This window comes from Elgaria multicarinata, chromosome 9 (genome assembly GCF_023053635.1).
Source record: "Elgaria multicarinata webbii isolate HBS135686 ecotype San Diego chromosome 9, rElgMul1.1.pri, whole genome shotgun sequence".
Taxonomy (NCBI): Eukaryota; Metazoa; Chordata; class Lepidosauria; order Squamata; family Anguidae; genus Elgaria; species Elgaria multicarinata.
The window spans coordinates 95,393,946-95,522,474 of record NC_086179.1 but is presented as its reverse complement, the minus strand read 5'-3'; the positions used below and the strand labels follow the sequence as shown (position 1 = coordinate 95,522,474).

The 128,529-nt window shown below is 44.6% G+C and overlaps 2 protein-coding genes across 2 annotated transcripts in view; one reads left to right on the top strand and one right to left on the bottom strand.

Moving 5' to 3' along the window:
- Positions 1-46,195: 46,195 nt before the first annotated feature.
- On the top strand, positions 46,196-111,070 carry LOC134403846 (zinc finger CCCH-type antiviral protein 1-like). Its single transcript, XM_063134358.1, has 13 exons — positions 46,196-46,521; positions 67,940-68,072; positions 70,634-70,886; positions 70,982-71,104; positions 71,717-71,815; positions 78,182-78,302; positions 81,843-82,011; positions 83,972-84,092; positions 84,429-84,522; positions 92,256-92,442; positions 94,470-94,600; positions 108,640-108,791; positions 109,660-111,070. Exons 1-13 carry the CDS (start codon positions 46,241-46,243, stop codon positions 109,944-109,946), a joined length of 2,151 nt encoding a protein of 716 aa, XP_062990428.1. The 5' UTR covers positions 46,196-46,240; the 3' UTR covers positions 109,947-111,070.
- A 2,774-nt stretch (positions 111,071-113,844) lies between these two features.
- The window catches only part of TTC38 (tetratricopeptide repeat domain 38), a 35,255-nt gene continuing 20,570 nt past the window's right edge, over positions 113,845-128,529 (bottom strand). Inside the window, exons 7-14 of the mRNA XM_063134352.1 lie at positions 127,538-127,657; positions 126,297-126,356; positions 125,522-125,560; positions 123,726-123,807; positions 122,082-122,247; positions 120,765-120,924; positions 119,707-119,780; positions 113,845-117,242 (exon numbers count right to left, since the gene is read on the bottom strand). Of these exons, the coding sequence (XP_062990422.1) occupies positions 117,149-117,242; positions 119,707-119,780; positions 120,765-120,924; positions 122,082-122,247; positions 123,726-123,807; positions 125,522-125,560; positions 126,297-126,356; positions 127,538-127,657 (795 nt within the window). The 3' untranslated portion in view covers positions 113,845-117,148. The remainder of the gene's footprint in view (positions 117,243-119,706; positions 119,781-120,764; positions 120,925-122,081; positions 122,248-123,725; positions 123,808-125,521; positions 125,561-126,296; positions 126,357-127,537; positions 127,658-128,529) is intronic.

Below are 128,529 nucleotides of genomic sequence, written 5' to 3'. Positions count from 1 at the left end.
ATGCAAACTATCTTTTAGTTTACCATGCCGAATTTGGACCAGGAAATTTGGACCACCTCTCGTGGTTGTTGGAAGGGGGGGCACGGAAATAATCCTGTTTGCATTGGACTGCATACCTTGCAGTAAGCACAGGATACAAATTTAGAGTAAATAAACTAATCCAGAACATGCATTTTTCTTTGAGTCATATTAGCAAACAGAGTTCTCAAAGAGCCGGGGATATTAGTGAATGTGAATTTAATGACGACACATAATTTACATTATAAGCTTGAATGTAGTGGATTATTTATTTATTTTAAGAAATGCACATCTAAGTTTATCTTTTTAAAGAGTCCAAAGCAACTAAGAGTGCAGCCCTATGGTTCTGGGAGAGCATCCCAGAGACCACAGGATTTTAAATTTTTTTAGTCCCCCTTCCAAGGCTGTAGATACTGCTACAACCTTGGGAAGAGACTCTGTTTTCTGATTCTTCTCCCAGCCCCCGCCCTGGAAAGGTCACAAATGCAATTTTGGGGAGACAAAAAAGGGGGGTGATGCTGTGGGTGGGGAAGGGAGGAGGAGAGGCCAGAATATACTTTATCATATGGCTTCTGCAGACCTGCCTCTACTAGCTCAACTTCAGTAGGTGGGCTCAGAGGTGTGGCTAGCAGAAAAGTTTGGTTTTTTAAAAAGTATGGAGGCTAAAATTGCCTCTGTTGCTTCCCCCCCTCCGGTGGTAGTAGCCCAAGAACGTCATCACGTGGGGGGAAACCGTGTTTGCTTACTGCCGCTTCTCCTCCCACACGTTTGTCCCTCATTACTCCCTCTTTTGAAAAAGGAAGTAAACCACTTTCAAAAGGCCCATTCAGTGGACCGTTTTGATCCCTCTGCTTCTCCTGCACACAGCAGGAGATAGGGGCAACTCCCATCTTTAAAAATAAGTCGGACTTAACTGGGGAGTTTTTTTCTGGTGCAAAGAAGGCTAGAAGGGGCGGGAGGCAGGCAACGTCAGACTTGCGGAAATCCATGAGTGCCCAGGAATGAGCGTGCAATAAAATGCTCGTTGGATGGCGCTCCAAGAGTGCGCTGGATACTCTGAACCATCTAAGATTGGGAGCTCCTGTCTAGCGGGTGGAAAGGTGGGGTGCGCCCTTAGATCTCAATCCTATGCATGTTTAGACAGAAAAAACTCCCTACAATTCCAAGCATCCTTTTAGCCAACCATAAGACTGCATCCTTACAGACAGAGAACTAAAACAGTCAAAACCATTTTAAAAAATGAACGTTAAAAATAAGGGTATAAATAGTACAGCATAAAATAATAAAGCAATACAGGCATATTCCCGTAACAAGTATTCTAAGAATAGCACAAAAATCAGTAAAAGGCACTTGATTTGCTTGTTTAAAAAATAATAATAATAGTTACCCGCCTCTGCCTCTGGATCGAGGCGGTGTACAACACAAATAAAAACACCATAAAATACATATAACTAATTAAAACATTTAAAATTAATACATTATTAAAAGCAGCATATTATTAAAAAGGCATCTTAAAATTCAACTGGGTAGGCCTGCCAGAAGAGATCAATCTTTATGGCTTTCTTAAATTCTGGAAGACTGTTAAGTTGACGAATCTCTCCCGGCAAGCCATTCCACAAACTGGGAGCGGCAGAAGAAAAGGTCCTCTGGGTAATAGCAGTCAGCCTTGTTTTTGTTGGCTGGAGTAAATTCTTCCCAGAGGACCTGAGTGTGCAGGGCGGATTGTATGGGAGGAGGCGATCCCGCAGGTAGTCTGGACCCAAACCATGTAGGGCTTTAAAGGTGATAACCAACACTTTATACTTTGCCCAGAAACTAATTGGCAGCCAGTGAAGAGATTTTAAAACTGGCGTAATGTGGTCACTCCTAGGTGTACTGGTGAGCAGCCTGGTTGCAATATTTTGAACTAGTTGAAGTTTCCGGACTAGGCACAAAGGTAGCCCTATATAGAGCGCACTGCAGAAGTTGAGCCTCAAAGTTACCAGCGCGTGCACAACCGTCCTTAGGTCTTCCGACTCTAGGAAGGGGCGCAGCTGGCGTATCAGCCGAAGCTGATAATAGGCACTCCTGGCTGTCGCATCTATCTGGGCTGTCATTTGGAGTGATGGATCCAGAAGCACCCCCAAGCTACAAACACAGTCTTTCAGGAAGAGTGTAACCCCATCCAGAACTGGTTGACACACCTCCAAAACCAGGTTATGGCCTTTGATAGTAAGCCCCTGTATCTTGTCTGGATTCCGCTTCAGTTTTCCTCCCCTCATCCAGCCCATTACCACCTCTAAGCATTCATTCAGAGGAGATGCTGTTGTTGATGGCATAGAGAAATATATTTGGGTGTCATCAGAATACTGATAGCACCCCGCCCCGGCGCCCCATGCCTCCGGATGATCTCTCCCAGCGGTTTCATGTAAATATTAAACAGCACTGGGGATAGGATGGCACCTTGTGGTACACCACACAGCAGCTCCTTCTTTGAGGAGCAGCTATCCCCAAGCATCACCATCTGGAACATACCTGAGAGGTTGGACTGGAACCACTGAAGCACAGTGCCCCCAATTCCCAGTTCCCTTAGGTGATCCAGAAGGATACCGTGGTTGATGGTATCGAAAACTGCTGAGAGGTCCAAAAGTACCAGCAGGGACACACTCCCCCTGTCAATACTCAGGCGTAGATCATCCGCTAAGGCGACCATAGCAGTCTGAACTCCATATCCTGCTCTGAAGCCAGTTTGAAATGGGTCTAGAAAATCTGCATCATCCAAGACTGCTTGGAGTTGGAAGGGTAGAACCCCCTCAAGTTGCCATACAAGATAAGAACAAAATACACCATAAAATACAAAATACGCCATAACCCCATTAAAATAGCAGGAAAAGAAACCCTAGCAACACCAACCAATGCCAAAGGTCTTTTGAAATACCCAAGTATTTGCCAAGCAACTAAAACATGCACTGATAGGGCCATGTGAGGAGAGCACTCCACAGGTTTGGTGTCATAACTAAGAAGGCTGTGTCCCTCATAGCCAACTACCATGCCTCAGTTGCTGGGGAAGACTCAAAGTATGACCTCAGATACTGAACAGAGGGCTGGAGGGGACATGTATGGGAGAAGGCAGTCCTAAAACACCCAGGCCCTAAGACAGCCTTCCCCAACTTGTATCCTCCAGAAGAGTTGGACTACAACTTCCAGGATAAATTGCAGTCTGACACATCTGGAGAACAATGGGTCAGGGAAAGCTACCCTAGCCCTTTTAGGGCTTTAAAGATAAGAAACAGCATGTTAAATTGAGCCCAGAAACAAGCAGGTAAGCAGCCAAGACTAAACACAATCCAATGAAAATGATAGACCTGGGTATTACTAAGGACATCTTGGCCCAATTCTCCAGACAACTTCACCCAGCAGTTCCATTGCAGATGTTTAAAAGCATGGAGGACAAGATGGAGTCCTGCACAGTATCCCATAGAATCATAGAATAGCAGAGTTGGAAGGGGCCTACAAGGCCATCGAGTCCAATCCCTGACGGTTGTCCAGCTGCCTCTTGAATGCCTCTAGTGTGGGAGAGCACACAACCTCCCTAGGTAACTGGTTCCATTGTCGTACTGCTCTAACAGGAAGTTTTTTCTGATGTCCAGCTGGAATCTGGCTTCCAGTAAATTGATCCCAATTTACACCCGTTTTGCAATAGTGCAAACTTTAAGTTCCATATTGTTGACTGTCCATAGTCCACACAGAGTTAAGACTACATTTCAACAACATGCTAAATTTCCTAAATAACTAATTTAAACAGGCATAACCTAGATGTTCCCTCATTTGACCAACACCATCTAGCTTTTTGTGAACCGCCCAGAGAGCTCCGGCTATTGGGCGGTATAGAAATGTAATAAATAAATAAATAAATAAATAATTCCGTGTCCTGCACTCTGGGATGATCAAGAAGTGATCATGTCTCCCCTCAATCTTCTCTTCTCCAGGCCCAGTTGTTTCAGTCTCTCTTCATAGGGCTTTGTTTCCAGACCCCTGATCATTCCGGTTGCCCTCCTCTGAACACGCTCCAGCTTATCTACGTCCTTTTTAAATTATGGAGCCCAGAAGTGGATGCAATACTCTAGATGAGACCTAACCAGGGCCGAATAGAGAGGAACTAGTACCTCACGCAATTTGGAAGCTATACTTCTATTGATGCAGCCCAAAATAGCATTTGCCTTTCTCGCAGCCATATCGCACTGTTGGCTCATATTCAGCTTGTGATCTACAACAACTCCAAGATCCTTCTCGTTCGTAGTATTGCTGAGCCAAGTATCCCCCATCTTGTAACTGTGCATTTGGTTTCTATTTCCTAGACGTAGAACTTGGCATTTATCCCTATTAAATTTCATTCTGTTGTTTTCAGCCCAGCACTCCAGCCTATCAAGATCACTTTGAGGTTTGTTTCTGTCTTCCAGGGTATTAGCTATCCCACCCAATTTTTTGTCATCTGCAAATTTGATAAGAGTTCCCTGATAAGAAAGGGGTCCAAGAAATCCCCCCCCCCCAATCCAGGAAACCCCAAAATATTCAAAGTAGCTGGTAATTACCTAAATCAGAAAGTCTAAGAAACATTACCAGAGTATGCTTTTATTTTATAATATTTTTATCCTTGCCCTCAAGCATTTAACATCCCTGAGCGCCTGAAAAATCATAACATATTGACCAAGAGGTATGTTGTTTAATACATTAGATTTCCCACCCTATCATCTTCTTAGTTTATGTTCATTTTGGAGATTTTTGTTCTTGTTGTGCCATCACATTTACTGACATACTTCTGCAATTCAAAAAACTATAAATTTGGTTTTTTTATATTAGTTAAAGAATCCATTCCAACTGTGTGCGGTTCCGCTTCCTTCCAGGGCCAGGCTTCTACAGTTTATACGAAATAATAATAATCTGCAGACCCTAAAAGCCTCTAGATAATTAAAAAAGAAATGTGCAATTGCCCACATAGCATTTAATTTGTGTGTCCCTGTGCCCATAACAATTAACAATATACTGAAAAATAGGATATAATATTTAGCAGATTAAAAATAACAATATCTTAGCAAGAATGAACAATATTCTTATCTGAATAAATTTGACATATTTTATCATCTGCCACAGTAAATATATAGCCCACTTCTTTAACGGTTTCTTTCTTTATAAGCCAAAAAATGTAGGGAACCCAGGCACAGTGCAGTTACCAGGAGAGTTCAGTATGTGCTTAAATATCACCTGTTGATATCAATGAAACTTAAAAATATTTGACTTTGGCTGAGTCATGCTTACAGTTCATAGCCGAATTCAAAGACAAATTTCTAGCAAATCAATAGTTTAAGGAAGCAGAAGCATGTTTCAAACTCTTTTCATTGGATGTGATGCAGCCAAAAATAAGCACATTTAAATTCCACCTATTTCAACAGGGCAGAATGAAGCATGTGTTTAAATTATCCATTGAAATCAATAGGACTTAAATGTGCTTACCTTTCAGGACTGTGGTCACCTTTTTTGGTTAGGGGATATTTTAGGAAAAACAACTAACAACTACATAAATGCATAAACAAATATTGGAATGCTTCCATTGTATACTAAAAATATTAAAGTAGTAAAATCAGGTACCACAATTTCCAATAACTTGAACACAATAAATTCATCTAAAATAAACTTGCTAAATATAACAAAAATTAGCAAAACTTTTTATACAAATAAATCTTAAAAACCACAGGTAAAGTGGCTTTAATGAATTGGAGCACTCTTCTCTCACGCTCATGGAGATTACTTTTATCAATCCATTATTCATATACTAATAGAAAAATAATTGCAGTTTAACTAAGAAAATACTTGCTAATTCAAAATGCAACAGGGGACAGAATTTCTCCAGCTAGTTTTGTTTTTTTATTGCTGTATTGTCTAGCAAAGGAGACGAGCTGATAAGATGGCAAGCCAGCAGTTAGAGACGTGGATGTTCTACAACTTTGTTTTTGCATGTATGGAGTCTTCATTCGTACTGTGCTCTGTTATACCACCCTTGCAGGACCACTGGGTTCCTTGACTAGCAGGAGAGGCCTTTTTCGGAAACTGAACTTTGGAACTGCTAATGGCTAGACTGCCAGTATTTTAAGCTGCTGGCCATCTATGTTTCATGCAACTCCCCTGAGTAGCATGGGGTCATCAGAGGAAGAGCTGGGCTGGGGGAAACCCAGGGCCATCAGGGGTGGGTGGGGAGTGAGGTCGGGGATTTTTAAAAAACTTTTTCACTGGAGCACAGGTGAGCTCCAGCTCTTGTCTTTTTTTAAAAAAATGGCAGGTGCGACATCCTGCTTCCTCCCTGGACGTTGCGCGCCGCATGTGAACCCAGGGGGAGGATCTCACACTCAGCACATCACGAGATCCTCCCCCCTTCCCTCCACTGGTGTAGACATGCCCCAAAACAATGGTAAAAACATTAAAACATTAGTAACTACATATGGCCAGAACTTTTAAGAGAGAGAAGCCAAGGGTGAGAAAACTGATACAGCTTTAAAGACTACCACTGCCTGGCTGATTACCAGACCTGAACCAGGAGCGGTGGGGTGGCACAAGTTGTGCTAGAGAATCAGGGTTGAGGGACCAAGCCAGAGCTGAAAGCCGCACTGAATACACCAGAGCTGTAAGGCCGCAGATTTTTCAGGCAAAGTCCCAGCCCAAATAGAAAGGCTTTTATCACCCTTCTTATCTGGGAGGACCCAATGACCAACCCAGAATCTGAAAAATCTAATGCCAAGGAAGATCTCCAATCTATAATTCTAGTAGTTCACCACACAGGGCACCAGTGCACAAATGCAGCACCACAAAAGTTCCCAATTCTCACTCAGGCAGCTCCTGACTCCTAGGTAGGGATGAATGAGAAATTCATTTCATTTTTGATCAGGATTTTACCTAGTCCACACCTTCCGGACTGAACATGAACTCAGATGCAATTTACGGTTGAAGTCCTTGCATTTCCGAGCTTGCAATGTGAATTGCGGACCAAATCCCCCCACGTTAGACAGCATGCATACATTGAAAAAATGAATATGTTTTAAAATGCGCACAATTGATGTGTACATTTGGAGAAATATGCAAGGATTTTCATTGTGAACCGCCCAGAGAGCTTCGGCTATTGGGCGGTATAGAAATGTAATAAATAAATAAATAAATAAATGTGTAAATGGGGGAGGGAAATGCTTGCAGTCTGAAAAAAAATTGAGTCGGAAGGAGCTTTGAGATGGAATTTGGAGAACTTGGGAGTTGTGCAGCTATACCTTTTCTCATTAAAAGATTTTCTTCTGTAAGAGAAAGATGGAAGAAATGGTGGGAAAACACAGGAGGGTTACAAGGGGAAGTTGACAATGTCTGGATGCCCGCCCCCCTGAAATTCTGTGAACAAGGCAGTGTGATTGTATTGAACCATAAAAGCCTCATCTGGAAGCACCCTTAGTGCCTGCCTGCTCAATCATGTTCAACTAGTACATTTCTAAATAAACTGGTATTGCAAAGCTACGTAAGAGTCCAGTGTGGTCTCTTTACAAGAAGAAAACTGATCCTGGAAAAATCTCCCCCTGAGATACAGTGACCATATGAAAAGAAGGACAGGGCTCCTGTATCTTTAACAGTTGTATTGAAAAGGGAATTTCTGCAGGTGTCATTTGTATATATGGAGTCCTGGTGAAATTCTGTAAACCGCCCAGAGAGCTCTGGCTATGGGGGCGGTATATAAGTGTAATAAATAACAATAAATAAATAAATTTCCTCTTCATCACAACAGTTAAAGCTGCAGGTGCCCTGCCCTCTTTTAAATCTGGTCACTCTAGTATAGCTCCTGCAGCTTTAACTGTTGTGATAAAGAGGGAATTTCACCAGGTTTTTCATATATACAAATGACACCTGCTGAAATTCCCTTTTCTATGCAACTGTTAAAGATACAGGAGCCCTGTCCTCCTTTTCATATGGTCACCCTACCCTGAGACCTCCCCTTCAGGGTAATGGGGAGGAATGTATTTTTATTTTTCTCAGTCCCACTGAATATAATAATGGTCTTCTTTTGACAGCCAGTTTCGGAAAGATTTTTATCTCTTTTCTCAGATGTAATTCAGGTTGAACCAGGGACTGAGGTTCAAATAACATACACATTGCTAATAACATACAGCATTATAGTCTGCTATCGCAGTGAGTTGCATGGAAAGGACTCAGATAGCACCAACCATGTCCTTCTATAATTGTGGCAACCTCCAGTGGCAGGCGGTAGGAGTTTTAGTTGATTAATCAATTAATTATGGATTAAATTTGCATGTGGGTTATAAGCAATCCCTCTGGAGCAAAAAGAGGTCCCATTGAATTCTATGTCCTTACTCCTGAATAGGCATTTTCACCTTAAAAGAAATGTGGAAAGTGCACCCTCCTTGCCAGTAGCACCTTTTTTTTTAAAAGATAAAGAGATTAAATTGGCACAGTGATAGCTCTTAAGGAGGGCTTTCAGCATGCCCAAATTGAATCCGATTGGGTCATTCCTTGATTTTTTAAATTTCCATTTGGAGCATATAGTCCACCAGTGCAAAGGATTGCTCTTCCATTGCTTTGATCATGCGAAGCTGTGCATCTTCAAGTTCATAAACTACAGATCTGCTGGTTCCCTTACTCAAAAGTAAATCCCATTGATTTCAACTGCTAACATCACATGCAGGCTTACCTTTGAAGAAACCCCATTGAACAGAGAGAGTCTTACCTCTGAGTAAACACATATAGAACTGATTTTTAATAGTGTGGTCACTCAGAAGCTTTCTTTTTTAAGTCTTAAAACAGCAAACTGGAAAGAAGTGCTCTGCAAACCCATGCTTACTTCTGAGGTCTTATTTCTGTTTACTCAGAAGTAAGTCTCTGTTCAATGGGGTTTCCTCAAAGATAAGCCTGCATGTGATGTTAGCAGTTGAAATCAATGGGATTTACTTCTCCTACAGTTCATTGGACTGTAGAAGAAGGTACAAAGGAGATCAATGGGTGGAGGCAATGGCGAAAACAACGTGAGAGTGAACCTCAGTGAGATAACAGCAATGCGCTACGGACATACAAGTGTACAGGTGTAAGTTTGCAAGCTTTCATACGCTATGGAAACGAAGTGGGATAATTCGAGGAGAAAACCAGGACAAATGTATAGATGTGATGGAGCTTTAAATTAGAGTCACGGCTCACAGAGGTAGAGAAAACAAGGTGAAGTCTTCATACAGAACCTTTTTATCAATGCACCAAGTATTCCTGCATTTGTTCCTTTCCAAACCCACACCAAGATCTTAATCATAGACATATCAAATTAATTACCTGCCCTGCCCTTGTGTTTTCCCCACCTTTATCTCTGCTTTGCACTCCTTAATTGGGACAGTTGCTTCGCTCCTTCTCTATTTATTAGTGCAGCATGTTATGTTTTGCCTTCAAAACCAAAAAGCAGTTACTAATAAATATTCAATTACTGTTCTATACTCCTAGTAATTACCCTAGATCAGCCTTCCCCAACCTGTCACATTCCAGATGTGTTGGATTGCAACTTCCATTATCCCAGCAAATGTGGTTGGAATAATGGGAATTATAGTCCAACACATCTGGAATGTGTTAGGTTGGGGAAGGCTACCTGAGATAATTTCAGGGGCAGGCCTTGGTATTACAAGTTTTAGTAACATATATCCCATTTATTAATAATCTGCTTTCTCCTATTTGCTTCAGATGGTCTCAAATCATCCTGTGGTGATTATTATTATTAGTAGTAGTAGTAGTAGTAATAATAGAAGTAGTAGTAATATACACAGTGCTTACACAGAATAGTATAGGCAAATATGACAGGTCAAAGAACTTTCAATCTAAATTTTGTCACAGGGAAAAAGAATGAGAGAGGGAAACAGAAAAGATGATCTCCACACAAATACTAAAATAACATGATTATGTGGAAAATTAATGAGAATGGGCACGATCCAGCCAATGTTAAGCACTTTTAAGGACCATTGATTGTAATGAAAGATTTAGTCACCTGCTTAACTCTCTTTCAATACATTCAATGGGATTTCAAGGTATGTAAAATTCCCTGGATCATACACAATGGGTATTCTATGCTTTATTTTTATTTTTATTTAAATATTAAATGCAACAAACACAATTTGTCGGCTTTTACTGTCATTGGAAGCATGAATACCCATTCACTTCAGTTTCCATTTGTAAATATGTACCTATTTATTTCCATAGAAATAAATAGGTACACTTTTTAGTATTCTTATTTCTATTCATTCCTTGCCTCTCTCCCTCTTCTTTCTCTGATGGCAGCAGAACAGCTGGTCCAAGTGGCTGTTGCTGGCAGCCTTGATTTTATTTTCCCAGAAATGCCCTAGCTGTTGCATTGCCCCCATTACTGTGCAGTGGTGTGGCTACATTTCCTAGAATGCTGGGATATTGAGGGTATTCTGGGAAAATAAAATAGCAGCTGCCAAGAGCAGCTATACAAATCAACTCTGAATATATTAGGGTGACCATATGGAATAGAGGACAGAGCTCCTGTATCTTTAACAGTTGCATAGAAAAGGGAATTTCAGCAGGTGTCATTTGTATATATGGAGAACCTGGTGAAATTCCCTCTTCATCACAACAGTTAAAGCTGCAGGAGCTATACTAGAGTGACCAGATTTAAAAGAGGGCAGGGCACCTGCAGCTTTAACTGTTGTGAGTATCTACAAATTCAATACAACTGTTAAAGATACAGGAGCCCTGTCCTCCTTTTCTTATGGTCACCCTAGAATATATTGTTATTAATGACTAACAAAATGAAGTTGATGTTAATGAATGATTGACGAAAGGGCTCTTTAAATATGAACACGAATGGGGAAATGATACAGAAAAACACTGTTTCCCTTAATGCTAGCATCTGAATTAGCAGGTGAAATTACAATTAGGAACATCCTATCCTCCTGAAAGGTGTCCTGAATATGGAGTGCAGGTTTACAGTGAGGCAGAGAGTTTTGTATATCTTTAAGATTCAGCCCCCCTCTGTTATTTGATCTAAGGAGCTGAAACTGTCATTTTACCTATTGTGATTGAAAGCCATGGAAGGAAGCTGTGCCTTCACCATAGCATTTGATAATAAATTCCACAAGGTCATTCTGTGTGTGATTTCTTTTATCTGTGATGCACCTACTGCTAGTCCATTTTGCTGGTTTATCCCATGTTCTGGTATTATCAGAAAGAGAAAAAAAATCAAGTTCTCACCACTCATACTTGACACAGCATTCGTAATATTTTGGACCTCTGTCCTCGATGCCAGATCACACTAAGGTTCTTGCAAGGTTCCTCTGAAAAGCAAGCAGGAGGAGCTCACAACCCTTGGGTTCATCTGAGCGACCATTTCCAATTCCAATTTCATTTAGAATCACTGAATATTGTTCTTCACTCTCTTATGACCTCACATCAGAGTACAGGATGCTTCATTATTTGCACAAATTATGTATGTGCCAATGAGAAAAATGGGAGGGAAGCCTTGTTCACGATTAATCATGGATAAGACCAAAAAGAGATCTTATCAGGTGTCCCACTTTTTAAGCAGTGGCAATTATGAAAAAGACTAAATTGCTCTTGGTGTAATTTGAGCAGAAGCAGCAAAGGAAACACCAGCTCAGCAAAACAGATCAGTGAAGTAAATGGGACTGGTTTGGCAGGGAGAACTCTGTGTATTTCTAAAATTAGTCAAGTGACTTATATGGCCTATAGATGGAATGAAGAAAAACTACACCTGTTAAGATTACTGATCCTTACTGAGGTATTTTGAGTTTCAGCTGCAACTGAAACAGCCACAAAAGATACTGGATTTGTTCTGGCCTCGGCCAGAAAACTATGAAAAGCATTTCCAATCCTCACAGTTAGAACTAGAAGGGTAGAGTTGAAAAACTGCAACTAACTGAAACTGAAGAGTGGAGAACAGCAGAGTGGAAGGAGAGATAAAGTGGCCTACTTATGATTGCATAGGCACTATGTGCAAATCAAACAGATTTTTTTTAAAAATTATATTGCTAAAAACAAAGGCTCGTACATATACTGTGGCCCAGAGAACAGTAGGTGTGCTTAAATCCCAATGAAAACAACTGGCAGCACGTCTTTCGTAGCTCTACACCATCAGATATTTCTAACTAAAGAGGCTGGGAATTAGAAGTAGGAATCATAGAAACATAGAATAGTTGAGTTTGAAGGGGCCTATAAGGCCATCAAATCCAACAGAATCCACCCTAAAGCACCCCTGACAGATGGCTGTCCAGCTGCCTCTTGAATACCTCTAATGTGGGAGAGCCCACAACCTCCCTAGGTAACTGATTCCATTGACGTACTGCTAAGTCTCTAACATCTTCGGTATGAGAAGCACATGCATACCCTGAAGTAGGGTCCCTCCCCATAGGTCAGGGGCTCAGGCACATTTCTGTTCATTGAAGTAGATAGTAAGGTTCTGAACTATATACAGTTGTGTAAAATAACATGCACAATAACACATCACAATGCGGATGAAATGCAGACTATTACCGATACTGTGTAGTCTACCCTGGTGCTTTTTTATCAATATTGAAGTGCACTGATAATCGTTGGGGCACATTACTTATTGCGTATTTCTAGCTGTATTCCCTGCTTTTTATTCCATATTATCCAAAATACCGCAACGGATGTCATGTGCACTACAAGGTATATGCACATGAGGGATACACCATTATCATGATGGGAACATATCAGTATGACTCAAGGTATAGATCCAGCCCAAGTCTTTGTAGGCCATGTCCCAATCTAGCAACAGAATCTGCAATGGAAATTGATTCCATGCATATATACATGGAACAACTTGTTCATTGTCTGTGTTGGGAATCTATTTTGAAGTTCATAAACTCAATAGATCCTCCTCCCGCCTCCCGATGGTTAAATCTTACCAGGTTCCCCACTTAACCAGAACTTCTTACCAGGGTTCAAAGCAGGTTACAAATCCTGGTTAAATGGAAAATCTAGTTAGCCTTACTTGCAGTTAATATTGGTGTCAACAAAACCCAGAACTTACCTGGTTTATTAATCTGTCATGTGGCATCTTAAAGACAAACAAATGTATTGTGTGTTTTTGTAAACTTATGTTTAAACTTTTGAGGACTAGATCCCACTTGATCAGATCCATGAAGTAGTTATGTGTATATATATTTCTCCAGAGTACAGAAAAAAGGTAAACGAGGTCAAAAGGTCAAGCCATGCACTAGGCGTGTCACTTTAAAGATGGAGCACAAATAAATATGGAATCCAATAAAATGTATAAGATCTGATTGGTGTGGGAGTGATCCATTCCCAAGTAGCAGCCGTTGGTGATGAATAGGCAAATCAAGATCAACTGAGTAAACAAGCACTTTAAGAGGAACAATTACTTTCTTTAATGCACTAGTCACACCCAGGATGTGTTGAGACCAATTTCCACAGTGTCAAGTTTGCTAATTAAGTTGCATACTACACACACACACACACACACACACACACACACAAGTATGGCAACTTTAAGGTCTGCTATAGAATATCTTTAGAGAAACTCTGGGCTTTGCAGGTGAATGAGCCCTTGATGGTTGACAGATAGTGTGCATTTGGACAACCCATTAGTCAACTGTGTGTCAGTAGTCAGCTCCATGGTTGACTAGGGCGCACTCCCCTCATGACATGTTTTTTGTTAAGTGTTGTGTGTGTTAGGGCCAGCAGTGAGTTGGCTATTAGGCAACACTGTGTTTGATTGACACAGCCCCTGCACTCTCTCCTCCCTCAGTCCTCCCATTGGTATCCCATCAGCCATTGCTGCACAAAATCTATCCCAGCAGCCATTGTGACCCAGAAGCATCACCACTCCTCCAGGATTGGCTCATTCTTGGCTGTGGGCATCCCTGTCCCCCTCTGCTCACTGCCTGGATCTGCTGCTCGTAATGCAATGGGGGCTGCCCGTTGCCACACTGCCATGATCCCCCCTTGTTTTCCACTGTACTGTCGCCACCTCACCACACAGCTGGTCTGTCGGGCAAGCCCTGTAAAGCGTGAGTTGTGTGCACAGAAGTCTGTGGCGCAGAAGCTGGGCCCTCCTGCAGGATTCTGTGCTGGCTTATCCAGGGGTTTGTGAAGAGGTGAAAGGAAGGGCTGTTGTTCATCAGACACATCGCAAACCTGCAACATCGTTGCCACTGTGGTCCACCAACTTGGCCTTCAACATGCAGCTGTGCTGCCCAAGTGCAGTAGCTAAAGCAACTGTGGCAGATAGCGAGAAGGTGGCACTGTGGAGAGGGACTGGGTGGCCAAGCCCCTAAGCAAAAGGGATAGAGCAGTGGGAATGGGGTGGGGAAATAGACCACCCCCTGGGTGACATCCAACGCGGCCCGTTCCTCGCCCTCACCAGCCTTCTCCCCCCGAGATGGAGCGAGCATGCTTAGAAGGCTATCAGAGTGCCGGGCCCTAGTTAGAAATGTGAAGGACCGGGAAAAAACTGGAAAAATTCGGGGGGAAACCGTTCCCCCCCCCCGTTTTCCCCCGAAACCTTCCCCCCCCCCCGAAAAATTGAAAAAAATGAAGAAAAAACGGATTATGGGATGTTTTATTTTAGCATGATGAATAAAATGTTTAAGACAAGGTGTTCAGATATTTACTTCTCCAAATGATTTCTAAAAACTGTACAGTATCAGATTGTTACAATGTCTGTGCACCAAGGACAAGCAAGTCCTAGGTTGCAAACTGAGACTACAACTCTCAAATGCAAAAGCAAGATGCATTTCTGCCTCTAGGTGGCAGCACTGCCACTGAAGCAGAGACTGAAACTGATAGTGATCGCTACAGCTCAGAAAATGAGTCTGATTAAATTTCATGCATATTCATTGAATCTTGGTCCCCCCTTTTTTTTCTCAGTTCTTTTTATGGGAATGGGGGCTTTATGTCTTGACACTGGAGGACTAGCGGAGACATAAATAATTTTCTTTGTTACTAATGTTGGTGATTTTTTCAGTTGTTGTTGTTTTTTAAATTGTTTTTTGCCTGCTCCTCATAAACTGGCAGAACCAAAGAAGTTCCTTACAGTTCAGGTGTTCCTAACAGTTCAGGAGCTTGTAGCTCCATTTGTTACCCCAAAAAAGTAAAAAAAGTAAATTAAATTTGTAATAATTGTTTGAGTACACTACTTTTAATATACCAAATGTAATAATTTTATGCCAAACCAACTTGGACATAATTACATTTTATGTTCCTAAAATAACAAAGTGACTTTCAATCTGTAAAAAGTGCTAATATTGCATTATTTCAATTTTTCCAAAAATTTCAGGTTTTTTCTCCAAAAAAAAAAAAAAACAGGGGGAAAATGGGTTTTTTCCATGGCTTCAAAATTTTCGGAAATTTTACATCTCTAGCCCTAGTAGCGTCCTTCCCCCCCACCCCAATACCTGCTGTCCCTGACATCTCAAAGGCCACCAATGGTGCATGTCACTCCACTTCTGAAATCTCTTCATTGGCTTCCAACTCACTCCAGAATCCAATATAAACTTCTCCTGCTGACCTTCAAAGCTCTTCACGGTCTAGCTCCTGCCTATCTCTCCTCTCTCCTCTCACACTATTGCCCCGCTCGTGCTCTCCGCTCCTCTGATGCCATGCTTCTTGCCTGCCCAAGGACCTCCACTTCCCTTACTCGGCTTCGTCCTTTTTCTTCTGCTGCCCCTTACGCCTGGAACGCTCTTCCAGAACACTTGAGAACTACAAACTCAATCACTGCTTTTAAAACTCAGCTAAAAACTTTTCTTTTCCCTACAGCCTTCAAATATTGAGTTTGTTCTGACTCTATACTGTTTAGCTTCACCCTACCCAGTGCCTGTTTACACTTCCCTGTGCCTGTTCGCATTCTCCTTCCCTCTTTATTGTTTACTACAACTTATTAGATTGTAAGCCTACGCGGCAGGGTCCTGCTATTTACTGTGTTATCTGTACAGCACCATGTACATTGATGGTGCTATATAAATAAATAAATAAATAATAATAATAATAATAATAATAATAATAATAATAATAATAATAACAACAACAACAAATCCAGGGGCTGGAGGAGCAGGCAAGCACTGCTGTGGCGGTATGTAACCGTAGGCAGGCATGAACTGAGAATTTGCAACACTGCTTGGGAAATCTGAATGTTTATTTTCCCATAAAATCTACTCCATTCTCCAGCCACATCAGTAGCTTTGGAGATGGATGCCACAGAATATAGCATACTACTGGGATGTGATCTCTGTTCTGATAATGAAAACAAATTCCTGAGTTGAGTATTTGCTCAGAGGTACCTTTGATAGCTCCCAGTACGAGGGGGAGCGGAGTAGGTCACTTCCTCGGCATGTACTTTGCCAATAAACACACCAGGTTGGAGAATGCAAGTTAAGATTTATTTGTAAATTAATGTTGCAACATGGAACTCCAGTGCAAAATGCAAATTCAGACTTCCCTGAACAAAGGGATCCTCTAGAATATACAGACTCTGATTACATCACTTGTTAGAAGACATAATTGGTCAGTTTGCTTATCTCTAATGGACTTTACTGGACCATGCTCTGTTAATCAAACTAGGTTACATTGCTAATACAAGGTAAGGTGAATACACTTCATACGTCACAGCTTACATTTGATGCTGATTGTTTGAAAGTTTTCCCTCTGTCTAAGATGCACTTAGAATCCGCCATGCAGGAATGTTGTGGGGGCGGCGGTTCTTAACCTTTCACCCGGAGCATAGGCTTATTTCACAGAATGAAATTCCCTTTTACACACATTACCTTTGTGGTATTGGCCACTTTCCAAAATTACGAATGGCCTAGAAAAAGCACTAACTGAGAATTCACAACATTTTCAATGAAGTAAGATGGTGGATGCTGATGCTGATACAGCAATAATCCAACCTTACAGATGTCTATTCAGAAGTAAGTCCCATTGAGTTCAATGGCTTCTCAGTTAAATGACTATAGGATTGCAGGTCTAGGAGCTGATTCAATGGGGCTTGCTTCTGAGTAGACATGTATAGGGATGCAATATTAGAGACCTATTTTATTTGACTTTCTGGTTTTTTTAATTTTTTTTTTTTACTTTTCAGTATCACTACAAAAATTATAAATTTGCACTTCCAGTTGGCTTCCTCTTAAAAAAGAATCTGGCTTAATCATGTAACTTTGCTTGTTTATTTAAAAAAAAATTAACAAGACTGGCCTGGTTCAGACAGCACGCTAAACCATGCTGCTTAACCACAAAAGGTTAACGGTATGCATTGGCCTTAATGCATTCCATTAACCATTTTGTGGTTAAGCAGCATGGTTTAGCATGTTGATTGAACCAGGCCAGTATGGATGACCCACATGGACAGCTATGCATTATCAGCATCTGCCTCATTTTTTAAAAAAGTTCCATACCTAACTGCTAGCTGTGGAAAACTATTGCCAGTAGTAGCCATCATATGATTTATTCCCCACCTGACGCTTTTGCTTTCTTTCCTCGTTCTCTTTATCCCATCCTTCCCCACCCTAATGCCCTCCAGATGGTTTGGACTACAGCTCCCAACATTCCTGACCATTTGCCGTAGTGGATGAGACCATTGGGAGTGGGAGTCCAAAACGTCTGAAAAGCACCAGGTTGGGAAGGCTGCTCTACTCAGGCCAGAGCTAGACCTAAGATTTATCCCTGGATCGTCCAGGGGTCAAACCTGTTCATCTAGGGCCACAGCTGGACCTAAAGTTTATCCTGGGATCATCCAGAGGATCCAGTGCTCAGGCAGGGGTGAACCCTGGATGATCCCAGGATAAACCTTAGGTCTAGCTGTGGCCTATGTTCTCTTTCTTTTTAGGATTATTTCCCTCCACGGAAGTTAATGTTGGTTTTTCTGTATGTTTAAATACTTGGTAAATTTGGGGCGGGAAAACCACAATAAAAGCAAGTTTGTAAGGTTGTGAGATTCCAGTATTATGTAATGAATGATTCACCTATCCAATTCATAGGCAACTAGTTGCATGTAACGACTAGTGATCCTGGTTGGAGATGTAGCCCGAAAGGTAATGTTGGCCCTGTAGGGTTGTGCCTCCAGAGGTACATCTTTCTGTACCGGCATCAGCTGTGCACCCAGGGCAGGCTGCTTTCGTGTGTAGAACTCCATTGCTGCCTTGAGACAAGGGCAGCAATAATCAAAAGTGGAACGGGATTTAGCACCACAGTCTCAGTCAAACGGTCATCCTCAAATACTGCTTTGGTTGTGATTTGTTCCTCTACTATATTATTATTATTATTATTTATTTATATAGCACCATCAATGTACATATAATACTATAAATACTATAAATACTATAAATGTATTTCTCCATATACCAGTTAAAGCACAACTCAAATCCTAAAAGGGATGCCCATTTATCCATCTAGCTTTGCCTATCCCACTACAATAAGAGTTCTCCTAAATGTCAAATTCTGCCATCCCAATTTCATATAGTCAGTAAGTATGACATTTCACATCTGAGATTTGTACATGACACTTTACCTCAATGGTTGAGTGCTTTTGGGCGTTCTAGCAGGGCCACAATGACCCAAACCAACAGAGTTTGGAGGAATCATAGGGCTTGGTCCAGTAGTGGCTTATGCACATTGGGGACCTGACAGATGGCTTTAAACTGAGGCAAGCTGAAACCTTTGCCTTCCCTTCTTATCCAGGTAAAGTTCTGCTTCTAAGAAGGCTGAACAAAAGGGGGGGGGGAGAAACAGAACACCTTGTTGGTTTTTCTGAACATCTCATCAGCTTTCAATACTATCCATCAGGATATCCTTTTGGATTGTTTATCTAGGTTGAGTATAGGAAGCATGGTGTTATGATTGTTCTGACCCTTCCTGGATAAATAGTCTCAAAAGGTGATGTTTGGGGACTTCTGCTCCACCCCATGGCCATTAAACTGTGCAGATATGTACTCAAGGGTAAGTCCCATTGAGTTCAATGGGGCTTACTCTAGATAAGTGTGTATAGGATTGCAGCCTAGAATGTGCCACAGCATCTTTTGCATTGCATAGAAGTTCCTTGGCAGACAAGTCAATGTAGAAAGCATTCCCTAAAGGAAGAAAGTTTGAAAACCACTTTCATGTGTGAGTTAAGTAACCACCTATGAGGGATGGAATCGGGGGTTCAACTTTGGCAAGCCCATGGACTGAATGACCTTTAAAAATTCACACCAGCCTTAAAAGTTCAATTATTAATGGAAAGAGAAGAGAGATATAGCACTTTCGAGACAGTAATTAAAATTTTAATGAGCTATATGGGAAAATAAGCTAGGTAGGCTGCCCAAAGCCATGTAGTGAGTCAGAGGCAGGAAAGCCAAACAGTTCCTGGCTCCAACACTCAAACCACATCACTTGCTGCCTCCCTGCTGACAGATGAAAGAATGCTAATTTCCAACAAGCAACACTGATGAGAGAGGGAAGAGTTAAACTAGCCCAGGGCACCATATCAGGGTCAAGGTTGGGGAGAATAGCTGATTTAAGAAGACAAATTATGATAAATGAAGCAAGTTACGCAAGAAATATAAACTGAGAGACAAACAAGGTCACAGGGAAAGAATGGTGCAAGTTTCTTGATCGGGTAGAAAAGGCAAAACTTTGCAAAGTAGAAAAGCAAAGAAATAATAACCTGTAATAATCAAGATGGTGCTCAACTGAAATGTAATCTCAATTAAAATATATCATTTTTTTCAGATTCCTCATTTCCTTGATGATAGGGATTTCCTGGGACAGGCTTTTTAAGGTGTTGTTGTTATAGCTGTGCACAAATATACAAGCAGTGCAGGAGTCACCTAGTGGAGATGGTGTGAATCTCTTAAGAGGGGGTCACCTCTCCAAAAGCAACAGTGCATCCTTGCAGGCTGCTTTTTGCCAGCCCGCTGCAAAAACACCTAATTTATTTATTTAAATATTTGTATCCTGTTCTATATCACTGCGATCTCAGGGAGACGTAAACATAATATGCACAACTTAAAAAGTATTAAATCGTTAACAAATTAAAACCAGTAGAATTTTTTTTAAAACAATCAAAACAATTAAAACTATATATGACCATGGAGAATTGAGTCCTCAAAGGCTTTGTTTTAACTTGGTGCTGAAATGAAGCCAGTGTTAGTGCTAGTCGGGCCTCCGAGGGAAGGGTATTCCACAACTGCAGTGCCACAACAGAGAAAGCCCCCTCCCATGTCCCACCATAGCAAATGTGTTGCGCTGGTGGGATGCGGAGAAGGGCTCCTCCAACAGATCTAAAGTCTCGGGCAGGCATATATAGCGAGAGGCGCTCCCTCAAGTTCCGAGGTCCCAAGTAATTTATTTATATATTTATGTATTTATTTATTATTGCATTTATATCCCACCTTTTTTCCTACTTAAGGAACCCAAGGCATTGTACATAATCCTCCTCCTCTCCATTTTATCCTCACAACAACAACCCTGTGAGGTGCGTTGGGCTGAGGGTCTGTGACTGGCCCAAAATCACCCAGTGGGTTTCCATGGCTGAGTGGGGACTAGAACCCGGATTTCCCGACGCCCAGTCCGACACTCTGGCCACTAGAGCTTTAAAGGTCATTGCCAACTCCTTGAATTCCGACTGGAAGCATACAGGCAGCCAGTGCAATTATTTTAAGACCAGTGTTATATGGTCCTTATAGGATGTTCCAGTGAGCAGTCTAATTGCTACATTTTGCGCTAGCTGCAACTTCTGAGTCATCTTCTTCAAGGGCAGCGCCATGTAGAGTGCATTGCAGTAGCCTAATCAGGAAATTAACAGCACATGGACTACTGTGGCTAGGTTGTCCCTGTCCAGGAAAGGCCTTAGCTCGTGGATCAGCCGAAGCTGCCCCCAAGTACTCTGGGCCACCGAATCCACCTGGGCCTCCAGTGACAAGGATGGATCTAGGAGTACTCCCAAGCTACGCACCTGCTCCTTCAGAGGGAGTGCAACCCCATCCAGAAAAGGCCACTTATCCAATTCAGAGACTCGGGAACCACCAATCCACAGAGCTTCCATCTTATCAGCTTCAGTTTCTTAGCCCTTATCCAGCCCTTTGCAGCCTCCAGGCACTGGTCCAGCATCTTCACTGCCCCAGCTGACTCCAACGACAAGGAAAAATACAGCTGAGTATCATCAGCATACCGATGGCACCCAACCCCCAAACCCCTAATGACCTCACCCAACACCTTCATATAGATGTTGAACAGCATGGGGATAGAATAGAGCCCTGTGGCACCCCACAGCTTAATAGCCAGGAATCACCCAATACCACACTCTGGAATCGGCCCTGCAAGTAGGATTGCAAGTAACACAGTGCCTCCTACTCCCACCAAAGACGACCAGTCAGAGACGACCAGTAAGTTACTATGATCAATAGTATCAAAAGCTGCCAAGAGATCCAGGAAGACCAACAGGGTAGCACTCCCTCTGTCTTTCACCCAGAGTACGTCATCTGTCAGCGTAACCAAGCCTATTTCAGTGCTGTGCCCTGGCCCGAAACCTGACTGAAATGGGTCCAGATAACTAGTTTCCTCCAAGAATGTCTGAAGCTGCCCGGCCACCACATGGTCAAGCACCTTGCCCAAAAAGGGGATATTAGCAATGGGGCGCTAGTTCTCACATACCTCTGGGTCCAGGGAGGTCTTCTTCAGGAGAGGGTGCACTACACCCTCTTTCAAAGCAGCAGGCACCCCACCCACCCCCGACAAAGTGAGGCATTTTATTATTATTATTTATTTATTTATTTATTTATTTATATAGCACCATCAATGTACATGGTACTGTACAGAGTAAAACAGTAAATAGCAAGACCCTGCCGCATAGGCTTACATTCTACATTTACCCACCCACCCCGGATCCATCTAATCAATCCACCTCTGCTGGAACATATTAGCCAAGATGGGGCAAGGGGCAAGCTTACAAGTGGTGGGACAGTCTTGTCCACATCATCAGGCTGCAACAATACATGTTGAAAAAGCGCCCCCTTATATAGTACATGACTATAGTCTAATCCGGACATTATCAAGGCGTGGGTAACAGCATCAGATCCTTTTCATCCAGGAGAAGGTATTGCTGCCACCTGAGCATCCAGGAGCAGTGCTGGATCCAGAAATACCCCCTAACTATGCATCTGGACCTTAAGGAGGACTGTGACCCAGTCCATAACAAGTTGTACACCTACTCTTAGGTATGTTCTGAACAACTGTTGCTAACACTCAGACCTTCATTTGATCCGGTTATTGGATAGTATAGAAATGTAATAAATGAATACATTTGTAAACCGCCCAGAGAGCTTCGGCTGTGGGGCGGTATATAAATGTAATAAAATAAAATAAATAATAAATAAATAAAATAACTAAAACATTGACACACATCTAAATTTGTCTTTCCATTTCCAACCATTTCAAAATGTATACGATAGGTTGATGCATAGAAAAATGGTACAATTTGAAAAATGTGCATTAAAAATGTGCATTAGGGGAGAAAAACAAAGTCCTCCAGTGCTTTTTTTTGTGTGTGTTAAAACTCCCCACCACCACCACCACCAAATGCAGGGACCAGGCACAAACAGAGTTGCAGGTGGCAAATAGATGAAGTCCATGGAAAAGGACCTGGCAGATCCTAATTGCTGTTTCAGGGAACCTTGAGAAGTGTAGTTCTGTGGGGTCAGGCTAGGAAACCTCAAACAGACTTCTCAGCACCCTTGTTGAACTACAACCCCGGATCCTTGGGGGAGGGGGTGGACAGTTAAACACACCTACAACTGATACAAGTTTATAGTATAGATACACCTATAAAAGTTCTTTTTCTGTACTTTTCCTTTCTGCTCTGAGATTCCATGGAAGAAGAGTACTTTGTTCGAAAGTCATGGAGAAAGTGGGATTTATTTTAATACGTGTTTTGTTTCCCCCACAGGATCTCATTACTGTATTGAATTTGGCGTTTCTAGTTCAGCAGAAACCTTCATTGGTTTCCTCCCTGGGGAAAAGGAGTGGATGCACAATGAGAGTGTGATGTCAACACTTTCCACCTGGTATCATATTTATATATGAGCTCCTGATAAAATTGTTGCCTACATGCACAAATGCATGATTGTATTAGGAAAGCTGATTGTATCAACACCAATGAATCTCCAAAGATGTCCCAATTATTCCTCAGACCAAGTTCACATGGCGTATCAATGATAGGAAGATCATGAAGATACTTCTTTAGAGTTGTCATGGCTCCAAAGTCCCAAAGACTGTAAGGGCCTGTTCTGACAACAAGCTAAGCCATGGTTAGGCTGCTAGCCCTCTTGCAGCAAATGGTTAGTCAGCAGGTTTAAACCATGGTTATAAAGCCACCAGGGTTAGGAATAGTTCACACAACATGATAAGTCATGGCTCACAAGACATGCTAAGAGATCACGTTTAGCTCAAAATGCTTAACCAAAATGCTTAGTGTCTAAGTGACGGATAGATGTGCTTGATGAATCCCCATGGAGATCAGCCAATAGCAAGGGAGAGACTGTGGTGTATTCCCAGCATCTATGCTTTGGAGGGTTCCATTCACCGTTACTTTTGTACACAGAGGTTACTTGGGTCTTAGGATGAGAAAAGTATAATACCTGCTACAAGATCAGTGCACAAGATGACATCATGAATATTGCGTCCAGTTCTGGGCTCCACAATTCAAGAAGGACGCAGACAAGCTGGAGCGTGTTCAGAGGAGTGCAACCAGGATGATCAGGGGTCTGGAAACAAAGCCCTATGAAGAGAGACTGAAAGAACTGGGCATGTTTAGCCTGGAGAAGAGAAGATGGAGGGGAGACATGATAGCACTCTTCAAATACTTAAAAGGTTGTCACATAGAGGAGGGCCAGGATCTCTTCTCGATCCTCCCAGAGTGCAGGACACGGAATAACGGGCTCAAGTTAAAGGAAGCCAGATTCCAGCTGGACATCAGGAAAAACTTCCTGACTGTTAGAGCAGTACGACAATGGAATCAGTTACCTAGGGAGGTTGTGGGCTCTCCCACACTAGAGGCATTCAAGAGGCAGCTGGACAACCATCTGTCAGGGATGCTTTAAGGTGGATTCCTGCATTGAGCAGGGGGTTGGACTCGATGGCCTTATAGGCCCCTTCCAACTCTGCTATTCTATGATTCTATGATCATTACATTTTCTCAGACTATAACTTATACACAGTATTAATTCTTTATGAATGAATCAATTGATTTTAAAAAAAACTACATGGGCAGAACAAACTCATTTATTTTGAGTGCTTTGAGGTCTGTCAGTAAACTTATTAATAAACACAGGGTTTATAAATTAGGCATAATTTGACATTTCCTAAACCATGCTTGCTTTGCTGCCAGCAGGTAGGAAGGGGTGGTGTTGCAGCTCATTTCTGTGCACCTTGCAAATAATGGGTGGGAAACATTAGGCCACCTCTTGGCTGGTCTAATTTTTTTCCATGCTGGGGGCTGCCAGAGGTCTAAGAGGCCTTTGGATACTGTATCCAGGTCCTCCCCCGTTCTGTCTGTGCCATACCCCTGATTCACCCATTTCCAATGTCAGAGAGAATCATAGAATAGTAGAGTTGGAAGGGGCCTATAAGGCCATCTAGTCCAAAGATCCGTGGGAGCAGGGAATGGGTATCTGAGGTCAGAGCTCGGTCTCCAACCTCAGCAGGAGATATTTGAACTCTTCTATGCACCCTGGGCCATACGATCGCAGCCTTAGCTAGGCTTTGGATGGCCCTGCTCCTACTTTACAGAAGACCATTCCCTGTTTGACAGCCCTTCACTTGAAGGTATCCTGTCTTTGACAGGGAGGACTTTGAAGTTGCCCATCAACAGCACCTGCACAACAGATGGAGCAGTCCTACGGGTCGCCTGCTCACACTCTTCCCAAGTGGAGTATATTGTATTTCTATTTAAATTATAGTAATTATTTCTAATTTTGCATCTATACACCTAAATCAATATATGTAGATTTATTGCAAATCTCTATCCTCTTTTGGTCTCTTCTTTGGTGATGCATTTCCAGCTCTACTCCTGCATAAATAGGTAACTAGGTTTGTCAGAACAGAAATACTGATATTCTTTTTCTGCATATTTAAATTAGTATTTCCCATTTTTGGTTTTGGCATCCAGCATTACCCTAAGATGACTAAGGAGCATTTTTCCATTGCACACTTGCATTCAACTTCATCTTATGGTAGGGGTCAGCAACTGGTAGCCTTTGATCAAACCCAGCCGTATTGAAGATATTATAGATTTGGATCATTATATATTTCTCCCCAGAAAAACACACATCAAAACATATTGTCAAGGCGTTCTGAAAAAACACTAGGGCAGATGTTCATGTTTTTTATATACTGGCATCCAGCAAGGGTTTCCCTCCCACACATGGATCTAAACTTAATTAAGCCTGTAATCTAATTTTCCTAAGTACTAATAATTGATTACATACCGTGTTGCAATACTGCACCTGCAAAGGTAGGATTTACTTCCTAATCTGCAAATGAGTGAAATCTATCCATTTCTTCCCATAGTTACAAACTGTTCCATTTCAACACAGACACACACACAAGGCATGATTCAGACACCACAAAACACTTTGAAGTGTGGTTCATTTTTATGAGAGAGTTAAGCACACACTCAGCTTTCCTCACTCGGGGCTAGTTTATACGCCCTTTCTAGCCTGGCTGTGAGTTGGCACTGAGTTGTTTATATGGTACATCCACTAACTTGCAACCAACATGGCGTTTCCCCCCCTGAAACTACGTTTTTTTAAAAAGTGACTTACCGCCACTTTTTCCTCTACTCTGAGGTCACCACCTTCTTTGCTCCATCTGTCAGTGGTGACCTCACTTTGGATTGAGAAGGGGAGCATTCTGGGGGAGAATAGAAGCCCAGGGGAGGTCAAGTGGTGCACGGAAAGGCCAGGCAGAGGGCGGGCTCGACCAGCTGAATGGCCGCTCGTGAAAGGCCTCTCTTTTGGCCGGAAAGCCCGTGTTCCCTCCTGCCGTGCAGTTCTGCCGTTCCCACCCCACAAAGGCGATGCCATGAGGTTTTGAGGGAATGAGCGGCAAAGTGTCATCATAAGTCACCCCCGTAGAATAACTGGGACTTACAAATGCTTAACTTTAGCTGCAAGATGTCCATTTCCCCCAAACAATGATTGCTTTCTGTAAATTTGACCAAGTATTTTTGTAAAATAATGGCACATTGGCATTAAACACCATGGACACTGAATCAAATTTATGTAATATTCCTGCTTCTGACTGGCAATATTCATCCATATTTAATCCATACATGGTATGAATGCCCCCAAACAGAGCAATTTGGATCCAAATTACAAAGATGATTTTACAAATTTCTGGAACTATGGTTTCATGTGACCCATTAATATTCATTTTGGAAGAGTTTCCCCACCACCACCTCCTCCCAAAGCCTCTAGTAGCCTCCAGGTAGAGGGGTGGAGCTCAAATGTTTGTGGGCTGGATAAGAAACATCTGCATGCTGTTTTATTTATTTATTTATTTATTTATTTACAATATTTATATACTGCTCCTCATCCAAGGATTTTTGAGCAGTGAACAAATAGAAGTAAAGAAAAAATACACACATTAAAATACATGTTTAAAAGAAACAAAGTGCAAGTAAAAACACAGCTGGTCATTCAGGGAAAGCTTCCTGGAACAACAACCTTTTCAGGAGGCACCAGAAGGTCTGACCACCAAAGGCAGGGAATTCCATAGGAAGGGGGCCACCACATTGAAGACTCTTCTCCTGGTGGACTCCCATCATACCATAGGTCATGTGGAACCACCAGGAGCATGCCTTCTGATGACTTCACCAGGAGGTTGATAGGGGAGAAGACACTCTCTCAGGTATCCTAGCCCCAAGTTATTTAGGTCCCAAGTTGTTTTAATCCCATAGGCAAATAGTAGACCTCCCCTAAGCAGACTTAGGGGGTGTCTATATGGCCTATTTACAGTAAACTGTCTCGGCTGCACAGTGGTGCTGCATTGTTTATATGATGCAGCAGCCAACTTGCAGCCACGTTGGGCTTTTACCCCCCAAACTGCACTTTTTTGCAGTGTCATTTTACTGAGATTGTTTCTCTATTTGTCCGTGGTTGGTTTGGTTCGGGTTAAGCCAGTGGGTGTTGTTGGGGGTGGATCCAAGTCCAGGGTAAGCTCAGGAACACAGAGCAGGGGACAAGGCTCAGTAAGTCCAATGGCAGCCAGTGCTGCGTTTTTTCAGGCCTGATAGCCTGTGCTCCCCCCTCCCCCCCCCGGTCTAAATTTATTGTCGCTGCCTCACAGCGGTGATGCTGCGGGGTTTTGAGGGAATCAGCTACGATTTGGCATCCCTATAAACAGTTATCAACTTTTAAATTTGCTCTAATCTGTTGTGTCTTTTTCTAATACAAAGAAAGTAAGCAAGGGGAACTTTATCTCATCAAATGCCTCCGCTGTTAAATTTCTGAATGGCGGGTGCTATAAAAGGCACAGGAGTAGTTACAGTAAAAAGGTGGCAATGCTAGCAGAAAATCAACCAAAGGCAGGAATTGTCTGCTCGCTTCAAATCAGTATATAAATATGAGATGTCTTTAAGGTTTTCTACATGAAACTGGTTCCAGGGATACGTTGAAGTGATAACAAAATCTTTTTTTTCTTTTTCACAAAACCGGAACCAAATGAATAATTTCAGTCACAGCTCACTCCAAACCAAAACAAAATAGTTTGATTCATTGATTGAAAATTGCCAACTTGGAAAAAGATGGAATTCTGAAAGACGGCTTTATACGTGTCTTAAATGTAATTAGCAGCTCAAGAAAACAGTCCAACCCAGCCAAAGCAAAGCCCAGTTACATCCCCACTGTTTCAACAGGAGAGTTTAAGCACATCCTGCACTCTCCGGATGAAATCTATGAGATTTATACGTTTTACATTGGCTTTATTATGCCCAAACATATTTTGAGCTGCTTCTCCAAATTATCATAATACTAGCAGATACTAAGAGACAATCACTAGGGAAATCTGTAAACCATCATCATTATCATATCTACCTATAAAGTGGAAAGTATGTGTGTGCGATGTGTGTCCGGAAATGTTTGCCCACTTCCAGATGAGTTGCCCAGCCTGGCAACTCCTTCAGCACAGGTTCCGGATGGAGCCGTTACTGGGTAAGAATCACAGGCTGAGGCGGTCCCAGCAGGACTTGGCCGGAGTTGTGCACATCCACTGACAACTGCTTATCTCCCCTCCTTGGCAATGCTACTCCTGGATGCTCTGCCAAGGAACAGCATCAGCCACGAGTGGATAAGCTCCAACGCACCTTCCCTTTTGCCCTCGTATTATCCCCCTTCGTTTCCATAGCGTGTGAAGCCCTGATCACTTACACCTGTGTGCTTTTAGGGTCCATGCATCTTTACACCTCTCCTCCCCTGCGTACCTGCGGATCGACATTGCATCTGCCCGCGGATCTCCTTCGTACCTCCCCCTGCACGTTATTGGTTGTTGGTGGTAGGACAACTCCCCCAATCCCCTGCACTGACTGTGATGGACATGGGGCTATTAGGGTGTGCCTCTGCTTTTTCCTTGGCAATAGCTTCTCTTGTTGCTGAACAGATTTGGGGAAAACAAGGACATCTCTCCCCTAAGTAGTTTTGTGGATATCCCCTGTAAGTCATTAAGTGCCCTCCTACACATCTTTACTCAGAAGTAAGTCCCAGTTAGGAGCACTGAACACTGCCTGGGATTGGGCTGGTAGAAAGAAAGAAAGGAAAGGTGTGTGTGGATGTGTGTGGAGAGTGTGTGTGTGAGAGAGAGAATATCCCATGTCAGTAAAGTTAGGGTGACCATATGAAAAAGAGGACTGGGCTCCTGTATCTTTAACAGTTGTATTGAAAAGGGAATTTTAGCAGGTGTCATTTGTATATATGGGGAACCAGGTGAAATTTCCTCTTCATCACCACAGTTAAAGCTGCAGGTGCCCTGCCCTCTTTTAAATCTGGTCACTCTAGTATAGCTCCTGCAGCTTTAACTGTTGTGATGAAGAGGGAATTTCACCAGGTTCCCCATATATACAAATGACACCTGCTGAAATTCCCTTTTCTATACAACTGTTAAAGATACAGGAGCCCTGTCCTCCTTTTCAAATGGTCACCCTAGTAAAGTGCCCACCTGGATGGAAAGCGACACGCTTGACTCAAGGTTGCCTCTCCACCTCCCCTTGATGCAAAACAGAGGGAGGCCCACCTGGAGTAAGAAAAGAAGCCACCGCTGCAGCCCTCCCGGGATTGGTATCCTCAGCCAACTGTGGAGACAGCTGGTGTCCAAACCTTGTGGATGTGATGGTGTCCAAACCTCGCATGGTGCACCTCTCATACACGCTTCATCTGTCAAACATGCGCATACACACACACAAGCCCTCCATGGCTCTCTAGAACTATAATATGTGTTTACTCAGAAGTAAGACTCTCTCTGTTCAATGGGGTTTACTCAAAGGTAAGCCTGCATGTGACTTTAGCAGTTGAAATCAATGGGATTTACTTTTAAGTAAGGGAACCAGCAAATCTTTAGTTTATGAACTTGAAGATGCACAGCTTCGCATTATCAAAGGAACAGAAGATCAATCCTACGATCCTTCGGACTGGTGCAAAACAGAGGAAAAGAATTTAAGAGGGGATTTAAAAAATCATAAAAAATCAAGGGATGACTCAACTGATTCAAATTTGGTATTCTGAAAGCACTCCTTAAGACCTATCACTGTGCCAATTTGGATCTATCTATCTTTAAAACTTATGCAGATGTAAGCATTTGTTTAATTTCCATTTTAAAAATCCCTAAAAATCAAGCAATGATCCAATCGGATTCCAATTGGGCTTGCAGAAAGCCCCCCCCCCTTAAGTGCTATCATTGTGCCAATTTGGATCTCTTTATCTTTAAAAATGTGGGCGCTGTTGGCAAGGAGGGTGCATTTTCCACATTTCTTTAAAGGTGAAAATGCTTACCCAAGAGTAAGAACATAGAGTTCAATGTATGGTGACCATATGAAAAGAAGGACAGGGCTCCTGTATCTTTAACAGTTGTATTGAAAAGGGAATTTCAGCAGGTGTCATTTGTATATATGGGGAACCTGGTGATATTTCCTCTTCATCACACCAGTTAAAGCTGCAGGTGCCCTGCCCTCTTTTAAATCTGGTCACACTAGTGTAGCTCCTGCAGCTTTAACTGTGGGGATGAAGAGGGAATTTCACCAGGTTCTCCATATATACAAATGACACCCGCTGAAATTCCTTTTTCTATGCAACTGTTCAAGATACAGGAGCCCTGTCCTCCTTTTCATATGGTCACCCTAGTCCAATGTGACCTCTTCTTGCTCCAGAGGGACTGACGTTACGCTTATACTAGGCCCACCGCATAAACCCTTCTCAGGCCAAGTATCACCACTTGAAAACCTGAGGGAGGGTTAAATAAAACCTTTCCCCTAGCTATGAGAGAAACAGGTTAAATATAGGATTTGTTTTTAAATGTACTGTGGGTATATTCTGGTGAGGATGTTTGATAACTGTGAGGCAGGTAAATAATGCCAAGCTGACACATGTTAATTGGTAGTTTAAAAATAAGTTTATTGTCATGTTAAAAGCTTTAAATGAAAATATAATGCTTCCAATCCTGCCTAATTCAAACTCCACACACACCAAGCACCTCTCTCTCCCCCCACACCAATCCTAAATCCCTAGCAATTAATCTCCTCTCACTCCACAAACAATTCCAGTTTCCACTCCCAACAACAACCTAACACACTAACAACTCTCCAACTACAACAACACTCTCAGTCACTCTTTATATACTCCTTCCCCCACCCTACCTATTACATCACAAACCACACCCACTCAGTTCTAACATTCCATACTCACCAGACATACTAATCCAGATACATACAAGATACTCAATTGTGAGGTAATACCACAACTGCCCCTTGAAAACACACCCACAGAACATCGGATTGAAAATGATGGATGAAAATACACGTTGAAGTTTGAGCAGTGTGCTTTCGCATTACCGGAAGAACCAGACTTTCTGCGCACCAAAATACGTTGCTAAGGGTGGGGGAGAGAACCACCATCACAGAAGGACATGGTTAATGTCATCTGAGTCCTTTGCATGCAATTCACCGCAACAGCAGTCTATAATGCTGGTGGAGCTTGATGTCTCAGAGGATGCAGGCTCCAGTGGGCTGCCAAAGGCGTGCTGGGAGGTGTAGTACTGGGCATGTAGAGCAGCTGATTTTAAATAATGTATGGGTTAGCAAATCAGGTCATTATCTCTCAATCCTAACTCAGTTCCCACTTTCCTGACCTCTCACTGTGTTTGTTCTCCTTCTACCTGACTTTCTCCAACTGCCACTAACTCTGCCCACTATTCCATTCTAGCTTCAGCTATCAGTCATTCCTCCTGTATCAATGGTAAAGTCAGGCTTCTACATAAAAATCATAAAATGTATTCAGTAATTCCTGCATCTGTCTTGGAATGTTGTGGTTTAGTTATAACAGCGGGAAAATGCAACAACAACAACAACAACAAATCTCATCAAATTAAAAGCCCTTGGAAAATAATAATTTTTAAAAATCACTTGGCACTGGAAAGCCATTAATGCAGTCACTGGGCAAGCCTGCCTGGGAAAAAGAAATCCGTAAGCAGGGTGCCACAACTAAGAAGGCTTGCTCTCCAGTTGTCTCCCACCACACCTCAGATGGTGTTCAAAGATTAACATGTTATTCAGGAAGCTAGGCTTGTGCCTACAACTCCCAGCATGCCTTGGTCGGGAGGGAAGATTTACCAGGCTTTGGTGGCCATCATCTGGAAGTGGCTGGCCATCCTGGGCCTGAAGGGAGAGTGCCTGGGGCTGGCTGCTTTGGTCACTAGGCACCATCAGGAGCAGGAGGGTGCAGCTCCAGCCCTGTCACCAACAGCAACGGCTGAGCTAACCGTCAGTCAGTCAGTCAGCCAGCTGGCTCCCTCATGGCCTATGGCACAAATAGCACAGTGCAGCATGAACCGGCTTGGCCAGCTTTGATGGCCCCAGCGCTTCAGTACAGCCGCCTGATGGCGCACTTGGTGGGCGAGATGCACAGGCTGAGGCAAGCACAGGGCTTCAACCCAGTCGCCCTCGGAGGCTTCTTGCCAAAAGCCCCGAGCAGAAGTTGGTTGAGCGGACCTTGCAGAGCTGTGGCTTTAAGGCAGCCCCGGCCTGCATCGGGGGTGAGAGAGAGAAAAGAAACTAATTTAATCTGTTTTAAAGTTACCTCACAGGCCTAGGACTGGCCTACCTTGTGGGGTTGTTGTGAGGGTGAGAAAGGGAAAAAAGAAATGAATTTAATTTGTTTAAAGGTTAACTCACAGGCCCAGCACCAGCCTATTACTTTAAGATGATTACATCACAGACATGTATCTTAGGACCCCTGAGCTACACTGGATATATCAGCTAGTAATTAATAAAGTGACACCTACATTATCTTAGTAATTAATCTCTGGTTTACACTATCTTTGATACTTTATGTCTCTTTCTTCTGCAAGACAGTTGATTCTCAATTACTGCTAATTTGGATGATACTGTTAACTCCATTCATACAGCCTTTCCATTAATCAGTCATTGGTTTTCTGGTGCTATCTAGTGGACATACATTGAATTAACAGACATTTTATAAGAATATCATTGAGTTCATAGAATCATAGAATAGCAGAGTTGGAAGGGGCCTACAAGGCCATCGAGTCCAACCCCCTGCTCAATGCAGGAATCCACCCTAAAGCATCCCTAACAGATGGTTGTCCAGCTGCCTCTTGAAGGCCTCTAGTGTGGGAGAGCCCACAACCTCCCTAGGTAACTGGTTCCATTGTCGTACTGCTCTAACAGTCAGGAAGTTTTTCCTGATGTCCAGCTGGAATCTGGCTTCCTTTAACTTGAGCCCATTATTCCGTGTCCTGCACTCTGGGAGGATCGAGAAGAGATCCTGGCCCTCCTCTGTGTGACAACCTTTTAAGTATTTGAAGAGTGCTATCATGTCTCCCCTCAGTCTTCTCTTCTCCAGGCTAAACATGCCCAGTTCTTTCAGTCTCTCTTCATAGGGCTTTGTTTCTAGACCCCTGATCATCCTGGTTGCCCTCCTCTGAACACGCTCCAGCTTGTCTGCATCCTTGAATTGTGGAGCCTAGAACTGGACGCAATACTCTAGATGAGGCCTAACCAGGGCCGAATAGAGAGAAACCAGTACCTCACGTGATTTGGAAGCTATACTTCTATAAATGCAGAGTTATTTTTATGCCTGCTGTTATACTCTGTCCACATTACTTTATTCATTTTTACTCTCACAATTAAACTGTTTAGGGCAGGCTTCCCCAAGTTTTTTTGGCGATGTGGGTACATTTGGGAATTTGAGAAACTGCTCAATTTCCACCAACCACAAAATGGCTTCCATGGAGCATGTGGCTAGTTACATAATTGCTATTTTGGAGACCAGGCTAGTAAAAAGTGAAGTGAAACTGTGGCAGGCAGATGAGAAATAGTGAGGCTAGAGGCTAAGGGTGGGTGGGGAAGAAGGGGAACAGCAAGACAAAGGGGTAGAGGGAAGAGCAAGACTAGAGGCTGGGAGAGAGGGGGAAAGTAGGGTGACCAACTGTCCAGTTTTGCCCAGACATGTCTGCCACGACACGGGCTCTGAACAACAGACCCAGCCACGGCTACTCCCTGCTCAAGCCAAGCACCACCGCTTGATACGCCTGAGGCAAGGGATAAAAATCACCTTCCTCCAAACTATGTAGAGAAAGGTGTTAAATGGAGAAGGATTTCAATATATAAAATAAAACACTGTGAGTTATATGTGCTGAGGTGAATTATTGACAGAGTGGGTGTTAAATGAGTAAACTTCAGATGATAAATGCCAAACAGACATTTTGTTTTTAACTACAGGCAAAAATGGGATTTTTGTGGTAGTTAAAAACAAAATAATTAAAATTTATTTTTAAAAGTTCACAAGTTTTGTTTCAAATAAAACATTTAAAAACTTTTTTGAAACCTTTCATCCAATCCTTCCACTCATTCACATACGCGCTTTCCTTTGTCTCACACAATCACGCTTGAGCTTTCTTTATTATCTGTATTGATTAATATACATCAACTATGTGCACACCACGCTCCAAAGACACCACTCTCTACCCTGAACCTCAAATTTCCCAGAACTTAAGTACTCTAAACACAGAGAGCCCTAAAGACTCTAAGAGGACCTAAAAAGTCCCCCTCAATCCCCTCAGTCCTTCCCTTATATATCACTCCACCCCCTCCCAAGACATTCTAACTCCGCCCACTCAGGCCAACATTCTAAACTCACCACAGACTTACAAACTGCAGACATACATTTGGGAACTGACTTGTGGGGTGTAATGCCACAATGTCCTCCTTTAGTGTTTTTTTAAAGTCCGGGGAAGACACGATGGGAGGAAGAAGAGCGGGGAGCAGGACATGCATTTCCAGAGCCTCTGGAACTGCACAGATCGCCTACACCATTAGCGTGACTGGGATGGTTATCTGCACATGCAGTTATCTTTACATCCACGCTAATAGTGCAAGCGATCTGCACTCTTGCTGAATGCTTGGAGAACTTGCACCCTGCTCCGCCCCCTCCGCATCAATCCCGGGATGAAAGGGTGTTAATGCTTGCATTAAGAGGCCTTTTCATCCCGGGAAAGGCGCGTCAGGGAGGGTGAAGCAGGGTGTGCGTTCTCTGGGACTCCGGAAAGTGTGCAGATTGCCTGCGCCATTAGCGTAGGCAATCTGTGTGCTTTCTGGAGCCCCAGAGAATGCGCGCCCTGCTCCACTCCCCAGAAGTCTCAAGTCTCGCTTACCTGCTCTCCCCCAGAATGAAGAGACTTCCGGGATGAGGTGTCGAGACTTATGGTAGAGGCGGGGTGCACATATGTGCACCAAAGAGAATGCCGGCCAGCTGGTTGGCTAGGGCCTCAGCAGCAGCAAAAGCAGCAGCAGCACAAGCTGTGGGGTGAAGGTGCGTGACTCGCAAGGCAAGGCAGCAGTGACCAGGATGGTGGCGGCAGCAGCGAGGGGGCAGAGTTGGTAGCGGGGGTGGTAGTGGCAGTGAGCAAAAAACCTTCCCCATGGTGACTGCCCAGAAGAGGCCCTTTTTTGATGCCCCGATGGGCACGGGATGCGGTGAGTGCTCTTTCTGAAAGCCCACCCACCCCCGTGACCGTCTTCTTGGCAGAGGCCTTATGGCAGTTTTTCCCCATTCCTCTCTAATGGGACATTCCATGCGGCACCCTCAGCTGAAATGGGTCCGGTGAGGGCAGTTATGACGCGCCAGCAGGAAGGCACCTACTGTGAACTAGAGCTTCCGCCTCTGCCGCTGTTAGACTGGGATGCAGACTAGAAGCTGCTGGGGGAACAGGTCACAAGAGAATCGGGGCAAAGGCCCAGTGGATGTCCCTTCCGCAACCATGCTGGACCTTCCCCACTCCCAGTTCTAACGAGGCGAGATTGGGGTGGGACAGCGATGGGCTCTCACCGTCTGTGCACCGGGGTGGGGGTTGTGGTCGCATCAGTTGGCTAAGGAGACGCAGGGCTTTGCTAGACTTGCCGGGATAAGCCGGCAGGGAGGCGGGGCTACGGCGCGCTAAGTTTAACGCGCGCCGCCCAGCCTCCTAGACGGCCGACCCGCAGGGACGACGGAAGCCCTGCAGCATCGGCCATGGTTTTTTTTTTTTAAAGGGGCCATGTGGGGCCCGAAGACGCCGGAGAAGGTAAGGGTTTTTTTTATTTAACCCCCCCATCCGCAACCCTCACCGTCTCCTTCGTCGCCCTCCGCCCCCCCCTCACCATCTCCTTCATCGCCCTCTGCCATCCCCTCACCATCTCCTTCGTCGCCCTCCGCCATCTCCCCCCCCGGATCACCCACCCGCTGGCACGATGGGCACAGCGTTCGTATGAGCGCTGTGCCAGGTCCGTGGCTTTTCACGGCTACTTGTAAGCGAGTAGCCGCAAAAAGCTGCGGACCTTCCCACATGTTTCGCAGCTCGGGCCTGAGGCCAGGGCTGCGAAAAAGGCGCGCCATAAGCGACTTTGCTTATGGCGCGTTGGAGGAGGCCTCACTGCAGCCTGGGCCCGGATTCCCCTGTGTGTCATCTGGACACACAGCAGGGAAACCGGGTCTCAAGGCCTCGTCTAGGAAGGCCCAAAGAAAGAGGGCCAGGGGTGCTGGCCTCGCATAAGAGATGCCCGCCCATTCCTTACCCAGTGCTTCTTTGGGTGGGTTTCTAAACCATCCTCAAGGCTCAGACCCCCCTGCCTGCTTTCAAAGCCATTTTTACGTACAGAGCATGTGCAGCCTTTGAGCATGTGCAGACTGCACTTCCCCCTCACCCCCTGAATGGCCAACCACAGTTTGTTTCAGCCTGGTGTGAAGGGGCTCCCCCCAAATCAGAAGCTGTGATGGCTTCCAGGAAGACTTGAGCTCGGCCACCTCTTATTTTTCAATGTTTGTTTATTTATTATAATGAGTTGATAGAATTAAGACTTTTCTGAGGCCATCCCTCGCTTATCCAAACATAGGGCTGCTGGCTCAGAACATAACACATATTGGAGCCAAACCTTTTAAAAAGAGCCTCATTTGAAGAAATGTTGATCTAGGACAGACTTCCAGATGTGCTGGACTACAACTCCCATGCTGGCTGGGGGTGCTGGGAGTTGTAGTCTAATATATCTAGAGAGTACTGCGGTGGAGAAGGCTGATCTAGCAACTCTGGGGCTTGCTATGATTATGTCTGAAACTGCACATGGTTTTTTGTAATAGTTTAGGCTTTGCAGACTGTTTAAAAAGTGTGTGTCTTTGTGTGAGATAGGTGTATAATAATTGTGATTGCAGAAGCTTAGGGTGCAATATTTCTAAGAGGCCCTAAAGAAGCTGCATGCATTGCAACAGGTGTTCTCCTGCAACACTGTCAGGGATGTTGAGGCTTACTCCCTGTGCAGCTCCAAATCTCCTGAGTTGGCCTGGCCCTGCCATGGGCTCGTCCCATATGTCTCTCCCCCTCTGCCTCAGGTGTTTGCTGTGGTTTTAAAGTTGTGCTACCCAGTTCATGAGATTCTAAACATTTATATGACATCCACCCTTCGCTGGTAAATAGTGAGCTGAGATAAGTTCTGTTTCTCTCAGAGGGGCCTATAATCTCTGTCTCACTGGTTGTCACAAATACATCCTTCCTATCTGATGTTTGCAATAGGGCACCTTCTTTGGGCAACTTACATCCATAGATTCGGTTATATCAATTCTTCCTTCTCCTTTGGCTCTACAAATTTAGCCAAAGTTGCTTGGAAGTAAGAAGGTTGGTTTGCAACTATTTTGTTTGTTATGCATCTGTATTCGCCGTGGCTTAGACCAGTGGTTCTCAACCTTCTTCAACCCTTTAATACAGTTCCTCATGTTGTGGTGACCCCCCCAACCATAAAATTATTTTCGTTGCTACTTCATAACTGTAATTTTGCTACTGTTATGAATCATAATGTAAATATCTGATATGCAGGATGTATTTTCATTGTTACAAATTGAACATAATTAAATATGTGTTTTCTGATGGTCTTAGGCGACCCCTGTGAAAGGGTCGTTCGACCCCCAAAGGGGTCGCGACCCACAGGTTGAGAACCGCTGGCTTAGACTGTAGCTTCTCTAACTTGTTCATAATTTTACATTGTTCATTATCAGGGAGTTTGTGAAAGTTGGTTATCAGCTCTTCTGGCTCGGTCCAATCCAGCTGATCTAGCGCTGGGCTCTTGGGGATTGGCTTCATAGAATTATAGAATAGCAGAGTTGGAAGGTGCTTACAAGGCCATCGAGTCCAACCCCCTGCTCAATGCAGGAATCCACCCTAAAGCATCCCTGACAGATGGTTGTCCAGCTGCCTCTTGAATGCCTCTAGTGTGGGAGAGCCCACAACCTCCCTAGGTAACTGATTCCATTGTCGTACTGCTCTAACAGTCAGGAAGTTTTTCCTGATGTCCAGCTGGAATCTGGCTTGAGCCCGTTATTCCGTGTCCTGCACTCTGGGAGGATGGAGAAGAGATCCTGGCCCTCCTCTGTGTGACAACCTTTTAAGTATACATTCTAGCTGAGTTTCTACTACTGTGGCTGTGAGTAACCTCCAAGTATTTTGAACAGATTTAATCCTTTCAACTTTCCTTTTAGAGAAGTTTTCACTTTTGAAGCCAAATGTTACTGTGTTGACTTTATAATTTCCCACTAAATATGTATAAAATCCGATAGCACTGTAGTCACTGATTCCAATTGGTTCAACAGTATTCACATCTTGTACTAGGCCCTATGTGACACCATTTAGGATTAAATCCAGGGTTGCCTCCTGTTGTATTGCAAGACTCTTAAGATACCAGAGACATCTTCTTAAACACTACTTTATTCTCGGCCTACACTGAAACTGAAACTCCAACAAACACTCACTCCAATCTTCCTGACTCCACCCTTCACTTCCTCTTCGTCCCAGCTCCCCTCCATGCCTCTACCACAACTCCCAATATGCAATTCACCTACCACAATACCACACCTCCCCTCTGTTTGGTTCCATGATCAAATGTTTCAGGGCACAGTAATTTAGGTCATCAAGAAATTTAACCTCTTTGTCATGACTGGATTATGCATTTATCCATACCATTTGGAGGCCTCCCTGATTTCATTTTCCATTTCAAGATCACCCTGAGCATTCTGGTCTGGGGGACAATATCATGATTCTAGTACTAAATTAGTTTTGGAGATTGGTATTGTCATTCACAGCGCTTTTGTGGAGGTCTGCCCCTTTTAGGTCTTCTAGTCTGCTCAATACTATGCCCTATTTGACATATAGAGAAACACCTCCTCTAGTATGCCCTTTCCTATCTTTCATATAGAGTTTATATCCAGAGATGACTGTACCACTGTTTTTCTCCATTCCACCAGGTTTCTTTAAAATCAGACACCCCAACTATCCCATTTTGGCTTGGAAGCGTCTAGCATTACTATACCAACACCTATACATGGTGTCCCTCCCTAGATGTTTCTGGCATATGCATCTTCTGGTATAGCACTAAGGCCTCTTTGACTAGCTAAACTCTTGCCTTCCTCCAAGCTGCGACCGCTGCCACCACCTCCTCAGATAAATTATTTTCTCTTCCCTAACTGCTGCCTCCGTCGCTGCCTCCTCCTCCTCAAATGTTTTCTTCCCTCCTCCAAGCTGTTGCTACCGCTGCCTCCTTCTCCTCCTCCTCCTCACCCTAGTCTCAGGGAGGGACAGCGGAGGGGGCAGATGACAGCCATAAACCCTGTGCTTGCTCTTTGGCATGGAGATTATCTGGCACAACCTCTCAGGAGCAAAAGTGTGGGGTTTTATGGGAATCCTTGTCTTGTTGCTTAACTTGTTTTATGCTTTGTCACTGGGGCTCCTCACATTCAGAGGGGTTTCTTGTTAGGTTTCTTAAGGAGCAGCCTGAATACTGCCTTTTCTTTAAAGTGGCTGGTACCACCCCTTCTCTCAAAGAGGAATTTAAGACCTCCTGGACATAGCCAATATTCCCCTCTCTACTAGTAACAAGCCCCTCATTGAATTAATTTCATTTATTACATTTCAATACCGCCCAATAGCTAAAGCTCTCCTGGCAGTTTACAGAGATTGAAAACCTTACGCGCACACACACACACATGTATAAACAATTTCAAATAATCAACAATAAGAAAAATCCAGGACCTGATTAAAACCCCATTATATGCTGCCAAATCCCTGAGAGAAGAGGAAGATCTTAACCTGGCACCGAAAAGGGAATAATATTGGCACGTGGGCTTTGTTGGGAAAATCGTTCCATAATTGGGGGGCCCACATGGAGAAGGCCCTCTCCCTCATTGCTGCCATCCAAGCATCCCTTAGAAGAGGCACCTGGAGGAGGGCCTTAGATTATGAATGCAGTGTATGAGTAGGTTCATGCCGGGAGAGGTACTCTGTCAGGTATTGCAGTTCTGAGCTGTGTAACTAGTAGCTTGAATTGGGCTTGGAAACATTCAGTACAAGCTAGGCATGTGCTCCGCTCCGATTAGAAGCGTAGAAGAAGGAGCGAATTGGCCAGCTCCGCCTTGCCCAGAGGCGGAGTAGAAGCGGACCGCGGACCCCTAGAAGCAAGGTGAAGAGAAGCGGCCATTTTTGGAGCGCTCCTCTTTCCGCGGTCCGGTCCGATCGCCATCTTGAAACGTTTCGCCCATAGGATTGCATTGCGGAAAAGAAAGGGGGTAACTGTGTTGTTTTTGAAGCTATCTTTCTGAAAATTCTTGTGCTTAGAGAGTCGTGGGTGGGGGTCATTTTGAGCCTACTCTCAGCTCTCTGCGTGGTGCGGTTCGCGTGCTAGAATTTTTAAAAAAGTAGGGTAAAGGCGGGAAAAAGGTTACCTGTTTCGATTGCTGAGGGGCAGAGTCAACTCCCGGTCATGATCACATGATCCCAAAGTTGGAGGAGGGGTTAGGCAAAATGGGTAACTTGGGATTCTGGGAACTTCTCTTTCTTAGTCTGAACGGACTTTCCCCAGTGTTTTTTAAAACAGTAGCCCCACCAAATGCACAAACACAACCTGAAATCATATACTAAGCCAATAATAAGAGAGCACTGCTACCCACCCTAACTTTGGGGAACAACTGAAAAGATGTGGTGCAAGGGGATGAGCTCCCCTAGGGCATGCCATGTGGACATGCCCTCACTCTCTCCTGTACTTGGAGGGCTATCAGAGCCCTCCAAAGAGAGTAAAGCAATGCCTATCATGAGTTGAAGTGAGAGCTTAACTTCTTCTTTTTTATTTTTTTATTTATTTTATTTAAGGATTTTTATGCCGCCATTCAGCCAAAAAAGGCTCTCATGGCGGCTTACAAAAGTATTTCTTGACAGTCCCTGCCCACAGGCTTACAATCTAAAAGACATGACACAAAAGGAAAGGGGATTGGGAGGGAGGAGGAGAAGGGGGGAAAGGAAAGCAAATTCAGGCACTACAATCTTAGTTGGAAAGTTCAGCAGTTACAGGTGACAGCAGGAGGGAGGGGGCTCTCAGCTGGAGCTGCACCCAGGCACGGTGGAGAGGTGCCTGGCTGCTGCTTCCGGCCTCTCCAGAGACAGTTGGTAGCAGGAGGGAGGGGGCTCTCAGCTGGAGCTGGACCCAGGCACGGTGGAGAGGTGCCTGGCTGCTGCTTCCTCCCTCACTGGTGGCCTCTGCAGACAGTTGGTGGCAGGAGGGAGGGGGCTCTTAGCTGGAGCTGGACCCAGGCATGGTGGAGAGGTGCCTGGCTGCTGCTTCCTCCCTCACTGGTGGCCTCTGCAGAGACAGAGACTTCTTAGTTGAGCTCTCGTGGTGGAGCAATGGCTTTCATGAGTTGAACTGACAGCATTGCTTCTTAAAAGACTGGTCACTAGGACCAGTCAAATTGGCAGCTGCTTCCCCCTCCCCTGGGCACGTCCCCCTATTACTGGTAAAAGACAGATATAGCCTTTAAAAAAAAGTTCTTCTTGTTGTTTATTCAGCAACACTGCTGCTTTTAATTCCACCCCTCCTTTGTTTATTTATTTATTTATTTATTCCATTTTATATGCATTACTGGCTTATCCTTGGCTCACTTCCTTATGCCCCCAGAAATGTCTGCTGCCTGCCTGCCTTCCCTCCCTCCTCCCCTGCTCACCTCGCAGGGATGTTGTGTGTGTCTGGCTTTGACTCAGGGGAGAAGTCCTTCCTGCGCTCACTTAGAGCTTTGGAAGTTCCAAATCCATTTTTCAAGTGTGGAAGAAGATTCATAGGTTTATCTCTACTCCCCAATTCATGGCATGTTGGGATTTCCTTTGAAATGGCCCCATTGAGCTGTCTGCAGGTTTAAGCCCTGCCAAAAAACAGGGGATGATGGGATTGCCTTGTACCTTGGCATGATTGTGGGTCTAGATGGCATCTGTGAGTGTGCTCACTTCCCTTTTTTTTATCTGTCCAAATGTCAGAGAACAGTCCACATCTGCAAATGGGGTGCCCGATTTTCATAAATTCCCCAAAAATCAGGGGATGATGGGACTGCCTTGAGTCTGGGCGTGCGTGTGTATCCCTGGATAAGCTGTCATGGTGGCGAGTTTGAGGTTTCTAATGTGCAAATTGACGGAGCTATCGAAAGGGGTGTGAATGGGGTGCCCGATTTTCATAAATTCCCCAAAAATCAGGGGATGATGGGACTGCCTTGAGTCTTGGCGTGCATGTGTATCCCTGGATAAGCTATCATGGTGGTGAGTTTGAGGTTTCTAACGTGCAAATTGATGGAGCTATCGAAAGGGGTGTGAATGGGGTGCCCGATTTTCATAAATTCCCCAAAAATCAAGGGATGATGGGATTGCCTTGAGTCTTGGCGTGCGTGTGTATACCTCCATGAGGTGTCATGGTGCCAAACTTGAGGTTTCTAACTTTAACAGAAAAAAAGTTGTATACTTTTTTAGCTTAATGCAAGCCTATGGGGGGGAAACGGAGCTCCAATCTGGATCCGGAGCTCCGCAACGGAGCGGAGCAGACATGGGCGGAGAGGGGGCGGAGCGAAGCGGCCCGATCCGCAAATCGCAGATCTGGAAGAGAAGCGGAGCCGGGGGTCCGTGCACACCCCTAGTACCAGCAGGCCAGAATCAGTGTTGTATGTTCAGACCTTCTTGTCCCTGTTATCAATCTGTCTGGCACATTTTACATGAGCTGCAGCTTCTGAACTGTCTTCAAAGGTAGCCCCACGTAAAACATATTGCAATAATCTAACTTGGAGGTTACCAGAACATAGAAAACTGAAGCCAGGTTATTGCTGTCCAGATAGGGGTGTAGTTGGGCCACCAACCAAAGTGGGAGGCGTTCTGTGCCACACTGAAGCCACCTGAGCCTCAAGTGACAAAGATGGCTCCAAAAGACCCCCCAAGCTATGAACCTGCTCCTTCAGGGGGCGTGCAACCCCATTCAAAACAGGTTGAGTACCATCCATCCATTCAGAAGAACCACCCACTAACAGCATCTCAGTCTTGTCTGAATTGTTCCAGTTAATTAGCCTTCATCTAGTCCACTGTCAAAGCCACACACCAATCCACCACATCCACAATTTCATCTGATGAAGCTGAAAAAATAGAGATGTGTGTCATCAGCATACTAATGACACATATTCAGAATGGCAGGAAGCCCTGAGAGGGAGATGGAACCTCTATAAATCACAGAAACCCCCCTCCCTCAAGTCTATGTTGGGTCTGCACTGAGTGGATACAACTCCTCTCCATCCCCTCACCCAAGTTTCGGTTATGCATACCAGGTTAGCCCTGTCATGCACAATCAAATCATGGATTAGAGAGGTTGTATTCTGACCTGGCATTCAACAGCAGCACCAACAGACCAGAGCGGAAGTTGGCAAGGCAACTAGAAAGCTTTCAACTGAGGGGAAAAACAGAAGAGGGAATAGGCATAAAATGCCTGACCTCCGTAACTGGCCTGTAAACCCTGTCCCCAGCCCACCAATGGCATATCTTGGGTTACGTGAGGGTTGTTTAATCCTTACATAACCCACGTTTGCCCAGTTTCCACAACAGGACAACCTCCTAGTAGGGGGTGGATATGCAAAGTGGTGCCAATGGGTGCCATGGCTCTTCCTGGTTAGAGAACCCGTGTCATGACTAGGCCTGTTCCCCTTAGGCTGGGGGAAGGCGTTTCAAGCGATCAATCAGAATCAGATTGTGAAGCAGAAGAGACGGCACTGGAAACATTCCAGCCTATACAGGGAGTGGAGGAGGTGACTCTCACAGGCTCTTCACCAGCTGGGAATAAACTTTCTCCAGAAAGTTTAAACAAAACACAGTCTGTGGGAAATCAGTATTCTTGTGAGGGGGAGGGCGCTGAAAGGCTAGCTGATCCAAGAGTATGCCACAGACTAAAATGCACGGAGCTAAAGGAAGGTGAGAGAAGGATGGCCCAGCTAGCTTCTTGCCAAAGGCTTCTACAGAACCAGTCTCCCTGAAGTCAAAGCGTTCTGGGGAAAGGCTTCCCGTTCTTCTTGAAAGGACAATTGTCTCTCTTAGTTTGTATAGGTTTTGCCTAGAGGAAAGTTCCTACAGGTTGGACTCTCTTATTATTATTATTATTATTTATTTATTTATTTATTTATATAGCACCATCAGTGTACATGGTGCTGTACAGAGTAAAACAGTAAATAGCAAGACCCTGCCGCATAGGCTTACAATCTAATAAAATCATAGTAAAACAATAAGGAGGGGAAGAGAATGCAAACAGGTACAGGGTAGGGTAAGCAGGCACAGGGTAGGGGAAGAGAGGTTTATTGCCTGAATAAAGCTTTGTGGATTGGTAAGGTGCGAGGTTTTGGGAAGCACGACACCCAGAATGAACCATATCATATCCTGCAAACTCTGCTATTTTGGGGGAGGGGGCATGCCTCTTTAAGCAAAGGATAATGTTATCATCCTGTGTGAGTGATGAAGAAAGCACAGTTTGGAGAAAAGCGGAAGGGAATTTATTCTGGAAGCGTTTTAGGATGCTGGCTGCCACCTTAGAAATAAGCAGTGAACTTTGGGACATCTGTTGGAGTGTTAAAGCTGTACCTCCACCCTACTGTCAACACATGTATTTGTCAATGAGTGCAAATATACAAAATGCAACCAGCCTCCTATAACTCCTTCCAAAGGCAACCCAACCCTGATAACTGTGCACCCCTGGAATTTCTCATCACATAGAGAATTGGGATGCCTGCTTACCAAGATTATAAGGGAATATAGAACTGGAGGCGGCCTGAGCTTTGCAGCACATCTACTCCCCCCACCTCACCCCCATGCAAGCACAGGGCCCTTCACGTGGCACTAGTATTGTCTCTGGCCCAGTTTCATTTTTTTGCCACACACATCAAGAGTACACGTAGAACAAAATTCTTTTATTCTGTCCTGGCTGAAAGGAAAGTTCGCTGCTACCTTTTTATTGGGTTTTGCTTTTAATTATTTTCTTTTGCATTTCCAATATATCGTATTTTGTTTGCTTTTGCTCTGTAAGTTGCCCAGAGAATATTTGCTCATGGGTGACCATACAGATAGTAGGGGATTGTGCCAGATCTACTGTACACTAAGCAGGATGTAACACTTTGAAAATGTTTTGACGACTGTATGTGGAGCTCTGTGTCCTGGGCCTCCACGGTTGTCACTACTGTTACAAACTGTTTTAAAAAGCAGTAGTGTAGGTCCTGCCCTGTTGTTGTGAATGCGTCTTTTGGGTTGGCCAAAGCTTATTTTGGCGTGTAAAATCCCCAGTTCCTTATTGATATGAGTGGCCTGAGAGCATCCGGTGTTAAATGTTAACACGTTACTCTAGAGTAGGGTAACCATATGAAATGGAGGACAGGGCTCCTCTATCTTTAACAGTTGTATTGAAAAGGAAATTTCAGGTGTCATTTGTACATATGGGGAACCTGGTGAAATTCCCTCTTCATCACACTAGTTAAAGCTGCAGGTGCCCTCTTTTGAATCTGGTCACCCTAGTATAGCTCCTGCAGCTTTAACTGTTGTGATGAAGAGGGTATTTCACCAGGTTCTGCATATATACAAACGACACCTGTTGAAATTCCCTTTTAAATACAACTGTTAAAGATACAGAAGCGCTGTCCTCCTTTTCATATGGCCACCCTACCCTAGAGATAATACTAATACACATCTCGAAGACGATAGCTTCTTGGGGAGGAATTACATGAGGTCGCCCAAAAGTTATCATGGGGGCGCAGCATATAAACTTCAGTTCTTGACGCAGTTCTGTGTCGAATAAAGGAACTGGGAAGGTAGGAATAAGGAGTTGGAAACTAGAAACAAACGTTTTGAACCCCCCCCCCCCCCGGGCCCATTTCCCCCGGGAGCGCTGGGAGGGCTTCCGAGAAACCGGAGCTTGGCCAAGGCAAAGCGTCGGCCCCCGCCCCGCCCCTTTCTTTCCCTTCGGTTTCGATTTCCCCTCGCGAGCAGCTGGCGGTTAAGAGCCGCGGCTGGAGCACCTCAGCGCAATCGGGGGCGGAGAAAGGCGCTGCTGCCTGCAGCCATGTCTGACCCGGCCGTGTGCGGCTTCATCACCAAAGTCCTGTGTGCCAGAGGAGGCCGCTTGGAATACAGCGAGCTCCCCCAGGAGGTGGGGCTCCCCGAGCAGCAGCTGCGGCAGATCCTGGAGGATGTGGGGCAGGAGCGGTTTCTGATGCGAAAGAACGGGAGCTCCGTGGAGGTCTTGGCCGTCTCCGCCGTCAGGATCTGCGTTCGGAAGGAATGTGCGGGCTGCGAGAGCCTCCACCTCTGCAAACTCAACCTCATGGGGAAGTGCAGAATCAGGTGAGGGGGCGAGAGGAGGAGTCCGAGGGAAGGAGCGGGGCTGGCTGGGCAACGAAGGAGGGGGCGCTTTCCCGGGTGGGGCTCAACGCTTGGCGCCCCTGCGCGCACATCCCCTTCTGGAGGGTCTGCTGGTCAGGGCTGGTGCCAGACTATTTTGCACCCTAGGCAAGGTGAGCTACTTTCACACACACACACACACACACACACACACACACACACACACACACACAAATGCCAACTTTGATTTTTAAGAACGTATGTTTCGTAGAAAAAATAAGCACAAAACTTGGAACTGCTAAATTTATTATAAAGTGCAAGAAATACGTCATGCCAATTATAGCAAACATATTGCTATACCAGAGAGCTTCGGCTATGGGACAGTATATAAATTAATTAATTAAATAAATAAATAAATAAATAAATAGGAAAGGCACGTCTATAGGTTTAAAATGCATTATTTAATAAGAATATCATCTCCAAATCTTCCCCCCCAACTCACACACGTGTGCACACACACACTCAGCATCACTCACTCCAAATAAACACACGCATGCGTGAACACATGCATTCACTCAAAGACTCCATGCACCCCATTCACCCATACATTCTCTCTCTCTCTCTCTCTCTCTCTCTCTCACACACACACACACACACACACACACACTCATACACACACACACACACTCTCAGTCTTACCTTACCCACTTCTCTTTCTTCTTCTCCACCTCCTGGTGCTGGCTGCTTTCTTCTTCTTAAGCGCTGGGTGGGGGGTGCTGGAGGCCCAGCCGCTTGCAGCAGCGAACGAACTGAGCCCCACCCCCTACCTTGCGTTGCCCTCATGCTGGTGAGATGGCGCCCCGCGCCCGCCCACCTGAAGCAAAGCCAGGGACGCAGGGATGGGGGTGGGCGGCTCCACGTTCGGACTTCCTCCTGGAAGCTGGCTAGAGCAGCTCTGGGAGGGCGGCTTCCAGGAGGAGGTCCGAACGTGGAGCCGCCCCCACCCCAGCGTCCCTGGCTTCGCTTTGGCTGGACGGGCGACGGGCGCCATCTCGCACGCCCAGGCCCAGCTGAATCCTCGGGCAGGGCTGGCCCATAGCCAACGCACATGAGTGCTCCGCTGCGCCTGGCACCCCTCTTAGCTTGGTGCTCTAGGCGGCCGCCTGAGTGGCCTCTATGGTAGCACCAGCCCTGCTGCTGGTTGTGCCAATGAGATTTCTTGGTACTTCACCTAGCCTGGTGGGCAGTGGTGGCTCTCACCTGTATGCCAACCTTCTTCAGCCTGGTGCTCTCTGGATATTTTCAGTGAGAGCTCCAACATGCCTGACCTTTGGCCATGTTGATGGCACTGAGTTGGGGGAGCTGTTCATGGCCTTTCCATAAAAAAAACTTTTTTTTTTTAATATCAGGGATATAGGGAAATGCGCCTTATCCCAAAAAAGTAAGGCGAAAGTAATATGTGGCATTAGACATGTTAATATTTATTTTAAATGCTTATTACTTTACGATAAATAAAGGCAGCTAGCAATAAAAGAAGTAAGTCCAACTCAGAAGTAAGTACAACTGCATTCAGTGGGGCTTACTAAGTGTATTTAGGACTGCATCTTTTAGTCCCACTGAGAGAGTAAAGCAAAGCATGTACTGTAATATCTCCTACTGAAGTGTAAAGGGACTTTAAAAATGCTAAACTTTTTTTCCTGGATAATCAAGGGAAATGCCTTAGAATACAATTAAAAGGCCCCAGGTTTATCTGTTTAAAATATTTAATATCTTATAAAAAATCAAGAGGACTGTTATGAGCACAATCCTGCAACAGGTTAAGTGTTTTTAGATTCTATTGAAACTTTTTTTCCCCTGGGTGATCAAGTGAAATGCCTTTCTGTAATAGTCTAATAGAATGCAATTAATAGTGCCGAGGTCTAATGTGACTGCATTGGTGTCTACCTTAGCAACTGTTTATATTTACTTGTTTAAAATATTTAATATAAGAAATCCAAAAGGACTATTATGAGCACAATCCTGTAACATATTAAGTGATTTTAGATCTTGTTGATCTAAAGATTCCCAAGTGTTTAACTTTGGTAACAGCAAACGTGCTAAAATGGACGCTGATCCTTTGTTGCAACTGCTGATTTATACCCCTGTCTGCTCAGAAATAATTTCAGAATTCCAGGCTCAAAAACAGCCTTGCCTTTTTCAGCCCTGTAGAACGACACCAGACTCTGGTCTCTGATCTGCTTTGGAGTAGAAACACTTTCTCGGAACTTACGATGAGCTGGAGAGGTTGTACTTTTCAGTTTAGCCCTGAAGTCAAATTCTGACTGGACAAAATAATTTTCCTTAGAAATTATTTTAGGAAAATGGAATCCTGTTTTTAAACAAACTAAAGTTTGTGTGTAAATATGCTCTCTGCTCTTGCACTCCTCCACGTATGCATAGATCCTTATTTAACCTTCAGATATGGCCGCCCTTGTACTATATGTTTAACATCAATAATGACGTTTATCAAAATGGCTGACTTCACCTTGGAACAGAAACCACCCATGTAGAACCCGTGATGTTCTGATGATTCATCATCTGCTGTTATAGAATATAGCAGAATCCATAGAATATAACAGAATTCTGTTCTGTGAATTACACAGGTTAATCTACTTAAAACTCTACTTCAAAAGTTGATTTTTTTTTTTTAAAAAAAAGAGAAACTACTGATGAAGTCCCTAGCACATTTTTTCTGTTAGCAAATAAATCCTTATATGGATTAGGGGGGCCATAACAGATTATGAAGTACATTTTTTTTTAAAGTCCCTCTAACCTGTGCCATACCATATACATTGTATATTCTCTTTCAGTAAAAAGGTTTCCTGTTCCACGATTTTTAAAATACCTTTCTCATTGGCTGGATTTAGACATAATGCAAAACCATGGTTTTGCATTATGTCTGAACCCAAATCATAGTTTGAGCTCTTCAAATCATAGTTTGAAGCCGAGCTCTCCGACCCGGGTCGCTCTTACCCAGGCAGCAGGAGGCCGGCGGGGAGGCGGCGCCGGCGGTGGCAAGGACGCGCCCAGATTCCCCAGCCGCCTCCTCCGTCTCTTCTGGCTGTAGTACACACTATCGTTTTGGGGTCGTACTTGGGGCGCATGCATGCGCCTTCAGTACGGCGTGTGGAAGGGCCCTCAGATTCTAGTTTAGCCCTCTTCTAGTCTGAATGCTGGAGGCCTTAAAGTAGGTAGAGAGTCAGGGCTGGTTCAGACCTTGCTGGCTTGAATTGGCAAGGCCTGAAAGGAAGCTCTATTGCATTCAGTAGACTTTGTAATATCATTAAACAAGTTGCCCATATAAAATATCTAGGCATACAAATGCAGAGCACTGAAGCTTGGTCTGAACAAAGAAGGCAGACAATTAATTCAGCAAATTCTAGCCAGCAGCTGATCCTAAGATTCTTTTTCATGCAAGGTGGTCACTTCATCCCTTTTGCAATTCAAATTTACAAAGCTAAGACTCTGGCCCAACTTAGTTACGGTATTCCTATTTGGATACTGGGATTTAATGCCCAAATTGAAAGAGTCCAATCTGTATTTCTTAGAAAACTACTGGGCCTCCCTTCCTGTGTGGGGAACGCAGCTATTTATCTGGAAGTGGGTATTAGATCAGTTGAATGCAAGGCATGGATCGAGGCCTTTAAATGGTGGCTATGGCTACACCTCTTTGCAGCTCCTGGTAGCTATCTCTTTTTACTGCTCTCAGATCACTCGTTGGATGAGAGAGATGGAGAAGAAGCTACTTAGGCTGGGTTTCTGTGTGGAAGCTGTGGGCGACTGGGCTCCAGAAGGCCCAATCTCTTGTTGTTCAAAGACTAATAGATCTAGATCTACAGCATTTAACAACTGCTGCTAACAAATCTTGCTCTCCACTGCTCTACAATAATTTTAATAACTATGGGCTCACTGCAGCTTCATATCTGTATGCTTTAACCATCCCCAAGTATAGGAGAGCATTTACCCTCGCTTGCTTTAATGTGTTGCCATCAGCATTGCTAGAAGGACGATTTAGTAAGATCCCGGTTAATTAACGGATATGTCCCTGTGGTTCTGGAGCAATAGAATCTGTTGAACATGTCATTTTGCATTGTAACATGTATGAGGAATGCAGGAAAAAAATCTTTCCTTTATTAAAAGCCTTTTCTGGATGTAACCCCACAACGTCGATATTAATCTGTATAAGGAATGTGTCCTCCCATATTACTGAAAGGGTCTCTAAGTTTTTCATTACCTCAATGCAAATTAGAAAAATAACGTTGCAATCCTTCTGAGAGAAGCAACTCACTTACTTACTGTGTTTTGTTTTATGTCACTTTTTCTCTATCCTTTGCATGTTTTGGTGTTGATTTTGCTGGTCTGCAACCGTAATAAATAACAATGAATAATTGAGATCAGATTGTGATGGCTTCATCACCTTGATTCCAATCTACCCTCCCTAAATGATTTATTTTATTTATTTATTTATTTAATACATTTATATACCGCCCCACAGTCGAAGCTCTCTGGGCAGTTTACAACAGTTAAAAATGGTAAACATTAAAAAGTATACAAAATTTTAAAACCATCAAAAACATAAAAACTAGGCATGTGCTCCGCTCCTATTAGAAGCGCAGAAGCAAGAGCGAATTGGCCTGCTCCGCCTTGCCCAGAGGCAGAGTAGAAGCGGCCCGCGGACCCCTAGAAGCAAGGCGAAGAGAAGCGCCCATTTTCGGAGCGCTTCTCTTTCCGCGGAGCGCTCCGATCGCCATCTTGAAACATTTCGCCCATAGATAACTGGGTTGTTTTTGAAGCTATCGTTCTGAAAATTCTTGTGCTTAGACAGTCGTGGATGGGGGTCATTTTGAGACTACTCTCATCTCTCTGTGTCGTGCGGGTCGCGTGCTATATTTTTTTAAAAATCGGGTCAACAAACGGACAGCGCGGGTCAAACGGCGGTTTTCGCCCATAGGATTGCATTGCGGAAAAGAATCGGGGATGACTGGGTTGTTTTTTAAGCTATCATTCTGAAAATTCTTGTGCTTAGACAGTCGTGGATGGGGGTCATTTTGAGACTACTCTCACCTCTCTGCGTGGTGCGGGTCGCGCGCTAGAATTTTTTTAAAAGTAGGGTAAAGGTGGGAAAAACATTACCTTTTCGATTGCTGAGGGGCAGAGTCAACTCCTGGTCATGATCACATGATCCCAAAGTTGGAGGAGAGGATAGGCAAAACGGGTCACTTGGGATTCTGGGAACTTCTCTTTCTTAGTCTGAACGGACTTTTCCCAGTGTTTTTTAAAACAGTAGCCCCACCAAATGCACAAACACAACCTGTGAAATCATATACTAAGCCAATAATAAGAGATAGAAACACAGCACTGCTACCCACCCTAACTTTGGGGAACAACTGAAAAGATGTGGTGCAAGGGGATGAGCTCCCCTAGGGCATCTCATTGTGGACGTGCCCCCACTCTCTCCTGTACTTGGAAGGCCATCAGAGCCTTCCAAAGAGAGTAACCCGGTGGAGCAATGCCTATCATGAGTTGAAGTGAGCAGTCTACTTCTCTTAGTGGTGGAGCGATGCCTATCATGAGTTGAAGTGACAGTTCTACTTCTTAGCGGTGGAGCAATGGCTTTCATGAGTTGAACTGACAGCCTTGCTTCTTAAAAGACTGGTTGACCACCAGTCAAATTGGCAGCTGCTGCTTCCCCCTCCCCTGGGCACGTCCCCCTATTGCTGGTAAAAGACAGATATAGCCTTTTTTTAAAAGTTCTTCTTGCTGTTTATTCAGCAACACTGCTGCTTTTAATTCCACCCCTCCTTTGTTTATTTATTTATTTATTCCATTTTATATGCATTACTGGCTTATCCTTGGCTCACTTCCTTATGCCCCCAGAAATGTCTGCTGCCTGCCTGCCTTCCCTCTCTCCTCCCCTGCCCGCCTTGCAGGGATGTTGTGTATGTCTGGCTTTGACTCAGGGGAGAAGTCCTTCCTGCGCTCACTTGGAGTTTTGGAAGTTCCAAATCCATTTTTCAAGTGTGGAAGAAGATTCATATAGGTTGATCTCTACTCCCCAATTCATGGCATGTTGGGATTTCCTTTGAAATGGCCCCATTGAGATGTCTGCAGGTTTAAGCCCCGCCAAAAAATAGGGGATGATGGGACTGCTTTGAGTCTCGGCGTGCGGCGTATGTATCCCTGGATAAGCTGTCATGGTGGTGAGTTTGAGGGTTTTTTTTAACGTGCAAATTGACGGAGCTATTGGAAAGGGGTGTGAATGGGTGTTGGATTTTCATAAATTCCCCAAAAATCAGGGAATGATGGGACTGCCTTGAGTCTCGGCGTGCGTATGTATCCCTGGATAAGCTTTCATGGTGGCGAGTTTGAGGTTTCTAACGTGCAAATTGACGGAGCTATTTAAAGGACTCTGAATGGGGTGCCCGATTTTCAAAAATTCCCCAAAAATCAGGGGATGATGGGATTTCCTTGAAACTTGGCGTCCATGTGGACACATGGATAAGCTATCATGGTGCCGAGTTTGAGGTTTCTAACATGCAAATTGACGGAGCTATCGAAAGGGGTGTGACTTAGGGTTATGGGTGGTGCGTTAGAGGTTAGAGCCCCGCCAAAAATCAGGGGATGATGGGACTGCCTTGAGTCTGGGCGTCCATGTGGAGACATGGATAAGCTGTTATGGTGGCGAGTTTGAGGTTTCTAACGTGCAAATTGACGGAGCTATCCCAAGGGGTGTGAATGGGGTGCCCGATTTTCATAAATTCCCCAAAAATCAGGGGATGATGGGATTGCCTTGAAACTTGGCGTGCGTGTGTATACATCCATGAGGTGTCATGGTGCCAAACGTGAGGTTTCTAACTTGAACCGAAAAAAAGTTGTTTACTTTTTTAGCTTTCAATGCAACCCTATGGGGGGGGAAAACGGAGCTCCGATCCGGATCCGGAGCTCCGAGCGGAGCGGGGGCGGGGCGAAGCGGCCCGATCCGAAAATCACGGATCTGGAAGTGAAGCGGAGCGGGGGGTCCATGCACACCCCTAATAAAAACAACAGTAAAAAAACAACAGTATCCATTTAAAAATAACAATTCTGGGGTCCATTAAAAACAAACTTAACATTGTTAAATGCTGTTAAAATGCCTGGGAGAAGAGAAAAGTCTTGACCTGGCGCCGAAAAGATAACAATGTTGGTGCCAGGTGAGCTTCATCAGGGCTCATTCCACGATTATTCCACAGTCGGGGGGCCACCACCGAGAAGGCCCTCTCCCTTGTTGCCATCCTCCGAGCTTCCCTCGGAGTAGGCACTTGGAGGAGGACCTTAGCTATTGAGTGCAGTGTACGGGTAGGTTCATGTCAGGAGAGGCGTTCCATCAGGTATTGTGGTCCCAAGCCATGTAGGGCTTTATAGGTTAAAACCAGAACCTTGAATTGGGCTCGGAAACGGATAGGCAGCCAATGGAAGCGGGCCAGAATCGGTGTTATATGCTCAAACCTCCCTGTTCCAGCTATCAGTCTGGCCCTTGATACCCACTAGAGTTGGATGTATTTATTCTTTATTTATTTAAAGCATTTTCACCTTGCCCTTCAGTGGAAATGGCTCCCAGAGAAGCATACATACAATCGATAAAACCAGATAGTCCCTGCCCTCATGCTTACAATCTAAAAGACATGACACGAAAGGGGAAAGGGATAAGGAGGTATGAGGTATGATCATTTTTGCTACCAGGGCGACTTCGCACACCTAGAGATTGAAGGCTTTGACTTGATCTTGCATATGGCCTCCCTGCCTTTCCCACACCCTCTTCTCTGTCTCGGCTTCCTCTCACTAACTTGGTTCATACGTAATGAGAAGCCACTGTGGGTCAACTTCCCTGCTGGTTTTTTTGTTGTTGTTAAGTTTGTTGACAAGCCATCCTGAATGTATGGGCTATTTTAGAGTTGTGTACCACCTGAACAACCCCACCCTTGCAGACTTTGCACGTAACAACAAGCAATGATACATCCTCACCAAGGGAAATTCATCACGGTGGCTTCTGGTTACATGAGAATCGGGTCTCTGTCTTTCTCTACCCCATACTTTTTAAAGATGCGTAGGCTTTTCTTTCTCTCTTTGGGCCTGTTCAAGATGACATGCTTGCTAACCCACCATGGATCACTCTAAACTGTAATCCATGGTGGGTCAGCATGTTGTATAAAGGAGATTTCTCTCCCCACGTTGTGGGGAGTACCCATACCCACTACCCACTTGCTGCAAGATGGTTAGCAGGCTTCCACTGTGCTCCCCGTGTCATCTGTTGGGATCCCCATGGGGTTTTGGCCTCATTTTGGTGGTGACCATAGAGTCTGCCGACAAGAGCAACTGCCACTTCCAGCAACTTTCAGATTTTAACTCCACCTTCCAGCCCAGGATGGATGGCCACAATTCCAAGTCAAACCAACAATTAAAATACAGATTGCAAACCAATTGATATGGTTAAAAAAATAATTAAATTCGATGGCGCAACCACACTTTGAATACTATGTACAGTTCTTCTTCGTGGTCTCTGTGCATCATACTATGGGCTCTGCGCTTGCGCTGAGCCTGTGCCTCGGAAAGGTTTGTAGCTGAGAAAAAACGTTATTTAGGCGGGAACCCCTCCCCCACTATCCACTGCGCATGCCTCGCGCGTTCCCGCCTTACCCTCAGTTCCTTTGCGACCGCCTTACCTAGCGCCTCGTCGAAAGGTTCCTCCTCGCTCTTTTGCAGTAGCTGAGTTTTTTTCTTCCACTTTCTTTACTCTTTTCCTACTCCAATCTTCTTTCTATCTCCTCACGCCTTTTTTCTCCTAAAAAAAAAAAAAAGTTAAAGTTATCCATTCCTTTTCTATCCTACTACTAAATCCTACTTTGTATGGCCCTTAAGGCCCCTTTTCGTAAATGCGTCCACTGTAGCAGTAAGCTACCTGCAGCAGACGGACATTCTCTTTGTCTCCTTTGTCTTGGAGAGACATACATCGTAGAAACCTGCCACCACTGTCAGGCCTTTTCCAAACAAACTAGACGCCATCGCTCAGACCGCCTAAAAGCACAGCTTTGGAAACAAACCCTCCAACCCGCAAACATGGCGTCCCCTACAACCTCGATACCTAAGGCTTCGACATCAACCGCCGCGTCGATACCGACAACAATTCCACTGCCAGCATCGACTTCGCGATCTCTTACTGTATCTACAGCAAAGAAAATCTCCAAAAAGGCGAAGAAAACCAAATCTCCTCCAGAATCTCATCCGAAGAAACAAAAGAAATCATCACAGTCACGCAGACTGGTAGCTGTGTCTCATTTACCAGCAACAACAGAGAGTTCAAACCTGGCTAAACGCCTGACCATTGAACTTCTCTCTACCACGTCTGAGGGCGAGATAAGGGAACCTCTGTCTCCAGCAGAACCCTCCCCGCCATCTCCCGCCTCTCAACAGGATATGCAAGGCGAGGCAATACTGCCCTCCATTACATCTGGACATCGTGGACACCAACGCTCTCCAACTCGGCAACTATTGAACAGAGAAGCACCACGCTCAGACAATCTCGTACCCATACAACGGGACCACGACTTATACTATCGGGATCGATACTCTCCTAGATCGACATAACGCCAACGCTCCCCACCACACTACAGGGAGCATTACAGCCGGTACTACCATGCACCACATCGCAGTCGGTCTAGATCCCCTCACGATTGGGATAGATACTCCGACTACTACTACACGCACAGAGACTACTCTCCCCACTATAGGAGAGAAAGATACCGTGATCCATACCCGGATACACATCACCGGCAACACTACGTTCAAGAAGTAGAACAGGATACACAACTACCTCCGGTTCCACCACGCTCAACCTCGCTCCTGGTTTCCTCCCAACAGCTTGCTCAGCTTCCGGCCACTACGGTACCAAGACCTATACTTCAACCTTCCATAGAAGACTACGACTCTGACGCATCTTCAGCACCCACTTCTCCCCCGTCGATGCCGTCCCCAGACGACGCAGTGGGAACCAAAGACCACCCATCCCCATCGGAGGAAATGGGGTCTTTTGCGGAACAAATTCTCCACATGGCTACAGCATTAGGAGTCGATGCTCAACAGCAACAGGAACAGATTCAGGACCCCTTTTTCGATGCGATATACCCGGAATCAGCAACCCCAGTGGAGATTCCTTTTTCACCCATCTTACTTCAAACAATAAAACAAACCTGGACTTCACCCTCAACGATGACACCAACTTCACGTAAGTTAGAATCTATGTATAAAGTCCAAACCAAAGATGTAGAATTCTTATTCTCACATCCAAAACCAAACTCGATCATCGTGGAATCCTCCCACTCTAGGTCCCAAAAGACGCATACTGCCCCTGTAGATAAGGAGGGGAGACGCTTAGATTTTATGGGACGCCGCGCTTACTCAGCCGCAGCTCTTGGTCTCAGAGTTACCAATTATCAAGCTTTAATGTCCCGTTATCAGCTATTCCTGTGGGATAAAATCGGGTCGCTTTGCGACTATTTACCCGAAGACCAACGAGAACTTGCCCGCGCGTTCCAGGCTCAAGCCTCCCGACTGTCTAAGCTCCAGACTAACTCTACCCGCCACCAGGCAGACTGCTACTCTAAACTAATGACTGGATCAATAGCTTTGCGCCACCACGCCTGGCTTCGCTCAGCTACCCTTACTCCAGAGACTCGCTCCCACATCGAGGACCTTCCCTTCGATGCCGAGGGACTCTTCAATTCTAAAACGGATGAACAGCTCGACACCGTCCAAAAAGCACGGAACACCGCAAAAAGAATGGGCTTAACCCCTTCTCAACAACAACACCAGCCCCATAGACCAAGGCGCTGGCTTCGCCCGCAACAACAGTACACTCAAAGACCTACCTTTTATAGGCTACCAAAATATCAACCCTCTCAACAGTTTCAAAGAAAACCAGCCAACTCCTCATCCAAATTCCGTACTCAAAAGAAAACGGATACTTTTACCAAACGCCGCCTTTGACGCCATACCCCCTCAATCTCACACTTTCCAGGACCGCCTTGCCTCTTACTTCCACACATGGGAAAACATCACTTCCGATTCATGGGTCTTAAACTTTATCCTTACAGGATATCGCATCGAATTCGACACCATACCACCACTCGGTGTCGTAAAACGCACCACCCCATCGCAGCCGCTATTACAAGAGACCCTCACTCTACTACACAAGGGTGCAATCGAAAAAGTCCCCCACCACCTTCACAACAACGGGTTCTTCTCTCGGTACTTCACAGTACCCAAAAGGGATGGGGGCCTTCGACCCATATTGGACTTAAGAGGCATCAACAAATTCATCCATCAAATTCATCCGATCATTCAAAATGATCACTCTCCAATCCATCCTCCCACTCCTAAGAAGAAACGCCTGGTTTGCAGTCATAGACCTCAAAGACGCATATTTTCATATTGCCATCGACAAATCCTTCCGTCATTTTCTGCGTTTCACCATAGGAGACAATGTCTACCAATTCCGAGTCCTCCCGTTCGGCCTCTCGACAGCCCCGAGAGACTTTACCAAATGCATGGCCGTAGTATGCGCACATCTCCGTTTACAAGGCATCGAGGTATACCCTTACCTCAACGCTTGGTTGATCGTATCGGATTCCAAAACCGACCTCCGCAACAGCATATCATACACACTCACCCTCCTCAACAACCTAGGTCTCTGTATCAACCAAGAAAAGTCGGTCTTACAACCAACCCAATCAGTACAATTCATCGGCGCCCACCTCCACGCACCTACAGCCAAGGCATATCTCCCTTGCGACCGAGCACGCCTTCTCACGCACAAAGCACTTCACGTGATGTCTGCTCCACGCTCCTCTGCCCACTCCATCCAGCAACTCCTAGGCCACATGGCCTCCACAGTAGCCGTAGTCGAATGGGCCAGATTCCATATGAGACCACTACAGCTGTGGTTCATCCTACACTTCAACAAGGACTGCAACGCAAGACGTGTATTTCTCACTCTACCTCCCGACATCGCTCACTCCTTACACTGGTGGACCATCATAACACACCTGCTAAAGGGCATCCCCTTCCAGCAACCACCACCGACGAAAATTCTCACTACAGATGCCTCCACCATAGGCTGGGGAGCCCACTGCGACACCCTTCAGATCCAAGGCCGCTGGTCCCTGCAAGACTCAAAGAAACACATCAATTTTCTCGAACTTCAAGCTGTCAGAAAAGCTCTATTAGCCTTCGAGAACCATCTCTCTCACCAACATGTACAAATCCTTACAGACAACACTACTGTACTTTGGCATATCAACAAAGAAGGAGGCACTCGCTCACTCGACCTCGTCAATCTCACTCTCCGCCTGCTCAAATGGACTATCCCTCGAGGCATTCGCCTCACCGCTCTCCATATTGCGGGATCAAACAACACCCTGGCAGATACGTTAAGCCGTCAGTTCCATTTCCAATACGAATGGAACCTCGCACAGCACGTACTAGACACCCTTTTTCACATCTGGGGTCACCCTTCCATCGACCTCTTTGCCTCAGAGGAGAACAGCATATGCCCATCATACTGCTCCAGAGCAGGAATAGGCAACAACTCTATGGGAGACGCCTTTCTCCACACTTGGCAAGGCACCCTCTTCTACATATTTCCACTGTTCCCACTACTTCACAAGGTAGTCACGAAGATAATTCGGGACGGCACAGACTGCATACTCATCGCTCCTCGATGGCCCAGACAAACCTGGTTCTCCCCCCTCCTCAAGGCAGCGAAGGGAGTATTCTACCCTCTACCTCTAACACCAGACCTGCTGTCGTGCAACCAAGGCCTCATTCACCACCCGGACATCCAAACCCTCCATCTAACAGCATGGAGAATCCAGCCTCAGAGACCCATCCATCCTCAACACATCTCTCATCGCAGATAAGAACAGTACTGTCCGCAGCCATAAAGCCATCAACTAGAAAGTCATATCAAAGAAAATGGGACTATTTTACTCAATTCGCAGAACGCAACTCCTTCCTACCAAACACCTGCTCTATCAATCACATCCTAACATTCTTACATCACCTCTATGATAAGGCTCTCAAATACACTTCTATCAGAGTGTACCTCGCTGCCCTATCCATATTCAGAGGAGAGATTAACAACAGGACTCTCTTCTCCACATCCATAATCAAACGGTTCATGAAAGGACTAAAAAACCTCATCCCACCCATAAAACCAATAACCCCAAGTTGGAGTCTCTCCGTGGTTCTGAACATACTCACCACAAAACCTTTCGAACCTCTCGCAACAGCTCCTTTACATCTCCTAACATGGAAAACAGCCTTTCTAACAGCCATATCATCTGGAAGAAGGGCTAGCGAACTCTGTGCCTTGCGCATCGACCCTCCCTTTACTATCTTTCACAAAGATAAAGTGGTTCTCCGACCAGATCTAACCTTCCTTCCCAAGGTGGTTACTGATTTCCACATTAATCAACCAATAGTTCTGCCCACCTTTTTTCCATCCCCATCTTCCGACTTGGAAAAGAGACTTCACTGCCTAGATGTACGTCGCTCTTTAGCATTCTACAAAGAAAGAACACAACAATTTAGAAAATCACAAAGACTCTTTATTTGTTATGGGGGAAAAGAAAAAGGACAAAATGTTTCCACCCAACGTTTTTCAGCTTGGATAACACATACCATCAAACTGACATACCAATTATCCAAGCTCGAACTCCCACACGGAGTCAAAGCACATTCGACTCGAAGCCTAGCCACGTCCACAGCATTCGCCAAGGGAATCTCTCTCATCGACATCTGCAAGGCTGCCACATGGTCACGACCACTGACCTTTGCCAGACACTACAATGTTGATACCAGGTCTCGCAATGATTCTTCCTTCGGCAGAGCAGTCCTCTCAGCAGTTCTACAGTGACACCGACCCTCCACCGGTAAGTCACTAGCTTGGTACTCGCCCATAGTGTGATGCACAGAGACCACGAAGAAGAAGGACAGGTTGCTTACCTGAAACCATGGTTCTTCGAGTGGTCATCTGTGCAGTCACACAACCCACCCACCATCCCCTCTTCGGTGTCCCTGATGCAGAAGAGGCCTGCCTTTCTCTCGGTTCATAACTATGTCGCAAAGGAACTGAGGGTAAGGCGGGAACGCGCGAGGCATGTGCAGTGGATGGTGGGGGAGGGGTTCCCGCCTAAATAACGTTTTTTCTCAGCTACAAACCTTTCCGAGGCACAGGCTCGGCGCAAGCGCAGAGCCCATAGTGTGACTGCACAGATGACCACTCGAAGAACCATGGTTACAGGTAAGCAACCTGTTCTTCTGGTCACTACACCTAAAAAAGGTTATGAGTTGGAAAAATAGATGGCCATCACCAAAGGGGTTGGATAAATTCCTGGAGGCAAAGGCTATCAATGGCTACTGGTCCTGATGGTTGTGTGCTATCTCCAGTATTCAAGGCAGTAAGCCTGTGTGCACCTGTTGATGGGGAACATGGGTGGGAGGGTGCTGTTGCACCATGTCCTGCCTGGCCGATGGCTGGTTGGCCACTGTGTGAACAGAGTGCTGGATTAGCATAGCTCTTCTTATGTTCATATATTAAAATAATAATTAAAATAACAGTTAACAACAACAATAGCCTATGCAAACCAGTCCAGCAGCAATGAGTAAATCAGCTCAAAATAGTTCACTCAAATGCATTTTGACAAATTGCCCTTTCCCTCCCTGGTATCATGTGATCGTATTAATCATCTACCTATGATAGCTTTCCATTCCTACCTTTCATGTGGCATTGTAACATTGCTAGGAAGCTGTGCTTGCCTTCAGTTTCGATTCTCCTGTGAGTTGGCAGAGAAAAGGTGACGACGCCTCTTCTAGACTGGCTTGAAACCAAACAAGCTCTTTAACACAGAGCTAGATTAGGGAATGATGACGTCTGATCCTGCTGAGTGTGGCTTAGTGATGAAGATTGCTAAGTGCCTTTGCTCTAACGGAGGCTGCTTAGGCTACAGGGAGATCCCCCCTCTCTTGGGGCTACCAGATCACCAATTAGGGCAGATCCTGAGGGACGCAGGGCCGGAAAGGGTTCTAGTTCATCAGCAGGGTTCCTCACGTCAAGTGCTGGCTGTGTCCCCGGTGCGGCTGTGCCTGAGAAATGAGTGCGCGGGATGTGAACACCTTCATATCTGCAAGTACTACATCAAGCGCCGCTGCTTCAGGCCTGCTAGAGGCAGATGGTGAGTGTAAAGGAATAAGAGAGGCAACTGTGGTTGCAGAGATATGTATTAACCACAAGAGAAAGAAATAATTGCAGTGGTTCCGCTCCTGTTTGGCGGGTCGGTTACAGAAGGTGGTGCTTGGGAAACATTACTCGGCCCCGTGGACTCTCAAGTATGGGGTCCCGCAGGGGTCGGTTTTGTCCCCCATATTGTTTAATATTTACATGAAGCCGCTGGGTGCGGTCATCCGGAGCTTTGGAGTGTGCTGTCATCAGTATGCTGAGGACACGCAGCTCTATTTCTCCTTTTCATCTTCAGCAGGAGAGGCTGTGGATGTGTTGAACCGGTGCCTGGCTGTGACAATGGACTGGATGAGAGCTAATAAACTGAGACTCAATCCAGACAAGACTGAGATGCTGTTAGTAGGTGACTCCGCTGACAGGATGGGGGGTGTTCTACCGGTTCTGGATGGGAACTCACCCTGAAGGAGCAGGTTCGTAGCTTGGGGGTTCTTTTAAATCCATCATTTAGATCCATTCTTTTAGATCCATCATTGTCACTTGAGGCTCAGGTGACCTCAGTGCCACGGAGTGCCTTCTACAAACTCCGGTTGGTGGCCCAGCTACGCCCCTATCTAGACAGGGATAACCTGGCTTCAGTTGTCCATGCTCTGGTAACCTCCAAGTTAGATTACTGCAATGCGCTCTACTTAGGGCTGCCTTTGAAGACGGTTCAGAAGCTGCAGCTCGTGCAAAATGCAGCGGCCAGATTGATTTCGGGAACCAGAAAGTTCAACCATATAACACCTGCTCTGGTCCACTTGCACTGGCTGCCTGTATGTTTCCGAGCCCAATTCAAGGTGCTGGTTTTGACCTATAAAGCCTTACACGGCTTGGGACCACAATCCCTGACGGAACGCCTTTCCCGATATGAATATACCAGGTCACTATGTTCAACATCTAAGGTCCTCCTCCAGGTGCCTACTCTGAGAGAGGCTCGGAGTGTGGCAACGAGGGGCAGGGCCTTTTCGGTGGTGGCCCCCAGACTGTGGAATGATCTCCCTGACGAGGCTCATCTAGCGCCAACGCTGCTATCTTTCTGGTGCCAGGTTAAGACTTTCCTCTTTGCCCAGGCATATGGCAGCACATCTTAATCACCCACATGTTTAGTTTTTTAAACGGTTTTTAATGCTTTATGTGTGTATGTTCTGTGTTTTAGAATTTTAAATTTTGTATACTCATTTTTATCTTAATTTTAGAATTTCTGTAAACCACCCAGAGAGCCCTGGCTATGGGGGTGGTATATAAGTGTAATAAATAAATAAATGTGGGGTCGCTCAGCAGCCTGGCATGTAAAGATTTGGTAGGAAAGGAAAGGAACCTCTCGTGCAAGCACTTGAGTCATTGCTGACTCTGCTTTCACTGACGTTTTCTTGGCAGACTTTGTAGTGGGGTGGTTTGCCATTGCCTTCCCCAGTCGCAGTTACCTTTCCCCTAGCTAGCTGGGTACTCATTTTACTGACCTCAGAAGGATGGAAGACTGAGTCGACCTGAGCCGTCTGCCTGAGAACCAGCTTCCGCTGGGATCGAACTCAGGCCGTGGGGAGAGTTTCAGCTGCAGTAACTGCCACTTACCACTCTGTGCCACATTTGGTAGCTAACACCTAAAGGAGAAGAAACTTTAAGAAAGGCATATAAAAGTGTTTCAGCTCATTACTTCTTTCATTGTGCTGAAAGTACAAGTTCTGTCTGTTTAGAAGAGCAGGGAAAGATTAACTTGACCCTACTTCTTTTGTCAGAGTGAGTTAGTTCATATTAAACTTAGTTCATATTAAACTTGAAGAATGTTCTAGTTCTGTAAGACCCACAGAATGTAAGGATAAAGTAGTAATAGTAGTACCATTATATGTTACAAAGTGTTCTGTGGCACTTGGATGGCTAACAGAAGGGGTTCAGATTACCCCTCTCACACACAGGCGTGCACACACACACCCCAACTGCATGAGGGTGAATATTGGGCCACTGCTAATGTACCTGGTGGCTATGCTACCTATTGTCTGTCCACTCAGTGCATGTAAAAAGGTGTTCTTCTCATCTTCTGACCTATGTGTGTCAACATTCTCCATGTCAGTGGGGTTCCTGAGCCTCTTTCCACACCGGCCAAAAGTGTGGTGGCTGGGTGTGCCCATGTTGGCAGGAGGGTCTATGGCCACCTGGGGATCATGTAAGGGGTGTTTGTGTGAACAACCATAAACTGTGGCAGATGTTTTGTGTATCAGAGCTCATTGGGTCAGATGTATGAAGTGAAGCTGGTTGCTGTGTATGTTCATAGCTACAACCTACCAGTGTTTACAGAGTGGGCCCCAAAGGCCAAGAAAACACAAGAGATAACAGAGCGCAAATGTCAAAATCCTATCAGATTAGCTTTGTCTGACTCCCATCACAGCCGTGGTTGGCAACTTGCATTTTAAACTGAGCAAGGGTTTGAGGGGTAGCAGTAGTGTGTCTGCCCAAAGTGGAGGCAAAGGGCTCTTTGGGCCTCTAATGTGAAGAGCGGTTGAGGTTTTGGCAGGGCCTAAAGGGCAGTTGCTCACTCCCCTTTGGCTGTGACTTGACTCATGAGGACAAGCAGGTGAGGTGTGTAAGGGAAGATCACTTGAAGAAAATAGCCTTGTTCAGGCATTTAGATTGCGTGTTCAATAAATGCTCATGGTTGGAGGGAGACACGGCCCCTGATAATCTGGACAGAAACCTTTGCAGATACAATCTCTACACATAGGGCTCCGCTCAGGCACTCAAATGCAGAGTGTGTTGGAAGGGATAGATCATGTTGCCTCCGTCTGCCTGCATTCATTGAATCTGCAGTCTGAAATTGTTTAGAGTGCGACATGTGGCTAATAGCGTGTGTGTGTGTGTGTGAGAGAGAGATTTTCACTAGGTTTGTGGCTGGAGGGGAAAGGGTTAAGCCTCACCACTCTGCATGTTGTGGTCCCATTGAAAATCAGCCTCCTTGCAGCTGTTATTAAACTTTAAAATAAAGACTTAATGGGATCTCTGATGACTTATTTATTGTCTCGTGTAGTCTGCTCTTTCTTGTGCTCCTGCAGAATTGCAGCTGAAGAAGAGCCATACTTATACTGCAATAAAAGGTGCCATGTGAATACTTTGGAAATTATGTTAAATTTAATTCAGATATTTTTGCCATGCTCAAGAATTGTCATTGTCTGTGAACAAGCTTGTGATGAGTGCTAGGGGAATATTTCCAATCCATTTTCAAGCTCCTGGATGGTTTCCAGCACCAAATGTTTAGTGTCTGGGTGACCAGGCACCTACATTTTTCCTATCGTGCTCATGAGAGAAAACAAACCTTACGGAAGCACACACAACCAGTTTTAATTAATTTTGCCCCAGTTTTCCTGTGGAGATTTTGTATGACCTAGGATACAATCCTCTGCACTTTTAGACAAAAAAAAAAAAAGTCCTACGACTTGGATTGTCTTGCCTTTGACATTTTTTCTTGTACCACTTATTTATTTTATTTACTTTATTTAAAACATTTATATCTTGCCCTATATCATTAAGATCTCAGAGCAGCGTACAGATAAAAGAATACAGTATAAAACAATAAATATGCACAGTTAAAAACAAATTAAACCATGAACAAGTTAAAATGATATATAATTTAAAAGCAGTAAAAGCAATTAAAACAGTTAAAACAATGTGCCAGTGAGTTTAACCATAAAAAGTTTTGTTAAAAAGCCATGTTTTTACTTGGCATCGAAATAAAATCAGTGTTGGCGCCAATCGAGTGACCAGGGGGAGGGCATTCCACAATTGGGGTGCCACAGCAGAGGAGGCCCTCTCCCTTGCCCCATCATAACATATATGTTGCACTGGTGGGATGCGGAGAAGGGCTCCTCCAACAGATCTAAGGTCTCGGGCAGGCATATATAAGGAGAGGCGCTCCCTCAAGTATCGAGGTCCCAAGCCATTTAGGGCTTTAAATGTCATTACCAACACCTTGAATTCCGACCAGAAGCATATAGGCAGCCAGTGCAGTTCCTTTAAGACCGGTGTTATGTGGTCTCTGTAAGATGTACCCACCAGCAATCTAGCTGCTGCATTTTGCACTAGCTGCAACTTCTGCGTCGTCTTCAAGGGCAGCCCCACATAGAGTGCATTGCAGTAGTCTAATCGGGAAGTTACCAGTGCATGCACTACTGTTGCTAGGTTGTCCCTGTCCAGGAAAGGCCATAGCTGGCGGATCAGCCGAAGCTGACCCCCAAGTACTCTGTGCCACGGAGTCTACCTGAGCCTTCCGTGACAATGATGGATCTAGGAGTACTCCCAAGCTACGTACCTGCTGCTTCAGAGGGAGCGCCACCTCATCCAGAACAGGTCGCTTACCCAGTTCCCGGACTCAGGAACCACTAATCCATTTCAGAGCTTACACAACCCATCCGTTAAAGAAATTTAGGGAAGGACTTGTGGAACTGCCTTATACTGAGTCCACTAAACTACCTAGCAATCTTTTTCTATTTCACTGTTCTTCAGTTGATGGCTTCTGACCTGCAATAATCCTAAAATGGATCAAAGTAAAAGACACACACCATTATTTCCGCCTCTGTTTTATTTAAGAGGAGAATGAAAAAGAAAAGAAAAAGATGAATGGGATATGGAAGGCACAGGGAGCAAGAGAAAGAGAAGGAAACTGGAAAAGGTTGAAGATGTGTTTACTCTGAGTGGCAGCAATTCTCTAAAGGTTAAGATTTCCAGATGTTTTTCTGTCTGTCTATCTCTAAAGACTCCTGTTGTAACATTGATATCAAATACGTGGTTCCGGGAGAAACTACAAAAAAATGCCAATATATTTTTAAGGTCCAGAAAGTTGTGTTGTTGTTTTCACTAATACTGAGGGTTGTTCTTCCAAACTATCCTTTTAGTCAAACTTTGGATAAACATGGAGCAGAATTTGAACTCGTGTGTGTCTTGCCCTTTGCAGCCGGTTCAACTGTTGACTGCCATCCAATGGATTCCCATGGCTAATTCCCCCTTTTGCCATCTTTTATAAATAAAATAGTTATGTGCAGATTGCTGTGTGCTGAAATCTCAGGCCCAAACTACATGTGATGTTATTCTTTCTTTTTTTAAAAATAACGTGTTCAACCTGGTCACTTCCATTATGGACCAAAAGCAACTACATGGCCCTGATCTGAAAGGTGTTTACAATCTGGATCAGGGTCCTACACCAATTTCCTTCTGGGAATTGCTTTCTCCCTGGGTGCTGTTAAAACCCAACGGTACTATTTGTAATAAAGAGCTGTCAGGAGGGAGCAATTTTCAGATTAGAAGTACATTCTGGATTGATGTTATGCAGGTGCTTTTACTCCAAAATGAAAGTGGCTGGGCTATGCATGGTGTTTTAAAAGTGGTGGTGGGGAATCACAATGGCTTGGCCCTTAGAATATCGGAAAATGAGATTGAATGAGAGGAGGAATAGTAATATTTATGCATTTTATACCAACTTTGAAAGAACTTCATTGGCTTCTTATTTGCTTCTAGGCCCAATTCAAAGTGCTTGTGCTTAACTTTAAACCCCTGAACATTTGGACTCGCATTCCTGAAGGAGCACTTTTCCCCATTTATTTATTTGATTGGTACCCTGCCTTTTTACCCAAAAACGGTGCTCAGACTGCCTGGGCTTTAAAATCTTTTGCTGCAGCCTTTCTTTACAAAGGAAAGGACTTTTTTGCCCAGGGGGGTGGGGGCGTGCAGTGACACCCCAGCTATGGAATGCTCTCCCTATATTACAGCAACCCTATCACTGAGATCATCATAGCTGCACCCCTTCTTCTGTATAGCCCCCATCCATTTTTCTGTTTCTTAGCCTCTCCAGATGGTGGCAGAATTTGGGGGATGTGTGTGCATTTAATATATATAAAATCATATTTCTCCAAGGAGCTCAGGGTAGAGTACAAACTTTTGGGCTTTGTAGTACACTGAAGGAAAGGAGGATTCTTGGAATATATAAGCCCTCACTGCACGTACAGGCACCTCCCACCTTCCCCAATGTTATAATGTCAGGTATATTTGCTACTTTTACTATGATTTTCTCTCCTTTTCCTTTTATCCTAGGGCTTGTAAATACTCTCATGACATTTTTTCGGAATCCAACCGAAAAGTGCTAAAGCATCATGAACTCTCTGGCCTCAATGACGATGAACTGCGTATTTTACTTCTCCAGAACGACCCTTTTCTCTTACCTGATGTAAGTTATGAAAATACCATACAATAATAATAATCTATTTATTTGTTACCCGCCTCTCCCTCTGGATCGAGGCGGGGTACAACACAAATAAAAACACCATAAAATACATACAACTAATTCAAACGTTTAAAACCAGTGCATCATTAAAAGCAGCACACCATTAAAAAAAGGCATCTTAAAATTCAGCTGGGTAGGCCTGCCGGAAGAGATCAGTCTTTATGGCTTTCTTAAATTCTGGAAGACTGTTAAGTTGACAAATCTCTCCCGGCAAACCATTCCACAAACTGGGAACGGCAGAAGAAAAGGTCCTCTGGGTAATAGCAGTCAGCCTTGCTTTTGTTGGCTGGAGTAAATTCTTCCCAGAGGACCTGAGTGTGCGGGGCGGATTGTACGGGAGAAGGTGATCCCACAGGTAGCCTGGACCCAATCCATGTAGGGCTTTAAAGGTGATAACCAACACTTTATACTTCGCCCGGAAACTAATTGGCAGCCAGTGAAGAGATTTTAAAACTGGCGTAATGTAGTCACCCCTAGGTGTACCGGTGAGCAGCCTGGCTGCCATATTTTGAACGAGTTGAAGTTTCCGGACTAGGCACAAAGGTAACCCTATATAGAGCGCACTGCAGAAGTCGAGCCTCAAGGTTACCAGCGCGTGCACAACCGTCTTTAGGTCTTCCTACTCTAAGAAGGGGCGCAGCTGGCGTATCAGCCGAAGCTGATAGTAGGCACTCCTGGCTGTCGCATCTATCTGGGCTGTCATTTGGAGCGACGGATCCAGAAGCACCCCCAACCTGCGAACACAGTCTTCACGTGGGGTGTTTTTTTCCCCAGTGCTTAAATTTTCTGTGGAAAATGTTCCATTTCATAAGTTTGTTAGTAACCTCAGTGGAAGAGAAATTAGCTCTTGAAATAGACAAGTGGTTGTCAGCATATCATGTACAGTTCTTTGGGTTGCTAACATTCATTAGTGCGCTAACAATTTTCAATACCTTTGCTTTTTTTTAACAAATTTAAATAATGTAAGGGAAGTACATGACACTGCCTTTAAATTTTTACAAATATTCCAATGAAAATTCCCACATAATATAACATTTAAATTAAATTAAGTGTGCTTTCCCCTCAAATATTTCTGGTCAAATAAGTGTATTGGGACAAAACAATAATGTGGCATACATTTTTTAAGCTTTGTTGTGTATGGAATACAAGTAAAATAAAATGCTTAATTAGATCACGCTAAGGCCCTGGAAATTTTAACCTAATTTGCATAGGAATATTTTCCAATTAAAAATTGTCCATTGAAAGATTTAACAATAGAAAACAACTCTCCAGTGATTCCAATGAGGACTTTTTCCCCCCTTTTGTTAATTGGGGCGGGTGGAGGGGGGGTATTTCAGGAAACAAAAAGTGACTGGAGACAGCTTTAATGCTCCCCTCCTGGTATGTTGTGGTCCCAGTCTGAATTGGGGCCATTTGTGCTTGTGCTAGAGTAAAGAAAAAGTTTACCCTTCGCTGCATGCTACGTAATTAGTGTGGTGTTTAGTTTGGCTCAGCCTGCATCATAACTTTGCATAAGGGTATTATTATATTGGCCACTTCATTTTTAATTACTTTCCTAATATGGACTTTGGTGTTGTTGTTGTTTTTATAGCTGTCACACATTAATGTCAAGTTTTCATTCAGCTATCCACCAAGACCCCAAGATCTTTTTCTTATTTTATCACTGCCAGAGACTCCATCCATGCATATGTAGTTGGGATTTTTGTTGCTCTAGTCTGCATCATTTTACACTTTGTTCGTCATTTTATTGCCCATTCACCCAGAGCGATTTTTTAGAGCTCTTCACAGGCTACTTGTGCACTATCACCCTGAATAATTTGGTTGCGAAACACCAACTGGGCTGAAGGTAATTTGGGAACAAGTAAATAACACTAGTCCCAATACAGATCCTTGGGGGACCTCACTGCAAACTGCTGTATAATTTCCTACCTGCTCCCAGATTCTTTTTTTAAAGGAAAAATGCTATTATTCCTGCTACTTTTGGAGGGAGCATTTAAAAAAAGAGATCCGGAAGTTCATATTTTAGTTGTGCTTAGGCCATCTGGACTGGGTTACTTGTTACTTTTTAATTTGTCAGTTAGACCCAAAAGTTCATTTGTTGTAAGCTGCTGCTTTGATTCAGTTCTTCAGATGCTGCCTTCCGCAAAAACCAACACCGGCATAGAAATCTGTCCAATATCTTCTGCAATGATAACTGATGCAAAGATTCACTTTAGCTTCTCTGCAGTCTCTCCCTCTCCTCCTTTATTAAACCTTTCATCTAACAGTCCAGCTGCCTCCCTGGGTGTGTTTCTTGCTTCTGATGTGTGTAAATAATTCTGTTTAACCTAATATTTTTAGCAATTTACTGCTTACATTCTTTCCCGCTTTTCTTTTGTTGTCAATTTACATTTGTTTTTATCAGTTTGTGTTATTTTTGTTCTCATTTCCATTTCGAAAAGACTTCCATACTGTACTGACGGACATTCTTGCATGTGCGTCTTCCTTTTTCTTCCTATTTCTAGGTATGCAATGCCTACAACAAGGGGGAAGGCAACTGCAGCCAGCAAGATAATTGCACCAAGCTTCATATTTGCCGGTACTTCCTCAGAGGACAATGTAGGTTTCCCCGATGCAAGAGGTCTCACAACCTTTTGGAACCAAATGCCCTGAAGCTGCTGCTCGTAGAAGGGCTGGATGCTAACATAGCTTGGAATATCCAGACGATCTGTGATCACAAAACTGCTGTATTGTTAAGAGAATTAGGTCCATTCAAAGGTGAGTGCTTATAAATATGGGGACTTTGTGGCACCTGTGTTATGTAGAAAGCACCCCTCCTCTTCATCTTTTGAAGCTGTTCTCCATTGTTTTAGGTTATTCCTCCAACTCCAGGCCTACAGCAAGTGGAGCAAAATCAAATGCTTTGAATCAGAGAGAACACAGACAAGAGCAAGCTTTCAATATGCCAACTTCCATGAAACTAGACCCTGCCCAAGGTGAGCCAATATACCTTTACTATAGAACTGAAGTGGATTGATGAGGTCTAAACCTGAATTGCCATGGCAAAGGTTTTCTGCACCATTTGCTTTCAAACCAAGCTTGAGCTTTAATCCCAACATGCTCCATGGGGCCCACTTTTACATGTTTACTATACTGTATTTCTTCGATTGTAAGATGCCATCGATTGTAAGACGCACATTAATTTCAGTACCACCAACAGAAAAAAAAAACACCCTAAGACACACCCGCGGTTCTAAGACGCACCCCATTTTTAGAGATGTTTATATGGGGGGAAAAGTGCGTCTTAGAATCAAAGAAATAGGGTATTATTTTATCCGTTACCATTTATATATTTCAGCCGTTTACCAAAATTTGGCAAATGTTGACCACACACATGTACGGTCCAGATGAATTGCTTTGCAGTGTGCCTTGTAACATAATTTAGGATTGATCCACTGCAGTTCTAATTTGTACTGACCTGGTCTTGAATAGAAAACTACAAGAGCCTCTACCTGCTTCTTGATGGAACAGAGTACCATTGTGTCATTTTTTTCTTAAGCATGGTAGAAAGACATTATGTCTCTTGGTTTATCCCCTTTCTTTTACAGGTGCAAAAGCAGCTCCTTCTACTAAATCTAAGAACACAGAGAAGGAGAAAAGTGATGAGATATGTGTGCATTATGTCTGGCAGTATTGCAAAAATAAAAGTAAGTCTAAATAGAGAAGACTTGGGCTGGGTTTTCATGTGGGCCTTTCTCGGGAATAATACTGTACCTCCTTTGCCCATCAGACCAATATTGTTCACACTGCTTCCAGCTGCTTCATCCCCTAACTCAAGAAACAGCCTTGGGTGCAGCAGAAAGAAGCCTTCTGTCAGAACATGGAGGGGTGGGAGTCAAAGTAACTGGGATACAGGGACTGCAGCTCTCTGTCCCCCCTATCCATCAAATTCATTGGCTGCGTAGTTTGTGTTTGCTAAAAGGTTGTTTCAGCTTTTGATCTGGAATCCAGCAATAGTCCAAGTTAGATATGTCGGTGCGATTGGGTGATTGATACCAAAGGGCAGCACTGGGTTACTTCTGCTCTGCTCTAAGGAGCATGGCAATATTTCTTCTTGTTCTTTCTGCTTTAATAGCATCAATATGCAACTGCTGGGAGAAAGCAGCCAAATTATGGAGTATGATTATCACTAGTATGCTGATGACACCTCAGAGAATTATTTTTATTTATTTCATAGAGCAGTGACACAATTGCTAGACAAGTACTCATTATGGGGTGGGAGAGAGCTAATAAATAGAAACTTAATCAAAACAGGGCGCAGGGCTCAGTCCTAGGCCCAGTGCTCTTCAACATTTTTATTAATGATTTGGACGAGGAGGTGCAGGGAACGCTGATCAAATTTGTAGATGACACAAAATTGGGTGGGATAGCTAATACCCTGGAAGACAGAAATAAACTTCAAAGTGATCTTGATAGGCTGGAGTGCTGGGCTGAAAACAACAGAATGAAATTTAATAAGGATAAATGCCAAGTTCTACATTTAGGAAATAGAAACCAAATGCACAGTTACAAGATGGGGAATACTTGGCTCAGCAATACTACAAATGAGAAGGATCTTGAAATTGTTGTAGATTGCAAGCTGAATATGAGCCAACAGTGCGACATGGCTGCAAGAAAGGCAAATGCTATTTTGGGCTGCATTAATAGAAATATAGCTTCCAAATCACGTGAGGTACTGGTTCCTCTCTATTCGGCCCTGGTTAGGCCTCATCTAGAGTATTGTGTCCATTTCTGGGCTCCACAATTCAAGAAGGATGCAGACCAGCTGGAGCGTGTTCAGAGGAGGGCAACCAGGATGATCAGGGGTCTGGAAACAAAGCCATAGGAAGAGAGACTGAAAGAACTGGGCATGTTTAGCCTGGAGAAGAGAAGATTGAGGGGAGACATGATAGCCCTCTTCAAATACTTGTACGGTTGTCACACAGAGGAGGGCTAGGATCTCTTCTCAAACCTCCCAGAGTGCAGGACATGGAATAACGGGCTCAAGTTAAAGGAAGCCAGATTCCAGCTGGACATCAGGAAAAACTTCCTGACTGTTAGAGCAGTACGACAATGGAATCAGTGACCTAGGGAGGTTGTGGGCTCTCCCACACTAGAGGCCTTCAAGAGGCAGCTGGACAGCCACCTGTCAGGGATGCTTTAGGGTGGATTCCTGCATTGAGCAGGGGGTTGGACTCGATGGCCTTGTAGGCCCCTTCCAACTCTGCTATTCTGTGATTCTAAGATGGGCTTGCTGAAGACAGGTTACCCAAAGAATGGGGTGCCAGTGGGTTTGCCTGTCATGGATGGGGTTGTCCTTCTTGACTGAGATTACGCTTCCTTGCTGCTTTATATGCAGGTGGCAGCAGGGGCTAGGAGCATTTTCCTTTTTCTCAGATAAGAAATCTGTCTACCATCATCCATGCCTTGGTAAGCTCACATCTACATCACTGTGCTCAAGTTGAGATGGAAAGAGCTTATATCCCCAGGTTTAGTTTAGATGCGCTGGCTCAGTGTCTGCTTCTGAGCACACTCGAAGGTGTTGGTGCTCCCCTTTCAAGCCAGAAATGTTCTGGGTCTAGGTGACATCTGCTCCCAGTTGCCCTGTTCCCTGAGAAAGGAGGCCCAGGGCTCCACCATTTGCCCAAATCAGATAGGGTTAGGAACAGAGCTTGCTTCACTGCCACACCAGGAATGTCTTACACGGTCGCCTCTCTAATTGTCTTCTGCTGCCTGGTGAAGATGCTTCTTTTTCACAGGGCTTTTGTGGGCCAATTTTTAGTAAACTGCTCTGCATTGTTTTACATGTTTGCACTCTTTTAACCCCTCCTGTTTTTATGGCCAAAGGCTTTTAATGTTTATTTTGAATTTTTTTAAACCTGCTATGACCAATAGATGCTGCTGCTGTTTTGATTAGGTCTTTTTAAGTTTCTTGTATTTAATTTACGTTAAATTAAACGTTGTGAAGGGATGATAGGTTTTCAGGTTGTATGTCACCTCAGCTGCCTTTGGGAGAGAGGTGACAAGTCACGATAATACAAATAACATATATTAAATAATGGAAAAGGGACAAAGCTTGGAATGGACTGGATGAATTTATTTATTTATTTATAAATAAATAAATAAATAAAATAAAATTCCTACTATTTGCCCTCTGTTACCCACTTCTTTGCTTATTCACTAACCTCTCATCTCGAGTAAATGAAGCCGCCTTATGAGACGCCTCAGAAGGATGATCAGAATCAGCGAGTCTTGGGGGATCCTCCTTCGAACAGGCATTGTTCGTCTGCTGAGGACTAAACTGTTCTGACCAAGCTATTCTTAGGAAAGCTAAAACGTTGTTGCAATGTGCAGCACACAGAGTGGCCTTAAGATACCACTACACAAAGACAGAATTTTAACTCTCCTACACTTTGGGGGAGTAAACAGCAACTTTTCCTGCTCTACCCTGACTGGGGATTCTGTCCCAATACCCCTTTGTAGTCTAGCAGCATCACCTTACTTTTGTTATGGCATTGTAGGGCTCTCCGTTTGGATCTTTTGTGTTCCCCCCCCACAAATCTTCCGCATATCCAGGGTCTTCGCGTGGTGCCAAGACACACCACGTCCAGTTCGGAGAGGAGAGAAAGACAGGAGAGGGAGTGTGACTCTGTTGATTCTCCTCGACCTCTCAGCGGCTTTCGATACCATTGACCATGGTATCCTTCTGGGACGACTCGCTGAGCTGGGAGTGGGAGGTACTGCTCTGCAGTGGTTCTGCTCCTGTTTGGCGGGTCGGATACAGAAGATGGTGCTTGGGGAACATTACTCGGCCCCGTGGACTCTCAAGTATGGGGTCCCGCAGGGGTCGGTTTTGTCATGAAGCCGCTGGGTGCGGTCATCCGGAGCTTTGGAGTGTGCTGTCATCAGTATGCTGACGACACGCAGCTCTATTTCTCCTTTTCATCTTCAGCAGGAGAGGCTGTGGATGTGTTGAACGCCTGGCTGCAGCAATGGACTGGATGAGGGCTAATAAACTGAAACTCAATCTAGACAAGACTGAGATGCTGCTAGTAGGTGACTCCACTGACAGGACGGGGGGGGGGGGTGTTCTACCGGTTCTGGATGGGATTGCACTCACCCTGAAGGAGCAGGTTCATAGCTTGGAGGTTCTCCTAGAACCATCTTTGTCACTTGAGGCTCAGGTGGCCTCGGTGGCACGGAGTGCTTTCTACCAACTCCGGTTGGTGGCCCAGCTACGCCCCTATCTGGACAGGGATAACCTGGCTTCAGTTGTCCATAGTTTGGTAACTTCCAAATTAGATTACTGCAATGCCCTCTACATGGAGCAGCCTTTGAAGACGGTCCGGAAGCTGCAGCTTGTGCAAAATGCAGCAGCCAGATTGATAGCTGGAACAGGGAGGTTTGAGCATATAACACCGATTCTGGCCCGCTTGCATTGGCTGCCTATCTGTTTCTGAGCCCAATTCAAGGTTCTGGTTTTAACCTATAAAGCCCTACATGGCTTGGGACCACAATACCTGATGGAACGCCTCTCCCGACATGAACCAGCCCGTACACTGCGCTCAACATCTAAGGTCCTCCTCCGAGTGCCTACTCTGAGGGAAGCTTGGAGGATGGCAACAAGGGAGAGGGCCTTTTCGGTGGTGGCCCCCTGACTGTGGAATTATTATTATTATTATTATTATTATTATTATTATTATTATTATTATTATTATTTATATAGCACCATCAATGTACATGGTGCTGTACAGAGTAAAACAGTAAATAGCAAGACTCTGCCGCATAGGCTTACAATCTAATAAAATCATAGTAAAACAATAAGGAGGGGAAGAGAATGCAAACAGGCACAGGGTAGGTTAAGCAGGCACAGGGTAGGGTAAAACTAACAGTATAAAGTCTGCACAACATCAAGTTTTAAAAGCTTTAGGAAAAAGAAAAGTTTTTAGTTGAGCTTTAAAAGCTGCGATTGAACTTGTAGTTCTCAAATGTTCTGGAAGAGCGTTCCAGGCGTAAGGGGCAGCAGAAGAAAATGGACGGAGCCGAGCAAGGGAAGTAGAGGCCCTTGGGCAGGCGAGAAACATGGCATCAGAGGAGCGAAGAGCACGAGCGGGGCAATAGTGTGAGATGAGAGAGGAGAGATAGGAAGGAGCTAGACCGTGAAAAGCTTTGAAGGTCAACAGGAGAAGTTTATATTGGATTCTGAAGTGAATTGGAAGCCAATGAAGAGATTTCAGAAGCGGAGTAACATGGTCAGAGCGGCGAGCCAAGAAGATGATCTTTGCGGCAGAGTGGTGAACAGAAACCAACGGACTGATGTGAGAAGAAGGAAGGCCAGAGAGAAGAAGGTTGCAGTAGTCCAACCGTGAAATAACCAGTGCATGAACAAGCGTCTTGGCGGAAGAGAATGATCTTCCCGATGAGGCTCGCCTGGCGCCAACATTGTTATCTTTTCAGCGCCAGGTCAATATTTTTCTTTTCTCCCAGGCATTTTAACAGCATTTAACAACGTTAAGTTTGCTTTTAATGGACCCCAGAATTGTTTTTAAAAGGATACTGTTGTTTTTATACTGTTTTTAATGGTTTTTAAATTTTGTATACTTTGAACATTTACCATTTTTAATTGTTGTAAACCACCCAGAGAGCTTCGGCTGTGAGGCGGTATATAAATGTAATAAAATAAAATAAATAAAATGTGAAGTTTACCTCATAATACCTAGTCCTCTATGACGGAGGAATCAAAACTTCACATGGGAGAAAAGGTTGAGGAGTTGGAATTTTCCTTGCCCCTTCACACACTTGGAATCAGTCGCACCTAGAAATGTCCAGCTACACTTGTGTAGAATGCAAGCCCTTATTTATCTATCTGGTTTGTACATAGTCACTTGTCTGTGAGGTTATGGTGAGTAAAGCCTAGGGAAGATTTACAAAAGGTGGTGCTCTGTTCTTAAAAAATAAATAAAGTATGTGTGGCCAGATTGGTATGCATTTGTTTTCCAAGGTAGCAACTGCAAGCAGATAGCTGGCACTGCTGTAATGAACTTGTGAATTTGGCTGTCTGGGTAATATCCAACATTGGCCAATGATTGTGTGTTAGACCAGGTTAGAATAAATAATATGCTGCTTTTCTGAACATAGAATCATAGAATAGCAGAGTTGGAAGGGGCCTACAAGGCCATCGAGTCCAACTCCCTGCTCCATGCAGGAATCCACCCTAAAGCATCCCTGACAGATGTTTGTCCAGCTGCCTCTTGAATGCCTCCAGTGTGGGAGAGCCCACAACCTCCCTAGGTAAGTGGTTCCATTGTCGTACTGCTCTAACAGTCAGGAAGTTTTTCCTGATGTCCAGCTGGAATCTGGCTTCCTTTAACGTGAGCCCATTTATTCAGTGTCCTGCACTCTGGGAGGATTGAGAAGCGATCCTGGCGTAAACCAGAGATCCTGGTTTACTGGAGTAAACCCACTGATTTCACCAGGAAATTCAGGGCCAGCTTCACAGCTAAGCGGATGAGTATGAAACAATTCACTAGTTACTGGTTCATTTTGAAACCTCATTCCAAATGCTGGTGATTACGTTTAAAGCCCTAAATGGCTTTGGGACAAGATAGGGAAAGGATTATATCTCTCCATATGATCTTTTACTGTGACGAGTTGGGAGGCCCTCAGATATGGTTGACTGGAATAAGTGATAGGGCATTCTGTATTGTGACACTGCGATTGTGGAAATCACTTCCTGGGGGATGAATTTGCTCCCATCATTTCAATGCCTTTTAACAAGCACTTTTTATATTGGCAAGTTTTTAACTTGACTGGAGTTGATTATGACTGTTTCTCACTTGTTTCGGAAATTTTTATTTGCTGCTCCTGTCTGTTTATATGCTTCTGTTTCTGTTGCTTTTAACATAACTTTATTGTTTTTTAGTTGCAACGATAGCCATTTTCAGCATTTCTATTAAAATGGAAAGGCAAGTTCTTCTGAGGTTCTGTTATCAGTTGAAACATCCTGTGAGCCCTTCTTTTTGTTCTCTTTGCAGATAACTGCAACATGATCCATTACGATCTGCCTTATCGATGGCAAATATATACTGGAAATTGGAACGATATTGCCAAAAGAGAAGAAATAGAAAAGGCCTATTGTGACCCAAATATTAACAGGTATTGATGTAGTTGATCTTTCCCTCTCTGTGAAAAGTTCTAGTGGAAATTTGTATCCATCCCATGAAGTTTGTATCCACTCCCATTTGTATCCACTCCCATGAAGTTAAGCCCAAGTCTCTTTTTGTGAACCTCTTTCCTTTAGTAAAGGTGCCCTCCTTCTTAATCCCACACGTTACCATAGTATCACAAGGACATGGCTATCATGTTTTGTACAATATAATTTTCTAAACCTCGTGGAAATTATTTAGTCTCTCACTATATGTATTTACAAAAGCACCTGAAAACAATTAAAGAGAACAGCACATAATCTTGAATATTATCATGGAATTTGTCATTCCAATGTAAATCAAGCCAAATAATTTCTTGGGCAGGTTCTTATCAACTGATCCAGAGTATAACTAATTCCATTAATAAAGCAGGCCAGTTACCATCTGGAATCTCCATGTGGGATACAGCCACGGTGTTCTTGTTATATTGTGAAAAACTAAGTCAGCCGGCCTTTTTGTTCAATTCCAAATGGTATTACACTACTAAGAAGTATGGGATTTTTCTCCTGGCCATCACCGTAATAAACCTCTGTAATTTCTTTTTGTTCAAGCAATTACACAGATTATAGATGCTGCAAGTTTCCCCAGGCTTTCATAATCTCATAAAAAGGGTTTCGCTTGATCACGTTTTAGAAGAGCTTGAAGATAGTGCTTCAATTTAGCCATTATAGCAATATCTCAAGTCCTTTAAAACCTTGTCTAAAATTAGAGGGACACCGTGGCGCCACCAAAACCCAAAATCAGGTGCAAAGTGCTTCTCAGGACGTGCACGTTACCCCACATGTTAGATTGTGTGTGTGTGTGTGTGTGTGTGTGTGTGTTTAAATTGTATACTTTTAATGTTTACTATTTTTAAATGTTGTAAACCGCCCAGAGAGCTTCGGCTGTGGGGCGGTATATAAATGTAAATAAATAAAAATAAATAAAATAAAATTTTAGAAACAAAAACAATGGCATATTTCTCAGAAATGCCCATAAAACATGTTTTTGCTGAAATACATGTTACTGATTTTGAAATGTGGCTTGTTTTATTTTCAAGTATGCACGCAGTCTTACTTTAATTTCCAGTTTTTGAGTCGGTTATAATTTCCAAGTACTGTTTGTGTTTCCTGACTAAAGACTGTGATAATGAAAGTTCTCTTTCATTCAATCTGCAAAATGCCCCCATTTCACTGACATGCTTGGTGGGTAGTTGCTGCAACAGGAGGTTGCAGAGAAGTGCTTGCCTGGAAATGGAAAGGGGGGGGGGAGATGGGATGGGCCAAAGACCCTCCTCCTGAATGTGAGTGGCTGTTGGCCCTCTTCCGTACCCCAGTTCTTTTCATGGACAGATGGAAGAGAGCCCATGTGGAAATGTTCTTTATTGACTGTGAATAAAGAAAAGCACTCTGAGCATGTGAAAGTGTTTTTCTTTCAAGTAGCTCCCAAGGGCCCAACGTCATGGGGAGCAGGTTGGGAGACAAGCTGCTTGTTCCTCACCCCACATTGCCTATGGTGGATCACTTGTAGGAATCAGCTTTTAAACTGGAAGATTACGAATTTCCCAGGATGGTTGCCATGAGGCCATTGGTGATGGATTGGCATTCACTTGTAACAGCACATGTACTGAAGGACGTTTCAGGGGGAGCCTTTTACAGGAGTGTTTTCCTTGTATGATGAGAATACTGGAGTCTTACAGAGTTTTTCCACCAGTGGGCGTGGGGGGATTTGGAACCCCGTACCCCCCTTTGTTCCGGATCTTTCAGTGGGGGTCAAGAAATCTCAAGACAACGTCTCCGTCTCTATAAGGAAAGTTTTACTTCAAGCAATAAAAGGAGTCAACGCTCAAGGCGAGCCTAAAGTGAGACTGTCTCTATACAAAAGCACACAATTGTATAGGGTACTGGTGGATCCAAAAAGGCACCAATCATTACGTTAGAATAAGGGATACACATCCAATCAAAATACAGCAAATAGCAACCAATCAAATACAGCAAGCAGGCAGTGTGAACAACTTTTACACATATAAATGCGTAAACGACTTGCATATTTTTCTTATCTCTTCAACACAGCCAGCTTTCTGCACAGACAGCCTTAGCTGGGTGGGGAACAAGGGTTACAAGGCCTTAAGCTAGTGGGCACGTTGCTTCTTGCAGTGTCATGGTGCATAAGCATCTTGAATACAATTAGTATTCCTCACTGTCCTGGTCTACAAACAGGTCAAGCTCACACTCTAGTTCTTTGTCCTTTACCTGGTTATGAGAACAGGTATAGACTCACATTCCAATTTCTTCCACAGTGGGCAGGCAGGGAGCCAGACAGCCACTGTTAATCTGTGATACACAGTATAACTTCCAGAAAAGCAAGAACAAAATATACCCTTCTCCGGCCTGGTTCCTTCTTTCCAACCAGCAACAACAGCCAGACTTTTGTTTTATCTGCTTATTTATATTCCAGCTGCTAAAATGTTTCCTTCCAGCCAAACAGTTGTTGGGTATCTAGTAGCCAGCAGCCATTTATCCTTGTTTAAACAAGAATGTTCAGCTAGAAAATTATGTCCTGTTGGTGGTGGCCGAACGGTCCAGCATCAAAGAGAGTGGTTAGGGTTTACTATGACTGAAGAGTCGGCCAAGTACAGTGCTTTCCCACCTCAGGCATTAATAGCAGATAGTAAATCCATCTACTCAGGGACACAACTGGCTTGAAGATTATTCCCTTGATCCCAATGTCTGGAGTGAGAAATTGATACTATCAGGTAACTGCCCCATATAGCTGAGTTGGAATTCTGAGAACCCTTAGCCTGCCTCAATATGCATAACAGCCCTGCCTGTTTGTTTTAGGTTGGGGACTTGAATCTGATGCTTGAGAAAGATCTACCATAGGTGGTGCCATTGGAAGTGGGTGACCAGACAAGTAGCTCATTAACTAACCTGCCACCCCCCTTCCTGGGCCTCTGTGGCTACTTAAAGAAGAAGACAAGAGCAGGTGTGGGCAGACTTGAGGGTTGTAGGATCTACTTCTTTTTAGCAGACTTTCTAGATCCACCAACCAGAACCAGGTGCAAAAGACACATGCTTGGAACTAAAGAGTTCTGGCTGAGGGATTTGTTTTGAGTACCATAGTCCTTCCAGACAAAAATCCACTCCTGGTTACCCTAAGCTTTGTTCCTCTCACCAGTGCAGTTCTGGATGGGAGGGGAGTCATTTTTTGCAGTTATCTGAGAGTCAGAAATCCTTGCTGATGTCCTGAAATCACCCAGAGATCTACCAGTAGATCCAGATGTACCTTCTGCCACCCTGGCTTTTCTTTGTTATCAATCAATAAATAACATTTCCTCAGGGGCTTACTTCCATCTGTTTGTAACAGAGCAGGTTTGGAGAAGAGAACTTTGGATCTAGATGGGATGTTGATTTGGACGATCATGACTTCCTTCATTTGAAAGGTCAATTAATCTAAATAGTTGGTGCCCATACAGAATTGGACACTACCTCTCCTTTTTTCATTTTCATAGTCTTTGGGACCCAGACATTAATTTCAGGACCATGACTTGTAACGGTGCTCCAGTTCGGCGCCTGTCCACTCCATCATCCGTCACCAAACCTGCAAAATTTGTAATGACAACCAAGTGGCTTTGGTACTGGAAGAATGAACTGGGCCAATGGATTGAATATGGGAACCAGGTCAGTATGCAATTTGTTTGTTGGAGGTATCCTGGGGAATTCTTGCTGCAGCACTGACTCACATAGGCTCAAGATTAGTAGAGCCTTGGGGTCTTATGCACCCCTCCCTCACAGAGGAGACAAAGTGCCACCTTTATTTTAATATGAAGTCTCCCTGACTTCCATGATGGAAACACCTGCGCACTCTGGCCGCAGTGGAAGTTGCATCAAATAAATCTGCACTAAAAAGCAATCTGGTCTTGAGTTGTTAAGAATTGAAAAAGTGAAGCTGAGGCCTCTCTTTAACTCTGTTTTTTTGGCATCCTAAGTGACCCTGCCCCCAATGTATGCTACTTTCATGTATTCTCTTAGAAAGTAAAAGGATCTATGGTGTTTCTCTATGGCAGGGATGGAAAACTTGTCAACTATTAGGGGCCATTGAATTATTTAGTTTGGAAGACCGTGCTTTCTTAAGAATGTTTGGTCCCAGAATTCCTTGTGCATAAGCAGGAGGGAACAACAGTTGTGGGGGGAAGCTCCGTAATGATCAGGAACAACAAGAGCGAGTTCTCCTGGTGGGATTGACAGGCCCAAATATATCTAAGTAAATGACTAGTAAGCACACACAGCATACTGACATACCCAGCTCTATGGGGAGATAATTTATGATTTTGCAATGAAAAAATAACGTTTTAAAGTAAATTGCTCTACTTATAAAATGTTTGCTGTTGCTTGGGTCTATTAGACCCAAAACATTCACAGGATAACCAGAAAGTTACAAAATAGCCAACAAGCTTTGTAGGACTCTTCCTCAAGCTAGATGTTACATTGAACCAAAAATAGCAACGTAAGGAGTGTGCTTTGGGGGCATGATAGAAAAGGCCACATTTCAGAAATGTAGAAAGTATAATTTCAGTATTATTATTTTTTCCTTTCGTGACTCTTGAGATTGTATCTATGGGAGAAAATCGTAGTATTTTTGTGGATGGGAGGGGGGTGATACAAATTTATATCGGGCCTCAAAATGTTGCTTGGGTCCTAAAAAAAAAAAAGATGCTTGGGCCCTGTATGCAGTGTAGCTGCTGTTCTGGTGTACTAACTCACACTGAGAACTCTGTTGCAATGAGATGTTGGCTGCATGGGCAAGTGTTTCCTATACGCCCAACATTACATATTAATTGGACTTTATGATAGTCATGGCTTCTCAGAGTAACCAATTCTCTACAGTGGTTGTGAGGCCAAAACACATGTTTTTCTTGGAAGAAAAATAAGCATAAATATAACAAAGAAAGGTGCCTTTGTTGTGGCTAGCTGGAAAAAGCTCATGTAACACAACGGGTCTTTCATGGGTAATCCACATGCATGATGTATTAGAATAATAGAATCATAGAATAGTAGAGTTGGAAGGGGTCTACAAGTCCATCTAGTCCAACCCCCTGCTCATTGCAGGAATCCACCCTAAAGCATCCCTGACAGATGCTTGTCCAGCTGCCTCTTGAAGGCCTCTAGGGTGGGAGAGCCCACAACCTCCCTAGGTAACTGGTTCCATTGTCGTACTGCTCTTACAGTCAAGAAGTTTTTCCTGATGTCCAGCCGGAATCTGACTTCCTGTAACTTGAGCCCGTTATTCCGTGTCCTGCACTCTGGGAAGAGATCCTGGCCCTCCTCTGTGTGACCACCTTTTGAGTATTTGAAGAGTGCTATCATGTCTCCCCTCAATCTTATTATACTAATGATGTCTCACAATTTTCTAAATACCGTATTCGTTTTTGTCTACTTCTCATACTTTTGATAGTTCGTGTTTTTTTTATATGCACCAGTAACCAGCTTTAATGTGTTTTAGAACTGTTGGTTTGTATCATTTTTAGTGTATTGAAGTATGTCAGTGGTATTATATAAGAATTTCATCCCAGAAGGGGGAGCTGTGTGCCATATTTCCACATGTCTTTGTGTGTTACTCTTTCACATTTCTCCTGTATAGGATGGAAAACACCAAGGTTCAGATTTAGGTTCTGATGATCTGGAGAATTTATTCCTAGCAGATCCAAGTGGTGGTATCCAGTTTACAGCAGGCTCCCAACATTATGAGATTAGCTTTAAAGGTACTGTGCTGATTTACTTCACCTGGCTGTGGTGTGTTCAAAGATCTCCAGAAGGCCCGTGTATCTAAGAGATACATGTTATGTTCCAACGCCATCTTTAATATTGCCCAGGAATGCCCTCTTAAGCTTACTGTGGATGGCCTGCAAGGGTGCTCAGAGAAGCATTATTGACAGCTGCCATTTCGCTCTTGAATTCCCTTGGAGGCAGAAGTCCATTTAATTCGGATTGCCCTTCCGGTGGCTGAAGAGCAGACCCTTTGCTTTAGCAACCCTTTTCTATGAGAAGTGTCCTGCCTCTTGGACTTGCTACATAAAACATCTCTCTTCTCTTTCAAGACATGATCCAGACCAACTTGCTTTACCAAACCAAGAGAGAGGTCCTGAGGCGCCCCAAGTTTGTTTCCTCTGAAGATGTAAAGACAAAGAAAGGGTATAACATCAACATTTTGATAATGTAACTAAGAACCAGTGTCTGAGTTTGTTCCCCCACCCTGTACTTCCTCCCAGTTCCTTTTGTGTTGTCTCTTAGATTTTAACCCAGAGGGGAGGGACTGTCCTATTACTGATCGGTGTAAGCTCCTATGGGAGCCTTTTTTGGCTGAAGAGGGGGTAGAAATGCTTTAAATAAACATCCTTAGGATCTTTTGCTTCATAAAGCAGATTACCCCCTGTATGAAATTGTCTTTGTTCATGATAAACTGCATCTTTCTTTGGCTTATCCAAGTTCATGATTGAATGCTTAGGTCAGGGTTGGGCAGACCAGGCTTGTTGGATCATAAGAACATCAGAAGCGCCCTGATGCTGGATCAGACCGTGGGTCCATCTAGTCCAGCACTCTGCTCACACAGTGGCCAACCAGCCATCGGCCAGGGATGAACAAGCAGGACATGGTGCAACAGCACCCTCCCACCCATGTTCCGCAGCAACTGGTGCACACAGGCTTACGGCCTCGAATATTGGAGATAGCACACTACTTTGTGATCTACTTCGGTTTTCTTCGTAGAACCCCAGGATCTACCAACCAGAGCCAGGTGCAAAACAGAAGATGGGTGCCTCTGAGCACATGCTGAGCCCCAGAAGTTTGTTTTCACTATTGGAACTGAACTGATGGTTTAAAAGGCTAGAATCCAGTGGGGCAGCTGCACCCCTGCTGATTTCCCTCCACCCCGTCAATTCCCTTCCACAACCAGTGGGTCCCACCAGTTCTGTTGCACAATCAGGACCCACCGCTTACACCAGCAACACTTCCTAGAGGAAGCCCCAAAACAAGCATAAACATTTTCTTCTGGAAGGAGGCAGGTTGGCAGAGCTCCCTTATGTGCCCCGTTCGATTCTGCCCCAAAGTCCAATTCTTGTTACTCTAAGCATTTTTCATTGTTGTTGCTATTGTTAACCAATTGGGACCCAGGAACTATTTCCAACTGACTGCAATCACACAGAGATCTGCCAGTAGATCTTGACCTACTTTCTGTCCACCCTGCATTACATAAGCGTTTATTGCACACTTTGGAATAACCAACTGCTCTTGGCCACAGGAACTTTTTACTTGTGGTTGCAGTATGCTACTTTAGAGTGCTTGTGGTGTGATAGTTACTTGGCTATATTGCCAGAAGAGGGAGGGATGGGAGGGGGAGAGAGAGAGAAGCAGACAGGGGAGCAATAAAGCAGCCTTCCCTAACCTGGTGTTCTTCAGATGTTTTGGACAACAATTCCCAGCATTCCCAACCATTGACCATGCTGGCTTTGGGCTGATGGGAGTTGAGGTCCTTATTGTGATCAGACACAAGTCAAGGCATTCAGGTCAGTTTTAAACTGAGGTTGGAGGTGGAACTTCTATGCCCACTGCATATCCTCAGCATTTCCCAGTGCAGAAATGTAAATAATCCTTGCATCATAGCTTCTTCATCGTGGTCTCTGTGCATCACACATATGGGCTCTGCGCCTGCGCGGAGTCTGCCTCGGAAAGAACTTCTATAGCTAAGAATCTTGGCGGGAACCCCTCCCCCGCTGCTATGTGCGCATGTCTGAGGGGTTCCCGCCCAAACCCTCAGTTCTTCTTCGACCGCCATAGCGGCTGCATCGTCGGGAACAACTTCGTGTTACCTAGAGATAGAAAGAGAATAGCTAAGTTTTAAAACATTATAATAACAATAGAAGGATTAGTAGAGAACATCTCTTCAGAATTGCGACCCTTGATCACCGCCTTCAGGCACATGGCCCTCCGGGCCCCATTCAAGAAGTGCACACGCTGCGGGAGCAAACTCCCAACTGCAGATGGACACAGTTTGTGCCTCACTTGCCTAGGAGAAAGCCACAACGTGGAAATGTGTGGAGCTTGCCAAGCGTTTTCGAGACAAACGCGCAAGCATCGTGCTGACAAACTCAGAGCAGAGCTCTGGAAGAAGGCATTAAGAGCAGTCGAGACCCCAAGTATGGCAACTCTGACTCCAGCTCTAGCGCGAGAGGCATTACAAAGCCCAACTCCCACCTCACCAACAAGGTCAGGGATAGTTCGACAAATTAACCCTCCGACCCCAGGGAGAGCGCAAACAGCAGCCTTGGCTAAGAGACCGTCAAAAAAGACAAAACAGCCAAAGGCAACTGAGACAAAAAAGAGGAAGAGAAAACGCTCCGGATAGCGAGAGCAGGGGGAAAAGAGAACAAAGACGCATGCTGGGGCTTCGACATCAAAGACGCCACCATTAGCGTCAATAGCTCAACCTCAATTAACCTCACCGGCATCGACGCCTAGGGTCGACGTCGTAGCCCGACCGTCGGCGTCGACATCGACACCTAGAAGAGACACCATAAACCGACCCTCAACATCAGAGGGGGAAATTAGAGACTTCCCACCCACGCAAGGGCAGAGCGGAAGACAACCAAGCATGTCTATCAGGGGCTCACCGAGGACCCCCAGACTACAGTCTGCAGAACACATCCAGCCAGGACAACATAGCCCACCGGAATCGATACGCTCCTCGGCCAGTCAGTATCCTCAGGAACAGGATTATCACTATCCCTACCATCGAGGCCGACCTCACGCTCCACAATACGAATGGGACGATCAGCAACAACAATACCTCCCATTTAGACCTACACAATATTACGAGGAATGGCAAGGAGACCAGTATCACCGTAATTATCACAGAGCACGCAGACCAACAGCAACATCTACTGGCGGCCAGACGCAAGATCATGCGATCGCACAACAGACGTCGACATCAAGAATCAGAGCCTCCTCGACACCGAGGCAGGCACCAGATCGACCTCCACTCCCACCCAGAGCGACTCATTCGCAAGCTTGGCAGCCTGTACCTCCTGCAGCCATTCAAGAAGGTACGGAAGCCCAAGGACTACATCAACCAACATCACCAGGCTCAGATACGGACGGTTACCGTTCAGACACCACATCTTGCGCATCGAGAACACCATCGACAGCCTCACAGGGCACAAGTCGAGGACCCAATAAACCAATCTTGCCATCAGAAGACTTGGGCCATTTCGCAGACCACATGCAGAGGATGGCTCAATCCCTAGGCATGGAAACACAGCAGCAAGCCCAAAGACTGACGGACCCGGTGTTTGATGTCATCCACACCGAGTACACAGCTCCAGTGTCAATTCCTTTCGCACCAACGCTCCTTCAAACAGTCCAACAATCATGGAAAAATCCAGCATCGATGGCACCAATTTCAAAACGCCTAAACAACATGTACAGAGCCCTAGAAAAGGATGTGGAATTTCTATTCACCCATCCACCTCCAAATTCTATTATTGTTGAGGCGACCCAGAGTCGCACACGAAGAGTACACGCAGCACCTGTAGACAGGGAAGGGCGCAAGTTAGATCAAATGGGACGCAGAGCCTATTCATCGGCAGCGCTTAGTTAAAAAATTTCAAACTACCAAGCGACAATGAGTCGCTGCCAGCTTTTCCTCTGGGAAAAAATGGGCAGACTTTGCGACCATTTACCAAACGAATACAAGGAGCTGGCACATGTATTTCAGACTGAGGCCACCAAATTAGCTACCCAGCAGATACAAACAGCTCGACACCAAACAGACTGCGGCACCAAGGCAATGGTTGGAGCAATCGCCTTGAGGAGACATGCTTGGTTACGATCAGCGGGTCTATCACAGGAGTCGAGGTCCCGTCTTGAGGACCTTCCATTTGATGGCATAGGTCTGTTCAACGCCAGCACGGATGAAGCCATGGACACCGTCCAAAAAGCCAAAACCACGGCAAGAAAGATGGGCATTGGGCTCCCACAACAACCAAGACCAAGACATTGCTACCGACAACAGTCTTTCCAGCCAAACAGATCCCAGCCAAACAGACCAAACTTCAGATCACAGCAACAGCAGCAGCAGCAGCAGCAGCAGCCCACACAGCCAAATAGACGCCACTTCACAGGACAGACAAGACCGCGCTATCAACGGAAAAGATTTGGTGGCGACAAGCGGCGCCTTTGACTCGCGGCCAACCAACAGCGCAGAACAACAGAACCTTACCACCACACCTTTTGGAGGCAGACTCACTGCAAACAAACATGCATGGAAGGAAATAACCACGGACAGCTGGGTGTTAGCCATTGTAGAAAAGGGCTATGGCCTGCAGTTCACCTCCATGCCTCCAAGAGGTTAGTGAGGATAACGCCCCCCTCCCTCACCCTAAAAGCAGAAGTCAAGTCCTTGCTTCGAAAAGGGGCAATAAGGCCAGTTCCAAAAGCACAAAGAAACCAAGGGTTTTACCATCCCCCAAAAAGGACAGAGGGCTTCGTCCTATTTTGGACCTCCGAGACATAAATTTATTCTTGACAAGAAAGAAATTCAGAATGATATCATTAAATTCAATCCTCCCTCTCCTAACCAAGAATGCATGGTTTGCCTCAGTGGACTTAACCAGATGCATATTTTCACATCGACATACACCAGCACAGCCAGCAATTCCTTCGTTTCACAATTGGCACAAAGGCATTTCAATTCACAGTCCTCCCTTTTGGACTTTCATCCGCTCCACGCGTTTTTACAAAATGCATGGCGGTAGTGTGCGCGCATCTAAGAAAGCAAGGCATCCACGTACACCCATACCTGGACGACTGGCTGCTGGTTGGCCACTCAAGAGAAAGTCTACTCCACGACATAGACCAAGTGACACATCTGCTCCACAAGTTAGGTCTCCAGATAAACAAGGAAAAATCCAATCTAAATCCAACGAGATCGATCCTCTTCATAGGAGCACTACTCCACTCCCCATCCGGACGAGTCTTCCTGCCAAGAGAAAAAGCAGAGAACATTATCACTCTAACGCAGGAAGTTCTACAGCAGACAGAAACTTACGCCTACGACCTTCAAAGACTGTTAGGTTTCATGTCATCAACAGTCTTAATTATTCCATTCGCACGTCTAAAAATGAGACGCCTTCAACCCTGGTTCACAAGAATCTTAAAACCGTGGCACGACACAAGGACACTCAAACTAAAGCTGCCACATGGAGTCAAGAGATCTCTCAAGTGGTGGACCCGTCAACAAAACCTATCGAAGGGAATTCCTTTCGGGATCTCCACACCGACAAAGATCATAATGACAGACGCGTCCAAATCAGGATGGGGAGGACACTGTGGACCCTTAAAAGTTCAGGGAATATGGACAGCCAGGGAGAGAAAAGCCCATCTCAATCTTCTAGAACTCAAAGCAGTTCAAAAGACATTGAGAGCACTCGACTCAAACCTTTGAGGTCACCACATACAGGTCACATCCGACAATACAACCGTAATGTACTATATCAACAAACAAGGCGGAACCAGATCACTCCCACTGACAAAACTAACCCTGTTAATATGGGAATGGTGTATACGCCGCAAGATATCGCTAACGACTTAGCGGACCGGCTGAGCAGACAGACAAGCACAGCACACGAATGGGAAATACACCCCACAATCCTAGCAGACATCATAGCTCTCTGGGGTCAACCGAACATCGATCTGTTTGCCACACAGAGCAACAAGGTCTGCAACAAATTCTGCAGCAGAGGGGGGAAAGGGTGGAAGTCAATGGGAGACGCTTTCATGAAAAATTGGACCTACCACCTATATTTCATTTCCCCCCCATTCCCATTAATCACCAGAGTCCTAGCCAAGATAGCAGAGGACAACACAAATTGCATCCTACTAGCACCGTGGTGGCCCAGACAAAACTGGTTCACGACGCTTCTACACAGGTCTCAGCACAATTTCTACCACCTCCCGGTGAGGTCAGACCTACTCAGCCAGAACCAGGGCAAGATCCAGCACCCAGACATCGAATCGCTACACCTCACAGTTTGGAGGATATTTCCCCAGTAGATGCCGATACTACAAGAAAGATTCAAGACATCTTAGACGCATCCAGAAAACCATCAACTCGATCATCATACAATAGAAAGTGGCATTCCTTTACTCAATTTGCAGAAAAAAGAGGATTCAACCCATCAAGCTGCTCAGTTCAGCATCTCCTATTTTTCTTAATACATTTAAAGGAAGGAGGGTTGCAGTTTGGTTCAATTAAGGTCTACTTAGCAGCCATTTCAGTATTCCATGATCAAATTGAAGGATACACCCTTTTCTCACACCCCAGGGTAAAGCAATTCCTAAAAGGCCTGCAAAATCTTATCCCACCCATCCGGGCTCCATGCCCATCGTGGAGCCTCTCGGTGGTACTACACCAATTAACACAAAAACCATTCGAACCACTAGCTACAACTAACCTACAGCTACTAACATGGAAGGTAGTTTTCTTAGTAGCTATCACATCAGCCAGAAGAGCCAGTGAATTATGCGCACTCTGCATAGAAGAACCATTTCTATTATTATTATTATTATTGTTGTTGTTGTTGTTGTTGTTTATTTATATAGCACCATCAAGTCGTACTTAAACCAGACACTTCCTTCCAAAGGTAGTATCGACTTTTCACCTAAACCAAGACATAGTGTTACCTACCTTTTTTCCATCCCCAAAGTCACAACTAGAAAAGACCCTACATATGCTCGACGTAAGGCGCGCCCTAGCCTTCTACAAAGAGAGGACAGCACAATTCCGCAAGTCAAACCGCCTTTTTGTATGCTATGGCCAAAGCAAAAAGGGCATGCCAGTATCAGCACAGAGACTATCGTCCTGGCTAGTACAGACAATTCAACTAGCGTACAGATTGGCAAAATTGGAACCTCCAACAGCAGTAAGAGGCCATTCAACAAGAGCAATGGCGACATCATCTGCTTTTCTAAGAGGAATTTCAATTCCAGAAATTTGTAGAACAGCGACATGAGCAAGACCAACCACCTTCATGAAACATTACAAGTTGGACATCAGAGCACGTGCGGACTGCACTTTCGGCAGGGCAGTGCTATCATCCATCTGCAACTAAAAGAACCACCTACCCACCTCCGGTAAGTTTAGCTCGCTAATCGCCCATATGTGTGATGCACAGAGACCACGATGAAGAAGAACAGGTTGCTTACCTGTAACTGTGGTTCTTCGAGTGGTCATCTGTGCAGTCACCCAACCCACCCACCTACCCCTCTAGGTGGAAGTACGAAGGATCTCATACAGACAAGTTGAAAACAGTATCCCTCGGTACTGAGGCCGCAAGGGGGTCTCATTCGAACTGAGGGTTTGGGCGGGAACCCCTCAGACATGCGCACATCGCAGCGGGGGAGGGGTTCCCGCCAAGATTCTTCGCTATAGAAGTTCTTTCCGAGGCAGACTCCGCGCAGGCGCAGAGCCCGTATGTGTGACTGCACAGATGACCACTCGAAGAACCACAGTTACAGGTAAGCAACCTGTTCTTTTGTCTCACGGTCACATCAACCTGCACATCATATCAGTATCTTTTCTCAAAAGAAAACCAAGTATGTTGTGGCTTTTCTAGCTACTGTGATCTTCACAGCCTCTTAACAAGCAGGAAATTTTCTCATCTAAGTGGCAAAGGCCCATGCCAGCTTTCACTCTTGTCTCAGTAATAATTACAAGCATCTTGCACAGAGCCTGTTTTTTCCCCTATTTTGGTCCTTCATGGTTTCTCTAGTATCTCCCAAATACAATGAGTCTTTGAACCAGGCAAGAGCAGATTAACAATTCTCACCCATGTTTTTTGTGTGTGTGTGTTTTTAATTCTGCATATGAACAGCCACACAGGTGGTCCAGCTCCAGTATCTCCTGTAGCTCCAGTATCTCCTGTAGCTCCAGTATCTCGTCTAGTTCCGGCATCTCCTCTAGTTCCAGTACCTCTTCCAGCTTCAGTATCTACTCCAGCTCAAGCATCAAATTATCCTTTGAACTGGGATAGGTCAGCATTACCTAGTATCGGGTACAAGGTAATTGTTTGAATGATGCGTGTTACAGTAAACGTGGATTCCACCCCACTCCACCACCTGCAGTCTGGTACTTGTATCATTTTGTCAAGCAACAAAATTTCAGTCTTTTGTTCCTGGATATGGGCAGCAGGCAGCCAACATGGTGTACTGGATACCTTGTTGGGTGCAGAACAAGTTTCTTGTCCCTAGCAGCCATGAAGTTTCCTGGGCCAGTATTTGTACCTGACCTCACAGGATTGTTGTGAGGACAAAATGTAAGTGTGTGTGTGTAAGACAGAGATCATGTGTTAGCCTGAGTTCCTTGGGCAGGAAAAACACGTAGCAAACAAACAACTTTGCTTATGCCTTTATATCAGTCCTTTGGATCAGTTAATTGAGGTTTCGTGTTGTATAGTGGAATGGTTGAAGGAGGTGTGCTTTGAAAAATAAATAGAAGCGGGGGAAGTCGAAGGTGTTAAACATAGAAAATTAATGCAGAAAGACAGGTTTCAGTGCAAAAAAGCTGCCCTGCAATACATAGTGTCTCCTGTGGCTTGAATAAGGTGTCTTTTTAAAATTACACTGTATATGTTACTCAGCTCACCAATATTCACTTAGGATAACTCTTTATGTACGTGAAGAAGTGGGGGTGTAGTCTGTGAAAGCTAATGCCATAATAAATACATTAGCCATTATAGTGCCACAAGACTCTGGTGTTTAAAGTGCTTTGCTGTTTTCATGGTAAAAAATAAGACTGTGTTCTCCATAACATCACAGAACTGCCCAGTGCGTGGTTGAGTGGCAGCCTGCAATCTACTTGGTCCATAGGGAGCAAATTAGTATGTCCTGCACATAAACAACCGCATAGTTCCTTAGTTTGTAGCAGCCTGAAAGCTAAAAATTGCAGCTACTTCTTCCGGAAAAGAAGTCCAAAGTTTGAGGGAAAGTGGGCAATAAAGTAAGCTCCCAAAGGGACACCATACATGTTTTTGGGTATACATTGATTAAAACATTCTAAAGTACATCAAAAAGTGTAAAGTGTGAATCAAGTTTGTCATAGAGTTTCAGTTGGAAGATCTGAGAACTGGGGGAAGCTTGTCAACACCTTTATATCTGCCTCTATAAGCCAAAGCTGTGAGAGGCAACAGCAGCCCAAGTTTGGCTGCTGCTGCAGCCATTTCCTCTGACATCACCCAAAGTTTCAGAAGCAGAGTAGTTGCTAGAACTGTTGATGGCTCAGTGACCAGGGTTGTCGATACTTGGAAATTCCCTTAGAAAGCTGTAGGATTTCTTCCATATTTTTTTTAAGGTTTTCGTGGATAAATGGAGAAGCATAACATTAAGGGTAGTATCCAATGTTAGTCCTATAGAGAGTAGACCACTGAAATCAATGAGTCTTAAGTTAGTCACAACCAACTTCAGTCCCATTCACTTAAATGGCTCCACTTTATGTAGGACTAACATTGGCTACTACCCTAGGTATAAAGAATCTGAACATGCAGCCTGATCCTATGCATGTTTACTTAGTAGTGAGTTCTGCTGAACCCAGTGAGGCTGATGCTCAAGCTAAGTAAAAGTGTACACAGGTTCCAGCCTTAATCAGAGGATTTGTGTCCATGTGGCCTAGAGTCCCTAACTCTGTAAAATAAAAGCAACAAAAAGTTTTGTGGCACCTTAAAGACTAACACATTTATTATGGCATAAGCTTTCATGGACACAGTCCAAATAATCGGTTATGAAACAAGATGGATGTTACATATGTTAAGTATATTACTAGGTTGTCGGTGGGTGAGATTCGTAGAGGAATTGTGGCAAAAAGAAGGGAAGGAGTGGGTTGAATTGGTACACTGCTTCCCAAGGGGGCTACCTGGCGGCAGCAGTGGCATTATTACATTCCTTGCCAAATAGAGTCAGTAACCTCTCCACCTCTGAATTAGAATCCATGTCTTTAATTTTGGGTAGCAAACCAACTGAAAACACAGTGTGCTCCATTTTCTCTAGTTTTGGGAATAAATGTGTCCAACATCTTCTGTTATCTTTGATTTTAGGCTGTTGAACTCAGAAAAATGTCTCCTGAATACACGAAGATTGCAAATCTCTTTCAAAAGACAATGAGCAATTATGTCATCCACAGAATAAAAAGGATTCAGAATCCATCCCTTTGGCAGGTCTTTCTGTGGTTTGTATCCATTTTATCATATTCTGCATTCTATCATGTTATTCCAGCCAGTGTTACAAGGGGTTTCTGAGGGTTAAGATAAGCTTCACATAGAGAAATGCAGGCCCTGTTCAGACAATGGTTAGGCGGCTAACCCTTTTGCAGCAAACGGTTAGTGAGTGGGTTTAAACTGTTATGTAGCCACCATGGTTAGGAATGGTTCACATGACATGCTAAGTCATGGATCACATGACACGCTAAGCTCAAAATGCTTAACCAGTGTGGCTTAGCATGATGTCTGAACAAGATCATAATCTGCCAAACCCCCTTGAGGTATTCAGAACCGTATTTTATTTATTTATTCATTTATTACATTTCTATACCGCCCAGTTGCCGAAGCTCTCTGGGCAGTTTGCAAAACCATATGCATGACTGAGGTGCCCCCTTCAAACTCTGTGAGCATATGTCAGCTTGGGAGTGTTGCCAGCAGAGATAGCATCATGAGGGAAGTGGAAATAGCCCTCCACATTTCTAGAGGCCCCTTTGTGCATTTGAAAATGAATGCCTGAAGAGAGCTCCAATGATTTGGTTATTTATTTATTTATTACATTTTTATACCGCCCAATAGCCGAAGCTCTCTGGGCGGTTCACAAAAATTAAAACCATAATAAAACAACCAACAGGTTAAAAGCACAAATACAAAATACAGTATAAAAAGCACCACCAGGATAAAACCACGCAGCAAAATTGATATAAGATTAAAATACAGAGTTAGAACAATAAAATTTAAATTTAAGTTAAAATTACGTGTTAAAATGCTGAGAGAATAAAAAGATCTTCAGTTGGCGACGAAAAGAGTACAGTGTAGCCACCAGGCGGACCTCTCTGGGGAGCTCATTCCACAACCGGGGTGCCACAGCGGAGAAAGCCCTCCTCCTAGTAGCCACCTGCCTCACTTCCTTTGGCAGGGGCTCACGGAGAAGGACCCCTGTGGATGATCTTAAGGTCCAGGCAGGTACATATGGGAGGAGGCGTTCCTTCAAATAACCTGGCCCCAAACCGTTTAGGGCTTTAAATGTCAATACCAGCACTTTGAATCGGGCCCGGACCTGGACTGGCAGCCAATGAAGCTGGAAAAGGACCGGTGTAATGTGATCTCGCCAGTCCCTGTTAGTAAACTGAAAAGCAGCCTCTGAGGAGTGGAAAAATAGGGTGGGATGCTTAACCCTTTTCCCTCCTGCTTTTCCACTCAAAATCCCCCTGCCCAGAAATTTTCTCATCAATAGATAAAAGATGCAGGAACTTGGGGAATGCAATTTTGAGTCGACAGACAGTGGGAGAGGAAAAGTAGCTCCTCCCTATCTGTGGCCCTCCTGTCAAGTTGGTAGGCTTCTGCAATTTGCATTTTTAGAAAACCCACAACCATCGACAGATTGTTCATGTATCTCCTATGTAATGTTTAGTTTTGCATTGATAACTATGTCTCTGTCTTCTGAGCTTTGGTTTAAGTTCTTCGTGGTCTTTGTGCATCACACACTATGGGCTTCTGCGCCTGCGCGGAGCCAGTGTCGGGAACTTCAATAGCTGAGTAAGAGTTTTGGCGGGAGCCCCGCCCACCATCCTATTGCACATGTCCAGGGGGTCCTGCCATGCGCCTCAGTTCCTTTTCGACCGCGCTGCTGCCAGCACGTCAGGAGCTTCAGTCTTCTTGAAGGAATATCCAGCTGAGTTTTTCTCTTATTCTTCCTCTTCTCCTTCTTCTCCTTCTCCTTCTCCTTCTCTTCTTACTATATGTATATATATAAAAATATCTTAGTATTGCTTTTCTTTATTTTCGCTTTCCCTCTCTATGTCTGACTCTAATAGAGGCCCTTTCAAGAGGTGCCCCTCCTGCAACGGGAAGGTTCCTCTTTCGGATGGACACTCATTGTGCCTCCTATGCCTGGGCGAGTCACACATCGTTGAAACCTGCCCATTCTGCATGAAGTTGTCGAGACAATCTCGCCGTAATAGAGCTGACTGACTCAAAGCTCTACTTTGGAAAAAGACCCTTGAGACGGTTCATGAACCCAGTCCGCAGGCCCGCCCACGTTCTCCTGTTATGGAACAAGGGGCTTTATCCTCGGGTAATAAATCCCGCGCCCTTACAAGAGCAAAAAAGCTGTCTAAACGGGCGAGAGAGCACAAAACGGATAATGGAAAGCAAAGGAAAAAACCTCGTTGGGAGAAGGGAGGGCCCACCGTATCGCCCTCCGACTCCACAACCGCAACCGCTACCGTCGGTATCGTCGCCCACTCCGCTACCGATCTCACCACCGATCCCTTCGGTACCGCCGCCTACGGCTTCGATCTCAGAGGGCGAGCTCCGAGATTCACCATCCTCCAGAGCCATCCCATCGGCGCAACCACCTCCGATCCCTCAACAATCTTATGAGCAACACGCCTCTGCTCAATTAGTGATTCGAGCTCCATCCCATAGATCACGATCACCACATCGTGATTGGGACTCCGACTCTAATTGGTCCATACCGAGGTCTCAGACCCTAGATCGCCATCGAGACCAAGATTTCACCGGTGCCTATCGCCGTCCTCAATACCGAGAACGCCGAGCTCCACGCTCCCCCCGTTCTCCACCACCTCCACCAGTACCTCCTAGATTTGCATCACTACAACCTTCTCTTCAAATAGAACAACAACGATAAGATCGACAATGGTCACCTTTGACCTCTGAAAACGATTACCGATCAGACTCTTCCTCTGTCATATCGGTACCGAGGTCGATACCATCACCTACTGACATCGTCGACACAACTGAACAGGCATCTCCTTCTGACGACACTAACCACTTCACCGAGCAAATTCTTCGCATGGCCCAATCCTTGGGCATTGACGCCCAACAGCCATCCAAAGAAATTTCAGATCCCATTTTTGACTCCGCTTACGCCGACAGCACACCTCCGGTGTCGATACCACTATTCCCAAGACTGCTCCACACCGCTCGGCAGTCCTGGAAGTCACCAGCAACTCCCGGATCCACTTCCAGGCGACTTGAGAGTCTATACAGAGTGCAAGAAAAGGATGCATCTTTTCTCTTCAACCACCCCAAACCAAATTCCGTCATCGTCTAATCCTCACAAGGTCGATCGACTAAGGCACACTCAACACCTTCCGACAAGGAGTCTCGCCGCCTTGATATGATGGGCAGGCGCCTCTATTCCGCGGCTGCCCTCACTATTAGAGTAGCCAACTACACTGCCCTCATGGCGCGTTATCAAAAAATTTTGTGGGATAAGATGGCATCCAATACTTCACACCTTCATGATGACCACAGAGAACTCGCACAACTATTCCATACCGAAGCATCCAAAATCTCTCGGCTCCAACTCAATGCCTCCTGTCACCTCACCGACTGTGCATCCAAATCCATGATTGGCTCTGTCGCCCTCCGTCGCCATGCCTGGCTTTGCGCTGCTGGCTTAACCCCTGAGACCCGCTCAAGAATTGAGGATCTCCCATTCGATGGCGAGGACTTATTCAATTCATCAACAGATGAAGCCATGGACACCATCCAAAAGGCACGCCTTACAGCGAAGAAAATGGGAATATCCCAACCGTCATTCCACTCCTCTTATAGAAAGAAATGGTACCGTCCACAAACCTCTTTTCTACCAAGATATCAACAACAACAACAACATCAGCAACACCACAACAGGTTCAACCGCTACCAACAGCAATTCAACCAACCTAAACGGCAAGCACCATCACCACACTTTCGCCAACCTCGCCCCAAAGCCAACTCCTTTCCCATGCGTCGTCTTTGACAACCACTCACTACCTCTAGCAAGACCACTCTTCGGCTCCATTCTGAAACCCTTCCATCACATCTGGTCAAACATCACAAACGACACCTGGGTCCTTACCATCATTCGTGTAGGCTACCGTCTTGAACTTCGTGACCTCCCACCTCTTGGTACCGTGAAAGTTACTCCTCCATCACAACCTCTCGTCGATGAATCACGCCTTCTCCTCAGCAAGGGAGCCATTCAACGAGTCGCCACCAACATCAGTCGAGGATATTTCTCGCGTTACTTCACGGTATCGAAGGCTGACGGTGGACTGCGTCCCATTCTGGACCTCAGAGACCTCAACAAACACATTGCTCCGAGAAAATTCAGAATGACCACCTTAGCCTGCATCCTCCCCCTCCCCTGGAACGACCATTGGTTCACCTCTATCGACCTCAGAGACGCGTATTTCCATATCGCAATCCACCCATCACACCACAAACTTCTTCGTTTTGCCATCGGCGCCGAAGTTTTTCAATTTACAGTCCTTCCCTTCGGACTCTCCTCTGCCCCAAGGGTATTCACAAAGTGCATGGCACCACTGTGTGCACACTTACGCACCCAAGGCATCATGGTTTTTCCTTACCTGGACGACTGGCTTCTATCAGCCCCATCCTCATCCACAATCCTTCGAGATACAACTTACACTCTCAACCTCCTTAGGCCTCTGTATCAACGAGAAGTCAAATCTCACTCCCTCGCAACACATCTCATTCATCGGAGTCGACATAGACATAGAACCTCCACAGCATATCTACCTCAAAAAAGGGCACGCACTCTAATCGCCAACGCATATGCCATCCGTCTCCATCCGTATGGTCCATCCGTATGGACCATCCAGCCTACTTGGCCTCATGGCCTCCACTGTATACGTAATACAATGGGCACGCTTGAGAATGCGCCCCCTACAATCTTACCTTCTCCACGCATACAACATCTCCACCAACCCACGTCGGACTCACCTTGTCATTCCACCAGAAGTTCACTCCTCACTACTATGGTGGACGCATACCTCCTACAACCTCCTACAGGGCATGCCGTTCCGACAGCCTCCACCGACCTTCACAATCACCACCAATGCGTCCAACCTTGACTGGGGTGCACACGCCAATCATCTCCGCACCCAGGGCAAATGGTCCACCAACGAGCGTTCCCTGCACATCAACGCTCTCGAACTTCTGGCAGTTTACAAAGCCATGCTCGCTTTCGAACCCAACATCTTAAACCAACAAGTCCTAATTCTATCCGACAACACCTCAGTCGTATGGTACCTCAACAAAGAGGGCAGCACACGCTCCCCTACACTTCTCAAAATAACCCTCGACATCTTCGACTGGGCCATTACCAGGAACATTTCTATAACCGCTCTCCACATCGCGGGGAAATCCAACCAAGTTGCGGACACACTCAGTCACACGTTCTCCCCAACGCAAGAGTGGGAACTCTCCCGAACCATCCTCCTCAAACTCTTCCAACGATGGGGGGTCTCCTTGCATAGACCTCTTCGCATCGCAGACCAACATTGTTTGTCAGCTGTTCTGCTCCAGAGCTGGGCAAGGCACATCCTCTCTCGGGGACGCCTTCCAGATTCAGTGGGCACACACCTTCACCTACATGTTTCCCCTTTTTCCTCTCCTTAACAGAGTCATCTCCAGACTACGGATAGAACCAATGAAGGCAATCCTGATAGCTCCCTGGTGGCCCCGCCAGCTGTGGTTTGCGCCCCTCCTATCCATGTTGAATCAAACCTACATCCGCCTACCCTCGACGCCGAGTCTCATCTCAATGAACAACAGTCACATTCACCATCCGGACCTCCAAACATTACAGCTCATGGCATGGAAAATCAACAGCTACTAGACCTCCCACCGCAAATAAAACATATATCGTGGTCAGTGAGGAAGCCAGCAACCAGAAAGACCTATCGAGCCAAATGTCGCCGATTCACATCCTTTGCTCGACAACATGGATTTAATCCTCAGAATTCTTCTATTAAAGACATTCTCCTTTTTCTTAAATATCTCGTCGATTCTGGTCTCAAACACTCGTCGCTGCGAGTCCATCTAGCAGCTCTGTCGACCACTCATCCACCAATCCAGGGACACACAGTCTTTACTCACCCATTGGTCAAACAATTCCTAAAAGGAGCGAAAAACCTATTTCCTCCTACAAGGCTCATCACTCCACAATGGAGCTTATCCGTCGTTCTAAAAGCATTGACTGAGAAACCCTTTGAGCCTCTAGCTTCGACCAGCCTATGCCTCCTCTCCATGAAAGTAGCCTTTCTCGTCGCCATCACGTCTGCCCGTCGCGCCTCTGAACTCACAGCACTCCGGGTCGACCCACCATACCTCTCCTTTCACCCCGATAAAGTCACACTTCTACCGGATCTGCAATTCCTCCCTAAGATCGTCACACCCTTCCACCTCAACCAGGACATTATCCTTCCTACCTTTTTCAAACAACCTTCTTCTCCCCTAGAGACAACATTACACTCCCTTGATGTCAGGTGAGCTCTAGCCTTCTACAAAACCAGAACAGAGCCTTTCAGATCTACCCCACGCCTATTCGTGTCTTATGGCAAGCCCAAACAGGGCATGCCTATATCTTCCCAAAGACTAGCTGTATGGGTCACCCAAACGATCCATCTCGCTTACCAGCTACAAGATTTACCTATCCCTACTCCAGTGACAGCACACTCCACTCGTGGCATGGCTACTTCCACGACTTTTTCCAAGGGAATCCCTATCCAAGAACTTCGTAGAGCAGCCACCTGGTCCAGGCCCTCTACATTCATCAAGCACTACCGACTAGATGTCAGAGCCAGGGCTGATTCCAGTTTCGTTAGAGCTGTCTTGTCTTCACTCCTGTAGAACCAACGCTTCCAACGAAACTACCCTCCTCCGGTAAGTCAGCTTGCTATTCGCCCATAGTGTGTGATGCACAGAGACCACGAAGAAGAAATGCAGGTTGCTTACCTGTAACTAGTTCTTCGAGTGGTCATCTGTGCATTCACACAACCCACCCACCATCCCCTCTTTGTCTCGTTGAGGCTCAGAGGTACACTGCACTATTATGTATAGCGTCTTATCTTTGCTCCCTATACTTTTTGTGCGTGTACACATACATATGATATACCTATATGTATATCATATGTATGTGTGATATATACATATGATATACATATAGGTATATACATATAGAATATACATTCTATATGTACACGCACATATAGAAATAACTTGGTTCCAATGACTGCGGTCTCAAGGAACTGAGGAGCATGGCGGGACCCCCTGGACATGCGCAGTAGGATGGTGGGTGGGGCTCCCGCCAAAACTCTTACTCAGCTATTGAAGTTCCCGACACTGGCCCCACGCAGGCGTAGAAGCCCATAGTGTGTGAATGCACAGATGACCACTCAAAGAACTACGGTTACAGGTAAGCAACCTGCATTTCTGCCAAACCTCCTCTTCAGCTTCTCAAGTTGAAAAACAAATCGGTTTGAAGGCAAAACTGGATACCTCATGTAGTGAAACTCACTTTGGCCCTGGACATGGCCAGCCACACTACAAACACCAAAAAGAAGCATCTTGCTTTAAAGCAAACAAAGAATAATGTAATGGGCTGTCTTGCTTGCAAGAAAAGCACCAAATATAGCATTGAACTCAAAATCTTGGAATCTTTCCGCAATAAATATCAGCTCACACCTTCAAACGATCTCTTACGTGAATGGCCTACTTGTGTGATTCCTTGCCATTAGAGCATCAAAGTGATGGGTATTTGGGTTTGTGTAATATAATGGCTAAGAAATTGAACTATGGATCAGGAACCCCCTGGGTTAATCTTCCCTCAAAAATGTGCTCATCAGATGGGCTTTAAGTAAGCCACTGAATCTCAGCCTCATCAGCATTGGGGATAATAATATGGGCCCACTTTACAGGGTTTTCCCCCTAAGGATCATATGATAATATATGTGAAGCAGTTTTAACACTTCCAAATCACAATATAAATGTTAAAAATGCAACTTGTGATTTTCCTCTTCATGGAAAGGGAACTGTAATCTCCAAGTAGATTGAGAAGCTGGGTGAACCATTCATAAGGGCATTTATGTGCACTAATGAACTGGCAGATGGTTATGGGAACAAATTCTCAGCTCATTTTCTTTTCAAAAATAACATAATATTTCTAATCCTTTTGTTTACAAAAATATGCTAAAAATCTGGGGGTCGGAGGGTGGGAGAAATCCCTGCTGAAATATCTGGATAACTACTGAATGCCAGGATAAATACCAGAATAACTGCTGAATAAGATTGCATGGGAAATAAATGTCCAGCAAACCTAACTCCTTGCCCCTCCTCATGACTAGTACAATGAATACAATTGATGTAAAATAATAATTAAAAAATACAGGACAAATTTACATAATAAAAGAAATTTTATAAACATACTTCACTTGCATAACTGGTGCAGATTGCAGAGTCAAGTTTTTGTCAACACATAATTTGAATTTAGAATTTATGCAGAATTTGATTTTTTTTAGCACAGGGTACATACACAACACATGTATAGAGAAACATAAGATGTGAAATGTGTTTCCATCTCCATCACCCACATCTCATTTACTATTGGAGCATGGTTCTCACCAGCAAAGGATTGTGTGCACGCCATTCTTCTAGCTTCAATTTCTTACATTTATATCCTTCCTTTTTCCTCCAAGGAGCCCAAGGTATGGCATGACTGTCAACCTCCTCCCCATTTTATCCTCGTAACAATCTTGTAACAATCTAGGTTAGACTAAATGTCAGTGGCTGGCCCCAACTCACCCAGTGAGCTTCATGGCTGAGTAGGGACTAGAACCTGGATCTCTTGGGTCACAGTGCAACATTAACCACTACACTACACAGACTTTCACTTTAACCCATTATTTGCTTCATCAGTCACATTTAAGTTGCCCTTTCCCCTTTTCAAGCAAGTTTTCCCCATTGCTGTGAAACTAGCTAAGATCAGCTATTGGAGTGCTGATGGAAATAAGCATGTGTTTGAAAGTCCCTAGGTATCACAATCAAGAATTTGAAAAACATATTATGTTAAGAATTGGAATAAACTCATAAAATAAAAATATTGTATAAATTAATATTTATAAAAATGAATACTACTGCCTCTTTATTGCCATCACCCATATAGAGTTGGCTTGATAGTGTGTTGTCTCCTGTGTTCAGATGGACTTTCTCTGTACTTCTCCAGGTTGGTGTCCGGAAGGCATCCCACAATGGGTTTATCTCCCACTATCGCCCAGGAAAAGCAGGGACTCAGGTGACTTGAGTTTTAAGGCCTCTATTGGTCTGAAGCTCCTCCTAGCCAGTTCATCCCTGCTTTTCGTTCAGGACAGAGCTAATTCTCATCTCCTACATCAAGCCTATACTTATCACTATTTCTAAGATTTCTTAAACTTACCTTTATTTTCACCCTCTCTTACCAAAAAGAAAAAAAGTTTCTTTTCTGCTTCTTTTTCTCTGCCGCTGGCCTATCATTCTCCATGACCCCTCTGGCAAAGAAAACCACTTCAAGGCCTGGAAAAAAGAAAACAATGACTCATTAAGGAGCCATCAGCAGACAAAAGGGTGATCTACCAGGGAGATAACCAGTTTGCCGCTTCGGCTGCCTACTGAGCCCTTCCAGCCACAGAAGATCAAAGAGATCACCAGCCCGGAGGCTACAGCCCGTTGCTGAGTCTCTTAGATACCAGGAATGGTGTGATCCTGGCCTCCAAAGACGTGGCAGAGACTGAGAGAGTGTTGGTGGGAGACAAGCACGCCACCCTCTCCACTCAGAGCGGGAGGAGGAAGCAACCGAACAGCTAGACGCTCCAACAACATCAAGGATGAGATCAAACCTGTTTTTCTCCCCCACATGGAGGTTTCCCACCAAAACAAAGCAGGCGGACATTTTAAGTTGCAGTTCTGATTCCAACTTGCAAAGGGAAGCCCCTCTCTCCCGCCACCACCTCCATTGCTCAGACAGAGAACAATGAGATCGCCCAAACGCCTATCTCAAGCCTGGCTCAAATAGATAAATCAGTCTTAACACAGATCACTAAGGCAGTACTGGACAATCTGACTGACCATTTATTAGAGAAGCTAACCTTGAGATCAAGCTGTTCTGCAAAAGGCACCAGGAGCTTTTGCACAATTCCAAGTCTTCCTCTCTCCATCTGCACTTAGAAAACAAAAATAAGGCTTCAAAATCAAAATAGCCCAATCCTTCCCACAGTCTGCACTCAGCAGGCTCTGAGGATGACGCTCCAGACCCACACTCCACAACCAGAGGTCGCGCTAGCAAAATCTAAGGCCACCTTGGCTGGGCTCCACCCTGACAGCGATTCCTCCATAATTTCACTGCAGGCGTCCTTTTCAGAAGGGGAGGGGGGTGGATGGTCAGACACAGAGATTGCAGACCATTTCTCATCCAATCGATTCTTTAACAAAGAGGACTTTTTACCTTTATTGTCCAAAGCAATTGCCTCACTAGCAGCAGCAAATATTAGCTAGAGGGGCAGCAGTGTTTCCACAGCCCAAGCCAGCCACCAAGAGGTACCTTTTCCTAATTCCTTCAATAAATTAATGAAGGATGAGTGGAAATCTCCCCTCTAGGGAAAAATGGGAATCAGTACAGCACAGAGGTTTTACACTCTTCCTCATGATGTGATGGAAGAACTAAAAATTCCCATAGTAGATAGTGGCGGCCTTGCTTTCAGGGGCTGTAATGCCAGAAGATGGTGACATTTCCCTCAAACACCAGGGGAAAGGAGATTGGAGGCAGCTTTTAAAAAGGCACATGAAGCTTTAGCATTCGCTTTATAAGGGCCTCGGCAGTATTGTCTTATTTTGCTAGAACTTCCATCTTCTGGAAGACATAATAAACAATAAGGAATTAGATCAGACCACTGCTCCAATTCTCTAAAACTTTTGCCTTCCTGGCTGATGCTACACAAGATGCCCTCCAGTTTTCAGCCACCACCGTAGCAGCTACTAATGTTTCCAGATGTTCTGTTTCGCTCAAGCGCTGGAATGTTGATCTTCCCTCAAGGGGAAATCTTGTGACCATGCCCTTCATAGGTGCACATCTTTTTGGAGAAAAAGCCTTATAAGATGTGCTCATAGAAACTAAGGATAAGAAAAAAGTTATGCCTTCATCCTCTCAGTGTGAATAATAATAATAATATGGACCACTAACCAATCTTCCTTTCGATCCAAAAGCTACAGGTTCCCTAAACCAGCACGGCCCATATCCCGCTTTCAGCCAAGAAGAACCACCACGTCTAGCTCCCCTACAAAACCCCATTCTACCTTCCAGACCTCCAGGTCTGGATGACAGCAGTTCTGACGCCAGGGAATCCATCATTGTGGGGAGACGTCAGCATTTCCTCCCAGCGTGGGAACATTCCACAGACAATAGCTGGGTCCTAGACACCATCTTCCACGGTTCTCTCATGGAATTTGGAAACAACCTCCCCCTCGGTTCATCCCACCCCCCACACCACAATCCAACACCAAGAATTACATCATATCTAACACAATATGGCATCAACTTCAAATAAGAGCACAAGAACCGGTTCCATCTCATGAAAATATGATGGTATTTATTCCATCTTCTTTCTGGTTGCCAAAAAGGGCAAAGGCTGGAGTCTGATACCGGACCTCAAACCACCTGAACAGGTTTTATCAGATACCAAAAATTCCATATTGGAGACACTCCAAACCATCAAGGAGGCCCTTCACAAAACAGAATATTTGACATCAATAGACCTCACAGAGGCCTATGTGCATATTCCCATCTCACCTCTTCACAGAAAATCCCTACGCTTCACCTAACAGAACTGGTACAAAACACTTCCATGTGGCCTATCCTTGGCATCTTCACCAAAATCATGGTGTCATTAATAGATCACATCTGACTAAAAGGCATGTTTGGACGACCATATCAGCCCACTGCATCAAAGCAGACTATCTGAGTTGGCAACAAATAGACCCAGGGGAATAGAGCCTACATTGGCCCACTCACACTGGACCTGTTTGCATCCAGGCACAACCACAAGCTACCAAGATATCTCCAGATTCCAGACTTGCGTAGCTAAAGGAATAGATGCACTATACATCAACTGGCCGAAAGAGGCTCTTCGCATTCCCTCAAACCCCACTCTAAATGAGAGTTCTGCAGAAAATCAGAAAGGAACATCGTTCTAGTAGCCCCCTTCTGGCCACAACACCCCTGGTCCTCCAAGATCCTAGCTCTAGCAGTGTAATGTCCATGGTTCCTGCCCAAGATCTCAGACCTCTTGTCTCAGGGACCAATACACTACCCAGACCCAAATTGGCTCAAACTAGCCACCTGGCTGCTGAAAGGTCCACCCACTTAACTCTGGATTATTCTGAGGATGTCAAATGCACCCTGCTGGCATCCCACAAGGATTGCACCACCAGAATCTAAGAAACAACATGGGAGTCCTTTTGCAGGTGGAGTAAAGGGGAAAAACTTAATCTATAGGCAACAGGTGCCTAGCTTTTCGCCAAGAAGGCCTCCAGATGGGTTTGAAACTGGGTTCCCTGCGCAGAGGAACATCAGACCTGCCATCAGTCCTTTCCAAGCCTGGTAGGCAGCCACAAAGTTCACACCCTCACATCAAAAGATTCTCTGTGGAGCAGCACTCAACAGTCCACCCATAATCCATAGGACTCCTTCCTGGAGCCTACAAATTGTAGTTTGTTCATTGACTAAACCTCCCTTTGAACTGATTGAATTTATCCTACTATGAATTCTGTCACAAAAAAGTTCTCCTTGTGGCCGTCACGTCTGCTCGCAGAATCTCAAAAGTTATCTGCCATCTGTATCAGAAAAGCTTCATCACCTTCCATAGGGTTTTTGTCATCCTTCAACCAGACCTGAACTTTATCCCTATGGTCAACACGCTATTCCATAGGTCACAGGAGCTTATTCTGCCATCTTTCTGCCCTAACCCTTCTCATCCACAGAAGAAGGCCTGATACAAGTTGGATGTCCACAGAGCCAATAAAGTTTACCTAAGAAAGACAGAGTCGTTTCAAAAATCTGACTCACTGTCTGTTTCCTTTCTCCCTGTTGCGATGGGCAAGAAGGTTACCAGTTCTACGCTAGCTAGGTGGTTAAAAGCATGCATTTTGGGGGGCTGTGAGGCTTCATGCATCCCCAAGCCATTATGAGTCACAGCTCATTCTGCTAGAGCAGCAGCTGCATCAGCTGCCTTAAGTCCTAACACCCCTCTGGCAGAAATCTGCAAGGCAGCCACCTGGACAAGTCCTAATTCTTTCATAAGACATTACAAAATAGACACATATGCCTCAGCGGATGCCTCCTTTGGCAGTAGACTCAGCCTAAGATTTTCCCACCTAAATAAGGGCTTTTAGCTTTAGCATGTACCATGGTGAGATGCCTTCCTCACACCAACTTGGAGAACGGAACATTGGTACTTACTGAGAAGGTTCCTTCTGGGATGGTGTGTGGAAGGCATCCCAGCAAATCCACAGTGTCTATTTGTATAGGTAATCAGGGCACTTGTCTCTGCACTTGGCTGGCCAAACCTTCTAAGGATCCTCAAAGCTTGTATTCAGATTGATTTCTAGGTATCTGTTCCTCTGAGGTTCTTCCTTACCTATGATACAAAGAGATGTTTTCTTCCTCAATTTCTGAGCTTTAGCCACGGACGGAACTGGCTAGGAGGAGCTTCAGACCAATAGAGGGCTTAAAACTCAGTCACGTGAGTCCCTGCTTTTCCTGGGTGTTGCGGGAGATAACCCATTGTGGGAATGTGGGATGCCTTCTGCACACCAACCCAGAAGGAACCTTCTCAGTAAGTACCAATGTTCCATTTCCATTCTCTGTGTTCTGGCTATCTCCCTGCATTCTTCATCATCCCCCAGCTTCATAGTAAACTAATGGTGTCTGGGAGAGGGTACTTAGGAATGTTTGTGTCTGCCTCCTGAGTCATCTCCGTGTCTTCCACAGAGAGGCCAGGGCATTAGCAGGAGCACCAGCCATGCCAATTTGAAACTCCCTGGGGGCCTTCCAATTCCATTAGTCTCACAGGACAGAACCTTCCTAATAGGTTCATCATCCGAGAGAGGAATAGCTACTGCCAATCGTACGTTTAACAAGAAGTGTGACACATTTGTTTCACAACAGGCAAAAAGAGCAGATGAAGAAGAAAAAAGGAGGACAGACCATTGATGAGAGACTCCTGTTCCATGGAACTAATCATTCTTGCTTGGAAGCCATCTGTAATGACAACTTTGACTGGAGAATTTGTGGGACCAATGGAACCGTCTTTGGGAAAGGTAAGATGCTAAAATGAGGCACCAGCAAGCTATTTGTACCAAAAGCAGAAACTACCCTCATTTCCAAGGAAGACAAACATTTCTGGGGTAAATTGATCTTATACTGATGACTACTTTATGATATGAGTGAAATAAACAAGGATATTTCCCAGTTAAAGAAGGAATTTGTTTAGATAGGTGAGACTCTCCTAAGGGAATGCTTCCAGTTTTGACGTTTCCAGACAGCTTCGCTTGGCGATCACAGTTGGAGACCTTCTCCAATTTTCCCAGTCCCACTTTTGTGCTAAACTGGGACTGGGGAAAATGTTTTCGCACTTCTCCATGCCCAGGGAATGTGCTCTGATGTCCCTGTTTTTTTATTATTTTCCTTCATTTTATCACTGTTCCACACTTACGCAACAGGAAATTAACGAAGAGAACCCGCTTGTCCCAGCTGGAGCCCTGTTACGTTGCACTTCGCAAACATGGCAGCCTTTATCTCGTCCCTTGCACTCCGTTTTCAGGGTGCCCAACATGCAGTCCTCCTTCTCCTTCAAGATTGCTAAAGCGGCTTCTAGTTTCACAGCTGTGATTGCAAGAGCAACCTTCGGGGTGAAGTGGAGTGGGCATCTAGTTTTATATGAAGCAGTGGGAAGGCACAGATAGCAGAGCGCTAGGTGGGGGACCGCACCAGGAGAGTAGTCCACCCTTAAAAGCACGGGCATGGGGGAAATGTTTAAAACCACCCAGTTCCCATCAGCCCTGGTTAGTTTGGCCAATGGTCTGGGGTGGTGGGAATTGTAGTCCAACAACATCTGGAGGGCCAAAGATTTTCCATGTCTATATAAACCAGGATTTTAATTACTTCTCTACCCAACTGTTTTCCTAGGGAGCTACTTTGCCAGAGATGCACAGTATTCCCACAACTACTGTCAGCGTGATGCAAATTCAAAGGAGACTGCTATGTTTGTGGCTCATGTCCTGGTTGGTGATTTCACAAAGGGACATTCAACTTACAGTCGTCCCCCAGCAAGATCGACTGATATGATCAACTGTTACGACAGCTGTGTGGATAAGCTGGTCGACCCGTCCATCTTTGTCATCTTTGAGAAGCATCAGATTTATCCTGCATATTTGATCTCTTACGAAGAGGAAAAGAAATGTGTTTTATCGTAGGTAACTGCAATGGCTTTTCATTGCTGTAGTGTTTCTATCTAGTTTACATGCTTAAGTCTTTTTTTTGTAATGAATCAGGTTTTAAGGAAGCAATATGTAAATTCAGATAAGTAAGAAATGTGTTATCACTGTTGTCAAGGACAGGAATCATATTCTGGTTTTTTTTATCAATTAGTTGTTTTAGGGCATTGCAGGAAGAAAAGTTGATCATTGAATAATCCATTGTCATAGACAAAGCTGTGAAAATTGCAGCATTTTAGTTGTTAAGCATCTGACTGATATTGTATGATAAAGGGCAAATTGAGAGTCCCTTGAATGTTTAGCTTTCAACGTATTACGATTTTTATGGATGGGTGTTAATCCATCCAATGAGGTAGGACAAATTGTCCTACCTAGACGGATATTAAATCTTCGTTGTACCAGGGACATTTGAATAGTTGTATCAATAGATACTCCCATTCACTCTGGCGTAGTTCAACTTTCTCTTACTTGGCTTATTGTGAAAATCTGTATTCCATTGGCCTAGCATATGTTACGAAAATTAATCAGCGATGTCAGGTCTGGCAAAAGTTTTCTTCAAATTGGTTCAGCTAGACAACATAATTATGTCTCTGGCCATTATTCTGCTAATCATTGGAGCTGAAGCTTTTTGGCATGAAACGTTGCCCTGAGACACTCAGGAAGTTTAGTAAGCAACCATAATTGTACCCCTGAAGACTGTTTTTGGTTTTCAGTATATTTTGCCTAAAAACCATTCAATGACACTATCCTGGTTATATCTGTGAGAGGTGCATCTTTGCAAATGTTTTTGCACTTAGTACTGAGAAGTACCATCCCAGTAGCAACTGAGGTAACAGGGTGGGGGTGGCAAGAACCTTAAGGAAGAATAGAGATATTTAATAAGACTTGGTCATGCTTTGTAGAGGATGTTTTAATTAGTATTTCTGGGGTCTTTACCTGTATTTGGATGTTTTAATTAGTATTTCTAGGGTCTTTACCTGTATTTTGGGAGGCTTTTTCTTCCCCTTTTCAGCTTTTTCCTTAACATGTACTGCGGGTAGCGTATAGGAGCATTGGGTGGGTTTGCTGTTTTGAGGATATCATTAAAAATTAAAAATGGTTAAGTGTGCTGCCATTTTTTAAAAGTATTTTCTAAGCCTCGAGTAGTCTTTCAACTTTCCATTCTACTCCTTTAAAAAAATTACAGCTATTACACTTCCTGTGAGCTGTTTTTCACTGACTTCTCCTGGAGAAGTTCCAGTAAGATATGGGTTAGCTTGATATGGCTAAGATATGGCTCCCTGTTGATTGGCAGAACTTTCAAATCCTAATAAAAATTTCTAGTCACTGGCTCCTGCACCACAAGTTCCCCTGTCCCAAGTATTTACAAAGCCTAGAGACAACCCCCTCTGGAAGGAGAACAAGACAAAGTACCCTGTACCCCCACCACCCCCACCACCCTAAGTGGGAGGATCCGTCCTCACAAGGAGACAGGGTCAACATAAGGAGGGTGTTCACAAACCATTTATTAAAGACTGCTCTACAAAAAACAGCAGTGCAATAACCAGCGAGAGCTGCAAGTGAGAAAAAAGAACAAAACCATGAGCACAGCCAACCCAACACAAGTAACACACACAGTAGTTTTAACAAGCTTGGGAGCCCACTACATAACCAGCAGTGGGGAGAGGATTGGAGCGACTCCAGGAGAAGTCAGGGGATAACAGCTCATAGTAAGTATAGTAGCTGTGTTTTCCCCTGACTTCTCCCCTAAAGCGCCAATAAAGTATGAGGCAGGAAAGAGATACTACCCACCAAGGTGTTCATGGGGCACAGCCTGAAGGACCATCCATCCAGAAACCACTTCTACCTCAGTCCATTTACTAATACTGTGGTGTGTAATGAAAGATTGATCGGAGTCCTGCTTTACATACCTCCTAAGAGGCACAGGACTGAGGAGCCCATGCTGTGATTTCCCCCCACCCCACTTTATGAAATGGGCCACCACCCATGCCGGTGAGGAGGACTGATGCCTTATAGTCCTCTGCTATGTAGGCTTCGATCCACTTAGTGATAGTGGGGACTGAGGCTCTCCTACCTGTCCGGTTACTTCCAAAAATAATAAACAGATCCTGCTGTACCCTTGAAGAGATGGTCTGATTAATATATACCTTTAATAGCCTGCATAGGCCCAGGGAATGCCAAACCTTCCTGCATGGGAGCTGAGGGTTTGGATAAAAAGGCAGGACCAATTTCTGTTCCCTATGGAAACAGGAATTACTCTTTGGTTAAAAACCTGGGCCCAAATGGAGGACCACCCTATCCTTGGAAAATTGGCACAGGATTGACAGAACAAAGTGCTTCCAACTGAAAAACCCTCCTGACTGAAAATAAAGTGGCACCTTTCACAGTGTTTAAAAAGGTGGAAACATGAAGGCTTTGAGGATTAATGAGAGGTTCTCGCTGGGAAACTGAGGTATTGCTGGACGAGCCAGCTGGGTACAGCCCCGAACGTGATGGGTGATGTGAGGATGGGACGTAATCCTCCAGCGAGCACCACAGTCCAACACGCTAGCTATTGCCCTTGTGCCTCACTGTACTATGCTTAAGCCCCTTATCCAAGCCTCTGCAGAAATTCTTAGCGCAATAGGTATGGAAGCCTGGAAAGGGTCAACAGGCCTCCCCGCACACCATGAGACGAAAACCCTCCAGGTGGCCCCATAAATTGTAGTTGCGTCCATAGCCCGTGAATGGCAGGGTGTAGTGGTGACCTTCCTCGAGTGCCCCTAGTTCAAGGTTGGTGCCCAGGTAGAGAAGGGCCTGGATCGGAGGAGGTGGAAAGGAGGAACCACCACTAGCCATAGAAGGCAAGGGAACCAAGGCCTCTGGGGCCACTATAGGGCAATGAAAATGACTTCTGCCCTGTTCAACTCCACTTGAACTAGGCGTATGATGGCTCGTGGAGGGAAAGCAGCCCCCTTGGTCGCTTGATGACTAGAGTGTTTGCCCCTGGGGGCCCCCAGGATCTGATGCCTGCTGAAGAACGCTGGGACCATTGCATTTAGTGTGGTCTCTCACCAACTCGGAACACCCAGGGATGCCCATTCATTCGGGTCCAGCCTCTTGTCAGCTGAACCAGTCCATTTGCATGTTTAACTTCCCTTTACATGCACAGCACATGGACAGGATGTGGTTTGGTCCACTCCACTCCAGAAGGTAGGATGTCTCTCTCTGTAATGATGCCAACTTGGGACACCACCACCCCTGATGCTTCACATAGGCCACTGCTGTTGTATCTGATTGGACCAGAACATGGCAGCTCCTGACCAGATGTGCTCATCAAACATTACTGTTGCTACAGTTCTTTCTGCAGAGCAGGTGGCAGGAGGGACCCCATGTCCATCTCCCAAGGTCATATGGACTCAAGAGTGGAAATCCAAAATATTCTCTAGTCCCTGGAACGTTCTCCAGGGACCATAAGATTGCACTCCAAGTGGTAAGCTTCTATTGGTTAACTATTCATGCTGCCCCCTCTGCCTTCCATGTTCTTTTGATCTGTAGCTTTCTTAGCAGCCTGTTCACATATTTAGCTGCAAGTCATCAATGGTTCGGGTGTTGCTATATTATCCAAGAGGCACAGGGAGGCACATTTCAGTGGTTTCCACTCCTCAAACATAAGAGTGTGAAGGGACCCAAAAAGCACTGGCTGGTACAAGAAGGAGGGCCTTGGAAAACACCCTTGTCAAATGATACTTCTACCAATGAATGAGAGGTACTGCTGCACAGTATATCCAAAAAGTTTTGTTTTGTTTAGCTACATAAGGAAATGCTCCATTTGTATCTTCGACTATTATTTATTTTATTTATTTATTGCATTTATATACCGCCCCATAGCCAAAGCTTTCTGGGCGGATCACAAGTTATAATCAATGAACATTAAAAACAAATATACAAAAATTTAAAACCATCAAAAGCATAAAAACAGTATCGTAAGCAGTAACAGTGAAATTTTCTCATACCATTAATGAAGATGTTTGTCCACAAGATGTCACACTTCCTCTAGAATTAAATACTATGTTTTGTCAATAATTACATACAATGCTGCTGTTTTACATATCTTATTTACATGGAATTGCAGTCTGCTTCATGTATTTTTCCCCAACAAGCATACAGCATTTCTTCTTGCCTAGTACGCACATGGGGAAGAGCGCAACATTTAACACACCTATTGCATCACTGTACTAATATAGGAGTAAAAAAAAATGCAAAACTTGTCAAAACTGTTTTCGATTGCTATGCATCAACTACTCTTTCAGGTCCAGACTATCAACCTTTTAAGAGTTTTATTGGTCTTGTAAGAGCTCCATCACACCTGCACATTTGCCCTGGTTTACCCTTGGATTACCCACCCTCATTTCCATAGCGTGTGAAAGCCTGATCAACTTGCATCTTTGCATTTTTGTGTTTCATTCATCTTTACACCTCTCCTCTTGTGCGCACCAGTGTAACGCTGTTCTTCGGTTGAGATGCACATCCCTGCCCAGATCTCCTCTGCACTTCCCCCTACAGTTCATTGGTTGGTGGTAGTTGAACACCACACCCTCCCTATGTGGTTATTCCCTATTGCCTAGGCTATACCCATTCCTCTCACCCTGCCTGGAAGGCTTTGGAGCGTGTAAACCTCATTGAACAGAGACTTACTTCTGAGTAAACAGAAATATGACCTCAGAAGTAAGCATGGGGTTGCAGAGCACTTCTTTCCAGTTTGCTGTTTTAAGACTTAAAAAAGAAAGCTTCTGAGCGACCACACTATTAAAAATCAGTTCTATATGTGTTTACTCAGAAGCAAGTCTCTCTCTTTTCAATGGGGTTTACTCAAAGGGAAGCCTGCATGGGATTTTAGTATGATTAGGATGTAAATGCAGTTGTAATCAATGGGATTTATTTTGAGTAAGGGAACTATCAGATCTGTAGTTTATGAACTTACAAGATGCACAGCTTCAGGTAGGGTCATTTATTTCAATGGGTCTTCTAAGCATGACTAAATCTGGATCCAATCCCTGATTGACACTCTTTATTTTAAGGAAGTCCCAGTGTATGGTTCACGGAGTGTAATAAGTAATTGACTCCACTTGTGAGCCAATGGATTTCCAACACCGACCCTCCCTTATTATTTTGTACCTGGCTCAACTAAGTGACCTCATAATACTAGCAAAACAAAGAAGATGCCACAAGCCTGATATCTGTTCATGTCTGCATTAGAGTAAGAAAGGAGCACAGTAATACTATGCAAGTTTATTCAGCACAAAGTCCAATTGCGATCAATGTTCCTGTGAAGAAACGCCCTGCATATAACTGTTGGTGTTACATAACATTTAACGTTGTGTGGCCCCTATGAGACTACAGTGTATCCAGGGAATATTGTTAGATTCTGAATTGTTGAGGATTCTAGCTAAGCGGAAAAGACTGGTTGATGCGTGGTGTTTTAGAAGGACTAGGGGAAGATGAATAGCAAAACCTGAATATTGAGCTACTCTTTTCCTGTGGGGATAACCTTACTTGGCTAGTGAGTAGGGAGCAGGTTGCCAGAAGGTTACATGAACTGTCAGCAAACATGCAGATAAATTGTCCAAGCAGCCAGAAATACAACAGGAGGAACTTTGGTGCCATAGGAAGGCTGCACTCAGAAGCTGGACCTTTTATACGTGTATTTGACTGGGTGGAGTTTTAGGGATTTTGGCCTGAGGCTTGTAACAACAGTGTCCCTTGAATCCTTAAGAATTGTCATTGAATTATCTTGTGAAAACCCCAAAGTAAATATTTGTAATCCTCTATGTATAAAATGTGCCTTTAAAAAATTAACTTGTTCATTCACCTTGTCTTCAATATTAGTGCCCATTTCACCTCTTATAACAACTACATGGAGGTTTTAAAAGTATTCTAACAGAATTGATGGCAGCGGAAAAGGTTCAACTTGGGGAATCCTGTGTTTATAATGGCAGCAAGTTCCTTAAACCCTGAAATATAAGCATTTGTTGTCAATAAGAAACCCCAGAGGTGGGGCTGCCCAGTGAAGGAGCAGCTTCTCCATAGGGGGTGGCAGTGCTGGGGAGAGGAAGTCCCTCCATAGGGTTTATTTTTAAATAGTTAAAAATCCATGAGGCATTTGGAATGCCAAGAAAAGGAACATACTTCTCCACCTTATATTTTACCACATGTATTTATAAGCATATAAAGAAGGCTTTTGATGGAGCAATCAGTTCAAAATTTGTAATATAAAATGCGTGTATACAATTATCCTGAGTTTTCCTTGGTTTTTTTTAAAAAAATATTCACAATCTAATATAGATCCGTACTCCCCAAACTATCAATTGCAACATAGTCCTCATTTCCAAGGCTTACAAAATGCGAGTCTACAACAGTGCTCCATGCACATTCATTTTAAACGTATTTGTGTATTAGTTTTTCCAGTGAATTATGGCCATGATTCTGCATAGCTATACTTTGTTCTACACAACTTAACGTTGCCCAATTCTATTCATCCCATTGCTATTTACTGTTTTACTCTGTACAGCACCATGTACATTGATGGTGCTATATAAATAAATAATATAATAATAGTTTTTGGAATGGCAAAAATATATAAGAGAACATTCCTTTAGCTCAAGAGTAGACAACCTTTTGGGCCTGTGAGCACATTTGGAAATTTGAACTACTGTCCTGGGCACAAACATAAAATGGCTGCCATGGGTGCCTGGTCACAAAGGACAAGTAACCCGCTCAGAGGCATCCATGGGAAATTAAGACTGCAGCAGCTAGAGGCTCCCGTTCCACTTTGAAGTAATCCTAGTTGCCAGAAGGAAAATCTAAAAATGTAATTTAAATAAAAATTGGGAGCAATAGTGTTTCTCAGTGGGTGCCAAGGATGGTGCCTGGGGACACATTGGTGCCCATGGGCACCGCATTGCCTACCCAATATGTTCATGTTCATGCCCATTTGCTTCTCTAGGAGCAAAGAAAGGCAAAATGAAGTATTCCACAAAGCCCAGAAGCAAAACTGAGTATCTGTAATTACACAGAAGCTTTGGCTATTTTGGATTTATGCAAGATTGAATACCCACAATGTGATTTGCTTATTGCCATAATAAAAGTTGATGATTAATAATGCTGATTAGAAGCTTCTTGAGCAATTAAGGCTCTAAGATTTATCCCAGGGCATGAAGAGCTGTGGTCTTCCGCATCAGTCGCTCAGTCAACGGTGAGTTTGGTCTCAGTTCATCACGTTCGATAAGGAGGCATCTAAAGAAGAAGAATATGAGAATTCTCTTAAAGCAACTTGTTTTAGAATGCAGTAATCAAGTGTCTTTTGAAACGTTAGTCATTGTCATGTTGCTGCATTATTCTCACTTATTCCATTATCAATTCACAAATTTTGTTCCAGATATTTAAGCATGCTGTTAGAGAGCGTTAAAAGTGAAGTGTGTCTTGCAAAATTAAACCACCAAGTCAAATGTTTCCAGTACAACATGTGCCTGAGAGAGTGGAGTCCCTGTACTGTGCTGATACCCCCACCCCCAAATCAATAGAAGGAAATTACAGAATCCCAAGAGAGAAGTAATACACTGGGATTTCCCTCTGCAATCCCTTGTAGGCCCCTTCCAACTCTGCTATTCTATGATTCTACTATAGCGGATACTTCGAGGAATGTCAATAGCATCATCAGTGCCTCAAAAGTGATGAAGCTATTGACATTCTTGAATACTATCTGGGTAATAGGAGGGTAGTAGTATGCGAGGAGGCAGGCAATATTACCTAGGCTATTTTGCAGTTGCATGGAGGATACCTGTCCAGTTTGGGGTATTAAACTGGGAAAATACGTAGTATGTAGTGAAACGCCCATCCAATTTTAATTCAGATTAGATAACTCTCCTCTGCAGGTGTTGGGATTATAGCTTTCTCATTGACACGTAATTTCCTCCCTATCCAGACAGTTAATTTCCTCACAGACAGTTCATTTCCTCCAGATCCAGAGTAGTCTGCCTGTTAGAGAGTAGGGCGCAAGGGAGCTACTTTATGGGTTCCTCCCACAATGTAATGCAATGAGGGTGGAGTCAGCCGCACCAGGTGGCCCCGTGTGACTGACAGTCCCCTGCCATTGGCTCTGCCCTTTATAGCAGTTCTCTGGAACCCATGGAAAAAGGAGACCCCAGGCTGGTGCTGAAACACTTAAAAGGCACGTAGCTAAAAGCAGGCAAAGAGGAAGTGCGAGTGACATATGGTTACTTATCCTGATTTCTAAGTCTCACAGAAAGGGGAGCTCTGTGCTCTGCTTCTGCCATTACCAGAACATGCATCTTCCAATGGCAGATATACACACAGGGGGTTGGACTCGATGGCCTTGTAGGCCCCTTCCAAACCCTTCCAACTCTGCTATTCTATGATTCTATGATTCTACACTTCCCTGCTTTGGATCAAATCCGGCAACAGGGAAGGAAGAACGAACCACTCCTGTTTTCCGCTTCTGCGGCTTTTCTGGAATATTCGAAATGGCTCGCAGTGGCTGTTGCATCCCATCCTGAGCACTTGTTTCCAGGCATGTCAGGTGACAGAGCTGACTTTAATGTTTCGATACTATTGGAGGAAGGCTTAATATTCAATAGTATGCCCTGAACCACAGGTAATGTATATTGGGAAGAAAAACAAACCCAACCTCCTCAATAAACTTGTAGAGCTGTATTAGGAAATATGAGTAATTGGAAGGAAAGAAAAAGGTCCCCCCTCCACCTCCAGGGCAAGAGCTGGCCCTCCCATGAGGAAGGGTGGGGAATCCTGCATGCCCCACTACTGGGAGGGCCGTAGGTCCCGATGCTGCTGCTGCTGCTGCTGCCCTAAGCTCTCAAAGCGAGGCATCGAACAGGCAGGCGGGCAGCTGTGCAGGAGAGACCCACTGGCTGCTCTCCCGTTGCAGCAGGAAAGCAGCTCTTGCAGCTCTCCAGAGCAACTGCCGCCATATCCGCACGATGCCTCACTTTGAATGAGAAATAGGCAGGTGGCTGTTCTGGACAGCCGCAGCAGAACAACACCTGGTGCGGCTCCCCAGGTATGCAGCAGGTAGGCTCACCAGGGAGTCGCACCTGTAGGAGAGCAACCCAGCCCAATTGCCTCACTCGGGCGGGGGGGAAGCGGAGGCGGCAGCAGTTCATGCTACTCTCCCCACCCAAGAATTAATTGCAGCGGCTCGTGCCCCTCCCCTGCCAATTGCATGCAGTGGTTCACGCTCCTCCCCTGCCTCACCGTGCGTGCGTGGGTGGTACCTTGTGCTCCTCTCCTCCCCTTCTCTGTACACGGCAGCAGCTTGTGCTCCCCCCCCCCCCCGGTCCCAATAAACATTTCCCAGCCACTAACTGAGCATAATTACACCAACCACAGAACAAGGGAGGCACAACGGTCAAAACTGCCAGTGCAATATTTAGCTAGTGCCAAAGGAGTGCTCAGACATCCTAACTTTGCAAGAAGTTTGAGGATGAGGAAGGATTCCGTCAGTTTAACTTAGCCCATTCTGACAGGTGACTTGTCTGAGCAGAATTTTCACAGAAAGGATGATTAGGCAACTGAGGTCAAAACCAACCATCAAGTGTGCCACTTCTTACATGCCATAGTTTCAAGAAGATAATAAAATATCTCCCTGCTGGGCAGAGACAGCTATCCTCCTTCTCCTCATTGACTATTGCCAGGTTTATATTTCTTAGAAGATAGTACTTACCTAGCAAGTTTTTGGTTGGCTTTAGATTTACAGTTTAAAGCAGCATGTATCAATAACTGGGCAAAAACATCTCTCTGGGAAAAGAAATTAAACACACAACATGAATTACTGTAATGGGAGCAGGGGAAAGGTTGCTAACCATTTAAACATAAATATAGCAAAGGTTCATGACTCTATTGTGTTACAAAGGCAAACCACATCCATTGTTCACTTGTTCGTTAGCTCCTTTAAATGTTTGCAGAACAGTAAAAAATAATACTGCAGTCCAAACTCCACGGTTATGTTGCTAGTAAAAGTGTATTTAACAAAGGTAACTGAAGGTTCTTTTTACCATCACTGAAAGTAGACAATACCAGTTTGCTTCTCCTTTCTTAGCTGCTAATGAAGCACCTGTTCTATTGACCACAGGGAAATAGGACAAGATGGGATTTACTGGCTAAAACTCTGTTAACAGTTGTATTTCATATAATGCAATGGCAAAGCGTGTGACCTGTGACGGAAAAAGCCTGTGGTTCAAATCATGTCTCAGCCAATTCACTTGGCAGCTTCAAGCAAACCACTTGCTCTTAGCCTCATACAACTTGTAAGTAGTAATCATTTGGCTGTCCCTCAAAGGAGTCCTATATCTTGAGTACCATAATGTGAAAATGCACCCTACCCTGTGCGTTCTTTTTTCCCCCTTTAGAAGCAACAATTAATCAATTTTACTAGGCGTCTCAAGAACCCAGAATGCAGATATGGTGTCCATGCCCTGGGAAAAGGGCAAAAATGAAAAGGGGGAGGCGCTGCAGGGACTAGCAGCCTGGCTTCCCAGCAGCTGACTGGAGAGGAGGGGAAGGTGTGGGCCATGGCTCAAAACTCTTCCCCAACTAGATGAAGAACCTATCGCCTTCAAGTAGAATTTGCTTCAGTCGATCCTCAGCCATTCCTCACAATGCTGTTTTCTCGCCAGCCTCCATTCTTTTATGTATTTATGTAACTTCTCCCTGAGGAACCAACACAGAACAGGACAAAGCCAACAAAACGTTCATTAAAAAACAAACAAACTTCTTTCTCACTTGAGCGTTGCTCCCTCCTATTTCAACAATTTTATAGCGAACGGGATAAAGCAATTCCACGGCCTTGTCATAATTGCCACTCTCAAACTCTGCAAACGCTTGCAAAAGAGGAAGCCCCAATTTTGGAACTAGGTTTAGCTCGTGGTCTTCGTCAGGTGCCCTAGAAAAGAGAAAGAGGAGGGAGATAAAAACAGTCCATTGTAAGATTGACAAACTAGATTAACAAACAAAGACTAACAAATACATGAACTACCGCTGTTGTTGCAGGCCTTCATAATCCAAACTAAGGTAGAAAAACAGGACACCTGTTTAACTAAAGACCCCAGAGACTAACAGCTGTAGGGATTATGTTAACTAGACTGTCTTATTTGGCCTTGGTGAGCTTCCATCAGTGACATCTTGCATTGGTTCAGAACCCTTGTTCAGCTGCTAAACACCTTAGACTGTTAATACCTGATTAATAATTTCTGTGGCGAGCATGTTAGGTGTTGCCAGCATCTTAAGGCATGAAGTGGAGATACCGGCTTGCAGACACACAGGAATACTGTGTAGGATGCAGAGCAGCGTTGGCCTTTCCAAGGATGTGTTGAAAACCAATTCCACAGTCAAACTTCTATTCAATTCCATTTCACCAGTTTCATGCTGATGTCTCCTTCAAAAAAAATTCACTGGTCTATGACAACTTTATGGTCTGCTATGTTAGGAGATGGTTGCTGGCAGACAACCGCAAATATAACATTAGAAGATGTGCAGATAAACAAGCCCTTGGTGCTATAATTGATGCTGTAGTTGATGACATCAGCATGAAATTGGTGAAACAGAATTGAATAGGAATTGTTTGGTTTCATGATGCTATTGGGAGGAGTGGACCCTAGTTTGGAGAGGTCATTGCAGAAAGTAATTGTCCCTCTTTAGGTAATTATTTACCCTGCTAATCTTACTATACCTATGGGATTTCCCCTTGCTTTCACAGACCACCCACTCTTCTGAGAGAACCCCTTGCATGGCTCTCCTGTACGAAAGCAGTCATTGATGGTAGTGCAGGTGGTTAGACTAGCTCTAGCCCTAGAGACAACCTGATGCTCTTCAGATGTTTTGGACTACAACTCCCATAATACATAGCTATTGGCCATGTTGTTTTAGGCTAATACAAGTTGCAATCCAAATCATCTGGAGGGTATCAGGTTGCCAATCCCAAGAAATTGGGTGTGGGGGATTGACTGCTCATAATATTCTGTTAACCGCCCAGAGAGCCCTGGCTATGGGAGCAGTATATAAGTTTAATAAATAAATAAATAAATATTGTTTGCTCCTTACTGGGCCAATTCTTGGAGGGTTGTTAAGAGCTCATGAGTCGTTTTATGGTCCTTGGCCCCTAACGAAGACATCAGAATGTGAGCATCATTGAAGATCAGGGTGTGATCCTTGGCATGCTTCTTTGTCAGCTGGTTTACTCCTTTCCACCTGTCACCCACCTTCACACCTAGAAGTAAAGTTGCACAGATTTAAAACTTCCAACCTGGAATTTAAAAAGCAAGGTTAAAGACTGCCTGGGCTGCACAGTTACATGGAGCAGACCCAACGAACATAGCAGCGACCTTCTTTCAGGTAAACATACAAAGCATTTGGCTGTAAATCTATTAATTAGCCAGTGTGGTGTAGTGGCTAGAGTGTGGGACTGGGAATCGGGAGATCCATTTTTTAGTCCCCACTTGGCCACGGAAACTAATGGGTGACTTTGGGCCAGTCACAGACTCTCAGCCCAGCCTACCTCACAAGGTTGTTGTGAGGATAAAAGGGAGAGGAGGAGGAGCAGCATTATGTACGTCGCCTTGGGTTCCTTGGAGTAAAAAAGGCGGGATATAAATGCAATGTATAAAATAAATACATAATGCTTTTTTATATGGAATATAACATCTACATGAACATTTAACCATTATGCATATTCCTGTCCCGATCACTGTCATGGCGGGGCAGGGGCCAAATGTTGCCGTTGGCCACATGTTGCTCACCCTTACTTAAGCAGAACAGGATTTTCTCCCCAAGGCTTTTTGCTCCATGGGGAGCCTACTGCCTAGAACTAATTTGCAAAGATGAGGGTTATTGTTTGAAAACAAAATGTTGGTGGCATTCTAATGAAATTTAATAGGGATAAATGCCAAGTTCTACACCTAGGAAAAAGAAACCCAATGCACAGTTACAAGATGGGGGACACTTGGCTCAGCAATACTACAAACGAGAAGGATCTTGGAATTGTTGTAGATCGCAAGCTGAATATGAGCCAACAGTGTGATGTGGCTGCAAAAAAAGTAAATGCTATTTTGGGCTGCATTAATAGAAGTATAGCTTCCAAATAGTGTGAGGTACTGGTTCCCCCCTATTCGGCCCTGGTTAGGCCTCATCTAGAGTACTGCGTCCAGTTCTGGGCTCCACAGTTCAAGAAGGATGCAGACAAGCTGGAGCGTGTTCAGAGGAGGGCGACCAGGATGATCAGGGGTCTGGAAACAAAGCCCTATGAAGAGAGACTGAAACAACTGGGCCTGTTTAGCCTGGAGAAGAGAAGATGGAGGGGAGACATGATAGCACTCTTCAAATACTTAAAAGGTTGTCACACAGAGGAGGGCCAGGATCTCTTCTCAATCCTCCCAGAGTGCAGGACACGGAACAATGGGCTGAAGTTACAGGAAGTCAGATTCCGGCTGGACATCAGGACAAACTTCCTGACTGTTAGAGCAGTACGACAATGGAACCAGCTACCTAGGGAGGTTGTGGGCTCTCCCACACTAGAGGCCTTCAAGAGGCAGCTGGACAACCATCTGTCGGGGATGCTTTAGGGTGGATTCCTGCATTGAGCAGGGGGTTGGACTCGATGGCCTTATACAGTAGGCCCCTTCCAACTCTGCTAGTCTATGTTTCTATGAATGACAACTATATTCTACATAAGGGGAAAGCCATTTTTACCTTCTAACTGAAGCCGATATAACATGGAGCAATTGTCGACAACATCTAGCATGGTCCCACTCAGTTGGCACCTGGGAGCAATCTGTAAACCGCAAAGTGTACAGAACTTAGACTGGCTTCACTTTTGAGGGAAAGAGTCCAGAATGAAAAAGAACAATAATTCCCTTACACTCTAGTTTCTTTAACTTTGCTCAATATCAGTTTTTACAATTTCCCCCTGGGAATCTAAACCTAAGAGCACCATCAAATTAAGAATAGTTTGGGTCTCATTCCCATAACCTACTCACACTACAACTCTTTCTCTCCCTAATTCAAGAATGAGATTTTGTAAAAATGAAGATTAGAATCCCTTCTTCGGAGGGAGGGAGAGAGAGAGAGAGAGAGGATTTCTTTGGGTTGGAAAAGTTATTTCTTGGACAGTCAAGGTCAATGCATATCAGGGGAGCAAAGATATGTGAGCAATATACCTCCCATAGCAATCGTTGAGTAGGTATTCTTTGAGTAGTTAAAATGTGGGCTGGGTACACCAATGCAGCATGAGAGAATTTCTGATATGTGAGGAATATTACATAATTAAAGGCTCCTATGAGCCCAAAGCATGGAGGCGGCTGCCCACTGTGCCTCTGAATCCTTCCAGACAGCCTCTGGTGGGTGTTGATAACTCTGCTACATGTCTGCATTAGAAGTGACTGGACCATTCTAGAACTCCCAATGGAGACACACAGAAAAGCGCTACCTTCCCACAGAGGAGACCTGTCACTTGTATCTTCAAATGGTGCTAGCCTAGGTTTGCTTCCTTCGAATCAGGAGGCACGTTCAAATTAGCAATTCTTACAAGGATCAGGCTCCTCTGATTGCAGACAATTTTTCTTGTTTGTACCGTTCTAGAGTAAACCTTTTTGATGTTACAATAAAGAGTGCTTCCAAATTTAATTTCAGGGGCGGGGAGTGTGCATCAACCATCAGAAATTATCAAGTCCATATAAATTATGTTGCATTTGGCAAAGGTTTTAAAAGCAGCATACGGCTACCATTGTATATACATTGACAAGAGAGTAAGTCTCGTTCAACTCAGTTAAGAATATGCTGGATCAGACCAAGGGACCATCTAATTCAGCATTCTGTTCACACTGTGGCCAACCAGCTGTCAACCAGGGACCCACAAACAGGACACGGTGCAAAATCACTCTCTCACCCATGTTCCCCAGCAACTAGTGTATACAGGCTTACTGCCTCTGATACTGGAGATAGCACTTAGCCATCAGATGACTTCTGAGTAAACATGCTTAGGATTGTGCTGAATATCATGCACATTGAGAGTAATACGAGGTTAGCACAGCAGAACAGCATAAGTTGTACACTCAGTGGGAGGAGCACGTTTGGCAAACAGAACGTTCTTTGGAGGTGGCTCGCAAGTGGGACTCTCATTTGCCCCATTGCTCTAAAACAGGCTTCACAACTTGGTGCCCTCCAGGTACTCCCAGGGGGATTCTGGGAGCTGCAGTCTAGCAAAACCTAAAGACACCACGTTGGGATAAGCAGCTCTAAAAGGTTCCCCACCCACTACTCTATGCATTCCCATGACCAGGAAAAACTAGATTATACAAAAAATACTAAAAACTGCAGAATGTATCATACCAACATGCTAAACTTGCAGTTAATATAAGGCACAGAATTCAGCTTTTCTCACAGAATTTTAATAATTTTAGCAGGGAATGAAAATTCCAGCCCATACACAATAGTTTGGAATGCAGACATGGCTTCTTTTTGCCAGCAAAGAAGCTGCAAACACTTACATGAGTGTCATAAATGGTCAAAGCTGCCTCATAGTCACCCTACAAAAGGAAAGAGGATTTCATTTTAATTATATATATATTTGATAATTAAATAACCTGCAATAATAGTGGTTTGACTCAGGCAACCGCTTCTTTTGACCCCTGACACATCAGATTCTGAATGTTTAAATAGTATTGGAATGTATAAAGTGTTCTAAAAGCAAAAAACTCCAATTCTACCACCACATTTTTTGGCAAACTGAAAATGCTCATTGCATTGATAATGTGAAAGTCAAACAACAGCCCCTAGACCTATCTAGTAGCATACCTTCTAAGTCTCAAGTCTTTAACAATTGGCTGAAATGCACACCCGCACAAGACACACACTGCTAGCCTGAAGTAGACTGAAAGCAAAAGTGAATTTTCAGGCACTAGCCATGGATTTACCTGTTGTGAAGAGTAATTCATTATATCCCTACATCGGTTTGTTTTTTGCTTTTGTTTTGTATTAATTCCCCTCAGCTCAGAGTACAAAAGTTCCGTTCCTTCGCGCGTGAGGGAAGAGTACCACACTTGTTCCCGAGCATGGAGTAACGCAAGGGCTCATCCGTCCAGAATGATGATAAGGGCCAATAATCTCTGTTCTTTAACGAACTGTGAGTGCGTGTGGGACAAATTGAGACGAGCCACTTAAACGGAAAAAATATTCAAATGGTGAAAGGATGGCAAGCAAATGAATCATATTGAAAAGATTTTATCAGAGACACAAGCCATAGCTGTAGATGCATCCACATACCTTTTCAATAAAATACAAAGCCCAGTGCCAGTAATTATGGCAAGCAAGCATGTCACTATCCTGGAATGGATGGAAAAAATGATTATTATAAACTAGAATCTTACCACCCTACAACTGGAAATTAGCTTAAGGGCTATCCCCCCGCCCCCAGGCTAATGGCCATCTTGTCCCTGTGGAGAAGTAGCAGCAGCAGCAGCGAGGGAGACGGGAGCAGGCAGAGAACATCAGGGCCTGCTTCAGTCGGAAACCCCCCCCCCCACACACACACACAGGGCTAACGGTCATTTTGACCCTGTGGGAAAGAAGAAGGAGCTGGTGGTGTGCCCTCCTTTGGGAGATGAGAGGGGGGAGCAGGGCCTTCCTATCAGACCTGCTAAACAGTCTCCTTAATTTCTTTTTCTTTCCCCCCTCTTCCCCTTTTCCTCATGTGTCATGTCTTTTTTTTAGAATGTAAGCCTGAAAGCCAGGACTGTCTTCTTTACTGATTTATTGTAAGCTGCTCCAGGAGCCTTTTTGGCTGAAATGCGGGATAAAAATACTCTAAATAAATAAATAAATATCCAGAGCTAAATGTTTTGGACTGCTAGAGGAAACCCTATGCTAGGGATCTGATTCTCACATACATCTGATGCAACCCCCAACATGCCATCTGATCCCAAGGATCCCTTTTGCAACATTAATCCTTACAACAGCCCTGTAGAATAGGCCAGTGCTACTATTTCCATATTACTCATGGGAAGGCTGAGGCTAAGAGGATACTGGCTTGACTAAGAACATCCAGCAAGTTGGGGCTGTGGTGAGATTTGAACCAGGGACTTTCCAGCAAAATACCATACCCTTTTAGCTGCTGTACTACACTAGTTCTCCAAAAAATCATGATGCTTATTTACTTATTATTTATTTATTTCATTTTTCAAACCGCTATCACAAGTCAGTTTGCAATTAAAATCCAATGAGAACAAGATTAAACACACTAGTTTCAAACAATAATTGATCAAAATAGCAGCAAAAATCAAAACATGGATAAAAAGAAGCATATTCTATAGAGTGGATGTAACCACTGAAAAGGGCCCATTCATCTGCCTTTTCTCGGAATGGCAAGGCAATCCGAGTAGAGCCTCATTTGACAGAATTATACTGTTATATATCGTAGTATGTGGAGCAAAGTGCAATGAAGCAGGCCTTTCAGTGTGCGAGAATGTGCACAGCCACTTCAGAAAGCTAAATAAAAGGGAGAGTACCTTCCAATTGTTTTCAGTTTGCTTCATAAATGCCAGTCCACTCTTCAGATCTGCTTTCATTTCATTCACGTGTGCTAAGGTGTGCACAGACCACGCATCTGTCTGGTTAATAGCTAAAGCCTAATGAAAGGGCAAGAGGAAGCAATGTGTACTCATTAGCTGTTGTGCATTCTTACTATTTGTTCGGTTGTTAGAAAAGCATTACTCAGCACTTGGCTTAACTCCCTGGTTGAGTAACACAGTGGGGAGGCCATCCAAGATCCAACTGAGAAAAGTTTGCTAGTACACCACTCTGAGGAGCCAGGGAAAAGCGAAAGAATCCCGGAATGAAGAAAACAGCTTAGAATCTGTGGTGAGGAGAGCAGACAAGGAACAAAGGAAGAGCAAGGGAAGCTGGAATGAGCAAAGGAATGAGAGCTGTAGGTATGTTATCTGCCCTGCTCCTCCACTGTGCCCTCCATTCCTGGCAATGTGAATTATGGAAAGGTCTCCTCCTTCTGAGCCTTGTATGGCACAGAGTGGTAAGCAGCAGTTACTGCAGCTGAAACTCTCCCCACGGCCTGAGTTCGATCCCAGCAGAAGCTGGTTCTCAGGCAGCCGGCTCAGGTTGACTCAGCCTTCCATCCTTCTGAGGTTAGTAAAATGAGTACCCAGCTAGCTGGGGGAAAGACTGGGGAAGGCAATGGCAACCCACCCCGCTACAAAGTCTGCCAAGAAAACATCAGCGAAAGCAGGCAACCCTCTAGGAGTCGGCAAAGACTTGAGTGCTTGCACAAGAGATTCCTTTCCTTTCTTTCCTCCTCCTTTTACCCCTTAATGGGCTAGAACTGGTGTAAGCCACCCAATTTACCACTGACTACTTCTCTCAGGCTAGATCTACACTATTGCTTTATGGCGGTATAGAAGTGCACTGATAACTGTTGGGTCGCAATCCACATTCCATATACCATTTTCCTCGTATTATTTCCTGCTTTTTATTCCACATTCGTAAT

What these genes read in the sequence shown, in the direction of transcription:
- LOC134403846 (XM_063134358.1), top strand. Translation starts at nt 46,241, where the DNA reads ATGTCTGACCCGGCCGTGTGCGGCTTCATCACCAAAGTCCTGTGTGCC. An exon ending in TTATGAGATTAGCTTTAAAG is followed by an intron (nt 84,093 to 84,428) that starts GTACTGTGCTGA and finishes TTCTCTTTCAAG; the next exon opens with ACATGATCCAGACCAACTTG. An exon ending in TACCTAGTATCGGGTACAAG is followed by an intron (nt 92,443 to 94,469) that starts GTAATTGTTTGA and finishes CTTTGATTTTAG; the next exon opens with GCTGTTGAACTCAGAAAAAT.